This window comes from Varanus komodoensis, unplaced genomic scaffold (assembly GCF_004798865.1).
Source record: "Varanus komodoensis strain SLA01 unplaced genomic scaffold, ASM479886v1 scaffold16, whole genome shotgun sequence".
NCBI lineage: Eukaryota > Metazoa > Chordata > Lepidosauria > Squamata > Varanidae > Varanus > Varanus komodoensis.
In genome coordinates this window covers 1,748,935-1,891,401 of record NW_025335468.1, presented here as the reverse complement: position 1 = coordinate 1,891,401, position 142,467 = coordinate 1,748,935, and the positions used below count along the sequence as shown (strand labels likewise).

Below are 142,467 nucleotides of genomic sequence, written 5' to 3'. Positions count from 1 at the left end.
TGTCTTACACAAGCAGAAGTCTCTTGATCCAGGCCTTTGGATATATGTAACCTTTTAAGGGCTTCCCTTAATTCCCCGACTGGCAGCTACTGTGTCCAGCATGATGCTTTCAGAGCATGTTTCCTGCAGCTATCCTGTGGCTTTTTGATGAGCATAATTTCTCTTCTCCTCCCCTGTTCCTTTTCAGTCTACCTGGAATGGAAAGGGTGGGCAAGAAGGCGAAAGAGAAACTTAAATATGCTGATGGAAGGAGGATCTCTACTCTGGAGAGAAGGAACAAGTAGCAACATGCCATGACAGGAGCACTTGTCCTCTTGTAATTTTGCTCATGGCCCTCTTTCTTGCCCATTTGTGCTTTCTGAGAGGGCATCAAAAGCTGCAAAAGAGGAGAAGGTACCCTTACAAAGGGTTCTCTGCCTGCTTTGGACTGCAGTTCCCTCACCATTGGCTTTGCTGGCCAGGGCTGATGGCAGCTGTAGCCCACCAACATCTGGAGAACCACTCTGTCTGCCTTAACCTGAGCTGTTGAACTCTCCCAGATGTTCATCGCTTACTTTTGCCCACCTTGTGTACAGTGATATGGGCTTATGCACAGTCATTCCTTAGTAGACATGTCTGGTTTTTTGGAAAGCTTGGGACATGCATATCCTCTTGATACTAAAATCTGAGTGGGTTTGGTGAATAATTGAACTTGATGAGGAGTTGCTGCTGAGTTTTGGACTGTAAAATCATAGAGAGCTTCTCCTTACTGGAGGAATTGCCAAAAGTGCATATTAAGAGGCATTGTGAGATGCCAAGTGGTTGGACCTAGATCTGAAATGCAGAGATTCCACATCACCTTTTCCCCACCTCCCAGCCCAGGTGTTTAACCTTTCGAATAATGGTTGGTAAGGCTTCCTAGACTGAGGCCTGGAACTGGACAAGTAGAATTTAAGAGGTCTTTTGGGCAGGTGCGAGAAGAGAAAATGGCAGAGGAAAAGACCAAGAAAAAAATGTCAATTAAGAAAATGGGGGAAGCATATGCCAGAAAACAGAAACTTCTTCAGGTGGTAAGCACTCTATTTAAATTCCAGTAAAAAGCCATACATAATAAAGTGGAATTATCTGGGAAACTTTCTGTACTTTGTGGATGGAAATAGTCAACCTCCTAAGTAACCTTTGATTATAATTCTGAAACCACTTTTGCTTTTAATTGATGAATCAAACTTGCAGATCTCCCTGGAAATAAGAGTTACATGTTAAATAGTTGCTGGCTCAATCCTTTCCAGTAGCAAGGGCATTTCAGAAGAAGTGGTAGAATATTGAAGAATTCTGAATTCATAGCACATAACAACCTCTTGGCTATTGAGGCCACATGGGAGCAAGTGAGGTGCCCCATCATCACTTTTGCTTTGGATCCAGTTGCCATCGCATGCAAACCAGGTAGCTTTTCTTAATCCACCAAAGTGCCTTTGCACATTATTTCCTAGGAAGGGTATGGCCAAGATGGCTGCCATTTTTTGCTGCTCAGAGATAAACGTGGGATCTCCCAGTCCAGGAATTACTTTCTGTGCATCTTGAGGGAATGTTAGAAGAACCACAAACTCTGGTCCTGACTTCATTTCCCATCATGATGAGATCTGAAAATATTGTCTGAACTACTGCCCCTTTTGCTTCTTATAAAAACTATACTACTTTAAGAAGTCTTGTCATTTATATAATTGATCTCCTCAAAAATTATTTAAAACCTGCATATACTTGACACTGGTGACCAACATTGTTCTCACACTGATCCCTTTGAATTTAGTCCTATATGATATGCAAATGGACAACAAACACCCATTATGTACACATCTGGGATACCTGACCATAACTGTACATAAGGAACAGCTAAAACATGGTAGAATAGATTTGTCACTTTGCACTGCACTGCAGGCTCTTGGCATCTCCCACAATTCCTTGCTTTTTATGGAGGGCATTGCTTCACCCTTTTTTTCAGGAAGAAGAGCCAAAGCTCCAGGAGCAGCCAGAAAGATGGAAGACAGTTGGGGAAATTAAGAAAATGTTAGAGCACAAGAGTGCACACCAGGGGAAAGGGTAAGGGCTTTGCTTCCTCACTTACTCCAGTTTAAATGTCCAGAGTCTGGAGAATTGTGAGAGATACAAAAGTCCAGCTTCCAAAACCAAAAAATGAGTCAAATCACTAATGCTAAAATCATACGTAATTTCTGCATTACATTGTGTTGTCACTGGGGAAAGCTACATGATGATGATGCTTTCTGCTACATTGCATTTATGTCCCGTCTTTCTTCCCCTTGTGAGAAGCCCAGGGTAGCTCGCGTATGTAGCTCCCTTTCATCTCAACAACAACCCTGCCAGTTAGGTCAGGCTAATAGTCTACGACTGGCCCAAAGTCACTCAGTTGCTTTATGGCTGAGTGGAGACTACAGCCAAGGTCTTCTAAGTCTCCAGCACAGCATTCTAATCACCACCCCACACTGGCTCTGTAATCTGAAACACACTTGGTACATGGAGATGTGCTACAGTAAACTGCGTTGATACAGTGGGACTTCCTAGCACATATGCACAGAATTGCACTATATGTGTTCTTTGACTATTCTTTCTCTTTTTAGGCACCACGGACAGCAAGATAAAGAGAGACTGATGAAACCTCTGGAGCTGGCAGCTCTTACGGAAGAAGAGGAAAATCTGAAGGTAGGATAAGGAACTGGAAAGTCCAGAATTGAAGTTAGGCTGGACAAACTTGCTAGCAAATATGTATCCAAATTCTTCTCAAAGTCATGCGTTTATCTCCTGTACTACTGGCGGTAAGTGCACAAGCAAGGTTTGTGTGTCAGGTACCACCCTGGGTTTTTAAGGATGGAGGCAGAGGGTTGTTCACTGTACATTTGTCCCTATGAGAAATTGTTTCCACTGTACTGAGTACAATCTCAACCCCAAACCACAAGTTGGCATTACCAGTTTCTTTGTTACACTGTGAAATTATGGTTGTCTCTGTCCTACTTAAGCAAAATGGAAATGTAACCAGAAGAAAGGTGGTGGTCACAATTATACCTTCTTAGTGCACAAACGGCAATTGTGACAGCAGAGTGAGAGGTTAATACTGGATTTCTGTGTCTGTGCATTTTTTGAGCTTGATAACAAGAAAGCATTTGAAAACTCAATGGTAGCACTCCGTAATGGAGGTCTAAGGGGACGCTCTGAATTCGGGGAGGCTGTTGGCTTTTGTGTCAGTGGGGTGACTCACCCATTGGAGCTTTACAGGAGCTGTCTGTTCTGCTCAACTTTATTCCCCAAATACGTTCAACACCATGGACTCTTATCTCCTTAAAAGATCACTCTTGTTGCATTTGGGTGCAGAGACTATCATGCTTAGCTGGGTGAAATCAAGGAACATTGTAAGAATGCTTGGCTAAAACTGGTCTTGCTAATAGGAGGGACAAAATCCTAACCTTGCGGAACAGCCACAGAAGAAAAAGCAAGCTGTACATGTGGAAGAAGTTCCTGCTGTGAGTAAATGGCTGAACATCACTGCCCAGGTGAGTGGTAGGAGTTTTCAGTCTTCTCCAGAAAGATGAGAATTTAATCAGGATATTGCAGCCTGTAGTCAAATATTCAGGCTGAGAATAGGAACGTGATGTAATGTCCCCTGGCATGTACACTTATCACAATGCCTGCACTTGGTTTTTTCATTCAAGTATCTTCTCTCTCTCTGCTGCCAGCAGGCCTGCACATTCCAGTAATCTGCCCTCCAGCCCACCCTTTTGCTTGCAAGAGTCAGTGCTCAGGAATAGGGCAGTGCTTACTAAATCGTGATTATGCTTCTGGGATTTTGCATACCTGTCAGTTACAGTGTGGATCAAGGTGCAGAGATGCCCCAAGCGGCCCTGTTTCCCCAGCCATCAGTCACGTGGTAGTTTTCCTGCTTTTATGCTAAAATATGCTGGGGGTTTTTTTAGTGCCTCCACCCTTTTACCTTTTACCCTCTGCTTCAGCCATACCCAGCATGGGCATGTGGGTTCCCAAGAGCTTCTCCAGAATGGGATTTGGTCCCCAACCCGACGTCCCTGGTGTAGGCAGTTGCAGTCTGCTGTACCCCTCAAAATGCCAGTGGCCGTGCACTGAGGTTATTGCAGACCATGGGCAGACAATCTGCAGGATGCCTTCCTTAAAGAACCCTTTTATTTCCCTTCCCCCAAGACATGTCCCGGCTCCTCTCTGTTTGGCAAGAGCTGACATAGGACCTTGAGTGGGTTCGGTGACCCAGATTCTGCAGCAAGCACTCCCCGAGACTGCAGGCACTTCTTACTGGAAGGAGGCAATGCATCCAAGACAGCAGGGGTTCCTTACTTAAATCCTCTGTGGGGATGCAGCGGGGGATCTCCTGCAGTTGTTTGTGGTGTGATCAGTCCTGGGGAATTATCACCAGTTGCAGTACTGGGGAATGATCACAAGAGGGCAGAAGAATCTGATGGTTGAAATGCGGTGCTACTGTATTGGAGGGAGACCCTGCCATATTTGCACTGGGTATGAACATGTAGAGAATAACATGTATGTACTAGTACCACATGCACAGTACTTCCAGGGACCGTATTGTACAAAATCTAATGCCATAATAAAAATGTTATTCCTTAAGGTGTTGCAGAAATCCTTGCTGCAACAGAGCAGTTCACCTGTCCCTTTGGAATTTCCCTTGCTCTGTCCCCCCCCCCCCCATTGGTTTTGCTGTTCTATTTAGTTTAGCAGAAATTGGGGTGGGCTGTTGCACAGTATCTGTGTGCCTTGCAAGCATTCAGCATGACAGCTGCAGGTAAGGTCATCAGGCGCTACTAATCATGATAACTATATATTATCTCACGAATCTGGGCCTGAATGACAGGTGATGCGAAGGGTGCTGTCGCACTCATGTCTTGCTAATAGATACCCCATGGCTGCTACACCACCCTGGAATTTTTAGGTTTTTTGGTCAGATCCAGCATGGCTCTTAGGTTCTTAGATCCAGCTCACAAAAGCACTCTGTTTGCTGAACGAGAAACAGGCACTAGAAATGCCCATTATTGCTCTACCACGTTGCACATTAGCGCCAGTTCAGAAGTGGCACAGGACTTCCTGCAATGGCAATACTGTGGTGTGTGTGCAGATCTCTTTGGAAGGCCCATCACAACATCTAAGTCTCCCTGAATGTAGAAGGAGTACTAATGTGCCAGAATTTGAGGTATATCTGGCGGGAGTGTGTTTCTGATCCAAGGAAGCATTCTCTGTAAATAGAGCTGTAATGTATGCATGATACCACAAGCACTCATACACAGGCCCTTCTGACACATTCCAACATGTGCAGATGTAAAGGAGCACGTACATGGCAATTGGATTTGATTCTGGCTTCAGGTTTCTTGGTGGTTTAATTCTTGTTGTTGTGGCAGGATTTTTATTTTTCTGTTGTCCAGCATAGCACCTAAACATTTGCAAATGTCTATATTTGTAAACTGATCAAGCTAATTCTTGGCATGCCTCTACTCTTGGGGATAAAATGGAAAGCTACAGATCGAACAGCTAAGTTAGAGTCAGCTAGAGAATAAAAATCTTTCTTTCCATCTATTAGACTGCTTCCTGGGGGAAGACATTTACGAAGCCCTGTTAGTGAAATAATTAACCAAGATCCAGCTTGGTGAACAGACGTGCACTGAAAATGAGAATTATTTGGATGTGATCTCTACTCCAGATTGTTCCACTCAATTAATGCAAAGGAAGAAGAAATAGGATACTTGAATTGAGAGAATTACTGCTGATACTGATACAGGATGGAATGAATAGGATATGTGAGGAATAAATCTGGGGCCAGCCTATGGCCCATAACCAGTTCAGCTATAAAATAGGGAAATTCATTGCTGAAACAATGTTTGTTTCATTTGTTCTTAAGCTTTACTGTTACAAAGAGAAAAATTCAACAGCTTGATTAACACACATCTGGTGTACAGTACCCAATAGTTCTGCAGAGTTGTAGCATAAGTAGTTGCCATTTTTGTGCTAACACTTGCATAAGTTCAGGAGGTTTGTTTGGCAGGCTGCATGCAAAACCACTAGTGTTGTCAGTATCTACCTTAAATAACAGGTAAGTGCCTACCTACCTGTTCAAAGGGCTGGCATCAGGTGTTCAGGAGGTGGAACGGCTGTTCAGTTGTTATGGAACATGGGTTTTCAGGATATATGTTGCATATGCTTTACAAGGCTTTTTCTCCAACACAAATCGATTAGATGTATGATACTGACTGGGTGGACAAACGTTTCTTGCAAACTCTTGCTAGAGTTCTAAAAGCCAGACATGTTTCTGGTTGTCTTGTGTAAACAACTAGAAGTCTAATGACTTAAGAACAAGCTGAAGTGAATCATTCTATTGCATTCTGCTGTCTCCAGTAAACATGTTTATTCAAATTAGCATCCTTCTGCTTCCTGAATGCTTGCAGCATGAAAAGTACAGGGCAGCTACTTAGGGCAGCTACTTAAGTGCATCATTAGAACTTGTCTGCCTGTGTTCTGCAGCTTGTTCTTTATTTAAAAGCAAGATTGGGGAAGTCTGTACATCTAACCTAACTATTATGATAACCGGTGAATGGTCAACAACTGATATCAGTTGCAGCTTGAATAATGAAAACAGAGTCTTAAGCATGCAGCCCTGCCATGGCACTTTGTGCAAACCCCGCATAACCTTGCAGTCTCAGAGGGAAAATAAACTGTGGAAGCTTCTTTCCCCTTCCTGTATGTACTGGTCCTCAGCAGCCTAATTAGCATAGTTGCCCTTGTCCAGTATAGGTCAGCATGAATGTCTGAACCCAGCTGGCATGGTTCACAAATAAGCTGGATTCCCTAGAACAAGCTTTGGGTTTCAGGGTGGCTTATTAACCACCCCAGCCACCCATGTTGCTGGGTTCAGAAGTCACAACAACCTGCACCTGGCAAGGATGAGTAGACTAGTTAGGCAGTTCACAGTTGGCATGCATAGGGAGGGAAATAAGGCACCGTGGCTCATTTCCCCCCTGTGGTCATGCAAACCCAGTCTATGGAAGCTGGCACAGTTCATTAGCACAAGGGAGAGGTTCCTTTTCACATGCAGACAAAGGACTGGTGACCAGCAGCCAGCAAAGATGCAGCTCAGCATTGTCCTAGGGAGACTCTGGCTCACTTAAGACCTCTTTGTATTCTTTTCTGTGCCAGGCAAAGACTTTTTTATAATTTTCTCTGTATTTTAACTGTTAGAATGCTTTTAAAATTTTCATCTGATTATAGATTGCTGCTGTTCCTTTTATGTTAATGGGGTTTCTGTAAAGTGTAACATTTGCATGATCTTTACTTGTTTTGCTGTTAGATTTTAATATTGTGCTATTAGTGTTGTTATATATTTCATCTGATTGTATTTCCTTTTTGTAACCCACCTAGACAGCCTTATGGCTAATGGGGTGGGATAAAAATCAAATAAATTTCAGCTACTTAAGATACAATATGTATGGGTGAGCACAATATATACAGATATTCTGAGGTGTCTCTCAAGTCCTCTACTTTACAGTATCTTTAAGTGGCAGCATGTTGGCACAAGCTTGGTTTTGGTACATGATGTAATTGGGCTGCTTTTGCAGCATTTCATCTTTTACTCATTTTTGAAGCTGCCTCAAAGATAGAAAAGCCTCTTCGATCAACTCTGGTCCTCTCACTTCAATTTGCATAGCTGATTCATTTAGTTTCTGTGACTTTGTCACCTGTTTATTTTTCAGACTGTGGTTTTATATTTTCTGTTGTGCTTTTGTATGCCTGGAAACAAATGACAAGTTCACTTGAGTATCTATCTTTCATATTAAATACTCCTAGTATGGAGCTTAGAAGATTTCTATGGTCAGTAATGATCCTGGAATTCACAGCCATAGTGTAAGTTTTTGGTACTTGCAAGACAAGGAGACAAAGGCTTTCCTGGTTTAAATTTTTAAGCAGGTTTAAAATCTGGAAATAGAAGCTGTGTTGCCTCAAAGACTCGTTATTGACAAATTGCTGCACTTATCTATTCTATCTTATCCATGTTTCAGAAGTCTGTTGACAGCCCCAAACATAGGAGCTCCCAAGATTTGAAAGATGCCACATCCCTCAAAGTCAACCTCAATGACTATGGAATGGATTTGAATAGCGATGACTCTACTGATGATGAAAGCCAGCCTCGCAAGCCCATCCCTTTGTGGGCCAATGGTGCGTGTGAGTCTTTAAGGCCAGAAATGCAACATCTGTGGAATTGTAGGGGTCTCCTGTAATTATGTGAGGGTCCCCTGAGACTTCCAGGTGTTGCTTGGTCCATCCTAACATATAAATTGCAAGTGCCTGGGACTTCAGTTAAATTGCAGAACCTGACAGTGGTTCTGGCACCTGCATTCAGTTCAACATGAACTGAAGCCTAACTGGGGCAGAGTATATATCACTGCTGTCTCCTGAAGGGAGAAAAAATGAATTCATTGAGGAGGCAGGGCATTCTTGTATCTGTAGGCTGATACCATGTTCTGGAATGCTGATAGCCAAAACAAAATCCAAGCCCTTGGGATGCTCAGTAGAGAAAGATAAATGGAAAGCAAGAGATACTAGTGATGCTTAGGCTGACGACTCAAGAGCCCTTATTTGTTCTGTTTTATATTACTTCCCTTTTTCATTTCCCCCCTTTTGTCATCTGGCAGATTTGCTTTAATTTCTGTGCCTTTTTCACTGGAATGAGCATTCGACTGCTGGAAAGTTCTTTGATGCCTGCCTGGTGGAGTCCATTTGGTGATTACAGGATATTGTAGGCAGGGAGATGTGTCAATCTGTTAAATGCTGCAACTGAATAAATTTCTGACTGGAGCCTGCTCACAGCTTGGCCTTCACATTCTCTCCTTCATAGAAGTGCTTTAAAGTGGAGTCCTGTTGCTGCTTGAAGGAATATTCACATTTGGCAATGCTTGTTTCCTCAGGCCTTCAGCTTAACGAAGCTGTCACATACCAGTACTACAACCCTCCGGACATCAACAAGTTATTCGGACTCATACTGAGCCCTAAGCTAGAGAATATCTTCTACAAAAGCAAACCCAGGTATTTCAAGCGCACAAGCTCCGCTGTCTGGCAGTCACCACCTCAGCCTGGTACCAAAACAGCTTTGCGTGCTTCCAATAGCATGAAAAAACACTGAGGCTGTATAGAAACGCTCATTGTTGTCACCTGTTTTTGCCTGCCAAAACTCTCCAAGATGCATGTGTAAACCATTTTAATTTGTCATATATTGTGCAATAAAGGTTTAAATGTTGAAAATTTCATGATCTTTTTTTTAATGGCTAAGGTAATTTTGGCCCAAGGTGTTCTATAATTCCCTGAACTGATTAGTTTATGAAAAGAGAAGAAAGTGTAAGAGCAGTAGAAATGTTGCTGAATTTCCATGCAAAATTTGGAGCATGTTGTTGGATTTCTGGTATTATCAGACTCTCTCTTAACTGGAGTTAGCTCGCTGTGCACGAGTGCAGATGCTTCTACCAAATGTTGTGAGTCAGGGAGCAATGGGAGAAATATTAACAGCCAATAGTTTAGCCTAACTAAGCAAGTAAATAATCCCCTTGCTGCTTAGAGGACTGAAGAAGTCAATACGATGGTGCCTTGTATGCCCTGTGTTGTTCTGCAGGGAATGGAAGGGATTTCACTCAAGAAAAGCCCTGATCAGATTCTCTCCTGCCTTTCATAGGCACAGCTGCTTTGCGTGTGTATGTCTCTTAAAAGATAGTCTGATTTCAGTTGTCCTCCCATCCTGCATGTATAGTAACAGTAGTGTGGCATTATTTGTAACTCTTATAGTCTGCTTGTCCAAGCACACAGGTCCCAGTGGGTTGACAGGTACTCATTGTTGCCTGATCCTCTTTCCATATGAACTTATCTGTAAATTACCGATTTCTTCAGAAGCCCTGTTAAGGCTTCTAACCAACAGAAGTTCAGCTGATGGGGATGTAAGATAGGGACTACCCTGTGGAACTACTCCAGTTTCTGGAATTCCTAAGGAGGTGAGATTGGCTCCTTTGCTCAGTTTCAGGCAGGTGGTAAATACATTTTATACTTTTCAAGATTTTAACAGTTCTTAATATGTAATTCGTTTTGCTCCCTGAGGTTTAATGATGGTTTGCCTGTCAATCTGAACAGTTTTCAATTTGCATTGATCTTTCTTTTTTTTTACACTACTGCTTTTGGGAGCCCAGATTGGGCCAGGAGATGGGCTTACAAGTAAAATGAAAAAAACTTAAAAACTTTAAGTAAAAAACTTAAAATGAAGCAAAATGAATTTGTCATTTATTTTTCACTGAAAGCTTTTCTGGAGGAAGCTAACCTTTGGGACTTAAAGTGATAGTAGAATGACACCTCTATTGCAAATTGTTTCCATGACTGTCATAATAACAAAGGATAGGAAGTAATAGCTTACCTTGATAACTAAGAGCTAAAGGTGCTCCTACATCATGTGGAGATCAAAGCAGTTTTTCTGGACCTTTTGGCAGGCACAGCTTGAAGCAGCAGTCAGGTACAGAAAGATTGCTGCCTATTATTGGCCTGTTTCAGATGGGAAAGCCTTAAGATGAGCATCTGAAGCCAAAATAGTAAGACTGAAAGATGACTGTCGTGCTGTGGAATAACTCCATTCTCCATTTATGTAGTTTTGTAGATGGGATAACTTATCGAATCGGTTGTGTCCAACAGCTATTATGCATCATGCATCAGTGAGAGTTCTGAAGCCAGTTTGAAAATAGATACAAGTGGGGGGCTGAAGGAAGAAGTCATTCTTACCTCTCCGCCTCCTTCCCTCTGCTGCGTTCTCCTCTGCCTACCACTGCTTGCCACGCTTAACCTCTTCCCTGCTGCTTGCCTGGTGCCTTTTGTGGAGCCGGCAGTTAAGAGGAACCGGCAAACTACCAGGCCGCAGGCTTCAGGTCAGGGTTGCTGTCTGCTCTCTGGCAGAGATTCACCTGGCTTCCCACCTTTGCCTGACTCACTCAGGACCAGTGCCAATGAGACACCCTCCTGAAGGGGATGGGGACAAGAACATGTGCATGCAGAATCCTCTCCTCAAGCAACTTGCCGGTGTTTGGGAGATCTTGGGCCAGCATAGGCCCCATCTCCTACTTTGTCTGGCCTCCCAATTCACTGCTTGCTTCATCAGTACCCAAGTACCGAAAATTGCCCATGTGTGTAAACGGCCATCCCAGCAACAACCACCCTCACATCTCTATGGTGATTTCTTGCTTAAATCAGGCCCACAAGTCAAAGAAATGTTTATCTCTTGTTTCAGAAGGATCTTGCCCTGTCAGCTCAAATTTGGATATGCTTAAAGACAGAGCCAGAAGCAAGGAAAAGGTGAATCAGTCTCAATGAAAGGAAGTTGATTTGGTAATGAGGGCACTTGGGCAGGAGGATTAGAAATGTGTATTTTGTACAGGGTGGCCTCCCATGTCATTAAGAAAAAACCACTCACATGGTTCTGACTTCATTTTTATATGCATAAACGGAGCCACAGAGGCTCACAGGTAATTTCCACTTAATCTAAATTAAGACGGCAGATGCTGGGTCAAGGCTGATGGAATGTGTTTCCTTATTATTTATTACATTCACCATTTTTGGTGAGCAACTAAAGTGCACACGTCTGATGTGATTGAAATGGTCATGAATTGTAATTGCCCTGCCTGGGGAAAGTCCTGATTCTCACTTCCTGCCTTTGCACTGATTGCTAAACCTTTCATCCTCCTTTCGTCACTTGGGCCATAATCCAGGCTTCTCTCTGTGGAATGGAGCAAACCCTGGTGGCAGAAGTCGCTCCTTAGTATGTCTGCCCTCCTCTGCTTAGAGTGACAGGGCACCCAAGCAAGTTTCAGCTGTATTTAGGTCGACGGTCTTTCTACTGGAATATTAGGTTCATTGCCCCTGAAAAAGTCCTGCTCCAACTTCTGGATAATCTGTTCAAGCCCACCATTTTATCTATTCTACCAGCCACGCTGGCTTTTTCTGATGTCCTCGTGGAGAGGTGTCCTGTCGTCTTCCCCTTGGAGCCACTGTGAAAAGGATATCCTCAGTCTCCTTGGGGTTGGCATGGCTTGCTGAAAAAGAAACAAAAATTCTTTTTCTTGTAAGCTGCCTTGAGACTTTGGTAGGAGGCATCATAGAAATGGAAATATAAATAAATAATGACATTTGTATGGTCACAAGATTTTAATGGTTCTACAACTTTCCCTAACCCGATTCCCTCCAGAAGTGTCTGACTGCAACTCCTATAATCCCCAGCTCAAGCAAGTGTCTGAAGTGTGGATTGTATTTTCTTCAACTAGCTGCAGCTTGCCAAACAGTGTTGCTGCCTAAACTCCACCGTGGTTCTGTTTCCTGGTGATGGTAATTATAGAAGTTAAGTAATTGCTTCTGTGCACGTATTACCCGAGGCAGCGCCAGAGCATTAATACTTAGCAGCATCCTTAGTGACCGACCAAGAAGATAATTGGGTTTGTCAGCTCAATAATGCAGTGAATGACAAATACTTTCTGATAAAAATGAAGTTTTGTGATAGATACTGACATGGGAAGCAATGAATAAGTAGCTGGGTGTTCCTACTCAGAAGCTTGGATAGGTGTACAGTAAGACTGGCTTGAGTCATATCTTGGAAAAGCCTGAAAAGCTATAAATTTTTATTAAAGATACACGTTTAAAGCTGTTCCTTCTGATGGAATCATGGGATCTGTTGGACATTAGAGGAAAAAATCAGGAGCTTTCCAACTTGATGCCTACAACTCTTAGTTTTCCTCTGAAGTGCCTCAGGAATTCCTTTGTGAGAAAATCTGTAACTGCAGACAAGCACAGCGTCAGGAAAAGCTCATCCATTGTTAAAGACTGACCTTGCAAGGTGCAGCAAACCAGGGAAGGACTGGGCATTCACTAAGAATGGAGCACTGTTGAGGCCTAACAGGTTTCCCTGTGTGGGGAGCCAATATACACCCTATTTATTTAACGGATTTTTATCCTGCTTCAGGGTAAGCACTTACAAGAAAGTTTACAATAAAACGTTAAGAAAAGAACATCTGGAGAAATGTAGGGAAACACTAGAATTGTACGGTGCTTGTGGGCTCACAGGACCCACTGCCTGCTGAGGGGAGGGGGGCACATTTATTGTTCTAAAGGTAACCCGAAATGAACTAAAATGCTCATTTCCTGAATGGAACAGGTCAGTGGAACTCTCAGAAGGTTGCTCTGCTGAGCTGCTGAGGGGTTAACTGCAGAACTGCAAAAGCCTCCAAGCAAGCAGTGGCCCCCTGAGTTGAAGGTGGAGTGGCCCCACTGAATATTGTAGGGTGAATCACTCACACAAAAAGGACATAAAGGTAAAGGTTTCCCCTTGACGTGAAGTCCAGTCATGCTTGACTCTAGGGGGCGGTGCTCATCTCCGTTTCCTGGCCGAGGGAGCCAGCATTTGTCTGCAGACAGTCTCCGTGGTCATGTGGCCAGCATGACTAAACACCAAGGTGCATGGAACGCTGTTAACTGCCCACCGAAGTGGTACCTGCTTATCTACTTGCACTTGCATGCTTTTGAACTGCAAGGTTGGCAGGAGCTGGGACGGAGCAACAGGAACTCACTCCATTGTGCAGATTTGAACTGGCGACCTTTCGATCAACCAGCCCAGCAGCACAGCGGTTTAAACCACTGCACTACCTGCAGTCCTCAAAAAGGACATATTCAGCCACAAAAAGAGGCTGTCAAGTGCGTAAATTGTATATGAAATGGTTTATATGCCTAGATACAGATTTAGAAATAATTGTCTTAATTATATAGAAATACAATACACCTCTCCATAGTGGGGAAGATGGTGACCTCTGTGCATTGCTCAGTCTGCTGTCCAAAGCTCGGCTCTTCCTTCTAAGGGTTATTTATCCTTGACACAGCCGGGACAGTCTTCAGCTACAGCATGCCTTTCCAACTGTCCTCTGGTATCATTTCCAACAGAGGACTTTCCTCTGCAAAAGAGGATGCCTGACCACTTTAGTTATTTAGGGTCAGATTAAGGTTGTAAGAGGGCTCCTTGTTGCTGCTCCGTTCTTAACTCATGAAAGCTTATGTCACAGTATACTAAGAAGGATGTTGAGATTTTTAAGAATAATGGTATTTAAGAAGTTATTTAAATAAATATGATTTATTGCACTTCTATATTGTCCCATAGCCTGAAGGCTCTCTAGGCAGTTTATAAGTTTGAAACACATATAAACAACCATTAATATAATCATTGAAATAAAATAATAAACAATAAATCCAATGTAACAGCATGATCAACCCACAGCTACTAGAGTAAGGATTAACACACAGCTCAGCAGCAGTAATCATAAAAACAGTATTAAAAATTGCACTTCACAAAATAGCTAGGGCTCTTGTTTCAACATGGAAGATATTGAGTTTACATGTAGGGCTCATTATGGTACAGAAGTGGGACCTTGCTTAAACTGGGAATTCTAGGCTAAGAAATCCAGATTCATCTGGTGTGGGTGATGGAAACCATTCCCTCCTTTCCTAAAGCTGTGTGGGTGCACTAGGAAAAAAATCCGAAACCAGAAGACAATATCTTTCTTAGCACTCACCATAACTGCACAAAATGCTTGGAATGCATCCTGTAAGGAATATACTAAAATCCCAGGAAAACAACAGTAGCTTTTGTAGAGGAAAAACACAGTGCCATTTATATCTGACGTGTGCTTTTTCTACACAGCTGCTGCTTTCCCCTGTATATTTTTTCAGCTGCTTTGATCCATTTTGTTGACCTTCTTAAAAATCCCCCTGTAATTTACAACATCTTGGCTTTTCCCTCCCTGTCTGGTGGGACTAACCTGTGTTATCAGAGGCAAGTGACTTTGGAGTGTCTGCTGGATGCCCAGGCTGTGTGTGTGCTGTGCATGTGTGGGTGCACACGCAGTGACACGGACGTCGTGGGGGGAAGTGTAGCAAGCATACTTAAGCTGGGAGGCTTCCTTATGAAAGAAAGTAAAAGAAGGACCAGAGCAAATCTTAGAGGGACTTTGTCGGAAGAGACTGCTGCTTTTACCTCTTGTTGATAGACTCAGCTAGCCATAAAGCTGGATAGCTCCTACACTTGGCATCAGTGGGGGATTTCCTTCCAGTGCAAATACTTGCTTTAAAGGAGCAATTGTCATCAGGATTGCAGCAGGAGGAAAGGGAAGAGTTAAGCACACATCCCTATGCTGCAGGAAGGCTGGTGATGGCTATGTCAGTGGGGCTCCTTATTCATTGCAGCCTTTATCCTGAGCCATGGATGAGCTATCCATGGTGCTGAACTCCATCCACAAAATAGGTTCACGATTGTGGACCGCTCCTGTTAAGCTCAATAAAAACTGCAATAAATAAGGAGCCCCACTAATATAGGCATCACCAGCCTCCCCTGGTACACTGCAGTCTACCCCCCTCCCTCCTATTCATTCATTCATTCATTCATTCATTCTGTCTCCATCTCCCTCTCCGTGTGTGTGTGTGTGTGTGTGTGTGTGTGTGTGTGTTTTGAAGCTGCCTTGGGCAACCCCAGTCAACATTGCCATCAGTGAGTCTACCTTCCCACAGCCATTACCACCAGCTGCTCTTGCTCCTCCTCCCCTTTCTCCTCATTTGCCTGCTTGCTTGCGTGACTGAAAGAGGGCCAGTGAACAAGAAGGCCGGGTCCCTCCTGCCTCTCTTCCTCTTGATCCACTGAACAAGCAGGCTTCAGTACTGAAGATGAGAAGACTGGGTGTTTCTTGACAGCAGGTCCCCGCTAGGATGTGGACCCTCAGCAGTCACCAAGCATGCCTACTCAGCCCTGTACACATTCATGTATACACATCACAGAGAGAGAGCGAGCACTAGCTGCATTCTCTTAAAACAAGTGCAATGCACCAGTTTGACCCTCCCCTCGTGTATTGCTGGGAACAAGAGTGGCAGTCGCTTTTGGCACTCGCTCCCGGGGCATGCCAATCTGGACTCAGAGAGAGAAAATGAAGGGGAGGAGGTAGAGGGCGCTTGGGAACATCTCAAGATGCTGAGATGAGAGAAGTGCTGCTTTTCCCACTGCCACTCTCCCCAAGTGCTCAGGTGGGCCCTGAGAGTAGCCCAAGGTGCACAGGTGCCGGATGGGGCATGGGAGAAGTGTGCTTAGAATCAGACAAACCTGGTATGACTCTTGACCCCCCGATGCAGCATTGGGAAAGGAGGGCCAACCAGCTAGCAGACAGGCATACAGAAAAGAGACAGGCTTGCTTCCAAATGGGCCCTTCCAAAGGAATTAGGCCCAGACATACTTAAAAGGAGGGCTTCCGAAAGTAGCTGTTTAGATTGGGTTTAACAAACCACTCTGTGCATGCGGACAGATACCTTCTGTGAGAAGTGCATTTGTTGGATATCCTTGGTGAATAAAGAGCTTTTTTGCAAAGAAAAGGTCTGTTGCCTTGAATGTGCAAAGGGAAGAAAACTTGGCACACAACATGTATAAACAAAAAGGGTTTCCTGGTAACTTTCTCTGAATAATGTTCCCGTCTGCTAATGAAGAGTGAGTCCAGGTTTCCCAAACATCAAACATTACCAGTCAGTCTCATGGGGTACTTTGTGTGTTTACACAGTATCTGCAAGGAGACTGAACTGCAAGTTATAGTGAGTGCAACTCTTTAATGGTGTTCGTCAAGAGAGATCTCTCCCCACATTTCAGAGTGCCTGCACCTAGGTCTTGACTGCCTCAGCACAGAGCCTGAGGGCCAGCCAGTTCCCTGCTTTTGGCTGAGCCCTACCAAATGTTCTGCTCATTGTACAGGCCCACCTGGTGTGTTGGCAGGAGTAAGCAACCTGTGGCCTCCAGAGGATGTTGGCCTACAGGTCCCATCATCCCTGGCCATTGGCCATGCTGCTAGAGGCTGATAGGAGTTGGAGTCTAGTATCTGGGGAGCCTCTCTAAGACACCCATATGCCATGTGACTGTCTCCTTTTCCCAGTGGTTTCATGCCTTCTCTTGCCAGTCATATCAAACGTGAATCAGTCCTGCCGATGGAAGTCCTACTTGAGGTGCAACATGTCCAAAAATAGTATCTCTTATCAAAATGGCCATGAAATGGATGCTTTGCATCCTTTTGACAGCTAAAAGACTAATAATGCAACACTGGAAGGACAAACAGCCTTTGATATTACCATGAAGAGATGATTTAATGATGCTTTCAATTTCTGAATGAATAATCTTTAGGCATAATCTACAAATGGATAAATTATACCACCCAACAGCCAAAGCTCTCTGGGCAGTTCACAACAGCATGTTTTAAAAAGTATATAAAATACACCATTAAAACATGTGAAAACATAAAAGTTAACAAAGTTGAGATGACTCAATTAAACCCTAGAGTCTAACAATCAGCAGGTCCCAAGAATGAATTAAATGCCCTGCAGGAAAGGACAGTGTTTACCTGACACCAAAAAGATAGTAAAATTATATGAATATCTGGTCCACCTTTGTTGAAGTCCATGCATAATTATGCCTAACAACAGTAATAACTCTTGTCATGTATAAAATATGTAGGGATGCCTGTTCCATAGGTACAGTATCTGTTGTAATAGATGTATTCAGATTTTATGCTAGAAAACTATAATACTTTATTTTAAATGGGTTTTTAGTCTTTTGAGTTTTGATTTATCTATGTTCACAATAAAAGGCTAAGAAAGGGAAAGAAAAAAAACCAGCCATGTAACTCTTTGAAGCCATATCCTTTCCAGCAATGGGTCTCCATCACTTCTTTGCTTACTGTCTTCTATCTGCAGAAGGGCAAACTTTAGTCCTTCTTGTTACAGAAGGTAGCAAGGGAAGAAGGGGTTTGTCCAGCAGCAGGACAGAAGGCTCAGCAGATGCATCTTTTCTTGGAGTCTTGGAGATCTTAGGGCAAGAGTGGGCAGGCTTCAGGCTTGCAGGGCCTTTGCTTTGTACTAAAACCTCAAGATCCACCAGCTGGAACCTTTGGCAAAAGACAAGTAACAGTTCTGACTCCAGGTATTTGTATTGAGTGGAGTACTAAAATTTGCTTCCTTTTACTGAACATGGAGCGCAGACGAAGTTGCATCCAAAAATTTGTATTTTGAATTTGTATTTATTTATTTAGCAAATTTCTATGCCGCCCCATTCGCTGAATTTTTATTGAGTGAAGTATCTTACTGCATACAAAAATACTGTTCCCCCACAGTAATATAAGTTACTGGGGGGAGGGAGGCACTTTGCAGCTGCTATTGTGAAAGTGCAGGTCAGAAACCCTTGCAGATCACCCAATGCGTCCAGATCCACCCGTCTACCTGTTTTCCAAGAATAGGCACCATCTCTGAGTGAAGATTTCTCAGCCTTATAAACAGACAAAATGGCCAATTTAATAAGCAAAAAAGAGCTTGTTGTTTCTAATCTTAGCTCCTTCAATGAGAAACAAAGACTGAATTGCCTTTCATAATCCAAATCTTTGCATATGTGGGCAGAGAAGTCTTGCATTTGCCTGTGGGCAGTATAGAAATGTCACTGTCTTTTGAGCCAACGGTCAGAACCACCCAGAAATCCATGCTGTACTTGCACAAAATACGTTTTGTGTTGTGCCACCTGTTCAAAGTTTTCATTTTGAAAGATTCTAGAATGCAAATACAAAGGAACAATATTGTAACACAATATAAGTCAACAATATAGAAAAAACATAACGGGTTGTATAGTCCAGTGAGAGTGACCCTAATTCTCCAAACTAAGGGGTTTATGAGGTTCTGTGCATCATGGGAATGGTATGCAGGTGAAAGTCACCTCTGAACTCCTCCCACCGTGCAAAGTGCTTAGTCTTGGCCATCTAAGTGTGGCACCTCAGAGCACAAGGAGAGGATGCTGAGGCACTGTGCTAGAGTGTTTCTTCTCCCCCCACCTCACCCCCAAAGCACATCTCTAAGGTTATTCTTTTGTCCTTGGAGCTGTAGCTGGTGCAGTTCTTTCCATGCTGGCCTCAAAGGAGCTTCAAATTTGGATCTTTTAGGACACATTTAGGATTGCATCTGAAAAAGATTCTGCCAGTCATTTCTGCTTGAGGGCATAGCAATAGTTATTCAGAATTATTCCTTGTCTGCAACTAAAACAATTTCCTTCAGGTTGCTCAGGTTATCTGCCAGTTCATCTGCCATTGCGCAGTGTGGTACCAAAAGATTACTAGGGAATGGAGCCCATTACAGTATCGGAGGCTGTGCTTATGTAAGCACAGGACTAGACATGACTAACTTAAGTCCAGTGGATACAATTCACAGAATGTCCATGTGAGGCATTTACTGTGCGGTTCTCTTCCTTTACTCAAGAAACTTAGACAACCACTTCTATTTGTAGTTCTCACCTATGCTCCCCACTGAAGTCTGCCTTACTATCTTTTTGGCGCCAGGTAAATAATCCTTCTGAGGCCTGCTAGCTGTTAAACAGGTCTGAATATTTTTTCTTTTTCCTCTTCATCTTGTAATAACTCTGTGTGTGTGTGTGTGTGTGTGTGTGTGTGTACATCTCTTTAATATTTGGTTTTAAATTTTGTATTGTAAATTTTTAATGGAGTTTTGATATGTTTGTAATACAATGTACCTTTTATTGGGTTTATAAAAACTGTGCTATGTGAACTCCCAGAGAGCTTCAGCTGTTGGGTGGTATAAAAGCTAGCTGGCTAGCTAAATAAATAAATAAATAAATATTATACTGCTTTTTTCATTTCTTTTCTATAAATAAATACATACATACATATTATACTGCTTTTTTCATTTCTTTTCTTACCAGACAAGAATTCATTAAAGAAGAAAAGATTTTTGAGATGCTAGGGTGGGGGAAGATCCAATAGAAAAGCCAAAATAACTACACAGTTTCTTTTGATCATGAGCATAAGGGCCCCTCTGTCCAGAAGCATCCTCCAGCTAGATACAGCCCATGGTATGTAAGATTAATATGCACTCTGGGACCATTTTCAGTCATGAGTGGACTGTACCTTCCAGTTGCACGTAAAGCAGAATTTTGCCAAGTATAGCTTTTCTTGATGCAGTGCCTTAGTGATGGAAAAGCTTTTCCTTGAGCAGTTTCCTACTCTGTGCAACTTATATAGGTGCAGAAGAGGTACAGAGGTCTGAGAAAACATCCAGATAATTTATATTTTGCCAAAGTTCATTACACCGAAAACAAAGCTTCCAAGTATGAAATTGGCATTTATTTGTTGGGACCAAAATGTGTTGCAAACGCTGAAACACAAAGAAATTTCCAACAGCTTTTTGCTGAAGGTCACTGGCACCCACACTTTTTGCTGAAGGTCACTGTACCAACACTTGAATGTGGGTGCAGTTCTATCGTGATGTTAGTAAGACTCCAGACTGGGAGGTCTTTAGACATCCTATGCTGAGTGGAGGAAGAGTGGAGACGACCATCCTTTCCTCACATCTGCGTACTGAAACACCTTCCCCCTTCAGACAGCTCAGTTCTTTCCATACCAGCTGTTGGGGCAAAACATCCCAACTTTAAGTAGAGGTTGATGGGATCTGAGCTAGCAGTAACTCAACAGGAAATGGATCTTTGGAAGAATGAAAATTCAGCTGCTGTGAAAAAGGCAAAGTCCATGCTAGGCAGAACTAGGAATAGAATAGAAAGTAGAAATGCTGAAATCTTTCTTCCCTTATACAAATCTTCGATGTAACCACACTTGGAATATTGGGTTCCATTCTGGTTGCCTTACCTGAAAAAGGACGCCACTGAGATGGAAAAAGTACAAAGAAGGGCAACTAAAATGACCAAGGAGCTGGAGCTCCTTGTGAGGAGTGGCTACAAAAGTTTAGAAAAATGGTAAGTAAGCGGAGACGTGATAGGAGTGTTTAGAATAATGCATGGGTCATCCCATGCAGCTGATTGATGGAAGATTTAGGACAGATAAAAGGAAGTACTTCATATGATGCATTAACGATGGCATTCGCTGTCACAGGAAGTGATGATGGCCAGCAATCTAGGTAGTTTTAGAAGGTGATTGGACCGATTAATCTACTTGGAGGCTATCAGAGCTCCTAGCCTTGCTTGCTATGTGCAACCCCCTTGACCAGATGTGGCCTGCCTGCATGCACCAGTTGCTGGGGAGCTTGGGCAGGAGGTCTTGCACCCATCTTGCTTGAGTAAACCTGTGGACAGCTGGTTTTCCACCATGTGTACAGAGTGCAGGACTAGATAGACCTTAGGTCTGATCCAGCATGGCTGTTCTTGTGTTCTGCTGTTGCTGCTACTGCTGGTGGAGATGGACTGGATCGTTGATCCCCTGAACCAAGGGAGCTGCCTCCTACACTGGAAAAGGGAATTAATCCAAACAAATCTGACCCTTCAGATGATGTCTCGTGGGCCTGGCATTGCTCCCTCCATAAGAAATTGCCGTCTTTATGAGTAGGCATACATAACACAATATAAAATGCTTCTTCCTCACAGGAGGATTCCAAATGCATTAATATCCCATGAAGGCCAAGAAGTATGTGCAATTCTTTGTGCCAGTTCACACTTAATGATAACCCATGGCTTAAATGGCACATGTTTTCAATCAGCAGCCTATGATTGGACCATTTGTATTTGTTGAGAGTGGTATGCAAAGCTAGAGTGCAGTGTGGTTCAGGGGTTAAACAACCCCAAATTAACCCAGCTACAAAACATGAACAATAATAAACAAAATATGATTGGAATAACAGCATTCTGTGCATTTTGTTTTGCTTGGTATCTTACTTTCTGGAAAACTTGAGTGTAAGGCCAGCATTTTCAACAGTATACTTGTTTTTGAGAACTAAATGTGGCCCTCCTGATTGACAAGTTTCTGAGAATTTTAGAAACAGGAATAATGCTGTTCTTTCAGATAAGACACAATGTTTTCTTATCTGAAAATTTTTGAAGTGCCTCTTGACTTCTGACTTTAGTAGTTCCTATACTAGGTGCCAAATTGCACGTTGAGCTAATAGTGTAATATGCAACTGATATGCAATAGTGTAATATGCAACTCTCTCTCTCTCTTTACACTAGTACATGCAGCCTCCATGATCCATTCTGCCCTTGAAATTATCACATTGCATTTATAACCTGCCCTTGTTTCCTCTTGCAAGGAACTTAAGTCAGCTCGCATAGTTCCCCACTCCAGTTTTATCTATACAACAGCAACCCCGTGAGATACATTAGAGTATGTGACTAGAGCCAAGCATCGAGGCTGAATGGGGACTAAATCCAGATCTCCCAGGTGCCCATCTAACCACTACACCACACTGGCTCTCTCATGCCATCCCTACACACAACAGGGATTAATAAAAGAAAAAAGCCTTCGTCCATCCCAAAAAAAGCCTGGCCCCCATGGAAGCAGGATTTTGGGGTGACGTTCTTCCCTCCCAGAGTGTCCCTCCCAATCTAAATCAGGGTTGCACATTTTATTTATTTATTTATTTATTTATTAAAACATTTCTATGCCGCCCCTTGCCGAAGCCTCATGTCTACACAAGACTAAAAAAATTCCCCCAAATCTCAGCCACACACTTTAACATAATGTGGTTTGGTACTGGGATTTCCAAACCGGCGGCTATAGCTTCTTATTCCCAGTAAAGGACTGTGGCAGGCAAGCCCGGACCTACGTCAAGGAAATTCTGCAATGCAATAACACACACGTTCTTAACAACATGCCTCTGTATCACGTAAGCCAGCTCACTGAGCAAATAAATGGCTCAAATTGTTGGGTTTTCCTTGCTGTAGTATTTCTAGCACTTCCCACTCTAGTCATGTGTTTATTCTGAGCAGCTCTGCTTCCTTCTTACTCAGTTCACTGCTTAACTCTAATATGTTGTAACATTTTGCTATTATTTTTCTTAGAGACTTAAAAAAACAGCTGATGGTGTAGCTTTTCCTCATTGTTACACAAGGTTCCTGTGCAATTCATTGCACAGTCTCTGAATTTTCTATGAAGTCATTCCCTGTTGTAATTATACACTTTTAAAAACAGTAGCCTTCATACTTGCTCAATGAAGCCTGTACTCTTACTGCTGCCTGGATGACAGGTTATCATGTTCAAAACAAGCCACAAAACCAAACAGTCATTAGCCACCTAAAAATTGTTTCCTTCTTGGAGCTTAAAGTACACCTTATGTAGTGCTCTGCTACTCAAAGCCATTCAGGGAGTGGCTAGAATGTTGATGTTTTTCCAAGAGAATTGCAGCCAAGCATTTGGCTAGTTAATTCACATAATGATGGGGAAATCATTCTGTTACTTCCATAGTGTCCTGGTCTCCTCACCTCTCCTTGGCCCCAGCTTCCAGGTTTCCCTTTAGTGGTCTCTCTGTGCAGAGGTGTTCACCTGAACCCCCTTCGTGTGTCGAGGAGGAGAATAGGATGAGTGCAGTCAGGCTGGCAGCAATGCTCCTACCAATGCATGCCTGCAGAAGGGAGCTACCAGTCTACTAATGCACAAGCACAGGACTCGTCCACGTGAGGGAGATCCTGGGCAAACCAGGCAGAATTCACACAGCTTCATCAGGGGCCCCTTGGGGCATGTCTGGGGCCCCTTCATAAATGTGTGCCTGAGAGAGGCCCAGCTAGCACACGCTGCGCCTGCCACGCTCATACACCCACACTGCTCCCTTGCACATCCAGAGAGAGCCAAGTGGCTGCAGGAGGTGGCCCCGTTTCTGGCACACCCCTGGCAGCCAGTCATTCCCTCTGCTACTGCTGCACGCCCTGACCCCGCTCCTGCAGTCACATGTTCAGCACAAGGAAGCCAGGACCCTAAAGGTGCCTTGATGTGGCACTGTTCTGCACAAGAGCAGCATGCAGTGGGTTTGCTTGGACCCCACTCCTGTTCCAGAATGTGGTCATTTTGCCCTTTGAGGCTTCTCTCTGCTTCCTCCTCAGATTTCCACCTGCCTGCCTAACCCACAGCTGTTATTTGTTGTTGTTGTTAGTCACAAAGTCCTGTCTGACCCATCGCGACCCCATGGACAACATTCCTCCAGGCCTCCCTGTCCTCCACCATCCCCTGGAGTCTACTTAAGCTCACATCGCTTCAACGACTCCATCCAGCCACCTCATCCTCTGCCATCCCCTTTTTCTTTTGCCATCTATTGTTCCCAACATTAGACTCTTCTCCAGGGAGTCCTTCCTTCTCATTAGGTGGCCAAAGTATTTGAGTTTCATCTTCAGTATCTGGCCTTCTAAAGAGCAGTCAGGGCTGATCTCCTCTAGGACTGACCGGTTTGATCGCCTTGTGGTCCAAGGAACTCACAGGAGTCTCCTCCAGCACCACAATTCAAAGGCATCAATTCTTTGGCGCTCAGCCTTCCTTATGGTCCAGCTTTCATAGCCATACATTGCAACTGGGAAAACCCTAGCCTTGACTATATGCACTTTTGTTGGCAGGGTGATGTCTCTGTTTTTTAGTATGCTGCCTAGATTTGCCATAGCTTTCCTCCCCAGGAGCAAGCGTCTTTTAATTTCTTGGCTGCAGTCCCCATCTGCGGTGATCTTGGAGCCCAGGAAAATAAAATCTGTCACTACCTCCATTTCTTCCCCATCTATTTGCCAGGAAGTGAGAGGACCAGATGCCATGATCTTAGTTTTCTTAATGTTGAGTTTCAAGCCAACTTTTGCATTCTCCTCCTTCACCCGCATAAAGAGGCTCTTTAGTTCCTCTTCACTTTCTGCCATGAGAGTGGTATCATCTGCCTATCTGAGGTTGTTGATATTTCTCCCAGCAATTTTAATTCCAACTGGTGATTCATCTAGCCCTGCCTATCTCAATATGTGCTCCTCATATAAGTTAAATAGGCAGGGCAACAGTATACAGCCTTGCCAAACTCCTTTCTCTATTTTGAGCCAATCGGTGGTTCCGTGTCCAGTTCTCACTGTTGCTTCTTGACCCGCATATAGGTTTCTCAAGAGACAAATAAGATAGTCAGGTACTCCCATCTCTTTAAGAACTTGCCACAAGTTTGTTGTGATCCACACAATCAAAGACTTTAGCATAGTCAATTAAGCAGAAGTAACCCACAGTTGTTAGACTATCCTAGTTCTTTCAACTGTCCCCTCCTCTCTGTCTAAGCTTTATATATCAGTTGGGGCCAATTCCTACTTGGAGGCGTTTCCTTTGAAGGCAGAGGAATCTCCAGTTTTGAAAATGGGAAAATGTTGTTTCTGAGGAACAGCTGTATCCTAAGTCTGTCAGGTATATCACATAAATACCAGACTGCTCTTTAATTTTAAAGAAAGCACTCAGCACTTGAGTTCATCTCTCCTTTTTTTGGCTTGAGGCCTGGCTTACCAGGTGCTCCATCTGCCCCAATTAATTTTGAACAGCAGCCTTTTATAAAACCCAACCAGTTTGCAACCATTCTGCTGTCAACATGCTTGGAAGGTGAGGCTTGATTCTTTGACATCAGTGCCATTTCAGTCTTGGTACAGAAGCCACAAGCAGCAGAAGTGACTATGTGAGAGGCAAATGGTGTGGCAGCCCTCCACTTCTCCCCCGCTCACTTGTAGCAGAGAATCCCCCCCCCCAAAAAAGTACATTTGCACCAATATACGGCATGTGGTTGCCTGCCCTCCTCTGACATTTTCAGTAGAATATTTGTCCTGCCTTTGGCCCCACCAGCTCCAATGAGCACCAGCTGCCATTGAAAAGTACACAGCTCTCTATTCACAGTGCTGGGCAAAAAGGCAGTGTTGTATAGCAGTTAGAGCTGGACTAGGACTCAGAAGATCCAGGTTCTAATTGCCACTCAGCCATGAAGCCTACTGGTTGACTTTAGACCAGTTACTGCCTCTCAGTCTAACTACCTCACAAGGTGGTTGTTGTGAGGATAAAACTGAGCGGAAGAAACTTTGGAAGTCACCTTGGGTTCCTTGCAAGAAGGCGAAAGGCAGGATATAAATGCAATGTAAGAATAACCTTGTGAGCAGTGGATTTACCTCTGCATGGAATAATTATTTAAAAAATCAATACCAGACGGCACAATTCCAAGCAGCAGTAGTTTATTGAATACATTTTGCAATATGGGTGCCCCAAGCAATTAGGCACACCAAGCATAGCTCGCCATTTCTTTGTATTCCCCATCCCCGTCCGCAAGAAGCCTCCCCTTTTTCCCCATTTACTGGGTACTGGAGTGTTCACAGCCTTTCTGTCCACTTGCTTCATGCAATTCCTGTCTCATCCCATTACATACATCTACATACATTGCATGTGCATTATAATTAGCCCATTGTTTATTCAGGGTGTGTGCGCTATTACACCTGTGTGCTTATAATTACGAGTTCACTAGTTCACTCCTCTCTGACCTTGCCCCACGCCCACCTATCTCGTAAAACTACCAGGAGCATGAGATAGGAAGTAGCAAACTTTTTTCAAGCCAATTATCTTTTTCTCCCCTCCACATTCCTTCAGACAGGCTTCCTGGCTCAATTAATGGCTCCTCTGTTGCTCAGTCATTGTGTTACTTTCTGCAAGTTAAGTTGCCCCTTTTGTGAGTACAGAAATTAAAACCTATTCTTAATTTATCCCAGCCTCCTTTCTTCACTGAGTAACAATTCTGTTTTGCTTTACAGTGTAAAGTTTACACAAACCTCAGACCAAAAAGTTGAAGCAATGCTTATGAAATGCTAATCTCAGAAAGAACTTCAGTATTTTGGAAGCCCAGTCAAACAGAAAAACCTAGAACAAGGATCCCCAAGCTGTGCCTGCCCCCCCACTCTTTCTGTGCAGCCCTCCAACCTGCTTGTTTGCTGCCATCATCGCAAGGCATTTTCCCTCAGACCCACACGGTTCTTCCTGCCTCAAGCAGCACCACCCACTGCTGCTTTTGCTGTCCCTTTCTTACAAAAAACACAATAGCAGCATTGTTTCTTCTGGTCCCCTTAGTTCCTTCTGACAGCCCCTCTTGGTCTTACCGTCCAGACTTTTGCCCATCCTGGGTGCTTTGCTAGCCGGCAGAGCTCCAGTGCATGTACCACTCAGCTTTTTCACTCCCCTTCTCCATATATGTATTTATTTAAAACTGTTTTAGACCGTCCCATTACCGAAGTCTCGGGACAGTTTAACAATACAAAATGTAAGCACCCACCCCCAGCATCCTAAAATTTAGCTAATAATAAAACCCCAATTTAAAACAGTCAGGTCTTAAAACAATGGGAAAATAAAACCATGTTGAAGGCTATTTATGTGTGTAAGGAAGATCAAGCAGCTGTGTGGATGGGTACAGGAGACATCTGGCCTGCTTTTGCAAAAAAGGCAGGAAAAAGAAGGTAACAGGCCTGGGATTTTTGCAAAAAGGGTACAAAGTATATTGCACGCTGAACATTTCTAGAGGCTCCGCCCATCGAGGCTGTCAAGTGGCTTCCAAGGCTACTGGCAGGTCGCTGCTTCAGGCAAAAGCATGCTTCCTTGCTCAACAGGGACCGCTTGCTCATACTTTCCCCCTTGCTTGCTTTTATCTCTCCTCCACCACCCACTGCAGCCAGGAGTGTGCTCATGCACCTGTGATTGCAGGAGGAGTGCCTGGCCCTTGGCCTGGGAAGCATTCGAGATTCCCCTCCCCACATCTTCCTCCAGGCAAGTTCCCTTCCTCCCAGCTGCCATTTCGCTTCTCATGATCGAGGCTTGGCTGGCAGGCAGTGATGTTTAGGGCACCCTGCATATTATTTGAAGCAAACTTAATAGCATATCCTCTGCTCTGGGTGAGAGGCTGCCCTTTCATTCACTCTTTCTCTCTACCTGCCCCCAATTTTTAAGAATTATCATGTGTAGATTTAAACCTTCAATGCAGTGTGTTTCTTAAGAAAAAGATCTCATAGTAGTCAATGACTTAGGATTGCAACTCAGCCATTTGGAAGGTCAGATTCATAATCGATTTTTTCAAAAATTTTCCTAGCCTGTGCACCCACAACTACTCATGCTTTTTATTTATTCAAGCATGCTACTGAAACTCTGCAACTGCTGCTGTGCTAAAAAAAAATCCGTAAGATGATGTCTTTAAAAGAAAGCGCTGTTTCAAAGAAATGAAAAAATGCAGATAAACACCATGTAGCCAGGTGACCAAAGACCCACCAAACCAGGCGTCAGTGAGGTTCAGTCAGGCGGAGATTCGTTCAGTTTCAACTGAGCAAAATAACTGGGTGTCCGCTCGGTACATGCAGGCAGGAAGCAACACACCCGCCAGTCCTCCCACCAACCCTTCTTATTCTTTGCCTTCTTCCATTCAAGCTCACCCCATTGTTCCTTCACCCAATCCCCTTGCGGGCTCTGCAAGTCTGCTGCAGGCCTGACCTCGTGCAGGCGCTAATCTACGTCCAATCCCATCACAGGGGCTGAGTGATCACTTGATCACTACGTGCCCGAACTCATGTAGGGGGTCTTCTTCACTCTCTACTTCCTCGTCTCCCTTTATCAACATTCTTTTTCCTTCTCTTCAAAAGCAAATGGCTGTAGTTCAGCTAATCAGGCTCCTTCAGGGCTACTAATTTGTTTTAAACAAGGATAAAACATTTTGCCTGATAAGTCCTGAAACTTTCTCATTATTAAAGGAGTACTATGTTAAAAGGCATTTTGAATCCTGTCACAAGGACTACTCAATATATCAAAAGGAGAGGTAGGAGCGAACAAGATAAATTCTCTTAATAAATCGATGTTTTTGCAGCAAATTTGTTTTTGAAAGCATGAGGTGAACCTGTCAACTGTGAGGGTCAGCTAGCATGTTGCTCAATGTTTTGCTGAGAGTGGTAGGCCATTCATGGATGGTGACTTTGTTAAGAAGTGCATGGTTAAAGTAAGGAGGAAATGTGCCCTGAGAAGGTATTTTGTGTTATTTGTGTCTTTATCTGAATCTACAATCACCAGGCATGTTGAAGAATCAGAAGAGCTGTATATGCCACTGATTGTCAAGGCAAAAAGTTCTGATTTCTGCTCTTTGCCATTAGAGGAGTGCAATGGCATTACAGACACTGCTCGACTACTAATGTTTATCAGAGCTTCAGCTTCCAGCTTCAGAATTAGAGAAGAATTGTGTGCACTACAGAGTCTGAAAGACACCACAACTGCAGAAAACATATTCTTGAAGGTGTGTGAATCAGTGATCTGAGTTGGGATAAACTGAAAGCATTACAACTGATAGTGTAAGAAAAATAGTGGGAAGTAAAACTGATATAGTTGCAAGAATCAACAAGGAGATACTGAAATTAAGCAGTGTATTTTCCATGCAATTTCACTGCATCATCCATCACCAAGCCTTGGGTAGTAAGATTCTTCACTGGGAAAGTGTGATGCATATTGTTGTATCCAATGTTAATTATATCAGGCATCATGGCCTTACGCATCATCAGTTTCATTTTTTTTCTCTCAGAGTTAGATGCAAAATATGGAGCAGTATTGTACCATGCAGAAGTCAGGTGGCTTAGCAGAGGCAAGGTCCTCAAACATTTTTTCAGTCTTTGTCATGAAATTAATCTGTTTCTCTAGGAGAAAGGAAAAACTCAAGGAGTATTTTCTGACCCTGGATGGATTTTTGATTTGGCTTTCTTAACTGATATCACAGAGCATCTGAACACACTGAATCTAAGGTTCCAAGGGAAAGGAAAGCTTGTATGTGGTATGCATTTTGAACTGAAAGCTTTTGAAGCAAAATTCAACATTTTTGTGAAACAAGTTAGTGAAAATAACTTTTGAAACTTCTCATGCTACAATAAACTAAAATATGAGAAGGATGGGAAATTACAATTCAGTGTTGAAAGACAAAGCACTGAACCTGTTTCAGGTGAAATTCCAGAACGGATTCATTGATTGCCATAAGCATGAACAGGAAATAAGAGCATTTCAAAATACATTTGAAGTAGCACCAGGAGAGGCAAGTAACTTTTTTCAGATAGAACCAATTGATTTGCAAACCAGTGATCATCTTAGACTTTTACAAAGGTTGGATATGTGGTCTACCTGATACATTTATCAACCTAAGGAAAGTGTTTGGCACCACATTTGTGAACAAAATTTTTTCCAAGATGAAAATTATGAAATCCAAGTGTAGGTCAAGACTTACAGATGAACATTCACATGGCATTTTAAAGGTGTCTGTCACAAACTATGACTTAGACATTAATGCCTTGGCTAACAGAAAAAAGCCACAAAAATCACACTAATTAGGTAAGCACGTTTATATAAAAGCACAGTAAAATATTGTTCCAAAATAGATTGCATTCCAGTTAACATTGGGCTATTTATTGACCTCTTAATGCTTACTTTTGATCTAACTTGGTAGGATAATAATATTGTTACATTTTGATTTAAGATGTGCCCTCTTTAGGCATTGGGCACTATAATGCAGCCTCCATGTTGCAGAAAGTTGGGGACCACTGATCTAGAGGACTGTATGCAATTTAATACTGAAATTGGTAGGATAATAATATTGTTACATTTTGATTTAAGATGTGCCCTCTTTAGGCATTGGGCACTATAATGCAGCCTCCATGTTGCAGAAAGTTGGGGACCACTGATCTAGAGGACTGTATGCAATTTAATACTGAAATCCTAAACGCATTTATTATGGAATAAGCTCCAATGAACACAGCTGGGCTTATTTCTCAGTTTACATTTTTGGAATAAAAACACACATCTTCTGCAAGAGATTTTCAAAAGACCATCCTGGCTAGGAAAAAGATCAGATAAACCTTATTAGAGAGGAATCCCATCCTTGTCTCAAATAATCACTCTTGTGGGGGGAAAAAAGATCAGATCCCATCATCTTGACAAAAATGCTATGGAAAACTCTTTTTTACAAGAATAACTCTTTCTAGTTAGAATTTCTTCCAGTCTGCTCCTTCACCCCCTCCCCTTCATTTGCTTCTCAGTCCCATTCAGTTGTAAAAGTCATCTGTTATATTCTAGTTGTATTCTATTAGGCTGCAACATTCTGAAATAACAGTTTGTTGGCAACCTGGCAAGACAAGCTGCCAAAGGGAATTCATCACCCTAAAGGGCACCCTATTTAATAAGTATGGTTTTTTCTCACTGCTTCTTTTCTACTGTGTGTACTGTATTCATTCCACATTCTGCAGCTTTTCTGCCAACTGTATCAATAGGACTGAGATAAACTTTTCTCATTTAAGAACTGATTTCACAACTTTGTTTGGATTCTGAAATTCTGAAAAAGGATGCTGAGGGTGGTCATAAAAAGTGCATAGTTAAATAGCAAATTCACATGGAACTGTGCTTTCTAGCATGTTTAAGCAAATGTATCATTTCTGGTTTATAGCTTTAAACATTCTTTGGCAGAGCCTGTCACCAGACCTCACAGAAGGGTCTCATTCATTTTGGGTAGCTGCCTGCTATATATACAATGAACACTGTGTATGCAGTCTTTGGCTTCTGTTAAAACAGAGCAGCATGATTACAATGTGGACAGTTCTAAAAAAACAGTTTCACGCCTCTTTTTAAGCTTGCAGTGTTGTGATATTCCAAGGAATTCAACACCTTCTTCTCACCACCTGACCAAATAATAGTATTAAGTAATTTTTAACAATTAAAAAATTCAAATACAAAATGTATAATACCCAGTATAGTATTGAAGTTTTGTAATAATTCACAGGCACATTATTCAACATTTCTATTAATTGTTTTATATGATTCAGTATGGTTGAATGAGGCGGGTACATAAAAAAAATTCACAGAAGTTGCTCATGGAACCAAAATATTCCATGGAGCTGAGGATGAAAAACATATGATTATAAAATAAAGGAAGGTATAACATTTCTGTAAATGTATGTTGTTCTCCTGTGGAGAACATAATATCAGGAAAGGTTTTTCTGTCAGAGAAATACGACAGTGGAACCACCTGCCTACAGGCGGTGGGCTCTCCCATGCTAAGGACATTCAAAAAGAAACTGGACAGCCATCTGAGCGGGATGGTGTAACATGGTGTCCTGCAACAGCAGGGGTTGGACTGATGGCCTTCATGGCCCCTTCCAACTCTACTGTTCTATGATTCTATGGAGACAGATAAAAACAGAATACTATTTTCAGCAAAACAAAACAGAGTGTAAAAAAATAGACATCTGCCCCTTTATACCTCAGCACTGACAAAACTCTTTATATATGTGTAAAAATTGGCAAGTTTAGTACTTTTCTTTCAGACCAAGATAACCACTCAGAGGGATCCCCAATAAGCTTGAACTGCCAACAACCAAGTTGTCCACTGCCTGTATTCACAGGAAGACTGCAAACCTCTTTAAGAATCACGAGCTTCCGCTGGATCTTCTAAGACAGGGGTCTCAAACTCAACTTACCTGGGGGCCGCTGGAGGTAGCATCTGGGTGAGGCTGGGCCACAGCAAGTATTCCACCACGGTGGTGGGGGTGGGCCGCTCATCCCACGGCGCTTTGAAGGCCGCGGGGCCCCTCCCCCGTGCCCCGCCCGTCCCAGCAATTGGCCCGCGGGCCGCAAGTTTGAGACCCCTGTTCTAAGAGAAGGTACAGCTTTAGGTTAGCCTCTGGGCAGGTCATCACTCATGCTGCTCAAAATTACTTAGGGTGCAATTCAAAGCATGTTTAGGCAGGGAAAAGACCAGTATGCCCTCTGAGAACTGCAGTGGGATTTTTTTTCCTATCTGAATATGCATATAACTGCATTTTTAAATATTAAAAATTAAATACCAAAAATATAACATTTTAAGAAAAACATTAATTGACCTTAAATAAAAGTAGTCCTTTGGGACAGGTTTTGGACCGGACTTGATTGTAGGGACATAAAACGTTTTCCGTTACAAAGAACCCGTCACCAAACAGGCATATAGACGGAACTGGTTTTCAGAACAATTTAATACGTTTTCATATTGAATGCCAAGAATAATTTGCTTGGCTGGGCAGTAATCGTTTTCTTTCCAAATGCGCGCGCGCGTGTTTTGTCAAGGCAGGAATAACAGAATTGCTTCATTCCAAGGTGAATCGTTTGGTTAATTCGGGTTTTCCTTTTACTGCGTAAAGATCCCGACATATAATGGGCGACTCAGCATCTTCCGCGCCTGAAAGGTTCTTTGTCCCTTGCCCGGACAAGGTGGCGTGCGCCGAGCAGCGACAGCAGTCCAAAAATCGCTGAGTCACGCTTACTCCACTTGCGCGCTCCTAAGGGGAGGGAATGGACTAACAGTTTCTCCACCGGATCCCCTCCTTCCCGCATTCCCGCTCTCCGGTGGGCGTGGCCTATCGCCCTTCTATTTGTGACGTAGCCTGGAGGTTTATATATATAGATGCTACGTAAGGCGGTCGGGCTCAGAACGTTCCGCAAAACCCAGCCGAGGAGGTTCCTGCTTCAACAGTGATTGGACGGAACCCACCCCGCCTGGGCCCGCAGGTCTCGTTGCATCCACCTCGTAGTGCCGCCGCAGCGCTGCCATGGTTTCGTCTCCTTCCCAGGTGCGCCAGAACTACCACCAGGACTGCGAAGCGGCCATCAACCGCCAGATCAACCTGGAGCTGTACGCGTCCTACGTGTACCTCAGCATGGTAAGCTCCGACTCGCACTTCGAGGAGGGAGAGCGCTGTGTCCCCGTTCGGGAAGAAGGATAGCGCCTTGCGGGGGCGGGCGAAATGGAAGCGCCCGCGGCAGATTCGCTCGCCGTCTGCGCCCCCTGTCTGTTTACGTGCTTGCATGGGATGTGTGCTTGTGTGCGGTGTATGTGTGCCCTTGGGGGGCGACCGAGCGAGGCCTTCTCTCTGTGCGGCTGGAGGCGGTTTTCGTCTTTATTTATTTTTTCCTGCGGGCTTTCGTGGAAAGAGGAGGGAGGAGTCCCAGGCGTAAGGAGCGCGGTGGGAAATCTCTTATGCCGAGTGCCGAGACAAGCTCGGGCGATCGTTTCTCCCGGTGCCTTTGGGCAAGCGAGGGCCTGCCGCCTCTCGCCGCCTTGTTGGAATGGCTCTGGGCCAGGTTGGCTTCCTCCGAGGGCGAGTTAGCAGCGCGTGCTGATTGCGGTAGCAAAAGGCCCATCCTACCGACCAGTCCTCGAAACTCGCTGGACGCCTTCTTTTCTCCTCTTTCCCTGCATGCTGCTGCGTAGTAGTTTCCAGACGGCTTGGACTGCAGCTCCCATGCGCCACGCTGGCTTGGGCTAAAGGGAATTAAAGTCCAAAACTGTTGGAAGGACACCCAGTTGGAGAAGGCTTCTCAAGATAAATTCTTGGTTTGACGCAGCCGTCTTTGTAGCTTTAATACTGAGCACTCCAGTGGTTCTGTTTTGCGTATTCTAAGAGGAGAATTGCGCAGTTCCTAACGAGTAATAGTGACTTGCTTGACGTGAAAGGTGTGTTGTAGCCATCGGTGCCATCCGGGCTATGTATTGGAAGCCTTTGAGGTGTGGTGATGCAGCCGATCACTGGGTGATCCATGTTAAGTGCAAGGGAAAGGCTGCTCTGCCTAGCGGTAGGAGGCAGTATTGGGTCTGCTCTTACCTACGGAGCACTTGTTTATGTGAACACGCTCTGATGTTTATCCCTATGGTAAGAGTGTGCTTTAACTGACCTTGGACCTGCTTTCTAAAAGGTTTGGCATGAACTGGCTTTCACTGTAGTGTTTGTGTAATTCTATTTGAACATGACCAGACAGTTTTGGCGAAGCAGTTAATCCTTAACTTTGCTTGTCTGTCCAACGTAGAATAGATAGCTTTCAGGTGGGGTGGTTAAGAATCTTCAGTGGGACTAAGGATTTGGTATAAAGGTCAAGTATTTTATTTGTTTTAAAACTTTTATATGCAGTCACCACATGCCTCGGCATCTCGGGAGGACTCACAGCACGTACAACTAAAAACAATAAAACAACAAATTCCATAAAATTATATAAAAACAAAAAAGTGACTGTAAATGATAAAATATTGATTTTTAAATAGCAATTAAATAAAAAGATTTTAACCTGGCACCAAAAAGGATATAAACTCGGTGCCAGGTGCACCTCTCCAGGGAGCACAGTCCATAATCTGGGCGCCACCACAGAGAAGGCCCTGCGCAGGGTAGTTGTTCTTCTCATCTCCTTTAAAGAGGGCTCCCGGAGCAGAGCCCCTCCCGCAGATCTTAAGGGGCGTGAGGGCATGTAAGGGAAGAAGCACTCCTTCAGGTCTCCTGGTCCCAAGCCATTCAGGGCTTTATAGGTTAAAACCAGCACCTTGAATTAGACCGGGACAAACATGTCTTGACTGTTTCTCACCAAGTTTGCTGCCAAGCAAATGTTAGAAAATGTATGGCTCTGTCTTACAAGCCACTAACATTAATTCTTATTTTGCCTTGATAATTAAACCTGACTGTCATAATAGTTCTAAAATGGGCAGGGCAACTCTTTCTGCCTTGGATTTTTTTGACTCTAATTAGAATGTAGAATGGCCTTTAGGAAAACGAATGCTAGTCATTGTAAACAACCAGATTGCCTTGATCCTTAGTGCTGGTTGCTAAAATTGAAGAGATTTCTCCAGATCTGCTAAAATTGGTTTCTTGTCATAAACTGCTTAACAAGATCTCAGCTGTATTAGAGCAGGTTTGAGCATAAACTTGAATATTAATTTCAGTTGATACATGTGAAAGGTGTATTTTTCTTTTAATGAATGTTTTCAAATTTATGATATTAATTTTAAAGAAGAGACATGAGAGGGTGGATCTAATTGTTTTTGACTTCCCTGAAGACTGTTTTGACTACTGGTTAGAAATGCTGGGAGCTGACTTGCAAAACATTCAGTAGTGTGCATGCCACTGTGCTAGAGGAATTTACTCAAAATTCAGAAATGGCTCAAGTGAGCAAAATGACAGCAGCCTTGGGACAGTATTTTCTCAAGAAGGAAATACAGGTGATGCTTAGGCTGCCATGATGGCTATGTTCTAAGCTGGTCGGTCTTATTTGTCATCCTGACTGTTAGTGCCTGCTCCTTCAGAGGCCATAAGCTGCTGAATTGACCGTAAGTTGGTCAATTCCCTTTCATCTGTAATGTGTCAGTTCTTCACCAGGACCACTGAATCAAGTTTACTAGATTCCCATGTCCTGGGCGACACTTAGCCACTACAGAGCTGTTTGATCATAGGAGAATCTGATAGATATAGGCAGAGAGCTTTTAAAGTCTTGTAAGCACTTTAGCATACCCTAACTTTTAAAAAAAGTGTTAAATAGCCATTTCAAGGATTTATTTATTGCTTTGATTTATATCCTGCTTTTTTCTTACAATGAGCTCAGAGTAGCTTACCTAATTCTCCTCCTGCTCTCAATCTTATCCCCACAACAACAGCCCTGTGAGGCAGGTTGGGCTGAGAATCTGACTGGCCCAAAGTCAGCCAGTTGGCTCCATGGCTGAGCGGGGACTAGAACCGCCCAAGTCCCATTCCTGTGCTCTTAACCACTATACCACACTGGCTCTCTGAAATGTTTGGTGGGAGAATAAAGGATTGCCAGTCAGTGAGCAAGTTCCTGTGTGCTCATTTCAGACAAAATGACAACCCAGTCATGGTTGGATTGGGATTGTCAGGGAATCAGGTATTCCAACTATTTTCATTCTATTTTCAGTCCTACTACTTCGACCGTGATGACGTGGCCCTGAAGAATTTTGCCAAGTACTTCCTGCACCAATCCCATGAGGAACGCGAGCATGCAGAGAAACTTATGAAGCTGCAGAACAAGAGGGGCGGGCGCATCTTCCTACATGACATCAAGGTGAGTTGTACTATTGAAGGTGGCCTTGCAAGAGATGTAGAACTGCTTCTTTCTAAGATCAAGATTGAAGCCATGAACAGAGCTGAAACACCTGTCAGGATATATAGTACGTCAAAAAATTTACACCTGGCCTTAGATGGTGGTTAATCCTTTGATATGGGGAAAAAGTTTAGGGCAGGTGTCCATAACCTAGGAAAGCCACATGATGCATCACTGTTGCATTAAAAGATGGTCGAAAATCAAATGTTTTCTTGTATATTAAAAAAACTCATTCCTGTATGGACAAAACGGGTCTGTTTCATTTTATTATGCTGACACTTAGTGAAGGTGAGGCTAAAATGACCAGACATGGATGTTTTCTCTCTGTGGGAAGTTATGAGGGAGCATTCAAAACTAGTTGCTTGGTTGTCATTCTGACACTCCACTGGCTGGACTAGCTAGCTACTGGGCATGACTTGCTTTGTTTGCAGTGTGTTCTGTATTGTTTCAGGGCGCCATGGGTTTTATAAGAGTCATTAGTGGGATGGCCAGGTTTCTGGAACGTATAGCTTGCCCTTGGGTCAGGTTTTGCAGGTGAGCTGTGAAGCACAGTGCACATAGCTTGTAAGTTCATGTGAACAGTATATAAGAACCCTTTGGGGGTTCTTAACCAATTGATCAAGGCAGGACTTAGACTGCTGAGATGAGGTAATATCAGAACCAAATTCTGTGCCCTTCGGTGCTGGCAAAAGGATATGTACAAGACTAATGTACTCCTGTTCTGATGAAAATGCAGTTTGAGACCTGGGCTGCCATGGAAACTGCAGCATTGGCAGATCCTGTAGTGATTATATAATAAACCAGAAGCCTTTCTAATCAGCAGATGAAGGCATTCTGTAGGAATTCAGTGATGGGGGCTAAGAAGGAAAAATACATTTAGAAAGTTAGAGGAGGCCTGATCACAGGAGACTCTTTTACCAATACTTGGATTTTGAGTGCTGGGCTTGCAGGAAGATGTATAACAGGCTGCTTACTGCCCTTGATGCTGTAGTTGCTTGTTGGTTTTTTCCCTATTATGAGTTGCAGTTGGAGGGAAAGAGATGGGTGGAATGCCGCCAATCCAAGAGCAGGCCAGAGGGTTTTAGGGCCTTGGGGACAATAACACTACTCGGCATTTCTCTCCCAGTTTTGGGAACTGTTGATGATGTATCTTGGAACATGACCAGTAAATAAGACTCTAAGACTCTGAATTCCAAGTCTTTTGAAAGATGAAGGGTATAGTATTGGCTTAAGGCCTAGGACTGGTGATAATCCCACTAGTTACTCTTTAATGTAATGATTCTTTGTTCATTCTTGCCTACTCGGCCTTGATGTGATAAATTGTCCTTTGCTTTTTGTTAGAAACCAGATCGTGATGACTGGGAGAGTGGGCTGACAGCGATGGAGTGTGCTTTGCACTTGGAAAAGAATGTGAACCAATCACTACTGGAACTGCACAAGCTGGCAACTGACAAGAATGACCCCCATGTAAGTGAGAGTTAATAAAACGATACTTTTAGCTAGCAATGCAAAAGGTATCCTGTTCTTAGACACAGAAAGAGACAAATTTAAAGATAGTTTTGCAAGGGGGGGGTCATAAATAATCTGACTTGGTATAGAATTGAAATAGCAAGTTGAGAGGGGAGGTGCTCACATGCTGAGATTTTGGGGTCGCATGTCATGTGTTAATGGATGGAAAACTCGGCAGTGTGACTTTCTCCTTCCATATTCTTACATATCATAAGGCATCTCTGACTCCAAATAAAGCTCTTCCAAAATGTCCTGTTCATGACAGGCTTGTGACTCTCTTTATAGAGTCAATCTCGTATTTAGTATCTTTTAAAACCAAATTTTCCACCCTTTTTTCTGCCCATGCTGGGTGTATGTTTTGTAAAGCATGCAGAAATATTGGAAGCCAGAGGTTTTCATGTATTTTAGCATTTGGACCTTCAGGATCCATGTTCCTTTTTGACTAGTCCAACAGCCCTACCCCCCTCCCCAAAAAAAGTGGGACAGTTTGCATATGCAGCAGAATTTGGCTTTCCCTGGTACAGAACTTGGATTGCCTGATGCACAATTTCATTTTTTATGATGAGGGTACACAGGCCTGGATCTGGTTGACCCTCTATTGCTTGATCTGTTATCACTTTATATGGCATTTGCAATACTCTGCCTCTGCATGGGGAAAAATGGTAGGCAAACCACAGAGAACTTTTGTGTTTTTGTGTTGTGAGCCGCCCCGAGGCTTCGGCAAGGGGCGGCATAGAAAAGTTTTAATAAATAAACAAACTTTTTGGCCTTCAGCTTTGTCTGTGATGTACGCAAGTAAGCTTGAGTTATTTCATGATATTTATAGAGGACTTGCAGTTGGTTGACTTGGTGGTAATCCACTTAATGCTTCTCTTCTCTTCCAGTTATGCGACTTCATTGAAACTCACTACTTGGATGAGCAGGTCAAATCCATCAAAGAACTGGGTGATCATGTGACCAACTTGCGCAAGATGGGGGCACCAAAATCAGGAATGGCAGAGTACCTCTTTGACAAGCATACCCTGGGAGAAAGTGACAATGAGAACTAAAAGCCTCCCAGGAACAAAGGCTTTTCTTGGGACTCTTGATCATCTTCAACTGTGCATGTTTTTGTTTTATCTTTAACATTGTCCATAACTGTATAAAAACTGACTTTTGATCTTTTGTGTTGTATCTCATACAGAATAAAGTGATTTGGTTCCAATCTGTGTTGGCTGCAATGCAGTGTTAGTAAAGTATGCAAATACAGAGCAGAATTTTAGTTGTGAACCTAAAATTTCTTAGACACCCTGTAGACAGTTATTGGGAGCGAGCATTTAGTGGCATTGTTGAATTAGATGCATATGGGATTATACTGCAACTGATGTTAAACCAGTGTGGAGCAGTCTGTTCTTAGCTGACACACAGTTACAGTTAGAGATCCCTGTATATGAGCCACAACGTTACCTGAATATTGTGCAAGTTAAACTGTACTGCAAGCCAAAGTTTTTGAATTTGCATATGCATTTCAGTCAGCCAAGCTTGTCTTGCCTGGAAAAGCCACAAGTAGGTTTGCTGTCAACAAGTGCAAGCAGGTGTAACTACTAGAAATGAGCTCCATCTTTTAAAGAATTACTGGGAGGGTGATAACCTGCGCAGCGTTCCATACATTCTAGATCTGAGCAAAGACTTTGCTTAAAGACAGCTGGTTCTCAATCAAGACTTGTCAACTTATTTGCTACTTTTAGTTGGCCTCCTTATAATGACCTTGGGGTAGAAGATCATAATGGCAGGAAGGATGGAACCCTCTACATTTCTGGTTCTTAAGTCACTGATGACTGTTGCCCATTAAACCAAACCAAGTTGGGTGCAGTTTTGGCAAGCAGGGATTCAATTGGGAAGCAGGAAGGGGTGTACTGGTTTAGGAGCCTTTGGCCTCTTTTGCCTCCAACTGCTTTTCTAGCATACTCAGTTGCAGAAATTCTCTGTTTGGGGATTGATGGGCACCTGAGAGCTTGGTCAACTTAAAAATGCCTGTCTCCTACCTTTTGACAATTTCATTCTTGAATTTGTTTGGAGGTTGAATTATTAGTGTGACGTCTCTGCAATGACTTTTCAAAAGTTGCATGACATGTACCACAGATTTTTTTTCCTAGGGCATAGAACCTTCAGAGATTACAAGTCAGTGTTCTTAACTCTGCGCTAGAATCCTAGTTCAACCAGAGTCACATGAAGGTTTTCCTGACTTGTGGCATCCACTAGTTCTGGGAAGGTGCAAGGTTCTACTGAAAATTCATAGAACTTTGAGCAGAGGTTTCTAACCCAAAAAAGTTGAGAACTCTTTCTCTTCCACTACCACCAGAATGACAGCGGACACTGTAAGCTTATATCAAAATCTCAACATTTGGAATGTAGAAGGTCCTGTTTATTTCTAAAGTGTGCCAGGGGTTTCTCTACACTCTGAATGGAAATGCCAGCCCAATGTAGGAGTGTTCTGTTACTGAACTCTATTTAAAACTTTTTTAGATGGTCCCTTACTGTAGTCTTGTGGATGGTTTAACAGACAAAAATAACAAAACAGCATCCTAATCAAACTCTTGGTGAGTTGCATAGTTTATGACTGTTTCATCTACGTTCATTCTAACTTTACCCTAAAAGGGTAGATGAATTTCTTCTAAGAGATCACCCACTGAAAGGGTGGCTATTCTCTTGTCAGAAATGGATGTGTTTTACTGAGTAGTGCATTGGGCCACTGTGAAAGGACAATAGTAGAGAAGGGATAGAGGATTCTCTTCAAGGTTCCTAGGAAGTATGATGTTCCAGATGTTGCCAACCTCGAACTGTAACTCTTCATATCTACCTGAATGCTTTTAGAGTCAGGCCAGTGCAAACTTCAGGTAATTGAGGTCTGCCGACAGCTTACATGAAGCACAGCCACTTCTGCATTTTGTATTTTAGACAGCTATGTTTTCTTTCCACAAATGCTATTTAAGATACTAGGAACTGAAACTTTTTCTTGAGATGCTTTTTCTTGTCACATGCCTTTTAGAAAGAAAACTGTAGGCAAATGTGCATAAAACTCATTGCAATGAGTTCTTGCATGGGTGACATTTTCTGTTTGCTAAGGCTCGTTGAGCTGCAGCCAGTAGTGCAAGGCTGTCCTGTGTGGCATACAAGCTGTGCTAGCTTGGCAAAAACTGCACTATTACCTGTTCTCTGGTTAACCTAGGCAGCCGGCGTAAACACGAGTGTTTATCAGGCAAGAGTTTTCCAGCCCCTGAGTTTTCATACTCTTATTTTCTAAGATGCTTTGCATGTAAAGCAAAAACATCTTGGTTTTCTGAGGCATAGGGCACATTTTCCGCAGTATTACAACTGGAGGCCCATCTCACTTCTAAACTATATCCTACTAATGGATTGGTGGCCATCCACCTCCCTTGCAAATGTGGGACCGCGCAGTTGACATCCTTTCCTGGCATCCTAACTTCTCTGTTGCCCAGTCAGTGCAAAGGGCAATTTTGGGGTAACAGGGATACTTCTGGGATGCACACCTCCTTCTGTTCTCTCCTCGTATCTGCAATGCAGCCTGTGTTGGGAGATTCCAGTGAATTCATATTCCCAGGATCATGTACTGACCATGACATACTGACAAAGGGGACATGGGAACAATCAAGGCCACACAGGACCTTGCTGAGCATGGAACGGTGGTTGCATCCAGAATTGTGACTCAGTCTTTCAGGCCGCACTTCACTGTTTTGTAGCACATGGTATGGGACTCGCTGCTCTCTGCACTGCAAACAGTCAAGACTGATACTCCTTTTGACACAGACGTGACTCTAGGGAGTGCATTTGCTCATTTGCAACGCATTCGGGCTGCGTTCTGCAGCGTGAGAGGTTCATGCGTAATTGCCGCATGTCCTGATCCATGTGGAAGTCTCATCTTGCGAGAAGGAATCTATCTGGTGTTCTGATTCCTGACAAGCTTCAGATGTAGACTGGCAAAGTGGGATGATAATATTCACAAGAGCAGTTTCTGAGTGCAGGCAATTCAGGGATGGGAAGAGAGGGAAAGAAATCACTGCATAGTTGGAGAAATTAATCACACAAATTGACCTTTAATTCATATATTAAATTTCCCAGCATCAGTGACCTAGTAGAATTCTTTGGTACTCTCAAATAGTAAAGCAAAACAGTTTTTAAAAGTTTTAAAAACTCTGAAATGGTTTGCATGCTTGCTGGAATTAAGGCACCAATTATTAAGAGGGGCTCTCCAAGTCTTAGGGTGTTCTTCATACTCTTGGACCCAGATGCACACAAAATGAGTGTTGCAACTTGGGGTGCTGGCATTTTCACTTATTTTGCAGTTCATATCATGTGAACTGGTGCCCCTAAAAGGTGGAGCACCAACACAGCTTGTTAGATTTGTAAAAAAACAAAAAAGCAAAACCAGAGAACAGCCTACCCCCACATCCTAGCAGAAAAACTCATAGTCCCCTCAGTTTGCCTTCTCTTCATCAGCTGTGAGCTCACTGGTTTCCATGATCACTTCCATGAGTCCCACCAAGTCTCCTTCTGCTAGGGAGATGCCAGAATCGTTGGGTGATGAGGTGGCTGCCTTTCGCTGATCCTTCGGCTGATAAGCATTGATGGCGCCTCCACTTCCAGTGTCTCTTGGCATCCCAGATCCTGCTGGAGGATCCTGCTCCTTGCCTCCAGGGGACGCCTCTGAGGGAGGGGCAACGACAGCATTAGCTTTGCTCAGATGGGCTCTCTCAAGCACTGGGGATGTCAGTGGTGTGAATGGAAAGAACGTGGCAGGGCCGTTGCTGCTTGGGGTCCTGTTGCCATAGCTGGGAAGGAAACTGGTGTGGTCTGCGTTTGGAGTGGCTGTGCTGTCTGGAGTTGGCCGGGGCTGCCAATGGCCTTTCAGACTGTTCAGGCTCTTGCAATTGGTCTGCATCTCAGAGCTTGGGGACTCGGCAAAGAAAGGGAACTTGAGACTTGCTGAGTCCCCTGAGGATAGAGGCCCTCCTGGACTTCCAAGGGGAGAAGTCTCCTTTGATCGATGGGCTGTGTTTCTTGCCTGCTCTTCGACAGTTACTGCCAAGGAGTCTGAAGCTTGGCTTTTCTCTGTTGGCCAAACAAAACTTTCCCGAGTTCCTGAACCAAGGGAGTTCTCACTCCTGTCCATATCATTCGCTTTGCAAGGCGACTGATTGGCAGCATGGTCCCTCACGGAGGTGGGACAGGCAGTGATACTAGAGAGAGCAGGGGGCTTCTTGCGGCCTTGTCGCCTGGATGGGAAGTTCATGGGGATGGAGCTGATGGGTGTTTGTGGAGCACTGTAGAAGCCAGGCCTCTCATAGAATGGCGTCGACATGAAGGCATCGAACTCCCTCAGCTTTCTGGCTGCATTGTCCAGATCCTGGGGGCTGAAGCCCAGCGAGGAGCAGTCTCCTCTTTGCTGGTTAATACTGGTGGGGCTCCCAGGTTTTCCCACATCTGGGTAAACATAGCAAGGGGAAGGAGGCAAGTTCTCATTCCTCCGACGCATGAGGTTCATCCTCGACGACCTGGTAAAACTGGGGGACTGGACATTCAAGAAGCGGCTGATGTGGCCCAGCAGTGGTGTTGAGTGGTTGGCTTCCTCGTTCTCTTTAATCTGCTCCAGGGGCTGGAACTCCATCTCTTCTTTCTGCATGCTAGAGAAGGGAAGCAAGACATTGCATGAGCTGAGCGCCAACTTACAGGGGCAGGGCAGTGTTTTGGAGAGCCTTTGTGGGTCGGAGGGACATCCTTGGTTAGCCCCTTCATTCAGTATTGCCCTCCCTGGTTCAGGAGGGCCTACCTCCTCCTCGTTGCACCTGTCATCAGCTGCTGCACCGCTGTGGCACTGCCGTCACCTGCTCACCAGGCAGCGAAAGCAACAGGCGACGGCAGCGGTGGCATCCCCTCAATGCTGTTATTGCCAGTCATCTAAGTTAGTGGGCCGAAAGGTGCAGGCACTGGGCGGCAGCAGCAAGGATGGGGATGTCCTCCACCCTTGTTGGGCCTTTGGCTATGCCAACCCTTGGTACTAGCCCTGACTCTGTCGCAGTAGAAACTCCTCTGCACTTGTTCATGTAAACAATTCTACTTTCATTGTTGGCTGGCCAGTGCTGGCCCAAGGCATTTTGCTGCATGAGACAGCCTAGCAAATGGCCCCCTCCACACTCATTCTCTCTGTCTGTCAGTTTTATATTCTCTCCCCCACTTTTTTTTACAACAAACTCAAAGTGGATGACATCATGCTCCTCTTCCTGCTCTCAATCTTATCCCCACAACAACAGCCCTGAGAGGCTGGGACTGGCCCAGAGTCACCCAGTTGGCTCCATGGCTTGAGGAAGGACTAGAGCCAGGATCGCCTGAGTCCCAGCCCACACTCTTAACCACTACACCACCCTAGCTCTCTACTTTCACCTCCAAAAAAAGAACCTCAGAGCAAGCTACAGCTGTGAAATATACATAAGATAATACCAAATCCCCCCAGATACACAGAAGGATACATCTTATAAAACTAAGGCAAGGGGCCTAGCAGAACCTAGTTATTCTGACCCCGAGGCAGGCAGTTTTACAAGCTCCACCGCAGTAAAATAAAACAACAATAATGCATTAAGGTGCAATCTGATAGCCTCCAGTCATTGTTGTGGGGGCACAGAATTAGGTGAAGCTTCAGCTCCAGGGTCCTGCCACCACACAGCTGTGGCTCCAGGCGCCAAGCCCTATTTTATTTACGTATTTACGTACATATATTTATACACTGCCTATAATTGCCAAGGCCTTCCTAGGCAGCTTACAATGCAAGCCCCACCTCCCTGCTTCAGAGTGGATGCAGAAAGCACCACAGCAGCTGCTGCCCTGAGGTTGCAAATGGGCCTCTGGGGACAGGAAAAAGGGTGGTACAGGCAAGACAAGGCAGTGAGGGGGCTTATGCTGTCCCCTGCTGGTGTCCCAGCCTCTTCCCCTCTCCCTCCCTCCGCTTCCTCAAGGCCAGGGGTCCTCAAACTAAGGCCCGGGAGCCGGAGCCGGCCCGCCATGCCCATTTATCCAGCCCGCCATGCACGTTTGGACCCACCGCGTGCGCGCCCACACTCACACCTGCCGCTGCCCACCTCACCCCGTGGGCGGTTTGCTCGCTCGGAGAAAACGATTTCCAAGTGAGCAAGCCGCTGTCTCGTGCGCCCACCTCGTGGCACGTGCCCACCCCCACCTCGCCTCCCCTCCCCTCACCGCGTGCACCCGCGCACGCCTCACATTGCCTTGCCTCGCCTCGTTGCGCGCCCTGCTCTCGCCTCAGTGCGCGTGCCCGCACGTCCTGCCCTGCCCCCACGCTGGCCCACATGCCCCACTGGCACTGCCTTTCCAGGCCACCAAAACCTGCCTTCTCAAGGCAACAGAGATTATCACAACCACGGCTTGCTCTGAGCCCCTGACTTGAGGAATGCATGGGCATCTGCAGAGAGGGTGTCGCACTGCACCTTGAGTAGAGAGAATTTGCTGCCCTGGCATGATGGTCAGAATCAGTTGCCTGATCATGGCCCCTTCACTCTGCTTATGGTCAGGCTGACCCAGCTCAGTGTAGCTGCACACAGGGTCTTACGGCACAAAAGCAGCAAATCAAAACCTTGCACGAAAAAGCCAACCTCTGTGAGAAGTTGCTTGTCTTCCCCCGGGACCTATAGCACAGTCCTTGGGTTCATCCACCTCAGGGATGATGAGGCTGAGGTGTGGATCAATGGCTCATCCACTGCTTGGGATACCGCCCTTCCCATACCGCCCGTGCCTTGATAACCCTGGGAGGTAATAGGCATTCGCTTTGGTGCCCGCAAACTGCAAGGTGAGGCTCTGTGGAGCTTAAGAGAAGGGTGGAGATTGGCAGCATGTCACAAACAATCTGGCTATATGACGCTCGGATGATCCGCTCGGATGATCATTGAGGTATTCCTGGAAGCCATAATAACAGCAAGAAAAAGCTTTGCAACACGTCAAAACAGCCAAGTGATACACATGAGTAGGTGTTGATCTACAAAGTCCGGTGGTATTAGCGCTGAAGGAATGTTAATCCTCTATTGTGAGCACATTCTCTGAATCTGCATCCTTCTGAGACCAAAATGGCCCCACCCATGCACAAGATTGGGGGTGGGGTGGGGGGGGAGTCCAACTAGAGGGAAAAGCCCTGAGCAACTCAGTGAGGAATGTTCTCAATTCAATAGATATGCAATTTTGACTGTTTTTATGTAAGACAGAGTGAATGGGATGGAGTAGCCAGGACTGGATGGAACCCTGAACAGGAACATTTTATTCTGCAAATTTTTGTTCCAGGTTTCATTAATTTTACTATTAGCAAAGCTCCCCACCGATATGACATTATAAAATCTACCATAATTTTGTCAGTAGCTTCCAGAGGTGAGGGCCTACATTTTTAGATGCATTTCCTGGATCAGAAGAGCTCTCCGTTCTACTTTTATATGCTTCCACATAGCCGGAAGTGCCTGATTCTGTCAGGTTTGGATGGGTGACTTGAGTGTATGAGCCTATGATTATTGTTGTAAACTGTTCAGACAGCTTTGGCTGTGAATGGCATAGAAATGCAGTGGTGATGCTGGTGGTGGTTGTTTTAGGTCGGTTTACTTGCCTGATGTCAAAGGTTGAGCCAAGAAAAGATGGCCGCTTGTATTCTGCAGTTGCTGCTGTATAGGGAGGCTGTGGGTCTGATTCGTTCCAGTATGGATCCTTCTGCAGGATGGGCAGGTCCTGGTGCATTTCATCCACAGCCATCAGGGAGACCTACAGGAGATGATGGACATGTCAGATGCAGTAATGTTGTGAATGTGTTTGCTCTTATTTTTCCATTGCTGAGAAAGCATCTAGTTCTAATAATTTTGGGTCTGTTCCAATTTAAGAAACTAAATGATTGTGACTTTTTCCTCTTTTTCAGTTCAGCATGCTGAAGCGTTTATGATAATGGACTGGCATCCTAAGGCAGCCGTTACCATGCCTTGCAAGTGCCTTGATAAGATGGAGATGGAAATATGGGAGGAGAGTTTTAGGCAGGCAGCAAAAATGAGATTTCTTGAGCCTGTAGTGGGCTTAGAGCATGGGTCCTGAAACTATGGCCCGCGGGCTGGATCCGGCCCGCCATGCCAATTCATCCGGCCTGCCATAGCTCACCACGCGCATGTCAAGATCCTGGCTTGCTCGCAAGGAGATCATTTTGGACTCACTTGGAGAAAAGGATCTCCTGGCGAGCAAGCTGGAGCAAGCAACCCGGAGTCCAAGACCTTGAGGCACCGGCTTGCTCGCAGGGAGATAGTTTTGGACTTGTTGGGAAAAAATTATCTCTGCGCAGGCATGCCTCTGCCTTTCTGCATGTGCGTAATGTGCGCACCGGCCCGCACCCCCCACCCGCACCACCTTGGTGGCCCGCGCCCATTGCTGGGACCTTTCAACTAGCCCCCTATTCAAAAAGTTTGAGGACCCCTGGCTTAGATCATGGCTGAGTGGTTCACAATTTGTGCAGGCTTGCATAAGAAGGAGCCATAATAGAATTAGTTGTTTTTGATGTGTAGGACACAGCATGAGCTTATGAATGGCAGGCAATAATCAAAGTGCAAGAAATACAGCATGAGGAAACTCAGAGAGAAATGAGCATGGGAGGCATCCGGTCCAAAGTTTCAGAATTTAGAAATGATCTAGGTATAGAATGAAATGGAAAAGTCATGTGCTGAAATACTGATGTTAGAAGCACACTAGCCCTTATTGATAATGGAGCAGCAGGCAAAGACAGGCATGTGCTTGACTGGAAGACTAGTACCATGCTATGATTCTCATTTTCAGAGCTATGGTTATTGAACTTTGAATGGTTACCAAACAGCTGAGGTAGAATTGTGGCAATGAACAGACACTTAATCCAGTCGGAATTCAGTTCAGATCTGTACTCTGTTCCATCAAAATGTGTTCTGAGAACCTCTGAGGGCTGCCCCACCATTCCTGTCACAGCAGCCCTGCAATTTACCTGCAGATTTCTATCAATGAGCCAGTTAGTTTCAAAGTCGTCATCATCCTCCCCAAATGGATTGATGAGCTGTTCAGCAACCTGTGAAGCAATATCAGCGGTATAAGGATAACCCAAATACAGTTCCAGATTTGTGAGGCTGATGCAGTTGGGCCGAGAAAATGGATTTCACTATTATATTTAAATCAAGGTTCCCTTGTCTAGTCAGTGGGATAAAAGGATAAGAAATAGAGGAACAGAGCAGAGCAAAGGGAGCTGGGACTTCATCGAGAAGGGGCATATCCATGGATTTGCTTGCTATGTATAGCCTTCCAGCAGGATCCCATCTTAGTGCCTTTTTAAAAAGAGAACAGTGCTCACTTCTGGATATTGGAGCCTATCTGGGGGAAAAGCTCCTGGTGGGATGGAGTGCAGAGGTAAGAGCTGCAACTGGTGGAGAGGATGCAGCATGTCCCACTTGCAAGCCCCTTTCAAGCACCTTCCTTCTTGTCCCCTCCCCCATGACTGCACATGGAAAAGAGCAGGCTCACGTTTACAATAAGGGGACTGCCACCACCGTGTAGTTTCGGCCTCACTGGCATCCTGCACCAGCAGGGGATTGGACCTGATGACCTTCTTGGCCCCTTCTGACCCTACTATTCTATGGTTCTATGATCATTATTAGACCAGGGGATTTTAACCTCCATACACCCAAGAGCCAGATTTTATTTCAAAGGAATTTTTGGATGCTGCATTCCAATGGTGTCTAAGGCTGGAGGCAAAAGCAGCAGGCCCAAAATACCAACATATTTTAACTTAAAGCTTTTCTTGCCACTAACCAAACCTTAGGAGATGCATTTCAAACTTTTAGAATGGAGAAAACATGCAAATACCAAGAACCACTGGCCAGTGGTTGAGGGAAAGCATAAGGATCAAGGAAGAAGTCATGACCATTGGTAGAACTCTGCCCCAAGTAGGCAAGATTTGGGCCCCAGATGTGAGGTCCCTCCCCTATAATCTAATGTATGAAACAGCTTTGGGATCAGCACTTTAGCCTTGGCTATGCAAGAAGAAACTGATTCCATGGTGAGAGATCCTGGAAATCCATTTTCTTTCCTTTGAACTGACCTTGAGCCAGCCAGCATAGAAGAAAAACTGCAGGAAGGTGAACACAGGCACATAGAGGTCCATCTCATGGCCAGGATATTTCTTTGCTGGGTCCAGGAACTGCCGACCAATTAAACAAGCCAGGAAGAAGCTGTAAACAGCTATTGTGACCACCTTGGAGAAAGAGACTCTGTTAGGGCCTGCTGAGATGCTTTGGCTTACTGGAGGTGGTGATGGTGGTGCAGCCACTGCTGAGCCATGACTCACTCCAGAAAGCACTTCTGTAATGTTTCCATTCTCCATGCTTGAGCCACTAACCCAGAAGTGGGGAGCCTGCAGTCTCCACTACCTGCCACCAAAATTTGCAGTGCCAGCAGTGAAAACATTAGCTGGTTGCTGCCCAAATCCGTCAGTGAACCAAATGCTAACGTGGCCAAATGCAGCCTTTAAAACAACGATTTTGGCTCTTTTAGACTTTTTGTGTGTTTTCCTGATAAAATTTGGCAACGAATTGTGGGTGTTTGCAGCTGTCACTGAACTTAGCAGCTTGGTAGCAGGAGCATAGGCTGTGGGAGAGGTGTAGGGGGACAAAAAGTTTTCTCAGACTCCCAAATTTGCCTGCCCAAAGAATAAAACTCTTTCCCCCCAAGAATACAAGGGTGTCACATGAAGCCTGTGCATGCAAGGGGCTTTGCAAACATCATGTGCACCTCTGCGTCAGAGATGTTTCAGGGATGGAGATCCATTCTAAACCATTCCCCACTACACCCATACAAACTCACTTTTTGTCCACATCCTCCAGCACTTGGGTATATACCTCATTCAAAAGAACTGCTATGCTCCAGTAGCAACCCTAGCAGCCAGCTCCCTTCCATCACGAGGAGATGGAAACATTTCTAGATAGGCCTAGGAGCAATAAAGCACAAAGAGAAAGCTGGGTTCTTCCCGCGTAAAAGAATCGTTGTCTGGAAAGCCCCAAAGAGTCCGAATAGCTCAGTTTCTGGCCTGCTTTTATATCCCTCCCTGCCCTCCTCAAAAGAGCTGCTCTGGGACTTCCTTCCCTACTGATGCTTTTAGGCTTTGAATTCGATAGTTCACTCTCTGATCCTTCTCTACCTTTGCACTGTAAAAGAGGAAGCTCTTCAGACGCAGACATGGATATTCCATATCATTTCTTCATTTGTGAGCTGAAATCTGGTTCAGAGTTTGGCTCATCTGAATATCCGTTGTCAGTATTCACTATCACTATGACTGTGAATAAATTGTATAGTATAATAAGCTATATAGTTTGCCTCTACTAGAAGACAGACTTCAGCACCAGCAATTTCCATGATTCTTTCATTAATAATCTAACAACCAAATGTGATCCTTTCAAGCAACAATAGTTTTTGTTTGGCTCAGTTTGGCTTGGGATCAGTATTTATGGCAAAGCTGATTTCTTGTGGAGAGGGAAAGGAAGGAGAAAACTGCTGCTGGTTTTGTTTTGTTTTAAATTTTAGGGCCAATTCATTATAGAAAATCCTTCTTCAGGGGCATATTTGCAACAAAGATATGCCTACATAAGGGGCCACAGGCGATAGAAATCACGAGTATGTGCTGTATTAGCAAATACTTGTTAAAAATTTGCCTCTAACAAGGATTCTCCAAAATGCCTTGGGCCTAAAATAAAAACTCCAGCAGATGGAGTTCTTTCCATTCCCTGTTCCTGTTTATAGTGCCATCTCACTTTTAGGCCGTGGGTGTTTGGGAAATTGGGCTATCCGGTCAAGAGGCATACTTGGCACTGTGGCTACCAGACTGCAATCCGGAGGTTACCCTTCTGCTCTTAAACTTAATGGGCCTCTCCCCTCCTCTGCTTGCCTCAGCAAGCAGAATTCCAGGTGGCCCACAGGGCAGGTGAGGCAAGGGAGTGAACAAAAGGATGGAGCTGGAATGGTGGAAGAAACCGCTGCTAACTTGTCGTTTGAGGAACAGTTCATTTAAGACACTGGGAGAACATCTCCAGCACCACCTGGCCACTCCGCCTTTCGCTATCTCTGATCTTGCTGGAGCTGATCCAGATCTCTGGCAACAGAGCTTTTGTTACAACGGGTGAAGCTCGCATAAACAATGCCTTCCCTGCACAACTGATACAGCCTGGGTTCATCACAACAGCCACGGTTATCAGGAAGGGTGCAAATGTTGCGGTTTCTGACTGGGCTGGTAGCCACTCAGGACAGTGCGTTGGCTTGCTGTTGGTTTTTGTGAAGTGTAAAGGCCACTGGAAGGTGCAGCAAGAAAGTGATGATAACAGCTCCTTACTGGGGCTGACCCGAGACATTTTGCCTGAGGCAAAGGACAAGAGGGTGCAGCCTCCCCTGTGCACACACACAAGCCAACCGGAGCTGCAGCTGCCCCTCACTTCAGCGCTGGTGGCAGGGCTGCGTCCCACACCACACTTGAGGGCAGCAGGCCTCTTAGCAGGCCCAGGGCAGTGGGGCAGGCTGTCCCTGTTCCTCAGTTGTCCTCAGCATAAGGTGGCCCATTGATACATGTCTTGTGTGGCTGAATCCTCCCTTTGAATTCAGCCCTGGTTATTTCCTGCTGTGTATGTTTGAGAGAGCCTATGGAGCAGCTTAAATTGGGCTCCTCCTCATCTACCAACTGTTTGTTTTTGGATTTATATCCTGCTTTTTTCCTACAAAGGGCTCAAGACAGCTTACAACATTCTCCTCCTCCATCTTATCCCCACAACAACAACCCTGTGAGGTAGATTGGGCTGAGAGTCTGTGACTGGCCCAAAGTCACCCAGTTGGCTCCATGGCTGAGCGGGGACTCGAACCCAGATCCTCTGAGTCCCAGTCCCATGCTCTTAACCACTACACCACACTGGCTCTCAACTGCTGGCTGGCTGGCTGGCTGCCCCAAGCCAAATCAGCTGACGCTGAAACACAGGTATGTGTGAGCATTGCTCAGGCGGTGGAAAGAATGGAGACATATCCTTCTCTCCTACTTCTGGTGGGCAGCCAGGTTAGACTTGTGGAACCAAAACAACACAAGATTTTGCAGTACCTGAAAGATCAACAAAATTATTCTGGGATAAGCTTTTACAGACTAAGGGCTGTTCTACATGAAGCTTTTAACCTGCCACTTTCCGGATTCTTTGTGGGACTAAGATCAGAACACTTACATTCCCCTCCCCCCCAGAGTTTTTCCTTTCATTGCCTGTCTAAAAGTTCTAAAACATAACCAACAGGTTGTGCTGTGGAACAGCAGAGTTACACAAATACAATAGGGTCTCACTCTACCATTTCTGGATAATATCAGACTTTACTCAATCAAAAACAATGGAAAATATTTCAAATAATGTGAGAGGCCTTGGAAGAGGATGAAGTCATGTAAAGTACTGAGAAACTACTGTGAGTGAGGAATCACAAGTGCACAACAAACATCTCAGATAGAAAGGCTCCATAACCAACTTCATTGTATGCATGCAACATGGAGAATTTCAGCTTTATATACTGTACATATAATGTTGGTAATAGAGGAAGAATGACAAATAGTGAAGACGGGAATTAAATGCAAAAAGTGACAACTATGTCATTAGCAATGGTCAGTCACCATAAAGTTGTTGCTGATAGCACAAATGCACTGGCACTGCTGTTATATGCTTGTATATGTGTCTCCGTAATATCCCATGCATCTGGTGAAGAGGGCTACATGGAAGCTAACACCAGAACACACTTGCTATTCTTTGAGGTGCCACAAGGCTCTTTGTTGTCTCCTCTCTTTTGTACTCTAGCCAGCATCCCAAGAAATCAAGGACCAAACCAGTTCCCATGGAGAAAACCTGTGGGGAGGGCTTTGCCCATCATCTTCCTTTGATCCTAGGTTTCTTATGCACCTCCCTTTAACTTTTATGATGCGCGGTGGGGGGGGGGGGACAGGACAGGAATCCTCTTTCTTTCCACTCTTAGATAACAGAGCATTATCTAAGGCTTAGCTAATGAGTCTCTGTGCCTAGGATTGCATAAGATAAGAGAGAGAGGAGGAAATTGGCACTGTCAGGTCTGCAGTTTGGGTGGAGCACAGTTGGTGTGCCTGCCGCAGAAAACCACCACCCTACTTACAGGCCCATCCCACCAAATACTGCAAAGTGTGTGCCAATAGCTGTGAAGCAGTTTTGCCAGGGCTCAGGCCCATGCGTGATCCAGGTGGTGTGGAACTGGCTGGCATGGCAGGTTTTGATATGTTTGAGAAGAAAGCAGCCATGTGCTCAGAGAAAATGGGCTCATAGGTCATTAATCATGAACATGGCCTGCCTTTTTATGCAGAAATGTGTCTAAGGTGCTTTGTGTATCTCCATGACATGTGTTCCCATTGCAATTTAAATCCACACTATCTTGCACACTAGATGTGTGTTGATGGGATCCTTAAATAAGGATTATATGGGGAGGTTGTGTAAGGTCTGGTTAAACATGAAGGGGTGCAGTAGGTTGTACAAGCAGTGCACCCACCTGTAACTGAGCTGGGGAAAGATCATGGAGAGATTCAAACGGAATGCGTTTATGTGCAGCTACATACGGACTTTAGGGACACAAGAAGGGCTACACTGGATCTGGCCAAGGCCTTGCCTAGTCCAGCAACCTGTTTCCTGCTCTGGCCAACCACATGCCTATGGGAGTATGAGATGCACATGCGTAAGGCACTTGTGCCCCCAGTAACGGCATCCAGAGGCATATTGTGGGTGCTTCCAGGCTGAGGTCTCCTAGTGCTCGCCAGCAGAAGGAACCGTGCCACACTTCTGGCATTTTTTCCTTAAGGGATTTTCTGCAGTAAGGAAAAGGATGGACAAGGTAATGGAAAAATGCAGGAGAGTTACAAGTGGAACACAATGACTTCTAGTCTCCCGATAAAATCCCATGAGTAAGGCAAGATAAAAACTTAATCTGGAAGCACACTGCCTCTGATAGTGGAGGCAATATAAGAGTCATCCCTACTAAGTTCCACTGATCACCTTCTCCAGCACGAATTAGTCTAATCCCCCCTGAGAGCTGCCCAAGTTGGTGGCTGTCATGATAGCCTGGTGTAGCAAATTCTTTAGCTTAACTCTGTGCTGTGTGAAGAAGTGCTTCCTTTCATCTGTCCTGAATTTCCCACCATTCAGCTTTGTGAGATCAGCCCTAGGTTATGGGAAAGGGTGAACCCGTCCCTCTCTGCTTTCTCTTCTCTATGCATAATTTTATTACCCAGTGTGATCGCCCCCTTGTTCCTAAATAAAGAAGCTGCAACTATTATAGCTTTTCTTCATAGAGGAACTGCTTTGGGCCCCTGCTGGTTTGGGTTTCACATTTCAATCAAATTGAAAAATCAGTGGAGGGCTCATGCTTAAGCGTGAGCTAAGAGAGCTGGTTGGGGCGTGCTGGCAGTTGCAGGCCTTCCATTGTCCACCTTTGCATAGGATTGCACCCTAAGTCTGCTTGTTTTCAAGGGGAGAATGCACACTACAATCCAGTTCTCACCTGAGTGTAAACCAATGGAATACTGATCCAGTCATAGCCATAGAGTCGCCCACACTGGCTGCGCAAGGTGTTCATTTCCTGAGGAAAGGAAAACATGTTTCAGTGAAGGAAAGGACTGTTGGCCACCGTACTTGCATTGCCTTTTGTAGTGAATGCTGCAATAAGCGAATCCCCACTTTTCAAACTCTCTCATATGTGGGCTTTCGTATTCAGCTATATGTGAATATACTAGATCCGCCAGAATGTTTAGTCTTACATCAAAGCATGAATTATGGGTGCTCTGTACCTGGTCCGTGCCAGATGGATTACAGGATCTGGCACAGAAATTGCTTTCTGGAAATGTAGTTTTTCAGCAATGCAAGTTTCCAACAATAACGATTCACAGGTTTGTGGCAGGATTTTTTGCATTTATGCATTTGAAGTACTCTGAATATTATGAATTGCACTTATTAAATGTAATCTTTGATTCCCTCTGTTCCTCTTTCCAGCAATCCCATGCTACCTGCAGAGGCCTTCATGAAATCACAGTGTGATACCCACAAGCACTCACGTTCAAGATGCCCTGCAGGAGTACACTGTCACGAATGCGTCCGTCATTACGTGCCTTCACTGCCAGGTTTGAAAACCACACACAGGGGATCCAGAACTTGTTATGGAGTGAGTTCAAACTGTCAAATTTCTTGTGTTCTTCCGGAGTCATGAGGCCTACACAGAAGAGAAGATGGAGAAAATTGGATAGGCAGTACAAGGGGATTTTGCCCTAAGCAGACTCATCCAGTTCATATTTTGTAGCAAGGATAAACCTGCTCTTGAAAATAATGGCTGGGTGCTCACAGCATTGAACTCTGGACCTGAAATTCCTGAATCTATAAAGCAATATTCATAACAAACACATAGCTATTATAACCAAATTAGAGATTAAAAGCTTTTCTAAACAAGGCTGTTTAATCCACTGCTCCTACTTCTGGTTACAATTTAAGACTGGAACTCTATAGAAGGTTATTTTCCTTCCCTGCCTTTCTGTACTTCCCTTTCTGCATAGCCCCTAGGTGATGCTTTGATAAGGGCAGAATAATGCAACTCCAATGGTGGGGATTTGTGCTTTGTTTAGTCTTGGCCAAAAATCTTAGATTTCCTTGCTGCCCCCCGCCCAAAAAAAAACAAAACAAAACAAAAAAAAAACCTAAACTAAACTAAAAAAACAAAGAACAGAAAGAGAAACAAAACTGGATTTTGATGGTGTAGTCTATATCACCTATAAACAAACCTAAGTCAGGAATGGTGTATGTACAGCCTCATTTAGAAATGTTCAGAATACTTTTCTTGGAAATGAAATGAGAGATAGATAGGGGTAGCATAGAAGACATTTGGCTAAGCTCATTTTTAATGCCCCTGGAAAGGCAAGGATACATGCAGGAGAGGCAACCATAGCACAGGGGCACAGAACCTCAAGTCTGAAGGCTTGTAGGAAGCTCAGCTGAGGTTCCCCAGATAGCTTTTCCTCCTTGCCAGCCCCAGCCCCTTTCCCCTGACCAACCCAGTCATTGTGTCTTTTCTTCCCTGTTCTAGAAAGTTGAAATGCCTTCCCTAAGGTTTAGTTCCCAGCACTAACAGCTTTGAGCAGCAAGATGCTGGTGTCTTGGGCCATGCCTGCTTGACTGTGGTCCAGCCACCACTAGAATGCAGCCCTGGAGTTTCTCCAATCCTGAGTTCAGTCCTTGGGCCGAAAGAACTTTGATAGCCTGCCTCAGCACAGGCAAAGTTGCAGTTGCTCACACAGGTGGCAATTGTGCATTATCTATGTATGCTCCACAATATATCCCAAGAATTTTAGAATTCTGCTCATTCTACAAATGATGCAGACAGTACACATTTGTGTATACTGACTTATTTAGGATGCCATTTTGCTTCTGCTGGCGATGAGCATTAACAGGAAGCGACAGGGTACTGAAGCTATGCTCCATCCTCCTTTGTCCCTTCTTCCTTCTGAGATTTTTTCAGGTATGGCCCACATAGTTGAAAGCCTAGCTTTGTTAGCATGAAGGCTAGACTGCTGCTTTCTTCTAATTTAAATGGAAAACAGATGTCCAAGGGATGCAGAATTCTCTACCTAATACATGTCCTGGTTCATAGGCTGCTTCTTTACCCATGGACTACAGCAACCCATGCTGGGGAAATGCTTCTTTGTGCCCCATGCAAGATCCCAGTGGGGCTCTCCCAGCGCTGCCAATTCCTTTATGTCCTGCCCTTTCCCCTCCCTTCTCAGGGCCATTCCCACAACAGAACTGGTGTGATTTCCCGCTAGATTCTGCTCACAGTTCCAGTGTTTGTGACCTCAGTGTTTGGTGGATGGGGAACCTCACTTCACATTTTCCCCCAGCTAGTTGAATTAGTGAACTGAAAGACTTCTATAACACTGGAAGCAAAGCCTCTCCTAACCCACTTTCAATTGTCTTAAGAAATATTGTCCCTGTCACCTCCCTGCAACCTGGTTGTGAGAAGCGGCTCTCAGAAGGAAGAAATGAGAAACAGGTTTCCTTTGAAAGAGCAGGCCTTTTAGTCTTCCCCAAATATTCTTTGAATGGTTTTGATACATATTTGTCTTTATACCAGAAGCAACTGGATTACACAACTACTGGTCCAGGCATTACCCTGCCTTATTCGCAGAATTTTAGGGAGGTTCTATACAATTCATCTTTTGCGCCAGCTTTCCCAACACCTCTTCCACCTTTTTCCTTACTGAAAAAAGCCCCTGTAAGGGGTGGGGGAGGAAGGAATTGCTGCAGAATGCCTCCAACTGAAAGGAACCTACGTGGCACAGAATACTGTCAGATCTTTCTTTTGTCAGCCGCTGTTCTTTATTTATCACACTGTTGCCCATCATGGAAAATTCCACTCTTCCACTTTTGAAAGAACTTGTTTCATCATCTCACCAAAAAAGAAAAGAGAAATGCCGAAAGTAGAACAAGACATGGCCACTAGATAGGGCCACAGTGTTAGAAACAGCACCAGGGGGAGACATTCCATTTCTCCTTTGTCTGTCAGTCCGGATGGACGTGAAAGTATCTCCACAAGAACCATGCAAGTATCATGCAATTCCCTACTCAGCATAGAGCTCAATGCTTGCTTTTCTGTACAGGCATTTATCATGGACTCATCATTCTTATTCATGATCTTTTATGGGTTCTTTAGGGGGCATCATAGAATCACAGATCATAGAAGAGTAGAGTTGGAAGGGGCCAGGAAGTTCATCGAGTCCAACCCCCTGCTGTTGCAGGACACCAGTTTACACCATCCCACTCAGATGGCTGTCCAGTTTCTTTCTGAATGTCTCTAGTGTGGGAGAGCCCAGCACCTGTCTGGGCAGCTGGTTCCACTGTCGTACTGCTCTGGCAGTGAGGAAGCTTTTCCTGATGTCCAGCCTGGATCTGAGTTGTTGCAACTTGAACTGATTATTCCGTACCCTACACTCTGGCATCAGCAAGAAGAGAAATTGGCCTTCCTCTTTGTGACAGCCTTTGAGGTAGTTATAGAGGGATATCATGTCCCCCCTCAGTCTTCTCTTCTGAAGGTTGAACATGCCCAGTTCTCTGTCTCTCCCCATACAGCAATGTTTCCAAACCCTGGATCATTTTTGTTGCCCTGCTCTGGACCCTTTCTAATTTTTCTGCATCTTTCTTAAAGCTTGGTGCCCAGAACTTGACTTACAGTATTCCAGATGGGGTCTGACTAGTGAGGAGTATAGGGGAACTATTGCATGATTTGGAAGTAATACTTCTATTAATGCATCCCTAAATACCATTTGCCCTTTTTGCAGTTGCATTGCATTGTTGGCTCATATTTAGCCTGCTGTCCACAATAACTCCAAGGCCTTTTTCTTTTCCAGTTCTGTTGAGCCACATATTCTCCATCTTGTATCGATGCATTTGCTTTCTTTTCCCTAGGTGGAGGACTTGGCTGTTGTCCTTACTGAAACTCATTTTGTTGCTTTCAGTCCAGCATTTGAGTTTATCAAGATTGCCCTGGAACTTCATTCTGTCTTCTAGGGTATTTGCTATTCCACCCAGTTTTGTATCATCTGCAGATCTGATTATTGTTCCTTGTACTTCCTCATCTAAATCATTAATAAAGATGCTAAAGAACTCTGTGCCCAGGACTGAACCCCGTGGCACCCCACTAGTTCCCTCCCTCCAGTTTGAGAAGGTGCCGTTGATGAGCATTCCTTAGCAGCCAATTTTTGATTCACTAAACAGTTTTTCTATCTAGCCAACATTTGCTAATTTGCTTATCAGAATATCATGTGGCAGTATATCAAAAGCTTTGCTGTAGTCAAGGTAGATTATGTCCAAAGTATTTCTGTTGTCCATTTGGGAGGTTACCCAGTCAAAAAATTAAATTAAATTAAATTAGACTGTCAGGATCATTGATAAATCCATGTTGGCTTTTATTAATCACTGCATTTTCCTTCAAGTGCTTGCAGATTAATTTTTTAAATAATTTGCTCCAGAATTTTCCAGGGATTGATGTCAGATTAACTGGTCTGTAGTTCCCAGGTTCATTTTCCCCCCATTTTTTGAAGATGGGGACAGTGCGAGCCCTTCTCTAGTCAACTGGCACGTCTCCTGTTTTCCATGATTTGTTGAAGATGATTTACAGTGGTTCTGAGAGTTCCTCTGGTAGCTGTTTTATGACTCTGGGATGGAGTTCATTGGGCCCTGGAGATTTGAACATATTTATTCCATCTAGATATTCCTTGACTATTTGCCTGTCAGTGTTGGACTGCCATCCCTCACTTTGTCCCTCCTCTTTGTTCTAGATCTTCCTGTGGGAGAAGACTGAGGCAAAGTAGGAATTGAGCACCTCTGTCTTCTCCTTGTTGTCTTTTATCACTTTGCTATCCACTTTAAGTAGTTGGACATCTTTCTCTTTCATATGTCTTTTGTTTTGGACATATCTGAAGAAGGTTTTCCTGTTGTTTTAGCATCCCCCACTAGTCTCAATTAATTTCCTGTTTCAGCCTTCCTGATGCCACCCCTGTAATTCAGTGCTATTTGTTAACATTCTTCCTTTTTGGCCCAGCCCTCCTTCCACCTCCTGTACATGTTCTTTTTTCCTTTCTTTCAGGCTGTCACTTAACTTTTTGTGAAGCCACATGGGCTTCCTCTGTTGTCTTCTACATTTTTTCTTGTTGAAAGTATCTGTAGTTGTGCTTGGAGAATCTTCTTTTTCAAGATTTCCCACCCTCCTTGGACTCCTTTTTCCTTAAGAGTAAGTTGTCAAGGCCCCTCACTTATCATTGTTCTGAGTTTGCAAGAAAGTTGGCTTTCTTGAAATCCAGGGCATGTGCTTGACTGCAGTTAAGTTTTGTCCCCTTTATAATTGAGAATTCAAGTATTTCACGGTCACCTTTCCTAGGGTTCCCATGGTCACTATTTTGTCAAGTAGGTCATCCCTGTTAGTTAGCATTAAATCGAGGAGAGCCATTCCACTTCTACCTTCCTCTACCTTCTGCTGGAGGAAGTTGTCAGCAATGCAAGATAGACATCTCTTGGAGGACCATGTTTGGCAGGAATTTTCTCCAAGCATATATCAGGGAAATCAAAGTCCCCCGTGATGCGCTTCCATCATTCTTCTTAGAATGGCAAGTTGCTTTTTGAAGGCTGCATCCTTGTCCTCTTTTTGACTGCGTGGTTGTTCTGGTTTCTTGCTTCCTGGGAGCTTGGCTGCTTGTATCCCAGAGGCCCTAGACCTTTATCTGCTCAGCTAAGAGTCAGGAACCAGCAGCATCATTAACCTCCACTTTCACTTCAGCTTGCTAAAGCAATATGGGGGCATCATTTTATTTATTTATTTAGGAGATTTATATGCCGCCACATTCGCCGAAGCCGCCCCATTTTAAGCTGAAATGTTCTGTACCTTTGATGGAAAGTAGTGAAAATTAACCAGCACCCCACTCAGCAGAATGAGCAAGAAGCCCCACAACACAGCAGGATTGGCTTCCTGCATTGTAAAGCAAATGAGCCAATATAGATTTTAGCATTCCTAACCACTGAGCACCCCATGAGACCACAGTCTAAAATGGCCTAACTACTGTACTGAGCAGTCCTGAGCAACCCTGGACATCAGGGTTACCTTCTGTGGAGCAGCTGCAAAACAAAAGAGGAAGATAAGAATCTTTCAGGCCATAGTACTCATTGCACTGTCCCAAACCATTGTGAGAGGCAAGGCTGGCGGCCAGCAGTGCTCTGGCTGAGATGGAGAGATTTAAGGAGTGATGGTGGAAAGGCAGCAGCAACAGAGCTAAGTGTGAGCTCATGCAGAAGGTAACCCTGGACATCAGGGTTACCTTCTGTGGAGCAGCTGCAAAACAAAAGAGGAAGATAAGAATCTTTCAGGCCATAGTACTCATTGCACTGTCCCAAACCATTGTGAGAGGCAAGGCTGGCGGCCAGCAGTGCTCTGGCTGAGATGGAGAGATTTAAGGAGTGATGGTGGAAAGGCAGCAGCAACAGAGCTAAGTGTGAGCTCATGCAGAAGGTAACTCTGGCTTCAGGGCTGTGGCAAAGCACTCCCTTACTGCTTTACTGTGCAGCCTGGGCACCCCCAGGCATGTTGGGCTTCATCCTCAGCCAGTCTGGTCATTAGCCATGATCTTGTTTTCCTATGATCTGCTTTCAAAAGAAACCAGGCATAGATAATCACTGTACCCTGGGACTTCTAACCACTCAGAGGAGCAAGAACAGTCTCTGGATAGGTCCCAGAACAATTGCAACTGGACCAAAGGGTTGAATTCACAGACTTCATAGACTGAGAGCCCTTGTAGTGAAAGGGTTAGAATGTCAAACCAGCTGTGCAGACACTCAGCTTCAAATCCCTGCTTGGCCATAAAGCTCACTGCTTGCTTTTCTGTGTAGGCATTTATCACATGCTCATCATTCCTATTCATGGTTATTTGTGGGTTCTTTAGAGGGAATCATTAGCCTCCACTTTCACACCTGTGTCTAGCTGCTTGTAGCTGTTTCAGCAAGATTTTCCCAGAGCAGGGAAATATGGCATTCAATTGTGAAAGTGGGGGTTTCACTTGTGCATTTGTGTTATTTCACTAGACCACAGTGCCATCTAGAGGTCTTGTAATGGGAAAGCAGGAAAGGAAATGCTCTCCTTGTCTTTGGAGCCCAGTTCTGCTGCACAACTGAAAGCAGATATGGTGGATTCACAGCCCCGTGTAGAAAAGCTGTACAAAACCTTAGTCCTCTTACTGTCTTTCAATTTACCTTATTTCACAGGGGTGCTGTGAGTATAAAACAGGGTGGGGAGGGGAACCACGTATGCCGCCATCAGCTCTTTGGAGAAAAGGTAGAATGGACATGTAATAAGTAAATAAAACTGCCCACTCTCCCCACCCCTCCACTTTTGGCATCTCGATAAGCTTTTGGGTTCCCGTGAGCATCCTCATTTGGGACACTATGGAGTGCACCTTTGTCCTTGCAGGTCATTGTGGCGATGGCTCATACCTGCTGTCACAACGTGTTCTATGCTGGGAAAGCGCTTGAAGACGGCTGTGCTGACGGAGCGCAAGATCAGCACATTCAAAAGGTTGGTGTAGCGCATCAGTGTGCGCCGTAGGAGGCGCCCGTACTCGTCCTTCCCATCCACGCTGCTTGAGACCAGGTTCATAATGCGATCGGGCCATGGGATGCTCTCGTACTGCCCCCACCAGCGGGACACCACTAAGGTAACATAGAACCCTGTAGCAGAAATGGGACAGGTAGTCAGAGCAAAAGGACTCTTGGTTGCTTGTAGACACATGCCCAGCCTTTATTTTTGAGATTGCCCTGCTTGCGTGGTTGGTATTCTCACAGCAAAGGGCCCAAATCTGTCCTCAGAGCAAATGATAAAAGCAACCGAGATGTGTATATTTATCTCAGCAGAATTTGGCAGGGGGTGGTAGAAGCAAGGAGAGTGGAGTGAAGAAACCTGCACACACGGATGCTGCGCCACCCCCTCACAGCACCGCCAGAAGCCCTGATTAACAAGCATTTTTGTTTTCAGCTTTTACAAGATGCCGCCTCCACATTTTCCATGTTTCTTTTGTGACCACATGAACTAGCAACTCCTTTTAAAAGAAGAAAAGCTGTAAAAACTCGAGTATCTCCTTGACTCTGGATGATTCAAATTCTCAGCAACTTGACACAAAAGGTTGACTTTAAGAGAGAGACTGATGGCGGGCTTGCTCTGCTGGGGTTATGGCTGCCCCTGTGAGATGCAGGCTGATAGTGCACTTACCCACATATTGTCTGAATGTGCACTACAATCTCTTGCAGCCTTCTCAGCCTGTGGTAGGGAAACTACCCCCAAAAAAGCCTACCATGAAGCTGCCAACAAGAATGTCAAAAGGCCTCTTGGGGTTTTTACCCACCCCTCAGAGAAGTTCTTTCTGCCACATGTTATGGGAAAGGAAGAAGTATTATTCAGAATTGGGCCATATTTCCTTGTCGTGAAGAGCAAACGCCTTGTGTTGTAATGGTTAACAATATCCCATGTCAGGGGCTGCTGCCTTGGCAGTAAGAACAGATCCACTATCTTTATGTCGAGAACGACTATGCTATTCATAGTTACAGTGTTTTGAGATGTTTTCATAGCCTGGAGATAAAAAATACTGACAAATGCAAAGCTGTTGCAAAGATGCCAGACATTGCATTTATGCAATAGGAAAGAGAGGCATAAATCTTTCATCATCAACAACACAATCATCTTAATATGCTCTGCCTTGTGGACTTTTTATGGGAGCAGCTATACATATCTAGTTTCTAGTGAAACTGATGTGATCTGAACCCAATGGAGTGGGATGGGTAGAAACAGGGCTAGTCCAACTAGTAAGCAAAATGAGGTTGCCCCTCTAAGTAACAGTTATGGGGCTCTTTTAAAGGGCAGCAAACAACCAATTACAGGCAGTCCCCATACTTATGAACAAACTGCCATGCAGCCTATTTTTTTTAATTACAGATAGTCCTCAGGTTAAGAACAAGTTCCATTCCTAAGAATGTCCTTAAATCAAATTTGTACATAAGTCGGATCACATGAATAAGCCAAATGTTTGCCTTAGTATATTTTACCTTTCCATGCATAAAAAGCACTTAAGAAATACTTCCATATTCACTAAAACATATTAAACAGCTGTGACTATCTCGAGCAAAAAGCCATGAAGAGATGTAGCGAATCTCTATCTCTTAAAAAAAAAGCCATGAATATCTCAAGGAAACTAGGGACTGAATGCATCCCTTAGTTCCCTAGAGATATTCACAGTTTTTGTGAGAGATATTCATATAGGGTTTATGGCAGTCCACACATTCAAAGTATGGGTTATTCATACCTGGACATTCATAACTCAGGGACTACCTATATTGCAGAAAATAATTTCCCTAGAGAAAGAGGAAGTGAAAGGAGAGAGGGGGAGATCTCCAGACCATGCCTTCCTTCCCTACCCATCTAGAAAGGGAAATTTCTCTGGTATTTCCTTGCTGCAAAGAGGAGGCTCTGGTGAGATTGTGGGGAGGGCCTAGAGATATTTGCAATTTTTCAACTTTCATGGAGGGCCTGTTCCCCTAACCCGCACGAATGTGGAGGGCTGACCACATACAATCTGACTTACGAATTTCTGTTTTCTCAGGAACGGAACTTGTTAACCTGGGGGCTTCCCTAATTTGACAGATTATTATGTTTTTATTAGTGCAGGAGAGAATGGGGACACCATTTTGCATTTGCTGATTGACTTTGATTGGCCCTTGCTAGAAATGTACAACCCCAGTGAAAGAAATGGAGCTGCAGCTTTGCACTACATTTGCATTCCTTACCTAGCACAAAGGACACAGGGATCAGCTCAGCATAGCTGTTACAGTACAGAGCCAATTTCTCGAACATCAGCCTTTGGTTCTCATCCAGAGTAAACCTAGAAAGGACATATATAATAGCAGGATACTTACAGTTTCAGAACAGTAAGGGAGATTCCGCCTTGATGGGAACTGAGAAAATATTCATTGCTCTGAGGAGACTTCAGCTCTAAGGACCTTCCTTCAGCTTTTTTGTTTTCTTTCCGCACAAGGCAACTAATGCACGCTTGTTTTCAAATGTTCTTGTATGCAGCCCCGATGTCTTCCCACAGTGTAGCACTTTGTTGTGTGGATATCACTTTTCCCCTCTTGATTACTCAAAGTACAGTACTTTGTATTGGCAGGAAATATAACCTTAACCAAAGGCAGTGCATTTGTCCATTGTTTATTTCATGGAACATATTTGAGCACAAACTTTAGGCAGCACTCATTTGTCATTAGCTGCAAGCCACACCATTCTGTCCACTCATACCTGCACCTTTTAATGATTTTTTTATATGTTGTGCTCAGTGAATGTTCTATGGCTGCATGTTCCCTTCAGGGCCACCATCCATAGAAACAAAGATACATAGAAACATAGGAACAGAGCGAGTCAGAAGGGACCTCCCGGGCCATCTAGTCTGACCTCCAGCACCAGCCGGCTCGCTCACGACATGCCCACCATGTGGACGTCCAGCCTATCCTTGAACACCCGCACCGATGGGGCCTCAACGACCTCTCGTGGAAGCCCATTCCACACCCTCGGGGTCCTGACTGTCAGGAAGTGCTTCCTGGCATCCAAACGAAACTTGGCTCCCTGAGCTTTGCTCTGTTCGAGCGCATCCTGCCTTCCTCTGCAGGGGAGAACAGGTCTCTACCCATCTCCATGTGACATCCTCTCACATACCTGTATGTCGCCAACATATTCCCTCTCAGTCTCCTCTTCTGCAGGCTGAAGAGACCCAGTTCCCTCAGTCTTGCCTCATACGGCATCCCCTGCAAACCGGCCACCAACCTTGTGGCCCTACGCTGCACTGACTCCAGCCTGGCTATATCCTTTCTGTAATGAGGGGCCCAAAACTGAACACAATACTCCAATTGCGGGCGCACCAGAGTCGTGTAGAGTGGTAGTAATACCTCTCTTGAGGGACTGATAAGGCCTCATCCCTTGTCTGTGTCCCTTAGCTGCGGCCTGGGCTGTCTGGAGACTCCCTTCCCTGAGACACAGAGGTTTGATTGTTTGTTTTTTTGTTTTTGTTTGTGCTGTGCTTTGTTTTTCTTCCAATTTAAATTTAAGTTTATTTTATCCTTGTGTGTGTGTGCAAGTGGGTTTTTGTCTGGTAGAACTGGGCGAGTGAGAGGAACTGCAGGACAAACAATGCAGGGGACCAAGGTAAGGTCTCGGAAGGGATACCAATGGCAGACCAGGAGATGGCCTTGGCGGGAGTCACGGGTGTTGCTGTGGCCCCGCCTGTCCGCTTCCTTCTGGCTGCTCTAGCCTCTCTGGCCCCGCCCCCTTCCTCTCTGCTGCTCCTGGCCCTCTGCTCCCCTGCCCAGCTCCTGCCCAGCTCCTACTGTGCATTCGCCAGTCCCCTGGCTGCTCAGCACTCGCTCCCAGCCTGTGCCTCTGCTGCTCTGCCAAGAGGCCAGAGCCAAAGTTTCTGATAGTTCACATCAGGGACCCTCCATCTGGAAGGATCCTGAATGTTTTGAGAACTTATTTTCTTTGATGTATTTTGTTTGCAGAAAAGTTCTCAAATGCTCGATGATTGTTCGCCTGATATTTAAAATACAAATATTTTAACTACTTGTGTTTAGAAATAGGGATGGACACTGCTTACAGAGCCAGGCAGGACATGTTTTTCATCCCCTCTTTCAATTGTAGCTTTTCTACACAAAGCTACTAACTGCTGTATCTTTTTATTTTTTTGGTTCAGGCTAGAAATGAGTCCTCAGCTTCTGCTTTCCTGCTATTCTGCTTCCAGGTCCTGCTGTGCTCTTGTGGAATAGCAGAATTACACAAGTAGTCCTTTCAGAAGTAATACCCCATTTTCCCAGTTCTAAAATTCTGTGAAAGGGCTTTAAACAAACCAAAGTTAAATGGGGGGATCCTATCAGTGTCTTTAAAACTATAAACAAGCATGAATAAGGAACCACGGTACACAAAAAACTCTTGATTAGAAAAGCTCTGAGTTCATTTACAAGCAGTTATATGGGGTGCACTTGCTCAGCTAGCCTGCATGGGGAGACCACTGGGAAAAGTACTGTGGTGCTCTCCGCATCTTGTCCTGCCTCTGGCCTCCTGGCTGGAGTGTTCCTTGCCTCCTGCTGTTTAAATGGCTCCTACGTACTTGTTGTTTGGACATTTTGGGTGGAGTGGGGAAGCATGTTTTGCTTGGAACTAGAGCTGTACACAAATGGCATCTCAACATTTTCCATTCTATTTGTAGACAGAGGTGGAGTGGGGAAAGGGATTTCTTCGGATTAAGAGAAATCCTGCAATCATTTCTCCCAGGTAGGGTTGACAATTGGCAGGGGTTGTAGCAGGTTTTCCTCGGATGTGTGTGAGCACGCAAGTGCTCTGCTGCTGCAAACAGAAGCAGCATCAGCCGCTCTGGCAACCTGGCCCCCTTTTTGCATCCTTGACAATGCAGGTGTGGGGGGGACAGCATGGGGTGCCAGCTTCAGGGAACAGGTGGAACTACCGCTGTGCCAAGATCTGCTCCTTGCTTTCCAGAAAGTCCAGTCTCTCTCTCTCAGCTCCCATGTATCTACCTCATTCACAAAGCATTTCATAATCAATTTTGATTTTGTTTTGGTGGTGTTTTTGAGCTCACCGAATCACTGTGATGTGACTGAGGGTGCCGGCTTTTATTTTTCTATTACATGCCTCTCCATTACTTTACAGCCTCCAGGCTGTCAGCACGTCCTAGTCTGAAAAAGCCCCCTCAGGGGAAAGCAGCATCATATGGTGCCTTTCCCGGGCTATAATTGACATGTGGGAAACCTGCAAAACTACAGGCTGCCAGAGATATACTTGTACAGCAAAGGGCCGGGCCCTCACACTCGCCCCTCGGCCACATGAGAAATCAAGCAAGCACACAGACTCTGAACCAACCCATGAGGACTTTTCTGAAACTTCCTCTTAGCTTTGAATTTCTTTCAGGAGCAACTTCTTTTCTATCAAATGGAAGGAAAATGGTTTGGGGGAAATGTGAGGAAAATCTCAGCAGACCATTAATTCAAAGGACCTGCCACCCCGAGGTAGAATTGCTCAAAACCAAGTCATTTATTGGCCACAATCATTCGCCTGTTAGTGTGCTGTGCCCACCCTGCACTAGCCTTCCTCAGCCTGGCTCCCTCCGGGTGTGCTGGACGGCTCTCACGGCAGCCAGCCAGCTCTACGTGGGGATGCCCTTGAAGACGGTCCAGATACTTCAATTGGTTTAGAATAGAGCTGCCAGGCTGCTGACGGGGACGGGGCGTTATGTTCACATGACTCCAGTTCTCCATCAGCTTCACTGGCTCCCCATTGAAGTCCGGGCCCAATTCAAGGTGTTGGTGATGACCTATAAAGCCCTAAACGGCTTGGGACCTGGTTACCTGAAGGAGTGCTTACATCCATATATGCCCGCCCACCCCTTGAGATCTGCGGGAGCGGCCCTTCTCTGGGAACCCTCCGTGAAAGAAATTAGGAGGGTAGGTACTCGGAAGAGGGTTTTCTCTGCGGTGGCGCCTAAGTTATGGAATGCGCTCCTCAGAGAGGTCCACCTGGCGCCATTGTTATTTGTTTTTCGGCGCCAGGCGAAGACCTTTTTATTTAAGTGGCATTTTAATTGTTAATATTATTGGATTTTATCTGGCCAGGGTGACTTATTTTATATTGTTATTTTTGCATTTTAACTTAATGTTTGTATTTTTTAATTTAATGTTATAATTATTTTTTAACTTAACGTTGTAAGCCGCCCCGAGGCTTCGGCGAATGTGGCGGCATAAAAATGTTTAAATAAATAAATAAATAAATGAATGAATGAATGAATGAATGAATGGCAATGATGCCGGCAGAGCCTACACAGGGCCGGTTGTGGTGCACCTGCAGGGATTGTTGAGAAAGGCCCTAAAGAAACCTCTCTGGCTTGGATGGAATGTAGATGCTCACCTGTAGATGAGGCTGATGCTGAAGTAGAAAGAGACGAAGATTAAGAACTCGCAGTAGAGGAGTTTGTAGATGCTGCCTTTCCATCGCAGCAGCAGCTGTGAGAAGGTGCCCAGGCGTGCGTCAGCAACACGGTATGTGTATGTCACTGTCATCGCAAGATCTGCTGGAGGAAGACAGCAGCATGATGAGGAATATGGACATTTGGAGAGAACGAAGACTTGCAGGAACGCAGTAGTGGCACCGGCCAACTGGGAATGGGACAGATTGTAAGTAAAATTATGGAGCGGAGAAGTTGCCCCAAGGAGCCCAGGTCAAGCTGGCACGGAATGCTAGCTTGGGGCCTCTTCGAGCTTGAGCATTCCCACACTGAGAGTATATTGAGGTGAGCGTGTAGTGAAAGCCTAGCCTCAGAACTGGACCTCTGACTCTCCACAGCCTCAGTGTATGCATCCTTCAACCTAATTCCAAAAGCCTTGTGGGGGAGCTGAATCCAGGCCTCTGGCAAAAGTGACCTCTCCCTCCTCCAGCAGCCGGCCAGGGATGGAGGAAAAAGCAGAAGGGAGTGTCAGAACAAGAGAGCAGAGAGAGAGAAATAAAGGCTGGTCCTGCCCATTTTTGGCCTGGCTCTTTGCCCCGCGCAGCCCCAAGACGATCTCTGAGGCAATGCAGCTCTTGACAGAAAAAACTCTTCTCTTTTGTAAATTATCACAGCTTTCCTCTATGTGATGCTCTCTAGATGGGAACTACAACAACCGCCTTTCTTGACCATTGACCCTGCTGCTGGGGCAGATGGGACTTGAATTCCTAAACATCTGGAGGGCACTAGTTTGCCTACCTCTGGAATGCTGCACATACCAATTAGAAAATAAATATGTGTTCTGTAATTACATTTGGTGTGTTCCATTGGGCTTGTACGCTGTTTAAAGGAAGGTACCATTGATGTAGGAAAAGCATAAAGCAGGGGAATTTCCTTGGTGTCACAAATATAGTCTGTTACAAAGAGTGAGCAGATTAAGATTCTGCATATAAGGCATTTTGGGGCAGTCACAAACAAGCCCACTAATTCAGGGGTGGCCAAACTGAGACTCGGGAGCTGCATGCAGCTCTTCGGGTTTATTTCGAGGCTCATGGCTCGCTGTCTGTGGGCGCCCACAGGCACCCACTTACGGTTCTTGGAAACCTGACATTTAGCGTAAGTCCCTTGCTCTCCCATTGCGCAAGTCTGGCCAGCCCTGCACTAACTGGTCCCGAATCAGGATGCCTTTGTTCTACTTTGGAAATCCTGAGCGTCTGTTGCTGTGGATGGAGCCCACAGGCAAACATTTTCAAGTCTCCCCACTGCAACAAACACACTTTTTTCCTATGGGCAGGAAAGGGACTTGAGAATAACTTTGCAGTGACAAGTGTGGTGATAGAGAGGTGAGATTGGGAACAGGAGAAAGAAGCACGAGGGAGTCTAAGGGAAGGAAGAAGCTGGGCATGAGCACTGAAAAGCCGTGTAAAGGCAACAACTTGTTAAGTGGGGCTGCAGCACTGATTTGGGCTGCTGCCCAGGGATAGTTTACACATTAAAGGGAACATCAAAGCATGTTGATCCTCCAAAGGGCCTTTCCTACCCTGCCTCAGATCATCCGTAGCTTTTCTTTGGAATGTACTCCTTGGACGAGTGTGCTCAGGCGGGGTGACGCAGGGGCAGAAGCAAGGCCCAGCAGAAGGCTGGGAAGGCGTTCTGCACTAACTGTGCGTGCTGCATGTTCCCAGGAGATGCAGAAACTAAGGGAAAGCCTTTTTGAAAAGCACAAAACATGGTCTGTGGTAGCATTTCTCTGGTCTCAAAGGTTTCATAATAGCTCTAAGAGGTGGATTTCCTGGCTCAGCTGCATCATGGCCTGGAGATGCTCAACATGATGGATAGTCCCCAGGAAGCTCCGGTGTTTATATTCGTGTGCTTCTACCCATGTGTTTGCTGGAGGCAGCCGGAAGATTTGACGTGGGATACCAGAAGCATAAAAATATTGCATGGCAGCTAATCAGGCTGTGCTATATTTGCATATATGAATTTAGATACAGAGATCATAAACTCATAGAATAGTAGAGTTGGAATGGCCAAGAAGCCCATTGTGTCCAACCCCTTGCTTAGTGCAGGTAGATGTGACTTTAAAAATGATCGCTATCATGTAAGCAGAAATGCAGTTCAGTGCAGCAGAGTGGGGTAACCTGTGACCAGGTGATCTTGTGTACCTGCCATTGTGCTGTTTAGGGGCTCACAGTTGATGGGCAATTCCATGCCCCCATTCTCCCTTTAGATGGTGCTTTATCTTCAAGCAGAACTTGGGCTGGACTCACATTTGAATAGAGGTGACTTTCGAATACAGCACTGTCCTCTGACATCCTTTCAAATAGAGGACTGCGGACACACTGGACTGCACATTATATTAGCCTGAGTGGTGGAGGTGGCCCTGGCGTGTGATTGTCAGACTGTCTCTGGTCTTCTTTATCTATCCCACAAGAAGAGCTCAGCCTAGTTAGTCTAGGGATTGAATGGGGCTCTGTCTGAGGCCTAACTAATTCCAAGCAGGTTCTCTTGGACCGAAGGAGAGCACAGGTCAGAACCTCCCACGACACAAGAGGGAACCCTGGGAAGACACGCTGAGCAAGTGGAAACCTGCCTATGCATGGCAGCCTTCTTCCAACCAGGCCCTCAAGATGTATCAAACTGCAATTCCCATCACCTGACGAGGCATGCCTAGTGACCATGCTTGCTGATGATGGGAGCTTAGTCCAACACCTCTGGAGGGTGCTGGGTGAGAGCAGGCTGGTGTAAGGGAAGCTTGTTAATTGCTAGAGGACACACCTGTTTTGGTGTCAGCCACACACCTTCCTGATTAAGAATTACTTATTAGTCCGTTCAACTCGCTTCTGAGAAAATCTTGCAGCAAACATCACCAGCAGCCCTCCAGGAAAACTGCATCCCTCACCATACCTCCTACATATACCCTTCCCCCCACCCCCCAAATCATGCACTGCAGGGAGGTGAACCCTGTTGTTGTTTGCCCCGAACGGCCCCTCCTGGGCTGCCCCGCGACATACAGGAGCCTGGAATGCCAGTGTGGGATGCAGGGATGGCCCTGGCCTTTGGCAACTTTTGCACAGCCTCTTGGTGCCTTCCAATTCTGAATTCACGTGATCAGGGGAGGGGAGGAAAAGAAGTCACAGCATTTCTATTCCCCACAGGTGCTGCTTGCATACCGCTTCTTTCCATAAGTACCCACACAGGTTGCTGTGACATCTGACGCCAATGAGGGTGGCTGGTGGGGTTGTCTGCCAAACCACCCCAGAGGCCCTGCAGGGTGCACTGGAAGCCACTGTGGCTTTTACTCCTTCCCTGATCATGCAGGGAGCACATGCTAGCTCTGTATTTCCGGTTAAGGATTTATGCCCCCAAACCCTGGAGACATTTTTGCAAGAAAGGGGGATATCTGTTGATCCCATTCTTTGAGCATACTTGGAATTACTGCAACAAAATTCACCACAATTAAAAGATTGAAAAGGAGAGTGTTTTCAGCAATGTTTGTACCAACCAAGTTGTCAACCAAGCTTCCCATCACCACCCTACGCAGAAGAGGGACTATTTACTTGGAAAAGCACTTGGTTATTTTTAGTTGGAATTTATATTCTTACATAAGCATGCATATTCTGAAATCTTTGAGGGGTCCTTCCTGCTCAGATATTTGGAAGTAACACCTGGAGTTATTCCAAAGGGGTCTGATTCTGGTGGCCATCCAGGCAGCCCGTTCCTGAGCTGAGAAGAGTTTTATAAATGCAAGCATTCTCCAAGAGTTGTCCAGCACTCATGTCATACCCTCCTGTGGCCAAAGAAAAACCATCAGAAGGGACTGGACATTTTGGCAGCTTGAGCCAATTCCCAGACATGCATGAAATTACACATTGCAAAAATGTTGGTTCAAAACCAGGCACGCACATTGAACTAGCCAATTCTGGGTTCCTGTCCTCTTACTCTTCAGCATGTAGCTTGGCTGACTTGCATGAGCTGGAAATAGTGGTGGAGGACCTAGTGAATTCCTGATCTCCTTTCTCCCCCACCTAGCACTTTGCAGTGTGAGTTTTTCTGTAGGGAGATGGTATATCTTTTCTACTTGTTCTACTCCACAATACTGGAGTATTGTGCTCAGTTTTGGGCCCCTCATTACAGAAAGGATATAGCCAGGTTAGAGTCAGTGCAGTATAGGGCCACAAGGTTGATGACCGGTTTGCAGGGGATGCCGTATGAGGCGAGACTGAGGGAACTGGGCCTCTTCAGCCTGGAGAAGAGGAGACTCCGAGGGGATATGTTGGCGACATACAGGTATGTGAGGGGATGTCACATGGAGGTGGGTAGAGACCTGTTCTCCCCTGCAGAGGAAGGCAGGACGCGCTCCAACGGAGCAAAGCTCAGGGAGCCAAGGTTCCATTTAGATGTCAGGAAGCACTTCCTGACAGTCAGGACCCAAGGGTGTGGAATGGGCTTCCATGAGAGGTCATTGAGGCCCCATTGGTGAGGGTGTTCAAACATAGGCTGGGCATGCACATGGTGGGCATGTCGTGAGCGGAGCCGGCTGGTGCTGGAGGTCAGACTAGATGGCCCAGGAGACCTCTTCTGACTCGCTCTGTTTCTATGTTGCTGCTTCAAAGAAACTTTGAGCAAAGTCACCATCTGGAAGGAAGATAATGATGGTGGGTGCATGTGTGTAAATAAAAGTTTCCTGTTTTTCCTATCTGGCCGCTTCATAGCCCAAACTTGTATCAGCTCCACTGTTCTTTCTGTCACACAAAATCATATAATGCCCCCCCCCCCGCCTTATTGGGTGAAAGGGTTTTGGAGGTCTCAGCAAAAGTTACCAGAAGGAATGTGCAGTAAAGGCTGAAAAATTGGGACACAATGTGTGTGTACTTGCAATGTCGGCCAGGAAACATGAAAAGCAAGATGCATGTAATTCACCGTGTCTGGGAAAAATGCTGGACAAAGTAACTACCAAGATGGACCCAGAACCTGAGACGAAGGCCATATAAACCAGGACTGTTGCCAGCAAGTGCAGGATTCTAAGGAAACCTTCTAAGGAAACCTCGGAAACCTCAAACCACAGTTTTTAAAAAAGCCAAATTAATGTGCAACCAAGACATGGAGTCATCAAATGTGTTTTCCCACATTATGCAAAGACTTGGGAAGAGAATAAGATAACCCCAAATCTGCAGAACTCTGAGGAGAGATTAGAATGCCAAAAAAGCTGTGGATTGGCTTGGGCTTCTGCATATGTGACCTGCTTGGCTATCCAGTTCGGTTCCTCCCACGTTTGGTAGCCACCTGAGTGAATGTGGAAAATGGGAATGCATTAATCCGAACTGCTTGCCATCTAAAGAAAGGTTTAACTTGGTCTGCTCTACATGCTGTTCATTATTGTTGTTGCATTACATTTATAACCAGCCGTTCTTCCGCTTGTGAAGAACTCAGGGTGGCTTACAAGGTTCTCCTCCTCTCCATCTTACCCTCACAACAACAGTCTTATGAGACAGCTTAGCTGAGAGTGAACGACTGCCCCAGAGACACCTCGGGTGTAAGCTCCATGGCTGAGCGGGGACTAGGACCTGGATCTCCTCAGTCCCAGTCCAGCATTCTAGCCAGTGCACCGCACTGCACTGGCTCATAGGATTGATGCTTGTGTGGTGCCCGGTCCACCCGTCAGCTTCTGTGTGTTTGTGTTCTGTGCCTGCAAGGCTCTGGCTGAACTGCAGGGCTCTGGCGTGCGGCATCACCAGCTCCCCGGCATAGAATAAGAGTAGGAAATGACCACATGCCGCATGGGTCATGTAAGGCCTGCTTCCCGATAGTACTGGATTGCGTGAGTGGGTGTTTTATTATGGGAATGGCTTTCCTGCCTCCACTGCCCCCAGGTAGATTTTTTTCTTTGTGCAACTCAATCAGAATAGCCTTCTTTACCAAACATGGAAAACTCCACGTCTTGTCTGTATAAATAACACTCATGAATTCATCTACAGTGTATATAAAGTCCAAGGCATCTTCCTGTGCTTTCCCCCCTCCCAATCCAGAATGATTTTCCTGCACTATTGCTCATTGTTGTGGGGAAAGGGCCTCATCTGTGGAATTTACTACAGCTAAAGAATATTTTCTGTACCAGCCTTCCCCAACCTGGTGCCCTCCGGATGGGATACACTACAGTCTCAAGCATCCCCAGCCAGCACAGCCATTGCCGTGTAGTGGGACTGTAGTGTTCCCCTCTGGGGGGGGCGCCAAGTTGGGGAAGGCTGCTTTCAATGTGATGACATCAGGATGCCTTGAAATAGAGGCACTGCAGTTCAGGCATTTTAGAACATGGACTTAATGATCTTAATCTTCCCCTCTCGGATCCCTGCAACTTAGATGTCCTTTCAGTTGAGAAACATGCAGCTAAACCATCTCTTCCTCCCCACAACCATCACTCCATGCTTTGCAACGGCTTCTGTGTTCCTAATGTGCTAAAAGGTTTGAAGTCCCTGGCAAACACATCCATAAAAGATATGGGGGCTTAGCATAGGCAGCCCTGCCTTTGAAGCTTGCCTTAAATCATAGCACCAGCATGGACTGTTAGGAGTGCAATCGAGTTTGTTTCTGCTGAGCAGATCATCTGCTGCTTTCTGGGTGGTCTGCGGGGAGGGCTTGGCGGCAGGGCCTGGCCTGTGGCACCAAGGGCCACCCAGGCTGCACCACCTCCACTGATACACAGGGCATCTCTTCAATGTACCTGAGATGCCCTGGCCTACTGCTTTATTGTCATATCGTTTTAACGGAATGCTATCTTTCAATTAGTGTTTTATTGTTGTTTTATCTATTGCAAGCCTCCCAGAGAGCCTTTCCGGCTATGGGTGCAGCATATAACTGTAATACACAAATAATAATAAATAAATGAGAGACAAAATCTCTTACCCATCCACTTCTTTCTGCAGCCCTCCCCAATTAGAAGCACAAGAGAGAGAAAGAGCCAGTTTGCACGTCACAACAACCCATTGCGTGTAATGGCAAGCTATGCAAAATGACGGGTTGCTGTGCTCCTGCCAGAGAGAACAGGCACGCTGTCTGCGGCACACCTGCCTCTTCCACCTTTCTTTAGCAGACTACAGTCAGCTCCTGCAGACTGTTGTTCGGCCTCTAAACCACCCAGCGATTAACCCATGGCTGGTTGTTCAGTTGGCCACTGGCTTATTTAGACCCTAAGCAACCCTGGGGTCTGTGTCCGGATGTTATGCTCAGCAGTTGCCGAGTTAGGCATAAGGCATAAGACGTGGGTGTCTCCCATATGCCGACAACCACCTGGTTTTTAAAGCGATGTGTTGTCTTTGTGTGTGGCCAACTGAGGGAGGTGAATGACAATGGGATGTTCAGTCATAAAATCATTGTTGTGAGGAATTAGCACTGAGAAGAGATGGAGAGGTAGAGAGCGAGAGAGATTCTCAGATTATGCAGCTGCAATGATATGCTTGATCATTCCCTGGCAACTGTTCCCTGCTCTCCCCTATATTTAATAATTAAAACTGCTCTGGTTCAGAAGCTGATAAATGCAGCATGGCAGGCAGATGCTAAAGGACCTATAAACTCTGTCTACCTGCATATGTCTGGTACCTTCCATAAAAAAAGGAAGGATCTATATCCAAGTCGCATAACATATTCTTTTAAACTCACATTAAGCATCCCTTTGCTTGTACCGTTGGACTGCAATGAAGCTGCAATGCAAGCACAACTACTTGAGAGTAAGTCTAATGGGATACAGTAACACCAGTGCCTGAGTAAACTCAGTTAATGTGGGAAAAGGATAAAGGTGGATTTCCCTCCTTTTTCATGGTATGGATCCTTCTGCACTGAATGCTAATGGTAACCTACCAGCAAGGATGGTGATTTTTGTGGTAGGTATTTAAGATTTGTCAATCAAGAATAAAAAGCTATGATCCCAGGTATGAGGCTTTGGTGTCAGAATAGTCTACTGATGTCACAGAATAAGAGATAATAAGATTTAACATTTTTAAAAGGCTGTATTAATACGTGCTATCTGAAGTTATGAGGCGCAGACAACACTTTTCAAGAATTTAAGAACTCTGGATACTTCACTTTTCGAGGAGCCTAATAAAAGCACAAGCTTGCCAGTACCTGCATTTCAGAGAAGCCTTCCTGGACTTCCCAGCGGTGCCTACACAGAACAGCAGGGTGTGTGCACTTTTGTACAGGTTAGAATTGAGCTGCACCTGCAGAAGTTCCCTCTTTGAGCTTCTCTATCTTCCTCTGCATTGATTTGTCCGGAACAACCTGATGCCTTCCAGATGTTTTGGACGACCACCCCCATCAACCCCAGCCTACATGGCCAGTGGTCAAGGATGATGGGGTGGTCGTCCACAACATCTGAAGGGCACAAGGTTGCCTACCCCGGACCTAACATGAGCTGCAGCCCTTTTCATGCCATGCTTCTTAGGATGACGTGCGAACCTGGTCCCACAGAACTAGCAGCAGCCCGACCCCCACAGCAACAAAGGAAAGCCCAAAGGTTCCTCAAGGAAAAGGAAATCCAGCGCAGGAGATGCAGGTGCCATCGATCGAGGAGCTACTTACAGAAGCAGGCTCCGGCACGGCACCTGGGATGCGCGATGCTCAGCCTCACATGAGCTCTGGCAGGGGTCTTTGCTGGCCTGCTCCACGCGTCGCCTCTTCCCACCTCTGTGGCTGGTGGGCGATTGAACCTGACAGTGACCCGGTGCTCTAAGAAGCCTGGAACTGCTGCCGGTCACTTGATGCCTTAATCCCACTCCCATTACAAAGGATCTCTGTGGTCCTTTGCTGTGCTCTCTCCTAATCTTCCCAAGTAAGCCCTGCGTGTTTCAAGAGGCAGCCCAGGGGAGGGGAGACGGGGTGGGGGTGGCCCCGCAAGCCGCTCCTGCTCGTTTAGTCCTGGCACAGCCGTGGCGGCTGCAGGAAGAAAGGCATTTCTCCTGCTAATTCTTTCCTGTTTGGATCTTTTCTTAAATGTCACCGGTGTTTTTGGGTTTTGTTTTTTCCCCAGAGCCCCAGGGATTAAGCGGGGCTGGAATTTTCCAGCCAGTTTAAAAGGGGGCTGTCATGCTGGATGGAGCACAACCCACACAGGCCTTGATCCGCGTATCCAAACCAAGTCTTGCCCTGAGTTACACATGCATGCTCACTCAGTGTCCGGCGACCTGCCCCCGAGCAATCAAACTGCTCCGCTGAGTCACAGCGATGGAAGGGAGCCGCCTTGTAGGTCATCTGTTCAGGCCCCTGCTCAGTAAAGGATGCTTGCAAGGATCGTGTCCCAGAAAGATGGTAGCCCAGCCTGCCGAAATGCCTCCAGGTGAAATGCCTCCAGGTGAGCCCACCACCTCACAAGGCAACCTGTCTATCTATCTGGGTATCTAAAGGAACGCTTGCGTCCATATATGCCCTCCCGCCCCTTGAGATCAGCAACAGATGCCCTTCTCCGGGAACCCTCTGTGAATGATATTAGGAGGGTGAGTACCCGGAGGAGGGCTTTCTCTGCGGTGGCGCCCCACCTATGGAATGCGCTCCCCAGAGAGGTCCACCTGGCACCGTCATTATTTGTTTTTTGGCGCCAGGCAAAGACCTTTTTATATAAAACTTATTTTAATTGTTAAATTATTTGTATTCATAGGATTTTAAATTTTTAGCCGAGATGCACCGGAGGTATTTATATAAATTTTTTATTGTTACATTGTTATTTATTTATTTTGTTTCTGTTGTGAGCTGCCCCGAGGCTTCGTTGCGATGGGGGCGGCATAAAAATGTTTTAAATAAATAAATAAAATAAATGTCCACCTGCTGAGCAGCTCTTTCCATCACAAAAGTTTAGCCAAAACCGACTTTGCTGTAGAATTACTATTATTATATAGACCCGTTTATATTACAATTTGCTGTTATAATTTCTATATCTTTGTTATTTATTATGAATTCATTCTAGGCTGCTTATGGTGCTATCACTCTGCCCTAGTCAGGGAATTTCATGAGGATATAGATGACCTCATCTGTCAGTTGCAATCTCCTGTTTCCTCATCAGTTATATACCTTATTCTTTATTGCCAAAGAAAATTGGTTAGGCAAGAAAAGTCCAATGAACCACACCAAACGTTCTCATTGGGAGCACGAGAAGCTCATTGTGTGGAAGCACTTCTAGTCTGGAGCAAAGGAGGATAAGTCTGCTTCATCTTCTGTGTGAGACCCCCTCAAATATTTGGGGATGCCTATCAAGTCTCCCCTTTATTTCCTCTCTCTCTGGCAAAATATTGCCAGCACCATCCTGAGTGGGATTGTGTCTGAGGCAATCTCGAGATTCTTTGTGATTCTCATGGTTTCTTCACATGAAGGGCTTAAGCCTTTTTTATTGCGGGATGAAAAGTATGTCTTTTATTTGTATTTTCCCGCTTTTCTTTTAAGCAGTCACAAGAAAATTTTGTGGGATACCTTCAGTATAGCAGAACTGCATCTTTATGCAAGGCTTTTGTTCCTATTTGAATTCTAATAGCTGACCTTCTTACTCTAAAATTCCCTAGAAAAATGGCTAGAAAGCAGGGGAGAAGCCCTGTAGGATAATGACATCCCAGAAAACTTTGCAAGTGAGTACACAAGCAATGCCTCGTGGTCTCCTGTGCATATGGACATCACAGAAGTGGTGCCAACTGACAGGCTTCTCACAGTCATTTGAGCTGAGGATATTACCAGGTGAAGTGTTTCCCCACATGGAGACTGAGCAGCAGCTGCAGGTCAAGGCTGGGCAGCCGAGACGGGTTCAAAAGTTTGCTGGCCTGCATTTGGGAGGAACCTGCATGTGGGAACTGAACCTGATTTATGCAGTTGTCGTGCAGATGCAACTGCTGCAGCCAATTCCTGTCCTCATTTGACTGCCTTCTGCTTTGTTTTGGCTCCTCCATTTCTTTTTTAAGCAACACTCTCTGGACGGGCTTCTCTCCTCTGCCATTCATCCAGTGCGGCTTTCATGACGCCTGCAAGATCAGCTTCCCACCCTTCGCTGGTGCCTCATCTCACTTTTCTCCCGTCAGTTCTGGCAGGTGTGGTGGAGCACAGTTTCTCATCTTCCAGGCCCAAAACAGTCACACAGACAAGCCATTCATACTTCTTCCTCAGCAAGGATGATCACCAGATGGTAGAAAATCTAATGTGGCCTTTATTTAGTATGTGTATATTCTGCCTTTCTGCTCACATAGAATTCATGGCAGCCCACCTGGAAGGCTTCCAGGCAGCTTCTTATCCAGGCACTGACCAGGCCTGGGTCTGCTAAGCTTCAGCCAGGTAGAGATAACACACACCTTCAGACCAGGGTCACTTTCAGAAAGCCTTTGCGTCCCTCGTTGTCCGTTTCCAGCTCTGTTTGCTGGTCCTTGTCCTGACATTCGGGGTTATAAGAAGGAACCAGTCCAGTGCACAGGTTGTAGTGAAGCTGAGCTGAGAGGCAAATGGCCACTTGGGTGAATTGGACTTTCCCCCTTTCCACCCACGGCAGCTGGGTCATGCGCACTGGTGTGGGCAGCACGTTGCAGAGGAACATGCGCACTATTCCTGGCAGTGTGGAAAGCGAGTGGCAACCCCACTAGTTGACTGATTCATTACCTTTCTATCCCTCCCAGCTGACAAAGCTCTATGGCCAGTTCACAACAAATTTAAACATAACATGCAGTATAAGACACAGAATTTTAAAAAAAGCATTAAAACAACAGTATAAAATAAAAGTGAAAGCTAGAGTAAAACCTAGCAGCAGAACAAAGACTTAAAATGCAATATAGAATTTAAAACACTCTGAAACTAAGATTCCTGGGAGAATTACGTTCTTCACAGAATCATAGAATAGTAGAGTTGGAAGGGGCCTTGAAGGCCATCAGGTCCAACCCCCACTGTTGTAGGACAGCAGGACACCCGGCACAAGAAAGAATACAAGGTGGCTTACACTGGAAGAACAGTAATGATTAGCCCAGGAGGCACCCATCCGGAAGCAGCCCAAAGAAAGGGAGAAAGAAAGCACGTGTCACTGAGGCAGCAGGTGGAGAATGGGTGGCCTGCGGTGCGTACAAGAACCACACACGAACACTTTGAAAAAATTTGCAGGCTCACCTCCACCTAGTGGTGAACTGTGGAACTGCAAGTCTTTGAGAACCAAATATGCAGAACTGCTTCCCTTCCTGGGTACTTATTGGGAATTTGAAAGGTGTCGTGCAGCTATTCCACCTTGTCCTCTTTAACAGATTTTTTCCTACTGAGGAAAAAGATGGACAAAGCAGTAGGAAAACACAGGATGGTTACAAATGGAGGAGGAGGATGTGAGTGAGGCAGGGCAGTTGTGAAATAAGAGCTGCGTATGGAAGCACAAGCTGCTTACTTACATAGAAGGAAAAGCTGAACTGACTCCACCCTGTTTCTTTCCAGGCAGAGATGAACTACTTCTTGGAAACATAACACGCAACAGTTTTTAGTTCTTTTTCTTCTTATATTCTTATCTTTTCCAGTAATGTTTCGAGACCATTAGAAGGAAATGAGGAACAAAAATGATCAGCAAAAATTGTGATCTCATCAGCTTTTTGCTGACAAGGAATTTGGTGGGGATTTGGTGGTAATAAGAAAAGCAAATAGAATGGGCATTTTTACTCCAGTTTTCTATTATGTAAAAAACCTATGGACCAATGTCTTTGAACACCTAGAGAAACATTAAGCACTGAGCCAATTTAGACATGCAAAACAGCAGAGCATGTAGTCCTTTGTAGAGAATATCACTTTGTATGTCACTGGGCATGTCTGAAAGTTTCTCTCAGTGAAGATGTTCCATGTTCATAGAAAGAAAAACTGGCATGTTAAAGAAAAGGCTGAGGGAAACAGAAAGCTTCCCTGGCATGAATCATTCCTAAGTGTCTTTGCAATCTTAATAATAAAGTCTCATAATTTGGTAATGTACATGAAAAACTGGTTTTTATTATTATTATTATAACATTTCTATGCCGCCCCTTGCCGAAACCTCGGGGTGGCTTACAACATGATAAAATACATTGAAATACAATAGTACATAATAAATTACCATTAAATACAAAAATACAAAAAATACATTGATTTACAAATATAAAATTAAAATTATCAGTATAAAATAAAAATATAGGAGGAGAAAGAGAAGGAAGAAGAAGTTGCCCTGGCCAGATCATATGTTTTAACAATTGAAATGATGTTTAAATAAAAAGGTCTTTACCTGGCGCCGAAAAACCAGTAACGACGGTGCCAGGCGGACCTCTTTGGGGAGTGAATTCCATAGGTTGGGCGCCACCGCAGAGAAAGCCCTCCTCCGGGTACTTACTCTCCTAATTTCTTTCATGGAGGGTTCCCAGAGAAGGGACTCTCCCGCAGATCTCAAAGGGCGGTCGGGCATATACGGACGTAAGCGCTCGTTCAGGTAGCCAGGACCCAAGCCATTTAGGGCTTTATAGGTCATAATCAACACCTTGAATTGGGCCCGGGCTTCAATGGGAAGCCAGTGAATCTGACGGAGGACTGGAGTCATGTGAGCATAACGCCCCGTCCCCGTCAGCAACCTGGCAGCTCTATTTTGCACCAATTGAAGTGTTCGGACTGTCTTCAGGGGAAGCCCCATGTAAAGCGCGTTACAGAAGTCTAGGCGGGAAGTCACCAGCGCGTGTGTCACCGTCGCCAGGCAGTCGTACTCCAGGTAGGGGCGCAGCTGATTAATCAGCCGAAGCTGAAGGAAGGCGTTCCTCGCTACCGCTGTCACCTGAGCTTCTAAAGAAAGCTCCGGGTCGAGGAGTACTCCTAAGCTGCGGACCTTGTCCCTAAGAGGGAGTGTTGCACCATTCAGGACCAGGTCAAATCCACCCTCTCCGAAACCCGATCCGCCAACCAACAGGACCTCCATCTTGTGTGGGTTGAGTTTCAGTTTATTGGCCCTCATCCAGCCCATTACCTCTGCCAAGCACCGGTTCAGCACAGCTACTGCCTCACCTGGATTAGTGGAGAACGAGAGGTAAAGCTGGGTATCATCAGCGTATTGATGATTCCACAGCCCACACCTCCTGATGACCTCTCCCAGCGGTTTCATATAGATGTTAAATAGCAGAGGGGATAGAATGGAGCCCTGTGGTACTCCATGGCATAGCTGCCATGACATAGAGACATGGTCCCCCAGCACTACCTTCTGGAATCGACCGTTGAGATAGGAGCAGAACCACTGCAAAGCAGTGCCTCCAACCCCCAATCCCGCAAGTCTCAAATGACAGTAACTTAAGAAATCCAGCAATGGCTTGTTTTAAAAGTGTCACTTTTAAAAGGAAAGATGAATGACACTCTCCAATACATTATATTTGTCTGAAAAAGCAGAGGGAACATCATTCATGGCATTTAATGAAGTTCTGTAATGCATAGTATTATCAAAGTTGAAGACCACTATGTCTAGCCGCACAATGCATTGCAGGATACTATGTTCAGATCACAGAATCCTGAATTGGTAGAGTTGGGAGGCCACCAGGTGCAGCTGAGACAGGGAATCCCAAAAGGCAGCTGCTGTGGCTGAAGAAGTGCTGATGTTCCCATCAGCTACTCTTTGGAAGAGGTTAGAACATGTGAGGTGCCATCTTCTGATGATCTTTGTGGACAGATAGCATGATACAGGGTTGTACTCAAGTACATATTAAGTGAGATGTGGCTGAGAAAGATCTATGTCATGGGTCTCAACTTTCCCAAGAGCAATTATTTTCTTTGGTACACATGTTTCTTTCTAGGGGTGTGTGCTGTCCTGATCTCAAGCCAAAGACATTTTGCATGTTTTACATCAAACTAAAATCTGGGAAAGCCAGTGCCTAGCTTCCAGAAGCCGTCTAGTACCATTGCAATCTTTGTGGCTATTTTAATTTGGTGTGTGGGCAGCTTGGAACAAGCCCTATAAAAGTCACCAGCTTGAGAACACAAGAGAGAGAGAGCATGAGAGAGCGAGTGCTCAAACATTTTTGAAACGATTTCTAATATTTTTAAGTTTTAACCATTTCTTATATTCTGTTAGTATATGAAATGTGGATACATGCTAGGGATGTGGATTGGTTTTGGATGATGCCTAATGCTGGAATGGATCTGGACCATTTTGGACCTGTTGTGTTACTTCTGTGACCAAGCTAGCTTCCTTCCAATGGCACCAGAACCCAGCCTGTCCCAGAAGAAGGCTCCTCCCTCCGCCCCTCTCCCTCTCCCCTTCTCCCTCTGCATGTGTTCCCCCCTTGGGATCAGTGCCTGTGCCAGGAGACAGATGAAAAATCCATGGGGGTTGAATTGCACTGCTGGCTCTCCAAATGCTGGTCCCTCGGCTGCAGTTAGGACAACAGAACCACAGGTGGCTCTCCCTGCAGCAAGATGCCACCGCTCCTCTGATTCCCCGTAGTTTAGGAGCCGCTGACCTCTGGCTGTGCGGAGGAGCAGGAAGGGAAGAGCTGCTCCCATCACTGCACCAACATGCTAGCCTAGAGACAACCAAATGCCACATGCTTTGCTATAGATGGTGTGCGGCAGTTTCACCACAGGGAGGCTCCAAAGCATGAGCAGAGGAGGTTGCAGGCGGGAACACGAGTGTGTCCAGGGGTTGGGTGGCCACCGGGCAGCGGCTGGGTGGCCACCGGGCAGCAGAGGCCGAGACCAGGACTAGGTGGCCAAATAGTCACTGCTGGGGGGCACTCACTTTTAGGAAAGCTGTGGGAAGGGCCCCCAGTTTAGGCTGTTTAAAACCAGGATTAGACAAATCATGGAGGAAAAGGCCGTCAAAGGCCAATAGCCAGCATCAGAGGCAATATGCCCCTTCCCATCATTTGCTGCAGGGGAACAGCAGCGGTAGAAGGAGACGGGCTTCGGGGACAGGCTTGCAACTGTCATGTCACGAGGCTGGACTGGGCAGCTCCTTGGCCTCGGCCCGCAGGGCTCTCCTGGTGTCCTCCTGTGGTGCATGGGAACAGCACACACGTCTGCCCGAGCCAGGATGATGCAGCACGTGCAACAGCACGGCTGGGGGCTCTCTGCCCACTCCCCCCCCCAGTGACATGCTGGCGCTGGTGTGAGGGGGGCAGAGGACAGCCAACCCCCCTTCTCCTTGCCTTGCCTTCCTGTTCTGCTGATTTGCAGCTCTGGCAGAGTCTGCCATAGATAAGATGCCTTTTGAGTTATTGATCGATATTCGTGGTGCTATTAGGAAGACCCGGGATGGGGAATATGTGGCCTTCCAGATGCTACAGGATTGCAAATCTCATTGGATTTGCTGTCTGGGGCCAATGGGGGTTTGTATCCGACAGCATCTGCAGGGCTAGAAGTTCCCTCTGGGGGAAGGACCATTTCAGCAATGTATCAAGGTATTTCAGCGACCACGATATCTGGAAAAGCCTCCCTCCCTTCCATGGTACCATCACAGTGATAAAAGGTGGAATATGCGTTTGAAAATCTGATTTGCCATCCATAGCAAACTTTTACACAGCACTGGCAGTCTTGTGATCTTAGAACAGCAGGCCAGATGACAGGTCATCATGCCTGGCTCAGTGGTCACGTAGCAGTCACTTCTTCAAAGCTTTGTCTGGGAGGACTATACCGTGTTGTATTTCGGAAGATATAACTCAGCTGGCACATGCAGAGCTACAGGTTGTTGCAATGCTGTTCCTTCCATGCACTTCATGAATTTCCTGAGTCCTATTCTTCCATGTACAAAGAGGTCTCCGCAAACAAGGACTGCCTCCGAGTTGTAATACAATCTGTCTGGACAAACCAATAGTATAAGATTGTGCTGTTTTCTGGACATTTCCTGTCCATTCCATTTATTATTTATTTATTTGTTTATTAAAACATTTCTATGCCGCCCCATTCGCCGAAGCCTCGGGGTGGCTCACAACATTAAATTAAAATACAAGAAAGAACAATATAAAATAAGTCACCCTGGCCAGATAAAATAAGCAAATAATATTAACAATTAAAATGACGCTTAAATAAAAAGGTCTTTGCCTGGCGCTGAAAAACAAATAACGACGGCGCCAGGCGGACCTCTCTGGGGAGCGCATTCCATAAATTGGGTGCCACCGCAGAGAAAGCCCTCCTCCGAGTACCTACTCTCCTAATTTCTTTCACGGAGGGTTCCCGGAGAAGGGCCTCTCCCACAGATTTATGTGATTTAAGAAGTAAGTAGACAAGATGGCACTTCATCCCTTTGACAAAGTACCTCCTAGATAGCCCTCCAGTAACTGTGTTCCTGGAAAAATTCAGAGGCAGTTTTGTATGGCCAGTGGGAGAGACTGTAGACCTTCAAAAACAGGAGTCACGCTTGTTCCCCATTAACTCACTTTTAAGCACAGCGTTGTGTCCACAATGGATTCTTTCCCACTCTTTCTGTGCCTGCTAAGAATCAAGATAGGAACTCCAATGTGCATCAGTGGCCATGAATATGGAAGTGATTATCATTAACAAGTGTGTGTGTTGTCCTAGGCCAGGGGTGGCAACCATTAACACTCAAAGAGCCATTTGGACCCATTTCCCACACAAAAGAAAACATTGGGAACTGCAAAACCCTTTTGACAGCTAAAATGAAGATAGCACTGCATATATCGTTTTTTACCTTAATGCTATGTATACCTTCATTATGATTTAGCTGCAGCTCTTGTTCAGTCGCTAAAAACTGTTATTTTTAATCTTACATTATAAACTAGTAGGACTCCTTTCATATATTTTGAATAGGAGAACTGCTTCCTGAAGAGTCAAAGTCAGTGCTAAAGGGCTGCATGCATTAAACTGCAAACCCCATAAGTTCGTCAGCAGTAAATCTACCCACGTATCATTAAATGTTCGGTTTTCTTCAGAAACTTTTCTTCGATTTATCCATGGTTGGCCTATGGGGGGTGGGGTGAGCTCAGTAAATTGGTGTGGGTCTGCAGATCTGGTGGCTGTGGGGCAGTGGCTGTGCCGGAGATACAGGTGTGTTTAGTGACTGATTAGCAGATAAACAGTCAAGTGCTGTGAATTGTGACAGGTCCCAAGCGCAGCTTTTAACATTCAGATGAAGGAGATTACATTGGGACAAAGAGAATCTTTTCAGTTTTTTGTTTCTTGTTTTGTATAACATGAGAGCCTTCAGGAACTTGTTTAGCAGAGGAATGTAGCGATTGACTTAACTAGCTAGAGCTGCTACCTTTGAGCAGATCAGTGGAGCTTTGAGCAGATCAGCGGCTGGCATGTGTTCTGAGCGATGGAGCCGCAGCAGAGGGGTTCAAGAGCCACGTGCGGCTCTGGAGCCGTGGGTTGCCGACCCCTGTCCTAGACTGAGGGAAAGCAGTGGAGCTGGGACACCCTGTGCGGGATTTGCTCCATCCGTGCATGGGAACTACACCGGGGACATCGCTTTTATGGGTAAGCATGCAATGTTCTACCTCACAGAGCTTTTCTGAATTCTTCACCAAAGCTTGGTTCACCTTGTTCACATTCCTGAATGCAAACATTTTTTTCTTTTGCTTCTGACAAGGAAAAAAGGCACAATTTTTACTGAGAAAAAATGTACTTAAAAATATATAGCCAAGATACACATTTCTCCCAATCCAATGAACTGCAAAAAATGCACATTTTCCAAACAGAACTGCAGAAACCTAGAAACATTTTCTCCAAAACTGTATGCACATTTGTGGCCTGGATTGCTGATGGAACTTGTGTGCATACATCCCTGCATTTATACCAGGTACAGAATTCAAGGGCACACAGCTGCCCCCTTTTGGGAAGAAGTTGACAGACAATCTGCACCTCTGAACTGGAACTAATCTAGGCTGGATTTCATGTAGTGCAGGCAGTTTATTTAAATTTCTATCCTGTATGAGCCAGAAGACACAGGGTGTCCTTTCAGAAAACAGTTCTTCTGGCAATCAAGGGCACAGTGGTCGGACTGCTCCTCTCTCCCTCCCTCCCTCCCTCCCTCCCGTGTTCCTTCACTATGCAGCAGACAAGCCATGCTTTCTCTGGGTAGTGCAGAATCCAAGGGTGATGGGATTTCTGGTGAATTCATTTCTATTTTTAGAACAAAGGCTCAAATGAAATCATTGTCCATTGTCTGATCAGTAGAGAGATCAGATCTTAAGATGAGCAAAGACAAACAGAACTTAACTTCTAAGAAGTTGGTCTTAGTGATTGTTTCTTAATTGCCTCTCACTTTAAAATGACCCAAGCCAACTTACCATATTTTTTAAAAATACCAAACATAAAATAGCTAAAGCAATTATAATTAAAATATTAGTAAACCACTAAAAACATCAGTACAGAGCATTTCACATTTCTATAACCCTTTCCAGTGTTCAGAACATTTCACATTTGTTACCTGGTGGTCATCCTTACAACAACCTTGTATAGTAAGTCTGTCCCATTATCCCTCATGTTACAGATGGGGGGACCGAGGCGGAAAGAGATGCCTACCCAAGGCCACTAGTGTGTTCGTGACAGAGGCAACATTCAAGGCAGGAGCATCCTGATTCATAGCTCCTGCTCCACCTTTCAGAGATGAGGTAACAGCTTTTTTTGCCCTTCCATGATAAGCAGCACATTCCAACATCCTCTCATTGCAACACATAGAAAAAGCTTGACAGCACTGCTGTCTGTTACATCAAGTCACTCTCTTTGCACATCCGCAGAGACAGACCTGTACTAGTTATTGCTTATACTCCAGAGTACGGCCACTTGGGAGCAAGCTTTGAGCAAATCTACAGTACAATCCTGTGCATGTCTACCCAGAAGTTAGTCTTGCTGCTCTTGCTGAGGTTTCCTGCCAGGTATGTGTGCAAAGGATCACCAATTAACAGGACTAAACAAATCCTGTGTACAGTTACGTGTGCAAATCCATTCCTTGTTCATTGGTATCTGTGGTTTTAACAGTAGCTCAGCATGTAGGAATTGAGCAAATGAGGCTTTTTCTGTCATGGGGAAAAGAAAAAAAAAAAAAAACACACAGGCAAGGCCTGTAAAGAAGTTGCAACCCTGGTGCAAGATCAAAGTAAGGCCTGAATGTGGCTCTGCAGGAAGAAGCACCGCTGCTGTGTGAGGACGGGCCTGGCAGAGGGAGGCTGGAACCGGGCCTCCCTGTGCTCAGAGTGCTGGTGGCGGCATGGCTGCACACTCGCTCCACCAGCATTAGCTCGAGGAAACAGGTCCCTCAAGTTGATTTTCAAATTTCAAACGCACGTAATGCCTACCTTTGACCATAAATAACAGTGGGCTAAAATAAAGGTGTCTTTTAATTGTATTTGTTATTACACTCATTTTCCACTTATTTCCTCTTCCTCCATCCCATTTTAGGCTCACAACAACTCTGTGAGGCAGGTTCAGCCAAGAATCAGCAATGGGCCCATAGTCATCCAGAGAACTTCATGGTTAAGGGGGGACTAGAACCTGGATTTCCCTGAGTCCCAGCCCAGCACTCTAACAGCTACACCACACGGCCCCGTTCCTCCGTGCAGGTGATAATGTCTCTGTCGAATTCCTTTTAAAAACTGCTTCCAGGCTCACCATGTCTCCCCCACTCCACCTCCCTGGTTCCCATTTGGGCAGTTTCCTCTCCCCGCTCTGCTTTCTGCATGGTCTGATTGGACCACATCCAGTCTATCCATTTTCCAGTTCTAGCAAGTCGCCTTTCCCTACTTCAGCAGTTATTTTGCAGTGAAAGTCAAGCATTTAGTGCTGACTAGGACATAACACTGTCTTCCTTCCCTTGTATCCCCTCTTTGAAATGAGATCTTAGAGGCAAGGGATCCCAGGGGCATTCTTCATGAAAACATTCCATCCAGATGTGCAAACATTCCACACAGCTGGACGGGGAAAGCATGTGGGCGGTCGGAGCCTGCCTTTCCAAAGCTCTTGTTTTTGTTCTCTTATTTCGTTTTGGCAAACACACCTCCTTTGAGCTTCAAAAACTTTCGGGACACAATTCACCTTGCCAGACCTGAATTAGGGGCCCTGCAGCCCAAAGTTCCAAATGCCATTTCTGAGTCTTGATTTCCTCCAAGCTTCACTTTGGAGGGCAGCGAGGCAAGGAAAAAGATGTAGCAGGTTCTGAGGGCCAAGTTCTGCCTGGCGTCAGATCAGCTGCTGGGGTGTTAGGCAGTATATCCTGGCACCACCAGATCCTCCTAGTGGTGCTAGAAAGAGAAGCAAGAATGTCTGATGGGCTTCTCCAGCGAGTTCACACATTTTGACTCTGCCTCTTCCATCAGAGGGTGGGGAGCTGAAAGCCTGTTCTCAGAGAAATTGGAGCAAGCGCATTTTTATAAACTTTGGCTGCCGCAGACGTGTGCTTGTGACGAACTCAAATCTGGAAAATGAGAAGGAACAACAGAGACACGCCAAGATTCTGTTTTGCATCAGCCACTTCTACACTTTGCCTGGGTTACGTGTGTTCTTGCACAGCCTTTAAGGCCAAAGATCCCTATTATAAGGCAGGGCCCAAGCCCTGAAGCTCAAGTTTGCCTTGCAGTGCTTGTATGGAGGCAATAGAAGGGGTGGGGGCATTTGTAGGGGAGAACTGGAGGGTAGGAGGAGTTGTCTCATTTTCCCTGGGTTCCTGACTCTTTCCCCAGCTGTTCTCCGTCTCTACCTGGTGCATTTCAAGGCCAAAAATAAGCCCAGTTGGGAGAAAACTGCCAGGGGATATTGCAAGATGGAAAACATCATGCATGGGAAAGCTGAAGTACCCTTTCCTGTTCACCTACCCTCTCCTACAAATGCCCACTGGCAGTCATGCAGGCCTATTACAGGTTTGGAGTCACTAGCAAAATCCATGTGCATTCTACCCTGAGGTGAAGTAGAATTTAGCATACCCATATTACTGTACAAAGGACAAGGGAAGAGGTCTCTGCCCCAGGCAACTTACAATTTAAACCCACTGGGGACAGCAGAAGGGGAGGATGGAGTAAAAGGGAAGGAATGTGTGGTAGTTTCCATTACACCTGCTTGGGCTTGATCACAGGCTAATGCCGCCATCTCCAACCTGGTGCCTTCTGGATGTTGCAGACTTCCATTCCCAAGACCTCCTGTCAGCATGGCCAGTGGTTAGGGATGCTGGGAATTGTTCAAAACAGCTTTTCCCAACCTGGTGGCCTTCAAAGGCATTTGGACCCCAACTCCCAGAATTCTCATCCAGGAGGGCCATTGACTGCGAATTCTGGGTGTTGCAGTCCAAATGTGTCTGAAAGGCACAGGGTTGGGGAAGGCTGGTTCAAAACATCTGGAAGACACCACACTGGGGAAGGTTGGGCTGAGGTTGCAGACACAGCCTTACGGTTCATAATTGGTGAGAGAAGAGAAGAGAAGAGAAGAGAAGAGAAGAGAAGAGAAGAGAAGAGAAAGGAGCCTTCATGCACACAGTATATTAGCACATTGTGGAGGGAAAAGGAGACTGCAACAAAGGAGGAAAATATTGGTAATAGCCGGCAGCCTCTGTCAGGCAAGGTGGCAGTCCAAGGACTTTCCAAAGGGGTGCTTTTTGCCTCTGCATTCTGCTTTCAGAGGACCCCTACAGTAGGTGGGATGATGCAAAGGCACAACACACAGGGCTGAACTGAACGCTCTTCCTAGTGGTCTGGGGCCATGCATGCCAAGCATCCCCTGCATGTTCCTCACCAAATTTCCTAAGTCACAAATGCCTAGTATTTCCACCCTGTTTCCGCCCTGTTTGAGGCATCTGTCAAACCTCAAGCAGGCGCCAACACCGTGATGACAGCTGCACTGCTTGAATGTCTACAGCTCACTATCTCCTTCCCGCTGCCCTGCTAATGTGTAATTCCTGCCCTCTCAAGCCCCAGGAGCGTCTATCCTGATATCTGAGACCGGAAAGTTAACCTTAACACAGACTAATGAATGACAGGAGAGCCCTGTGTGCCGCTGATTCCTTTTCTTTCTTTTTAGCTGACCCTTGGAGGTAGCAAAGGCCAGAGTCATGCGTCTTCCTGATCCTCTGTAGGGAAGCAAAGAAAAGCGCATGCACCTGATGCACCTCCGGCTGGGCCTCTCCCACCCTCCACATCGCGATGCTCACCTGGGCCCCCTTGAACCTGGGCATGTTGTCCAATGCATATCCCTGTTCAGCGGCACCGGGGGCCAACCTTGTTCTCCACCCTGTGACCGAAATGTAGGTGGAGAGGAGAACTAAAGAAAGCTAAAGGCAGCACAGAGAAGAGGAGAGTTTCAAATTAGAGCTGAAATCCCCCAAAAGGTGAGGAGGGAAATATTTTAACCCATCTTTGTATGGAGCTCTTTGCAGGTAATGGCAACGGCGTACTTCTGTGGCCCTCCGGGGTGACAGCAGCACACGATGCACATTTTCGCTCTGCATAACCAGCTCCTCAGAGTCCTAGCAGGCCAGCTCCCCCACTTCAGAAGTGGCTAATGCCTTACAAACTGTGGTGAGTTTCATGGCTTTCCCCAAGTTGCAGTGGGAGCAATCAGGTGATAAGCTTAGCATATCCTAGGTCGTCTTCCATCAGCAGCTACTGTGCAAAAGTAACATGGAATTCATGCATGGAATAGCTGTTTTTTTGGCAGCCGGTTTCACATCACCAAGCTGCCCCTGATCATGCAGTTGCTGCCCTTCTTACTGCCTCCCAGCCATTATTTTAAACATAGCATCAGTGCCCATCAATGGATACAGTTAAATATGCATCCATGTCAGGTATTTGCAAATGATCTCTATGCCCAGTATGAAATGAGGAACCTGCCTTGTTAGCATCCACTGGTCACTTCTGGCCAATGAACTAGTTCCCAAACTACTCTTGACTGGTGCAGAGGCTAGTTTAAACATGAAGCTGCAGACTTTGATAGCAGTCAAGCAAAAGCAATGACAGTTCTGCAGCATTTACCTGCACCACCTAAACAATGGGGAGCATATATACATAGATTTGCAACAGGACAAGGGCTGACTAGCTTTGTGTGGATGAAGCCCTTTTAAGCTTGACTAATAAGAACTTGCTGGGTGCGCCCTCTTTAAGAGGCAAGCCAGAAGTCCGCTGTGTTGGCCAGCCGCATAAGAGGAATGCATTTACTCCTGGGCAGAAGTCATAGGAGCATTGTGATCTGCATCAGCCCCTAAGAGGTCAAGGGAATCCTGGCCCTATAGAACTGTACCCATTACAAGGGTGCTCTTTAAAATGGAATAAATAACTTGAAGACATCAGGGGTTCATTGCTGCTTCCCATGTGCAAAAGAAACTCCAGAGGGGTTCAATGCATGTTATGTGCTACCTGCCATCGGATGGTTTCTCTCGCTATCCCTCACCTGTGCTTTGTGGCAAATGGAATGCACGGGGAAGTCGGAGTACCCTTTCCTGTCCAAATTCGGGAATCTGAATCTGGGACAAGGGCCAGATTCAGTTCTGGAGAAGCTCTGAGGGCAGCCTGCCACGGTGGTGGGGCGGAAGTCCAACGGGGCAGGGCCACAACGCCACCGCCTTTTCCCTTAAAGCCCTTGTGGCCAGTAACTGAGCCTTAGGGCAGGCCCGGGCCCTTTGACCTTTCCGAATGGGGGAAGACACCGTGGCAGGAATGGGAAGCCACCAAATGATCTGTGATCTGGGCAAAGGGGCCTGTCCCCCGGGAGCAGGGCTTGTGCCCCGGCCCAACGCTCTGCAGACCTGAATGAAGCCGCCAGGCTTCCAGAAAGAGCCCAGCCAATGGATGCTTCCCAAGGAGCTCTTCCAGCAGCCTCACACGTGGGCACTGCGCAGGGCTCCACCCAAGGGTAGCTTCAGCAGTCGAACCTTATCAAGTGTCTGCAGATCATTCTCTGGGATGGCAAACAGCAAAGGGAAGCTGCCTGTGCTCAGGGCCACCCGGCAGTCTGGCTCTTTCATCCACCACTGCTGCACTTTGCACACAAGCTTCCCGGGGTTTCAGGTATCCTGTAGGTCAAACCACGTGCAACAGTCTCAGCCCCACAGGAAGATGCTGGTCCCCTTCCCCGGCTCTTGCCTTTGCCTGCTTCTGGGGGAGCATTACAGTTCTCTGAAGCCTGCTTTGGCCGGCTGAACCGACGAAAGCTCTCCCAGCGCTGGACTGAGAGGAAGGAACCACAGGATCTGGTGCTGCCAATTTAAATCCCTGGGCATTAGCTGTTCCGTTACTGAAATCCGTGGACTCCTCCCGCTCTGCACTTGTAACTGTGTGGATGCAAAGCTGGCCCAATGGCATTCCCAGTGGAGGAGTTGAGCTTTTCCTGCCCAATATTACCCTGTAAGAAGACTTTCTTCCATTAGTCCCTGAAGGGGGCTTCTACTTGCAGCCTTCCCTAACCTGGTGCCCCCCAGATGGCTTGGGCAACAAGCCCCACTGCCCCCAGCCAGCGCAGGCACTGCGTGTGCTGGCTGGGGACTGCAGGAGAGGTCGGTCTCCAGTCCATGTGGAAGGTTGCAGGCTGAGGAGGGCTCATGCCATACTAATCTGCTAGCTTTCAAGGAGCTGTAAGATGGCTGTTTTTGCTACACCTGATTGATATGGCTACACCCCTCCAGAAGTTCTTTCCCCTCAACTACCATTTCCTTGCTTTCCTGCTTTGTAGCAGATGGTTTGTGTGCTGCTGTTCTAAGATTGGGGTTGATGTTGTTTAATAACTCAAGTAATTTGGGGACTATATAGTGCTGATTTAGGATCTCTTTAATATGCTCTCACTTGATACAAAAAAGCACCTACCCTTGATTTCTTTAATGCAAATGTCATACCAAAGCAGGCTAGATTGTCCATGTTGTATATAAAAATTATTTTCTTGGGCACTGTATCCTGCATTAACAACATCCATTTCCTTTTCCCTATGTACCTTATCTTCAGTAACCAGAGTTACTTACCCTGCTGTCTTTATCTCTGTTCTATAAAAAATGTGCATGCAAAACAAGATGAGTTCCAAGGTTTGCCTTCAATGTCATGGATGGAAACAGCCCCCCTGACTTGTGCTGGCTGATTAGAGACATGGTTATCAATGTGCTCCACTTTAAAATGGAGTTCTGATGGGTGTTCCAAATCTGGCAATTTTCCATGCACTCAACAATATTTGTACAAACACCATGACATGCAGAGGGTAAAATTATTACCAAATCCTTTGGAGACTGAAATTCGGTAGCAGTCTCTCTCCCGCTTTGGCAGATTCCCCAATAAACTGGCAATGGGATATGAAGCTGGTTCCCAAAAGCAATGCACACACTTTGTGCTCTGTGCAAGAAGCTCCTGAGCATATGCAAAGACCTCTTAGTGATGGCTCTGGTCAAGGATGTTGGCATGACTGCAGCATAAGGGCCCCTCTGTATACGTAAAGAAAAAGCCAGTGGATGTTCCATTTCAAAGGCCAGAGTAGCAATTTTGGTTTGCAATTTGAAATGGAAGCCAGCCAGACTCTGGATGGAAAAATCTCATTCTCCTGCTGAACTAATTCTGCAGTGAAACTGAACAGACCTGCTCTTCTTTCGTGGAAGTAACATTTGAGTTGGGATGCATGGAAACACATACATGGTGCCTTGGAGGATTATGGGAATTGGGTGTCATACACACAGATGTTCACACATGTGCCTGATTTGCCTGTTTGTTTATTAATTTATGTATTATTATATTTATATCCCAACTTTATTTTCCTCTTGCAAGGCACCCAACACAGCTTACATGACCCACTTCTTCTTCCTTGTTTTATCCTCACAGCTCTGTGAAGTAGAGAGAGTGACTGGCCCAAAGTGGGCTTTGTGGCCAAGTGAGGAGTAAAACCTGGATTGTTTGTGTCACAATCTAGTGCTGCAACCACTACACCACACTCACATATGTTCTGTTCCTAAATAAGCTGGTGGATTCCCATGTAGGCCCATATCTGAACATATGAGAACAGCTAGATTTACTGATGGGTACACTAATGCTACCAGTCTCCACATCTGTACCTTTTGGTTGAGTCAAAGGATTTTGGTGTGCTGCTTGCTTGGCTTCATTTGTCACTGTGCAATGCCTAACACCCTGATACATTCAAAAGTGGAAAGACCTTCTCTGGCGTATGATGTTCAGTTCCAGGAATTACAATTCAAGAAGGATGTTGACAAATTGGAAAAGATTCTGGGCAGAGTTAGGAGGATAATAAAAAGCCTGAAAAACCAATCAGATGAGCAAACATTGCACACATTTGGCATGTTTTTATCTACCAAAAAAGGAAGTCCAAGGAGAAATACGTTTACAGCTTTCAAAATATTTATCAGGATGTCACAAAGAAGAAAGGGAAACAATTGTTCACCAGATATGCTGATGGCACGATAAGCAGGGCCCCCTGGTTCAGAAAAGAGGAGGGGAGAATCCATGAGGTCAGTAGGGCTCTCCCCTCCCAGCCCCCACCCTGGTCCACACCATGAATTGCTTTATGCACCCCTCCAGGGAGAGCCAGAAGCACCTCTGCACTCACATCCACCAAGAGGTGGGCAAAAAAGGCCTCTTTAAATGCAAGAATACTCTCAGACGGAGAGCTCCAAGCAAAAGGTATTGTGTGGCTGTCCTGTCTTTCCCTCCTTAATTGATTTTTGTGGTCAGAAAAATGGTGGCTAAAGCAGAGGGGAAGCAGGGGAGAATTACAAGTAGAATATATCATTATGACCCATAACATTCCATGAATGAGATAGAGTGATTGCAGAACAAAAGTGTTGGCTAGAAGTCCCCCAGAAAGATTGTAATCCTTTGTACAGTCCCAGGATAGATCAGGACTGCGCATCCAGCTGTTGGGCTTTTAATCCTAGACACATTTGGCATTTGGACCGAGGGTGACGCGCTTCCAAGTGAAGACTCCCAGGATCAAGGGTGCTTCCAGCACCTAGTGTTACTCATCCAAATGTATTTGTGCACCTTATTCCAGCTTTCCCTCTTAACAGATTTGCTGTGCTAAGAAAAAAAAGGTGGAGGAAGTCATGGGAAAACCTGGGAGGGTATAAATGGAAGGAGAGGATAAAAAATGCATGCATGAGGTGGGTTGGTAGCGAGACAGAAATCTCTGGAACAGCCCCTTGTCTCAGCCTGCAGTTCTACATGCACTTACTTGGAAGCAAAGCCCAAGGAAATAAGCACTCTGAGGTTTCCGGCTTCACAGACACATCTGAAAAAAAAAAGCTGCACATCATTTTTCCTCAAGGCATCTGCTGGGCAATAACTTTTGCGGCCAAAGAGTTGGCGTGGACAACCAACCCTGAGCTTTCATCATGAGCACAGCTGTAATTTCAGTGTTGTTACAATAATGTAGGACGGCAAGCGAGAGACGAAGCAAAGTTTCTCTCAGACTCAGAACAGCCTCGTGCACTGTTGGTCCTACTGAAAATGATACCCTTTCCCTGAGTCATTTGAAATAACACACATGAGATGGCATGAAAATGGGGATGGCAGGAAAATGGGGTCTTTGTAGAGCCGGTGTGTAGAAAATGGTGTGTGGAGCAGATTGCTTGCCCCAGACCCTCCAGAGGCTGGATTGTCCCCCCTCTGAGGCCCTTTGCAGGCCGGATGATATTTGTGGGTGACCAAATGGAGAGCAGCCTGCAGAGGAATCCCTGTCATTCCCTCTGCTCAGAAATAATTCCTGAAATTTCCTGTAGGTGGGATTCCTGGTAGCTCCACCCCTGGAGGAACTGTGAGAGGTTCCCCAAGCCAGGTTAGACCCATAATGTGGGGATGTGCTGCCTGAAATGGCTATTTATGGATACTGGAGTGGATTGTGCTTACTTTAAAAAGGAAGACAGAAAAGAAAGAATTTTATTTTATTGGTAGTGCATGGTGATGACCCATGGAACTAAGTTATGTTGCATTAGAACATTCCTGAGGCATTTAAAGTCCACACTGAGAACAGTTTTGCACTACTGAATTGAATTGACCATGAACCAGAAAAACTGCAGACTGAAACCAGAGATACTATTAGGGGAAAATGCAAAAAAGGTGAAAGCTGGACCATAAGGAAGGCTGAGCACCGAAGGATTGAGGCCTTTGAATTGTGGTGCTGGAAGAGACTCCTGCGCGTCCCTTGGACCGCAGGGCGATCAACCGGTCAGTCCTAGAGGAGATCGACCCTGACTGCTCTTTAGAAGGCCAGATACTGAAGATGAAACTCAAATACTTTGGCCACCTAATGAGAAGGAAGGACTCCCTGGAGAAGAGCCTAATGCTGGGAGCAATAGATGGCAAAAGAAGGAGGGGACGGCAGAGGATGAGGTGGCTAGGTGGAGTCACTGAGGCAGTTGGTGTGAGCTTAAGTGGACTCCGAGGGATGGTGGAGGACAGGAAGGCCAGGAGGTGTGTTGTCCATGGGGTCGCAATGGGTCGGACACGACTTCGCGACTAACAACAACAACCTGCAGCAAAAGGAGAGGGACGGGGAAGGCCTAGATGTATGACTGAAGAAACTCAGTTGCTAAGGTCAGACAAGAAGCAAAAGCAAAAGGTGACAGAAAGAGGGTCAGAATCCTGAATGCAACCTCTCAGCAACTATCACATGGAGACAAAAAGAAACATTACAATGGCCAGTGCAAAGAAACAGAAGAGAGCAACAAAAAAAAAGGGGGGGGGAGTAATGATCCAAGAAATCAAAGGGGAAATCAAACCTCATTTAGGAATGCTGAAAACCCCACAGCAGAACATACTATCTGATGAGGATAAAGTAAAGAGAAGGTAGAACCAACATATGGAAGAACTGTACAGAAGAGATAAAAGGATGACATACTCCTTCAAAGAGGATTCCTATGAGGAAGAACCTGAAGTAAAGTAAAAGCTGCTTTGAAAATACTTGGAAGGAATAAAATACTCAGAGTAAACTGCAGAGACTGAATCAGTCCAAATCCTAACAAAAACATGTCAACAAATATGAAAAACAAAACAATAGCTCACAGACTGGAAATGCTCAATATACATTCCAGCCCCCAAGAAAGTCGATTTAAGGAGTGCAGCAACCCAAGGACTATTGCATTAATTTCCCATGCAAGCAAACTAATGCTCAAGGGCTTGCAACAAAGGATTTTATTCCTATATGCAGTGAGAAATGCCTGGCTTTCAAGTTGGATTCCATTAAGGAAGAGGTACTGCTGATCATAGCACAAATACACATTGGCTACCAAAGAATTTCAGAAGATCAGTCTATGCCAAAGCTGTTTGGCTGTGTGGATCATGAGGAGCTAGATGGTCCTTAAAGAAATGGAGGTACTTCAGCAGTTGATTGTACTGGTGAGCAACATGTTTTGTGGACAAGAAGCTACGGTGAGGACAGAACATGGAGCAACAGAGTGGTTTCCTAAAAGCAAAGGCATCAGACAAGGGTGTGTTTTATCTATCAGAGCTTTACTGTCATTGATGAAGAAACTGAAATTGGGAAAGGTTTTCCATACATTGGTTCAATCATCATTTGAGTCTGCAGCCAAGAAATTACAAGACTGAGACTTGGAATGGCTGCAATGAAGGAACTTGAAAAGATTATCAAGTGTAAGGATCCTTCGATGGAGCATAGACCAAGTTCATCCTCTCTATTCATCCAAGTTCATCCAATCACCATGTTCTGAAAACTGGACGAGGAAGAAAGCTGACAGAAAGAAAATTAATGTTTTTGAAACATGGTGCTGAAGGAGAACTTAGTGAATAGCCTGGACTGATGGAAAGGGGGTCTTAGATCAGATCAAACCAAATTAGAATGGATCCAAAACTTTCCCTGGAAACGAAAATGATGAAACAAGGGCTGTCCTACTTCAGGCACATCATGAGAAGGCAAGACTCACCGGAGAAGACAGTAATGCTAGGGAAAGTCAAAGGCAGAAGAAGAGGAAGATTCACTGTGAGATGAGTGGATTATATAAAGGAAGCCACAGCCTTGAGTTTACAAGAGCTGAGCAGGGCTGTCAAGGACAGAACATTCTGGAAGGCAGTCACTCATAGAGTCACCATAGGTCAGAGATGAATTGATGGCATGTAACAAGAAAAACAAATGGGGAACATAATATGAATATAGCTGGTATTCATGATATGAAAATGTAACGAACCTGCCTGCATCGATCCAAAGGATTGATCTAGTCTGGTATCTTGTTTCCCACAGACAATGGTCAACCCAGCTATAGAGGACAGGTAAAAAGTAGATCAGGATAAAGTAAAGAGAAGGAGGAAGCAATATATGAACGATCTATGCAGAAGAGATGAAAGGATGACAGAATCTTTCAAAGAGGACTCAGGAAGAAAAGTTTCTGACTCCTGACAGGTGAATACTAACAAAACTGATCAGCTATGCTCATTGCTTGTATCTCAGCCTCACTGTTTCTTGCCTGTAAAGCAGAACGATTAATTGCTTGCTTTTAATCAGAGGTGTTCATGCATTTCTGCTGACCAGTTTTACAGATTTATGTTAAGACCCCTGATCTGCAGTCATGCCAATGTAGATGATTGTACTTGCTTATGAAGGTCATCCTAGTCCAGGATAAGCAAGCTGTTGCCTTCCAGATGTAGTGCACTACAGTTCCCATAATCCCTTTCCATGTTGTCTGGGCCTTTAGGTGTTGTAGTCCAAAGCAAGTTAAGGATATCAGACTGCCCACGCCTGGAAGCCACAGTCAGTAGCTGGCTTTTCCCCTGAGCCACCATTTTGTACTTGGCTCATTGACCCCCAGCTTCTAACTGGTTCCAACTGGTGCTCTTGTGCAAAAAATCTCTCACAATGTAGATCACACAAGCAGTGCATGAGGTCAGTTCCACGCTTGTTCCCCAGTAACTGGCATTCAGAGGTCTTCTGTCTCTGATCCTAGACACAGTGGCATAACCATCATGTGCAATAGCCATTAATTGGTGCCCATCACTACTTCATGTGGCAATAGTGAAGACCTATGCAGCATTCTTTATCTCCCACCATTCAGCCTCATGGAGTGACCCAGTTGAACGGGGGGGAGGGGGCGCACAGGCACGTGCTTTTTCCATCCATGTTTTCCACATCACACACAATATGTAGAGAACTGGAGCCTGTTAAAACTCTCAGATTAATTGACTGATACTGTAGTATATGTAATATATATATCTCTTGAAAACATTTTTTCCATTTAATTACAAGGTTGTTGTTGAATTATTCTGTATAAACCCTGACTGACACAGGTTATTACATTACTTTTTGCATATAATTAACTAAGTAAAATGGGAAGAATTAGGATGCTGCAAGACTTACAATATATTTCTGGGCATATTTACTAAGCTCAAGTGAGTTCAGTTTGATTGCCTTCCATGTAAGAAGACACAGGATTGCACAGTCCTAGAGGATTTACATGGGACTGACACTGCAACCCTGTGCGTGGCTATTAGGAAGCAAGTCCCATGCAGGCCAGTGCTTCTAGGAAAGTGTGCATAACCTTGCAGCAGAAGTCTCACAGGATTTCGTTCCATTAAAAATGTACAAACATTTTTCAAAATCACTTGGCAACGATACATATATATTCTTATGAATCCTTGGCTTCCACCCTTGCCGTGCAATGGATTGGCTACAATGGCTTCATTGAATGCCTGTGCAAAACCAGACTGAGCTTTGTATTTTACGAGCATGTACTCAAGCAAGCAGGGAAGCCTGAGGCTTATCATCAATCGAATAGCATTTACTCAGTGAGTCAATGGGAGTGACCTGCAAGCAACCGTGAATGAAATTGGGGGGGGGGGGGGAGAGGAGCTTTTCTGCCATTTGCTGCTGGCTCCCTGTGGACAAAGCCTCGCCATTGCCCAAGCTCCTGCCTTATGCTCCTCTCAAGGACATCTTGATACACCTAAGACAGTCTATTGCTTACTCAGCAGTGCGTGTGAGTCTCCTCCCGAGGCGCTTCCCTTTATCATCACGGCATCCAAGGGCAATTCGGGGAAGCATCACGGAGGAGGATTAGCACAGCCCAGGCAGCGTGCTCTGCATCGTGCAACCTTCCACAGGCAAAACCAACAGAGCTCAGTCTGGCTGCCGGGAAGATGGTGCCTCTTTTTTCAGGTCCAGCGGAACTGGGTGGGAAATGCACATTTTTTGTGCGAGCCAAGATCGTAGCTGCTCTTCACTACTGATGGTCTGTTTCAGTAGGGGAAAAAAGCAAGCCCCTGCGGTCCCTTGCATTTGCGGTATGAGCCTGTGTAAGCAAGAGATCGCATCAGTGACGCCGCTCCTGCTTCAGTCTGTCCTAGGTAGCTTCTCCTCCAAAAGCCTGTTTTCTTTTCGCTGCCAGTGTTCAGCAAGCCAGGCCCTGGCACCGTTATAAAAGCAAAGTGCTTTGCTCCGAGTGCTTTCCCTCGCTCGAGACACTTCGCCTCTTGAATATGAAGCTTCAAGAAGCTTGTAAGAGCTGAGAGCTGGACTTGCAGACAGGCTGCTGAACCTGAACGACTGCTGCTTGTCCTGATCTCATTGCGTCAGATGCTCTTCCCAATGAAATCAAACGTACATGCTTCCAAGGAAGAATAAAAGGAACGAGGCGCACATTTTCAGGATCGGGGCTTGAAACCTGCTCGCATACATTTGTACATGGCTCTAGAGCACTAGGAATACGCTGTATTGAAATCTGGGGGCGTCCTTCAAAGTAAACGCACACAAGACTGGGTCGCTAACCCTACGGAATCCCGAAAGCGAGGGATCCGGTACCATGCCAAAGCAGTTACCTTCTGCTTTAGTGCTCCAAAGCATTCGCGAGCAGCTCCCTTAGGTACCCTTCAGAGACGGCTACCGGAACGGGGCTGCGGATGATTCGGCTATAATCGAGGCGGAGTCACGGGGAGGGTTGCTCTGTGAATTTTAGCTTCCTTACCTCCCCCGCTCCATAATTTCAACATGGAAATGTGCCTAGCAATAGAACGGCACCCCCACCCCCCCGCCGCTGGGTTATCGACAACTGTCTGCCCGGAGTTCTTAAAGGGGCTTTGGCTGCACAGGAGAGGTCTCTTTTGATTTAAGATCTTGTGCAAGAAGGACATCATGCGAGCCCCTCCTCCTCTATCGCTCCGCTGCCTTTACGAATTGTGCAAATGCGGAGAGGGAGTGGGGCAACCTTGCCAGAATCCCTGCAGGAGAACTGGGGATCCAGGCCTGCCCCGCGTGGAAGCGCCGGCTGCCAGCCCAAGGAACATCTGGAAGACGCCGCGGCGCCCCCCCCCCCCCGCGACGGAAAGCGCGTGCACGCGGCGGGGCTCGAAACAGCCCGCACTCGCGCGCTGCGCAGAATGGCACTGAATGAGAGGGGGGGATCATGTGACCCGCCGCCGCGCCGGTCGTGCACGTGCCTCCTGGCTGCGGGGAAGGCTGGGGGGGGCGGGGGAGAGAAGGGAGGAGATCCTTCGGTGGGGTCACGTGACCTCCCCGGCTCCGTCCCCGTCGTCGTCCCCCTGCAGCTGCGGAGACAGGCAAGCGCAGCCGGCTGGGAGGACTTGTCGCGCCTGCCGCAGCGGCGCCGGAGGGAGAGGGGAAGGGAGAGGCTAGCGGAGCAGCAGCCGCCCGCCGGCCTCGGGGTCGAGATGCGCTCGGTGGCCGCTGCGCGCCCTGCTTCTCGGGAGGCGCTCTGAGCCGCAGCGGGGCCAGCATGTGGAGGGGGTAAGTGGTCCGCAGCGGCTTCCCCGCCGGGACGGCGAGCGGGGGCGGCACCTCCGTGTCCTTTGTCCTGCCTTGTTTTCCTCCGTGGCCGCGGGTGCTGGCACTGGCGGAGGCCCGTGGCTTGCTTCGGCGGCGCCGAGGAGGCTGCAGCCAGGGCAGGGTCCAGCGGAGCTCTCGCGTCCCGCCCTCTGCCCGCCTGCCCGCCCGCCTGCCTGTTGTGCCCGGGAGCCCGCGGGTTGGCGCGGTGGCGCCTTCGCTGTCCTCCTCCTCCTCCCTCCCCCGCTTCAGCCACAAACTTTCTCCAGGACCCGCGTGATGTGCTGGCCAGAAATGGGGGGGGGGGGTGAGGGAGGGAGGAGGAGGCGAACACCGCTGGATAAGGTGGGTGAGATGAGGTGCTGTGTTGGGGTATCATTAGCACGAGGGTATTATGAATTCTCTCCCCAGAAGCCTGATTCTTTAGGCTAAATATTAGAAGTAGGTAGATAGTTTTAAAAAATGCATTGGCTTTTCAGTAATCCTGTAATCTAGTTTATTGTTCACCCCATTTTACAGATGAGAACTATTGTGGTTGAAAGGCGACTTGACTATCCAAGCCGAATTCTTGGCTGACCTAGAACTGGAGTAGGACTGTCTGTGGCCACTGAGGACAGGGCAGGGGAAATGGGTTTAAACTGCGGAAGGCACACGTGGGGTTGGCATGAGGGGGGAGCTTCTAATAGAAGCAAAGGCAATCCTTCCCCAGCCTGGGGATCTCCAGATCGGTTGGATGACATTGCTAGCCAGAAGTGCATTGAGCAGTGTTGACTGGGGTGATGAGAGCTGTAGTCCAGTGCATCTGGAAGATATTGGTCTGAGGGAGGCTATGGAGACCTCCTCTTGGAAGATGTGGGTGGGTAGAGAGGATGCCAGGATCTGCCTCATGCTGGGAAACTATTCACCAGCTTGCCCGCAAACTCTGGCTTTCAGGGGCAAAAGAGTTGTTATAGTTAAATGGCTGTCGGGTCACAGGGCTGCAGTTCTGCGGTTATTTATATGGCAGCAACTGACAGGGAGCATATGAAGTTTTTCAGCAGAGTGTAAGTGAAAGAAAGGACAGGTCCCAGCCTCAAGGAGCTTGCAGTCTAAATCCCACTCGTGGAGAGAGAGAAAGAAGGGGAAAGGAAGCAAGAAGGAAAACTAGCAGTACCTTTATTTTGCAATCAACCAAAGTGTACAAGATTGTGAACAAGTGTTAGTCCTGATAAAGGTATTGCCCTATAGCAGAATGTGGACTTCTCTCCATGAGCCAACTGTGCCTTTTCAGTGTTGCAGAATGATGGATGTGAACAATGCAGTGACCTGTGCTTGGGCTTCGACTTAGTTGTGGATGAGACACAACTCATTCTCTGCTTCTCAGTTATGGGAACCTCCCCCAAAGGGTGGACAGGGATATTTTGGAGAGCTGCAAGGTCCACATCCTGCCTTGATTAGGAATCCCAGCTGAGCTTGAGCTGGAGGCTCACAGCAAAGATTCTGCTAAGAATTTTCTCTTTTTAAAGTGTGTGTGTGTTTCTTGAAGAGGAGAAAACCACAGGGGGACAGACTGGGGTTAGAAGTAGCACTGGCAAAGTTGGAGCCAGCTAGGCTACCAGATCTGCAGGACCCTTCATAGCCTAGTAGTTGAAGCCTTTCCTCCAGAACTGGTCAGCAGGTGGTCCCTTGGCCTAATTACTTGCCATTATCACCTTAGTTTTGAACCCCACCCCTGCAAATTATAGGCTCAGCCCTCTGTCAAGTGCAATCCCACCTGACAGCCCACCGGGAAAGGGGGAAGAGAGCGAAAGGGGTAGGGCAGGGCAGGGAGGAGGGAATGGCAGAAAAATTGAAGATTTTCTGCTCCCTTTTGCCTCTGGCCTGGTCTACTGCTTGCTTCTGCCCCTTTCCCCACTGGCATGGATACCTCAACAAATTATGCCAAAGGGAATACAGCTCTTCACAGAACGCCCCATCTTTGCTCTGTGGCAGCTGTCCTCAACATCATGCCCTCTAGATCTGCTGGACCATCAGTCTGGCCGCCCAGCCTTGCTGACATGCCAGCCAAGGTTCAGAAACTTGTTTCTGGTTGGGCCAGATTGCCTGTGGGCCATGGTTTCTGCAGCCCTGGATGACAACTCTGGTCATACAGTCAGACAGGTTGGTCAGACTGATAGGAATTGCAGTCTTGAGTACCTTTGGGATTAACCAGGTTGGGGAAGACCTGCACTTGACAGCTCTCAGAAGAAGGTGCTGGAAATTGGGTTTGAGTGAAGGAAATGGTTCTATTTTGATCCCACATTGAAGAAAGCCTTGGGTAGATGCTGTACTGCAGGGCTCTCAACTTACCTGGGGGCCGCTGGAAGTAGAGTCTGGGTGAGGCTGGGCCGCATCAAGCATTCCACCACCCACCGCGGTGGGGGTGGGCCGCTCATCCCGCGTCAGTCGCTCCCGGAGGCCGGCCCAGGCGCCGCCGGCGCTTCGAAGGCCGCAGGGCCCCTCCCTCCCTCCCCCGTGCCCCGCCCGGCCCGGCCATTGGCCCGCGGGCTGCGAGTTTGAGACCCCCGCTGTACTGATTTTTGTTCAAGGTTGTTTTCACACATTTCAGTCAACCCGTCAGCAAATCCTTCATTGGTGAGGGTGTACCTCTGATTATTCTTACACCTTTTATGGAAAATGGACAAGATTCATTTCATATGTGGCACAACCAGTACATCTGACAAGTTAATGGCAAATTGGTTCACTAGCCAGAGAACCTCAACGATTGGGTGATATAGAAATTAAATAAATAAAGGCACAATCCTACACATGTTTAGAAAGAAAACGTTTCTCTTTAAGCATGCATAGGATCACACAATGAATGACACTTTTAAAGCATCCCTGTGTACAAATGGCCTTTGTCTGGAGCGTGCTGGGATTTTACGTAGCAGTGCTCTTGAAGGCTGTGTTCAAGAATAGCTTGGAACAAGGGCTCCTTTGGCATGAGAGATGGACTGGGTCCTGTTCTCTGTAAGGGACAGAATTGTAGTCTGGGCCAAGACTCAGATGACAAGATTTAACTCTATGCTGGGTGGTGTTTCTCCTGGGAAGAAACAGCTTGGGCACCCTCATACCCTGATGCCCAGGATTGCAAAGGGAGGGTTAAAACCAGCCAGTCTGCTTCCAGGAAGGAAAGGGATGATTCTGCATTTCTTCCTCTTCACCGTGGAATCTGAGGGCCCTGCTTCTTTTCTATTCTTGTCCTTCCCCTGTCCTCCAAACAGGATAGAGGACAGCGGCCTGAGGTTTGCTGCAGAAAGATGAACACTAGGAGAGGGGCTTGTGCTTGGCATCTTCCCCACTGAAAAGCTTTGGGATTGACATGTGTGAGGTGCATCAAAGCCATGATATGGCCTTGGTTCAATTGTTGCCATGCCTGTGCAGTCACTTGAGCCCGTGTCTTGTGACAGCTGGATCCTGCGGGCTGTGCTGCCAAGGAATGGAGAAGCAATTTTGGGATTTCTGTGCAGAGGATCTAGTGTAAAGCAATGGCTGTGAAAAGTCCATCCATTTGGATAATTCAGTCTGTCTGGTGCGCATGGTTGATTTGCCCCAGGAGAAAAAACTGTTGAAAAGGATGGGGGCATTTAATAATCAGTTCATTTGAGACATGCTGCAGTCCGAGACATTTGGAAGAGGGTGCTGGGGAGCAGGAATATGATTACCTGGCGAAGCAAAGCAGAGTCACAGGACTCTCTCTGTACTGCTGCTGTTCCTGCACTAACAATTGCTGCTATTACTGAAATATCTTTCAGCATTCAGATGACTTTGACGGGTTTTTGCGTACTTGTATAAGGCAGTTGGTGATGGGGTTGAGCAGTTGCCTAGACAGTAACCAGTAAATGTAGGATGGAAAAGCCTTGCACATTGGTTGCGCCTGTTCCGGGATGCAAGGAGTGGCAGACAAGGAGTGGCAGACGCAAGCAGGGTTATCTCTTGCATCAACAAGGGGAATGCTATTGTGCCTGACTTCATGGTGTCGCAGCAGATTGTGGTGCTTGGGAAATTCTGCTGCAAGTGGCCCAAAGGAATTTCATGTAGGAAACAGCTCTGACAAATCACCTCTGCAAGAACGGGCAGAGTCCTCTGGTCTCTGGTAAAAGTGCAGATTCTGCACACGTTGCTTTCCCTGCCCGTTTCAGCAGAATATCTGAAGAAACTGGATTATGCACTCTGACCTCCTGGCTAGATTTGCAGACTGAGCTATAAATTTGGAAGGGACAGTCAAGGTCATCCAGTCGCATTATATGATCAGCAATGCAGGTTGCAACTACAGCATCCCTGAATGAAAGGTGCAACCAAACTAACAAAAGAAGCACCTGTAAGGTGGTAAGAAAGTGAGATCAAGTACTTTAATAAAAGGTGCTCTCTTTTATAGATTTAGGCAGCAGGTTGAAATCTCTCTTTCTAACTAAGCATTTAACTTTTTGTTTGTTGCTTATTAATTTTACTGTGGCTCCTCAATGTTTTGATACTTGTTTGAAATGTGTTGAAGGCACAGTCTTATGGGGATGCCCAAAACCCTCCAAATGTACCTCTGTGCCGCTGTCACTCTGCAAAGCTCTGAGACAGCCAATTCTGCAGGTCTGAGTGAACACTCTGGGAAGGAGGCTCCAGAGTCCCAAGGTGCATCTTATCTTGGCAGCACCTGCCTCCTCCCTTCCCCCTCCAGGAGCCCCTCTCCTTGTGTCCCCAGGGAGCACTTGGTGGCCTTCTTTCTGAGCCAGCCATGAGTGGGGAAGGGAGCGGTCCAAGTGTGGAAACCTGGCTACGAGGACAGAACACGTTTCTAACTTCAGCACTGAGAATCCCAAACCCTCATGCTTCCAAGTCAGCCATAGAATTGTGCTGTTAATGTTTAATCCCCTATTATATTGATACTTGTACTATTTACTGATGAACTAGTTTGTCCTGGTTAGACAAATCTAATAAATAAGTTTGGAATCGCCTGCATTTTAAGTTGTATTTTGTAGTTCTGGGTACATCTCCTGGCAAAGAAATGCTTCATTTTATCAAATTTATTTATCAAAACAAGGCCAGATTTCTTGTGTGGGGGAAGAAGCAGGAGGCAATCATCTTAGAATAGCAGTAGCAACTGCATGCAGTTGTGAATCCACTGCTTCCAGTTTGTGGCATGGGACCTTGCTTCAGTCAGCTGACCCAAATGAGGATCTGGGAGACAGGACAGGAATGGCACTGGACTGGGGAGAAGAATACGCTGAGAACATTGAACCCTGACATGGAAGAAAAGCTGTTCATGGCTTGGGACCCAATGCCAAGGTGTTGCAGTTGATAAGAAGCACAGTGCAAAGATGGGTTTGTTTCACGTGCCTTATGCTGGCAGAGTTCCTGCTTGGCATACAGTCCTTGGCACCTTCAGGGTCTGAAACCCTGGAAAGGCTTTGCCAATTAGAGTAGCAAATATTGATCAGAATGGACCCACAGCCTTCAGTGTGCGGGTAGACAACTTTGCAGTCCAAGGAGCGCTAGGAGTTGTAGGACCTTTTTCCTGTCTAAACAGGTATCAGATGGTGCCCCAAGTATCCTAACTATAAAGAAGATCAGAAAGATAAAAAAGAAATGAAGGGGAAGGGGCTTGAAAAAGAGGGCAGAGGGTAAAATTGACAGAAAGAGAAGAAAAAGAAAGAGGACCTGTTTTTGAAGGTACACGAACACTTCCAAAAGTTGTCAGGGCTGCTCCTGGTGTACCTACATGTTTTTCATGTACACAAGGTTCTTCTAAATGGGTTACAAAAAAGGCAGTTCTTAAAATCTTCAGGTTGCTGCCTGAAATGAAAACAAAATCCATAGTGCTTGTATTTTATTAGCACTTGTGGAAAATCTAAACATAAAAGAAGCTTGTTCAGGCAGTATTTTCAGACTTTCTGTGGCGTAGGCAGAAAGTAGCTTGTCAGATGTTTTGGGCTTCACCTCCAAACATTCTTGACCATTGGTCATGCTGGCAGGGGAGACTGGGAATTGAAGCCAAAAACATCTGGAGAGCTGCCTTTTACCCTTCTATGTTAATTTGTGTTTGATGAAACACTTTCTAACCAGAACCTCACCTCCTGCACATTTGCAGAGCAGCACCTGATTTCTGTTTGAGAGAATGGATGTATGATTGCAAGGATGCAGGGTGGAGGAGGCAGCAGAGGGTAAGCAGCAGTGCTTAAGTATTCCCAGATAATTGGCAGTGAAGAAGCCCGTGTGGGGATGGAGGGAAGGTTTTCTGATAGAGCCACCCTTTTCTACTTTTTGCTGTAGGAAGTGATTTAGAACTTCAGCTATTTTGCTCAGTTGGCAGTTCTTTGCAGGAAACTGTTGCTGACTGAGGTTCTTTTCAACTAGGCTTGCAAAAGTGATGGTGTGGCTGTACTGGTTTCATTTCATGAACACTTCACTGCAGTTCTTGGTCTGTGCAGGGTCTGTGTCGAAGGTGAATCATATTCTCAAGTGCTTGGTTGCTTTTTCTGACTCACGTAGAAAGAGCCCTTCTTTTGAGTTTATTAGACATCCCACATTAGATGGGGGGCCGCTTATTGGCTATGATCAGAGCTGAGAAATAGGAATCTCCTCAGCAGGGAATCTGCCACATGGGATTCAGAGTTGAAATGTAATTCTTTTTGTACCCATCTTGCAGTCTGTGTGCGAGAAACAGAAACTCTGCAGAATGCGCCGAAGGGTCTTTGGACCACTTGAACCTGGAAAGCCAAGGTACAAATTCCAGCTGTGCCACAAACTACTTGGATGATCTTGCGTATGCCTTGTTGCGGACTCCGCTGCTCCATCCTGACACTGAAATAATAATTACCTAAACATGTTTCCAAATGAGGGAATTGTTTTTTTAAGTGTTGCATATGCTAACTCAGCGTGTCTGATTGCTGAAAGCCGCACGGGAGCCAACACATGCTGGTACATCTCAGCCAGACCAAGGGGAAGACAGGAGTTTTCCAGGATCACATGGCTTTGTTCAAAGCAAGGGACTGTGGCAGATACAATCAGCACTACTTGGCTTTCCCCTTCAGTTCCATATTTATTCTTAAATGCAACAGTGCCAAACTAGTTGCAGAGAAATCTTTCTGGATGAAATCTACCTTGTGGGGTATCCGAAAGAATGACTGTTGGGAGATAATTGATTGTGGTAGGTTTATTGTGAAATTACCTTTTAAAAAAGCCAGCCATCAACAGTTTATATTCCATATTGGATGCAGCAGCAGACAAGCAGCTATTAAAATGTACTCAATTTTAAGGACAAGCAATGCTTGTTTCTTATTCTCCTTGATGAGCATACATTAAGTGGGTCACCATAAGCATGTTTGTCAGTTCTGTGGCTGTCCTTGTGTTCTTTGTCTTCTGGCCCCTTCATCATTTCTTCTTCCGGGTTGCCATGTCATTCTGGAAATGTGACGTACAGTGAATTTCATGCTGCTAATTCATAACTCAGGCAGTGTCAGGGCTTTCCCTGCATTTCTCAGGACTTTATCTGAGCAAGGGAGAAATATGATTTGGATCTAGAAAAGCACCAGTGGAAAGTGACTCTCTTGCCCCCTCTTTTCTCCTACTCCCACCTACAACTTTCCCAAGAATGGAATAACACTTCTGAATGGGGCAGGCTCTAGGGCTGAAGGGACATAGGGGATTGCTGAAAGTTGGTAGTGGTACCTGACCTGAACAACTCTGCATTTTTAGTACTCCAGTCTTCTCCCTCAGCCTTTGCTCCATGCCACAGCCTACCCCATTCAGGAAAGGCTTTGGGGGAGTGGGAGGAGGCAGCTGGGGGGGGGGGCGGATAGCGGGGCTGGAGTGTCTCCTTAATTATTTGCAGCATTTATCTACCACTCCACATCCAAACAGTGGTGAATAGTATGAGTTTGAGCAAAGAAAGACCCCAATTAGAACCACAGATTTTTTAAAAATGTAAAAATAAATTAAGGCAGTGTCTGCTTAGCAAGAAACATCTTCCCGAAATGAGATTTTCTTTAGTGGCACCAAAAACAGCACAATGTCAGCACATGCTTGACCTTCCAAGGCAAGGATCTCCGTGGAAATGGGGCCTCCACGCTGAAGGCTCTTCTGGTGGATTCCCGTCAGGCTGTGGGTCCTTGTGGAACCACCAGGAGAATGTCCTCTGATGACCACCCTGGTAGGTTGGTAGGGGAGAAAGTGTTCCCTCAGGCATCCTAGTCCCAAACATTGTGATTGCCACAACCTGGCCTGGTAGCAAAGCAATAGCCAGTGAGGTTCTTTCAGCAGAGGATTTGCGCACTGAAAAGGGCAGCTCCAGACAGCAGCCAAGCTTCTACCCTCTGCACCAAATGCTGACTCCCAGAGCAGCTTTAAGGGAAGCCCTTCATGGAATGCACTGCAGCAGTCTAGCAGTTGTGCTGCTGCAGCCAGGACAGGCTGTAGCTGGTGAACCAGGTGGTGATGGTCAAAGGGACCCCAAACCACTGCATTCACTTGGAGCCCCAGCGAAAGCAATGGATCTTGATTACAAACCACAGACCATCACAGGGTCCAGACACTAAACTAGGACATGCACAACCATGCCTGGTTCAGCATACTGGGGCCCTTGGTTCCAGATCCTCTAATGGCCACTCCAAGCAGCTTCCCGTTCCCTGGTTAATTTTCCCACGAAGGGAACGGGTAACCTATTGCTTTTCAGTCTCTGATACAATCATGTCCCCTCTTCCCCTCAGAGCTATGATAGGGTCAGCTTGGATATAATCATTCTAAAATTTATAATAAAATGATCCTGTTCATTTTGGATATTTTAGGGTTCACTTGGCATACTCATTATCCCATAAAATCTTATATCCCAACAAAAAGCCCTTTGCTATATCCATGTTTGTTTTTAATATCCTAATTGTTGATTAGGACTAAATATATAAGACTGACTTCCATTGATTAATCTGCTGTATTTGCTTCCATAAAACTGAAATGGAATTAACTGGTCCTACACTATTCTTTCCCCCACTCCCCCATGTGCACCCCCCATTGTTAAACTGTAAAAATACATTATATTGGCACCCTTAATATCTTCTGGTTCAGATCTGTATAAAGACTTCATTTATCAGCATGCTAACTGGGTGGCTGGGATCGCTTATGTTCCTTTATACTTTTCCAATTTACTTCTGGTCTTTTCTGTCCATTGGTATTTATCATTCTCTAGCATCCTTTTAGCACCCTTATGGTATATAACAGTAATATATAACAGTTCCTTTGAATCAACCCACTACATATTTCAGTCTCTGTAAATTTGTTGTCATAACTTTTCATGCACTCATGTCATAAATGGATAAACATACAATTTAGGATCTTGACAGTGCTATGAAACCAAAGAACCATTACTTTCCTCACCTAGGAGATGGTGAGGGTTTTCGATCTAGGACAGGGGTTGATAACCCGCGGCTCCGGAGCCGCACATGGCTCTTGAACCCCTCTGCTGTGGCTCCACCGCTCAAAACACGTGCCGGCACAGCCGCTGATCTGCTCGAAGCTCCACGCTAGTTAAGTAAATCAGCTAGTTAAGTAAGTCGCTACATTCCTCTGCTAAACAAGCTTCCTGCAGGCTCTCATGTTACATGAAACTCTGCTGAAAGGATTCTCTTTGTCCCAAAGTAATCTCCTTCATCTAAATATTAAAAGCTGCGCTTGGGACCTGTCACAATTCACAGCACTTGACTGTTTATCTGCTAATCAGTCACTAAACACACCTATATCTCCCCTATATCTCTGCGCAGCCACCAATCTGTGGATCTGCACCGATTTACTGAGCTCCCCCCCCCCCACACCCCTAGGCCAACCATGGATAAATCGAAGAAAAGAAAAGTTTCTGAAGAAAACCGAACGTGTAATGATACGAGGGTAGATTCATTTGCTTTTACTGCTCACCAGCTTATGGGGTTTGCAGTTTAATGCATGCAGCCCTTTAGCACTGACTTTGACTCTTCAGGAAGCTGTTCTCCTATTCAAAATATATGAAAGGAGTCCTACTAGTTTATAATGTAAGATTAAAAATAACAGTTTTTAGCGACTGAACAAGAGCTGCAGCTAAATCATAATGAAGGTATACATAGCATTAAGGTAAAAAACGATATATGCAGTGCTATCTTCATTTTAGATGTCAAAAGGGTTTTGCGGCTCCCGGAGTTTTCTTTTGTGTGGGAAAAGGGTCCAAATGGCTCTTTGAGTGTTAAAGGTTGCCGACTCCTGGCCTAGTACATCACTAAGCTGGCATTACAACACTGCAAGGGGAGGTCACCTTTTCTCCCTTGTGGGCCACTTGCCCGGAAAGGAATTTCTGAGAGGCTGCCATCCGTTAGGATGAGCCTCCTGACACATGCTAGCCTGCCCAGCTGCCTTAGATGCTTCTGAGCCCTCCCTTCTGCCCAGGCCTAAGAAGAAGGAAAGGTACTTCGAACTTTTCTTCCCAAAGCCCGGAAACAGGAAGTTTACCAAACACCTTTAAAACATCTTGAAAAACGAACATAGTTTTGTAATCATATAGTCCTGCATGTGGCAAACAGTTAATCCATTTTAGAACAATACAGCCACATGTTCAAATATAAAAAGGAATTCAATTAAGGGAAAAAGAGAAATGGAATGTGGGGTGGGGGAGAAACAGAAGGCAACAATCATGGGCATACACAGTAATTCAGATACTCCAGAAGAACTGATTGATTTTGGGAGCGCTCAGTTCTGTGAACACCGCCCCCTTTGAATAAAGTGATAGTTGGTTTGGCCAATGATAACCTCCATTTCCAATGTCAGTGACCTAGCAAGCAAGTCAGAAAATTACATAATGGTTGGACTCAAGTCTTAACAAGTCTAACTTATGGCTCAGAAGCACAACATGGTTGGAACTTATCGGCCTATTCAAGGAAAGGGAGTAAGGGTTTGCATGCATTTTGGACAAATCAGTGAAACAAGGCTAGGTAAAACTTAGATACCAACTGATGAGATTCTGTAGGGGGTATTGTTCCTCTCTCTTGGAAATAAGTATGTGTCACAGTTGGTAAATCCATATCTGCTCTTCCACTTGAGACTGCAGGTTGAAGTTAGGAGGATAACATAAGCAAATGCCACTTCATACAAAATAGTTCTCTGCATGTAGAAAATTAGATGTCCAGTAAAAAATTAAGCTAGAACCTTTTCCCGTGACATATGGTTTTTTGCATGTAGGAAACTTGAGTTCCCACCTGCATTATGAGGTAGCACAACCCAGGTTCATTCCTCCACTGAGAATGAATTAGGCTTTTGCAACACCAAATCAGGTGCCCCAGTTCTCCTGAAACATGAACAGATTGTGTTTAGCTGAATATCTCCTTTGTGCCTAACCTAAAGCATCCTTTCCTAATATGTGACTTCTATCTGTGTTGTGATTTGTCATACTAGTTTCATTCTTCTGGCAGACGTGCGCATTCATTTCTTGGCTGTTCTCCCTTTCCTCTTGTTTTCCTTTGGAGTGCAGTTTTCAACAGTTCCTATTTAATTTTCAGAGACTTAGTAATGGGCTTGTTGGCAATGCGTAGTTCCCCCTGCCACTGCCTTTTTCTCCTTCTCTCCTTCATTCTTCATATGCGTGTCTGCTTTTAAAGATGGCTCAGTAGAAGCTGACTTCAAAATAGAAGACTTTGAAGGCAATGATATCCGACACAGGTTGGAGCAGGGAGCAAGGATAGGGACCTCTGATGATGCCTGGGGGGCTGGATTTGGCCAGTGCTCTGGGTTCTGCACTCAGTGCTGAACATATGGGGAGGAGAGCAGGCATCTGCTGGCCCTTCTGCTGGCGTGCGTGGGCTCAGTGGAGTCTCAGCAAAGGGGCAGAGTTAGTGCAAGTGTATCTTTCAGCAGCAGTTATGTTGTGGGGAAGGGTTAGTTTTACAGAAGGGACAGAGCACAGGATCCTGCTCTTAAGACCTGAGCCTCATTCCATGTATGTCAAGATATTGTCGCTCAGGACAGATGTCTGAATGTTTTACATGGGTCATTTTTAGTAACCGCTCATTGCATTTGAGCCTAAATACCTTGGAGGTTTCTGAATCTCTTCCATCAGAGCTTCTCCTTGAGATGTTTGGTGCTATTTTCCTTGGAATCAAAATGGCACATGTAGAGCAAAAGCTGCCAAATTAAATATTGTATTCCCTTTCCCCCAAACTAGTTCCCTGTCGATTTCCTTTGTTATCACATTATTATTTTTGATCTATGTCTTAAAATATAATGGCCATGTACTGACCCCTCAATAGTGTGGTTTATCTCACTCAAATCTATCTCTTTGTCCTCAAAGATATTTGTTTGCTTATTTCTGCAAACCAGCATCTGCCTTGATATGTCAGAGTTTGATGGGCGCATTTGTGTTAAAATCTAGGTCACAAGCATTTCAACTGACACATTCAGAGGACATTTTCCTACTGTTTGCTCTGGCTGTGAGGAGTGTGAAAATCATACAGCTGGTAGTATAGATAACATACTTGTTCGTTCAGATCATTTTTCAAGGTCTGATTTAATATATTGATGGCAACTTGACAAAAGCACAACTGGGACTTTCTTAGGGTTGGCTTTTGGGTGGGTGGTCTTCTTTTGTTAACCCACGTGGTCCTCTAGACAGCAGCTGTGATACTCTCTCTTACCCTTCAGACCTTTTCCCCTGTAGGTTGTTTTCCCACTCAAAGGTATGTTTTCTTTGCATCAAGTGCATTGCTATCTATTATTGATGCTCAGGGAATTGCCTTTTCTTGTTACATACAAAGGGCTGAGGTTTGTCCTTGCAGTCATCCTGTGACCATTATTATTTCCAGTTTTAGATAGAAATTTGAGGTGGAGAGAGCTTGGTGCCCAAGTCTAAGAAGGAATTGCACTTCAGGTCTTCTTGGCTAATTCTGACTGGTGATCAGAAGTTGATGTCTTCCTTGTTTATACAAAAGAGTTTTTCCCCCTCATCTGGCTTTGGCCTTTCATATTCCCTCTCTCTCTGGCGCATGCACACACAGCATGCACTGATTGTAAACTAAATGGAAACCTTGCGCTCCTCATAAAAGGCCATGGTACTAAACACATTTACTTGGAAGAACCATGGGAAACAAGAGGACCTTCCTTTGCATGGACATCCATAAGATTGTGCTGCCTGTTTTCGTGGCTGCCGCGAGCTGTGCTGTTCCCCACAAAGCTTGCCAAGGCCATATGCGTGTTACCTGCCTCCATATCTTCCCTCTCTGCCAGTGCAGATACTCTGTGCCATGTGCGCTTGCTTAACTGGGTTCCTTGTTAGCTGTCTCCTGGCTCCTAAAATGTTCAGAGCTATTTGTGTTTCTTTCCCATCTGTCTTTTCAGGCTTCTTACAGCAACCAGTTTTCAGATTTGGAGGCCCGTTTGTTTCTCTCCCTCCGGTCCTTCTTCCCTGACACCCCACTGAAGTGTCAGGACGCATCCTAAGCCCACGAAAGCATCCTTCTCGCAAATGGCAGGTGTAAGATGGCCACTTACGCACAGCCAAAAAAGAGAGGATGCATCACCCCCCCCCACCACAAAAAAGACACAGATTTGCATACAATTTACTCATACCAGGGAAGCCTGTCATGCTAGGGAAAGCTGACGGCAGAAGAAGAAGAGGAAGACCCACTATGAGATGGATCAATTCCATAAGGGAAGCCACAGCATTGAGATGACAAGAGCTGAGCATTTACTGGAGAGCTTGTACTCCTAGGGTCACCATAAGTCAGAGATGACTCGATGGCACACGAGAACACATGTACATGAAGGTATGCGAATGCAGAAATAGTTTTCAATACAGTAGCAGGGGAGACTGCAGCAACCACAAGACCTGGGTTCCTGCTGCATCTGTCCTGCGCGTACTAACTGCCCATGGGCTGCTTGAAAACTCGGGCTTTTCCCTATGAAGGTCCTTTGTCTTTCAACCGCAGTTGGATGGGACAGCCATTCAAATACAGGAGTATCCCCTGTCACATGGGGCACGTTGCTACCATAAAGGTGAAATGATAACCATACCATTTCAGGTTGCAAGTGGATTTTCAAATGACCTCCACACTTCCTCTGTGCAGCCTTGTGAGTTCCTGCCTGCATTATGAAGTAGTTAAAGCCCAGATACAAGTCTAGTAGCTTGCCTGCTGTTTCTGCGAAGTAGATCTCAGAAGTCTTTCACATAATTTTACGGTTAAAGGGTCACATTATTAATTTCTCCTGTCTTAAACATTTGCTGTTCCACTGTGAAGGGAAGACAGTAGATACTTTCCTACATCATAGGATATTTGCCATTGCTATTGATTGCTATTAATGTATATGGGCACTCTTTCTTCCATGGAGCACTTCTGGTCTTTGGGTGCCGTCCCGTCGGGATAACTCCTAAACATATCTGAGCCAGAAGTGTCCTACCCACCGGAGAATCATCATCATCATGAGACAAATAAGTAATGCTGAATTTCATCCAGTAATTTACTCTTAATTTGAGTGCATGTCAGTTGTTTTTTCTTCTCTCCCTAGCTCCATACTATTTTATAAAACTATCCCACATTCCCTAGAAAGGAGGAGTAGATACAATTAACTGGGTAGATTTCCCAGGATTTATTAATATGCTTTTGGCAGTTACATAAAATGGCAAGCTGTTCAGAACTGGGATCATTTCCAGATTTAAATACAGCACTGGAAACTTTTTCAGGGAGTCACCATCCTGTCCACTAGGGTGTGTCTGTGTGCAGCTGCATGAAATGCAGGAAGCGACCTTAGGGAGTCCTCCCATTGGTTTGTCTAGCCCAGTGCTGCCTATACCAGTTGTGGGCAGAAGCTCGAGAGGGATCTCTGGGTGATTTCCAGATGTTGAACAGTGGTTTTCTGGCACGTAATGACAACTTACGGGTCATCAGGGCAACGTGTGAGCAAGCACACTGCCTTCTGCACATGCTCACCACAGCAGCTATGCATCAGCCTTGTTGAACAAGTTAGGGACATCCTGTTCCTACACTCTTAGTTGTGACATCTAAATGCTACAGTACTCTGGGTTGTTGAGGATTAAGTAAATTAGAGTCTGAACCCCACCACAAACCATGCTCTCACGCAACACCTCCAATCCATTGGTTGTTTGCCCTTGTTATATCTAAACCAGGTCTATAGCAACAATGCCAACATGACGCTCTTCCACAGCAAGAAAAATTGCACTACTGCAGCAAAACCAGCTTGTAAAAACTAGTTGTGGATTTTATTGCTCAAAGGACTGTGAACTCCATTCACTTTTGCTACTCAAAGCAAATTCCTGAGCTCAGGATTCTATAATTCTAAGCACAGGTCCTCATATACTTGGTGGTCCTTCAGGTTCTAGGAAGAAACAAAGTGGATCCCACAGTTCTGAAGTCTGCCAACCCCTGGCCTACAATGACTGGCAGTGTTTCCCAGGGTCTTGGACAGGAATCTTTCTTGACCTTACCCAAAACGAGCAGGGATTGAAAAGTGGTCCTTCTGCATGTAAAATACAGGCTCTGCCACTGTGTGATGGGCTTTTCCTGAAGTTCTCTGGCTAAGAGTGCAGTGTTCTGATTTAGAGGTACGGCAGGGGAAAGAAATGGTGATGTGCATGGGAAGATTATCAGCGGTTGCTTCCAAAGCAGCTCATGGTCTGAGGAAAAAGTGGAGTGGTGGGACCCCTGTGAGAGACCCTTTTTGCCTATATAAGGGGTGAAAAAAACCACTTTCAGCCCAAGGAAGCCACATTCCAGGGGTGGGTGGAGAGGAAGGCAAAGGGACAGGATCCAAAGTCCCAGCATATCCTATTTTGAAGCTCCTTCTGCCAGTAACTGAAGAGGCATTTCTGCCAGGAGAGGCATTTCAACCTTTTCAGTGGGGGAAATACTGCACAAAAGCCAGGAAAGCAGTAAACTATGGGTGCTTGGGGGGAAGGGAATCACCCTCTAGAGAGCCTCAGAGGGCCAGATTGAGACGGTACGAGGGCTGCTTTGTCCCCTGGACCCGAGTCTCCTCACCCCTGACCTTGGGGCTTTCTGGTGGCCAGGTATGTAGGTATGCTGAGCACACAGTCCCTTCAGTGCATCATCTGGAGACAAAATGGGTTTTGACTTCCAAAGCATTTGTCCAGAGGCCTCGCATTTTCAAAGCAAAGCCCATGCCATCCTCCCTCAGAGAGATGGCAGCGCTAGTTCTTCTTTTGGAAACACTATTTTGATTGCTACAAACTGTGTGTGGGGATTGTAGAGGCAATTACTTTGAAGAGTGCATGTGTGTGTATGTGTGTGCGAGAGAGAGAGAGAGAGAGAGAGAATCACTTGGTCCCTAAAAAAGGAAACTAAGCAATGTCTTGTAAAATAGGAAGCTGCCTTCTACTGCCGGTCACTCTACATTGCTTCCCCCATCCTGCAGTAGTGTCTCACTCATTTGCAAGGCACATGGCCCACTCCTTGAAGTGGTTCCTGGTGCTCATTCATTCCCTGAATATTCTGGGGTTTCTTCCACTTCTTATATGATACTAGTTTTCATCATACCTTTGGGCTTACCTGTGCATCACCCAGATCAGACTTCTTTTCCATCAAGTCCAGTATCTCCACTCCACAGGTAGGTAGAAGGAGGCATCTGTATTAGAATGCCAAATGCTTTGTGAAGTGACTCCTTGTTCGAGAGGAGGGAAAGATGGAACATTTCTGACCATTGACTGTGCTGGCGGGGGCTTCTGCGAGTGGAAATCCAAAACTTACGGAGCTCTGCCTTCTGCCCATCCTGGGCTGCTCTGGCTGGCAATGGCGCTCAGTAGCTCTGACTGCCCAGGTGCCTTGTGCAGAGGCTGTTCCTTTCATCTGCTTCCTGCACCTTTTACCTGGAAATACCAGGGACTGAAACTGGAACTTGCTGCACGTAAAGCTTATGTTCTGCACTTCTAACAGTGTCCTTAATGAAGTTGAAATGGTCCTCCCAGGGGAAGGTAGAGGTCATCTTACTGATGTCCTTTAAGGAAGTCATCATCTGGGATGCTCCTTTCCCTGATTAGGACAGAAAAGTGTCTGCTGCCCTTGCTGCTTCGCTTTGGGAGCACCCTGCCCCAAAAAGTATGAACTCAGATCCACTGGAGTTTAAATTTTGCATTCCGCTGGAATAAGACTTCCAGAGATATGAAATTCAACAGGAGCACCCAACAAAAATTAGAAGCGATTCAAAAGAAAGGTTTTAGGATAGAGCAATGAAAGGGGAGGTATGTTGGACTTGAGTGTACAGGATCACACAGGTCAAAAGACCAATTAGAAACACAGAGGGTAGTATCCAGAGTTAATCCTCTTAGAATCGAGCCATTAAAATGAACATGATGTAAATTAGATATGAGTAGCTTGCATCTTATTAATTTCAATAATTAAAAGTAGGACTAACGCTGGATATTTCCCGAAGTTGCATAGGTCAAAGTTGTCCATGTGTCTTGTCTTCTCACATTTCCCCCATGAAATGAGGGCTGGGGACACTCTGTCTTTCATTCACGCGTGTTCCCCATGCACAGGCTCTGGTTTCAGACCTGTAGAAACACTCCTGTCTTCCCTTTGTTGTACCTGTTACGAGCCTTAACGAAGGAGAAGGCGTTGCCCACGTGCTGTTAATCGTCTTTGGCAATCCAGTGCTCACGGGTCCCTTTCCTACAGCCAGGCCCAGTTTGAAGAGACCAGGCAACAGCTCCAAAAGCAGCCAGGGGTGGGGCAATGGAAGCCCCTTGCTCCAGCCAGCAGAGGACAGGAGCTGCAGCAGCCGGAGCCACCCATCAAGGGCCTGGGAGGTGGGGATGAGGACCAATCCGTGTCGCAGCTGAACGTCTCTCGCTTGCGCAGCTCCTCTGTGGAGATCCGGGAGAAGGGCTCCGAGTTCCTGAAGGAAGAGCTCCACAGAGCTCAGAAGGTAAGAGTTCTGGCCAAGAAGGGAGGGCAGGAAAATAGCAGACAAGTGCTAATGTAAACCCCAAATGTAAATACGCTGCTGAATGCAGCACACATGCCCAGGGATCTGTGGCTGTGTGACTCTGTGTGGTCTGCTGCTTTTGCTGAAAAAGGAATGTCAGGAAACTGCTGATTTTCAAGAGGAAAATTGCAGTTTGCCAGCCGATCCTGCTTGCCTTCAGGTTCTGATACACTGTATTGATTCTGTCCTGTCCAAAGCTTGTTCAGGCGAATTGACGAAAATGCTGGTCACCAAGTGGGTAGGATCCCAGGATCCCACTGGGAATGAATCATAGAATGTAGAATTGGAAGGGGCCCAGAACCCCCTGCTGTTGCAGGTCACCAGTTCACACCATCCCACTCAGGTGACCGTCCTGACGAAAGAGCAGCTGAGCCATCTTTCAAGCCCTAGTCCCGTGCTGTTCTGGTGAACAGAGTGTCCACTGTGAAAGAGGCAACATGCCACACATTTAGCAGAGTGCTCCCCACCACTTCACACCCTGCCCCTGGGCAGGGTGAAACAGTGGCCTTAGGCAGCAGGTGCTGGAAGGAGTGAGCAGTGGGCCACGCAGCCCGTTTTCCATCCCCTCCGCTAGCAGAGGCTGCTCCTAGGTGCAACGGAAGGCATTGCCCCATCCTTAGCATCAAGGACAGAGTCATCTGCCAGGCTGGCCAGCCTTCGTACGCGGAATGGCAGCCAAATGCAGCTCCCTGCACAAAGCCACGTTGCTCCTTGCCCTGCGCTCAGCCCAGCCTCTGCTGCAGGGACCCTCCTGCACCTGTGGAGGCCTCTAACGTGGCAACAGCCCCTGATTCTGCCAGACTCTAACTTGCAGGTACAGACGCTTCTGCCTCCTGCTTCAGATGCTGCAGTGAACCCAGTGCTGTGGGGGTCAAAGGAGTGCTGTGACATTGGAGCAGGGGCTGATACGTGGTTCTCTGGCCCCTTGCACATATCTTAGCTTTCCCCTGTCCCTTTGTGATACACATCACCCGGTTTGCGTGCCTACATGTATTCGATGGCCACACTTCAGCACTGCTGTGATCGTCCTTGGCAGCCTTGCGACAAGCACCCTCCGCTCATTTTTTTCCAAGCACAGGAGGCTGTGCTTTCAGTTCACATCTTTGCTGTTTCTTACCAATAGCCAAGTGTGAGGGGCTTTTTAAAAGGGATGGGCAGAACTGCTGAGGCTGTGGAAGCCTGCCACCAGTTAGACTGGGTCACGCCGAGCGCACGGGCCGGAGCTGCAGGCTGCGGGTGCAAAAGTGCCTATGGATAGGCTTTGCCCTGTTAATGCAATTTTCGCTTTCTTGTGTGTCCCCTTGTGCAGGAGTTGAAACTGAAAGATGAGGAATGCGAGAGACTTTCCAAAGTCAGAGAACAGCTGGAGCAGGAACTAGAGGAGTTAACAGCTAGCTTATTTGAGGTATGTAACCCCCAAAATGTGTCTGAGCCCCAAACGTGATGTGACTCACCCTTCGGAATCAAGTAAATAAAGCCTCATTGACTGTGCGTTTGCACATCTGTATATGCCTCCCTTCTCCCCCTGAAACCATGCTAGGGTAGACTGAGGAGATCCAAGCCTACACAGGCAGCAGGACTGCATGGCACAGCTCTTGTTGGACCGTTCCACTTCAGACTGCAGGCACAGGCATCCTCTGCTTCATGCTTTGCCATAATAAATTCCTTGCTTATAGAAAACCATAATGTTAGAGAGATGTTCTTATCTAAATGTCTTCTGGCAGCAAAGTTCTTTTCCAGCATCATGGTTTTCTATGTCCAAGACATTTTTGAAATGTGAGAGTACACGTTCCCCATTTCTTGTGCTAATATAGCTCAACTCTGACAGGAACCGCCTCTATTAGAAAGACCATTTTTCCACAGCTAGCATGGTGACCGTTGCCACTTCCCTTACACTTAATTCCTTAAGTGTAAGAAACCTGTGGCCATCCAGATGTTTAGTCTTTCAACTCCCACCAGTTCTCGAAAGCATGGCCAGTGGCGACGGATGATCCCCCACAAGCTTAGCCTGTGGGCCAAAACACTGGGAGGGTGACATGTTGCCCACCCCTGCCTTAGGAGATAGTCTTCTAGCTGGTGTGTTATTTGGCCTTGTTGCTTTGCTGGGTTCCATGCTTTATTAGACTGACTATCCTCCAGCTGATGCGTATGCAGTAGGAATGCTTTTCCGCAGCCCTGTGTTAGTGGGAGCTGCGATGGATTTGGCTTTGGGCCTCGGAGAGCTCAGTTGTTGTGGTGTTGTCCTCTACTGGAGACTCTGGGTGATTACAGAGGACCGTTTTACTGCACATCTGTACCTGATGTGTTCTGATGAGTCTCCTTATGATTTGGTAATATTTCCAAAGTTAGATCTCCCACCATGGGAGGGGGGTCACTGGATCATCAGCCAAGCACTAGGTCATCGACAGGTCATTTGTTTAAAAATTGTTATAGCACACTTCAATCATATTTTCAGGGAGGTTTCCAAAAATAATATTTTAAAAGAACAGTTAACATTTAAACAGCAACAATCACATCCCAGAAAATTATAAAAGATGTATAAAACATCCAGCAGGATTGTTTGCTTGGGAGCAACAAGTCACTCTAGATGGAGTTTGGGCTACGAAAAATGCCGAGCTCCCTCCAAAATAAGAGAAAGATCTATGGAGAAAACATGAAAGACCTCTCAGCTTAGAGAATTTAGCTTGGTTCCACTCCTTAAAGTGCTGGAGTGTTCAATGGCCCACCAGTCCACCCTCTTGGAGACATAGCAACCTACTGAATTTTTTGAACCTCTGTATTAAATAGTGAGTATATCTTAACAGCACAGATGAATGGGGCTACAGAACTGGGGAAGGTGGAAGAATGTGAACTGAGATCATATGGCAGACATGTAGACTACCAAAAATGGTTTATCTTAATGCTACTGACCTTTGTAACACACAGTTCCTGACAACCACTTTGAAGTTTTCCTACCGGATAGTTTAAGTAAGTGGACTTGTATTCTTTTTTAAAAGGTTCTGTGTACCATTTTTGATAGCATGGGGCTTGGATTGATTTTATCATAACATTTTGAGAGTCTGACTCTTAAGTATACAGGCATATTTCTCTCTGCTGCAGGAAGCCCATAAGATGGTGCGGGAGGCCAACACCAAACAGGCAGCATCTGAGAAACAGCTGAGGGAGGCCCGAGGCAAGGTGAGTCCCAATCACCTTTATGTTATAGTCCAACCTTGCACATTACCCAGACTGGAACATCTAACATGTTTTGTCTAGCTAGCATGGCACATCTGGAAGTTGTGGCCCAAAACTTCTGGAGGGCACCAGCTTAGGGAAGCTGGTATAGCCCTTTCACAAGTCAGCTCTAGTGGTATGGACAGGTAATTTTAGACTTTGGGCTTAAAATCAGTATGGGAGCCTTCTCTATATGGTCATGTCTTACCGCAGATCCTTCAAAATCTGGTAAACCCACCCTGCTGCCTTGGCCACCCTCCTGTTTATTCCACTGAGCTCTAAACTGAATGCTGCAAAGAAGGACGTGATTCCAATGGAGCTTTTTTCTTTCTTTTCTTTGCTAATGTCCCTTGCTCTTGAGGGTGGAATTTCAGGACAAAAGTAGGGGAAGGATAGTCCTGATCTGAGTCATGCCTGCAAAAGGCTAAGAAAGGAAACTCTGTGTGATCACATGAGCAATTTGGTTTGGCCCGTGATCACTGTTCCAAGCAGTTTTGTGCAACACGGATGGAAGACACTGAATAAATACACAGCAAGGCCAATGACAGAGGAGCACCTTGGTGTCTTGGTGTCTTCATTCCAATCAGGAATCAGGTTTGCCCATTTGCTAAATCAGATTGGCTCCCCTGTGGCACCTCCAGCCTGTGGAACATCCCCCCCAAGAGCTGCAAATGGCCCTTCCTCTCTTGGCTTTCTGAAAAACTGTGAAGATGCATCTTTTTAACTGTGACTTTAATGAAATGAAATGGTTTAAATCCTTTAACATTATTGGGATATTTGTTTTAAACTGTCGGCAGGTTTTTTGGTTTCAAATTGTAGGACAACTCCTAGATGGCTTTTTAGAAAAGAAGGTTCTATCTCAGGGTTAATAATAAGATGTAAAATAGACACAGCAGTGAAGTTACAAGCATGGCTGATCCCTGTCTTAAACTTTGGACCATCCTCCTAACTGTGCCTGCGTTCACGAAGTGTGCAACGAGTGACTGAGGTGGTAGATGGTCTCAGAGAGTTACAGAGTTGGAGGAACTTTTGCGTGCCATCATGGCCAATGCCTGCTCAATATGCTACGCTAGTTTCCTGTCATGTCAGCCCATTAGTTCCAGTCCTGCCCGCTGGAGCTGCAGAGAAGGCCTATTTTGTCCCCCCCATGTGACAGCCTTTGAGGGATTTGGACAGTCTTGCCTGACCAGTTTGTGTACGAAGGTTATGTGAAAGATTAGTCATTCCTAGCCCAAACAAAAGTTTATGGATTCTTTTCTTAATTTTAAAATTAAGACCAGCTTATCTAGAACTCAGATATCCAAACACTCAAGGGTTTCTGAAGGGGATCTGTAGTTAGTTGAGGGAGTCCCAGAACTGCTCGAATTGGTGAGAGTCTCTGAACTCCACTGGGTTTGTCTCACTCCAGTTCTCATTTGCAACTTGTTTTTCCTTCCATTTGAATGGGAAACATGTGCATTTTTTGTGCATGCCCTTTCCTCCATTGTCTAATGCATGAAAATGTCTTAAAAATGTATGTGGCTAATGTGTGCATTTTCAGTATGATTCCAACTTAGGGAATTTGCAGACTTTTTCCAGAGAAAAAAAATATGTTTGTGCTTGAGATTGTGAGTGAGGCAAGTTTGATTCGCAAGCTGAATCCAAATTTCCATGCATCACTATGGATTTCTAGTGGTCCAGAATATAACAAGGATCCAGGAGTGATAAGGCAGCAGCGCCATCTGTTGACAAGGCAGAAGTAAAGCACCTAGAAGGCTTTCGGTCACTTCATACAATGAACCTTTGGATGTATTCACTCAGTTATTCAATCATATTCATAGGAACAGTTACATTCGAGGGGTGTTTATTTGGCATTTTAACCTTCCCTGTTGGGGAATGAAGGGGAGGGTGGGGGACAAGATCACACCAGCTCTGCTGTGATGGACCTGGAACTGACTTATTGGAGTATCTTCCTGATAAATTGTTCTGGCCTGGCTTAAATGAATTTTGCTTCCTTCAGAATTCCATTCTAGCGGTACATTGAATTTGTGCTGGAGGAAAAAATTTGTGCTTGTTCTGGATCCCAGATGTATCAATTGCATGCAAGTTTCATGATTAGTCCTGGACTCCTCTCGCAAGACAGGCAGCGCTGTTGAAGGGTGGTTGGAAACAGCAGGCCTGCAATTTGACTAACAACAGCTGCTTTCATATTTTCTCTGTGATCCAGAGTGAGATGGGCAGGCCTTCTAGTAGCTTTATACATTAAAACAAAATCTGGTTCACTTGAAATTCCTCAGATGTTTCACCTTAATGGAAACTTCTAAATTGATCATAAACATTTCAATCCAGGGGGAAGCCACAGCATGCAACTTGGGCCGGGATGTCTGTGCAAGGTTAAAACAGGCTGCTTTGCATCAATCGGGGCTGAGCAAATTTTAGTCTGGGAAGCAGACGGAGAATCAAGGAACAGCTTGCTGCTCAGCTCACACTTGGCCAAGCAGTTTGTTTTCAGTACCACAACTGCAGAGATCCTTTCATGCGGGAGGCTTTTGTTGTTTTTCTGGAACTTTTGCAGAATTTATTTATTTATTTATTATTTATTAAAACATGTATATGCCGCCCCATTCGCCGAAGCCTTGGGGCGGCTCACAACATGAAGAAAAATACAATAGTAACAATATAAAAATAACAATATAAAATAAATAACAATATAAAAGAATTCACATTAATTATTTTTTATTGGCCCTGTTTTGTATGGCTTTTATCTTTCCTGCCACCTTTTATCTTTCCTGCCACCAGTTTTAATTATATTATATTAAAATCATTATATTATTAAATCAGTTTTAATATGCTGTTGTTAATTTAACCCATTTCTATACTGCCCCAATAGCACAAAGGCTCTCCTGGTGGTTAAAACTGGCATCACAACTATTTTATATAAATCTTTAAAAAAAGGAAAAAAAGCACAGCTACTGAATCTGACTCTCCTGGGAGCCCAGTCTGGTTCTCTGGGATTCCCCAGGTAGCCACATCCCTTCCTCCTGCCCACCATTTCTCTGGTGACTTCCTGGCTCCGCAGTTTGAATTCCATCTCCCAAGGCTTTTGCTACCGGCGGAAGGAGCCGGGAGGTAACACAGGCCGGCATTTGACCTTCCCGAGAGCTTCTTTGGCGAGGGAGTGCCCCTTGGGCTGGAAACGGGCGGCCTCCCTGGTGACTCCTCCTTGCATCCGCCCTCCAGATTGACATGCTGCAGGCAGAGGTGACGGCCTTGAAGACCCTGGTGATCACATCAACTCCTTCCTCCCCGAACCGAGAGCTGCACCCCCAGCTCCAGAGTCCCACCAAAGCAGTCTTCAGGAAAGGGCATGGGCGCAACAAGAGCACCAGCAGCCCCGGCGCAGCCACGGCCACGAGCCCCAATTCGCCCGTGGAGCCGGTCAGCAGCGAGTTCAAAGAGGTGGGTGAAGCTCAAGGGCAGCCCCGCAGCGGGATGCCTTGGGATGGGTGGCGCTGGGCCACCCCCAGCATCCTGCACATCTGTGGGGTGGGACGAGATCAGAGGCCTGAGGGAAAAGCTACCTTGCACCGGCTGGCCCCACTGCACGAGGTGCTCCGGTGTGCTGGTTTCTTTGGCTGCCTGAGCCCAGCCCACGGTTCACACAGTCATGGATGGGGAGAGAAGCCCGTGGTTTCTGAGGCACTTGTTAACCACGACAACAAGCCCACCCTTGCTGGGCGCACACAGCATGCTGAGCCAGGTGGGTAACTGAGAATCCTGCTAGCACTGTAGCAGCCAGTGGGGCTTCTTTTCCTCACCTGAGGCGGGCCGCAGTGGCAACAGGGCACTTAGGGGTGTGGACCCGGCTGATGAAATGATCAGCACGCAGGCTACGAGCGCAGGCGAGAGGAGCTCGTCCAGAAGCGCAAGCAAGCGCCTGCAGGATTCCCTTATAGGCCAAGGCCGCCCTGATAAAGTGTATTGGGAAGGGCTCTGTGCCCTCTGCGAACAAAGTCTTTCTCTTCCAAACCTTCCTTCCCTCTCACACCAGTTTGCTTTCTCTCCTTGTCTTTTCTGTCTCTCACTCTCCCTCTCCCTCCCCTCTGCCCCTCTCCTATCGGTCTGACCCTCCCCTTCCTCAAAGTCTGGGGTGCCCACCCTCCTCTCCCTGCTTCTCTGTATCGTCCCTGCGAAGGCCGTCCACATCACCTATGAGCCAGGCTGGCAGTCCCTGGCAGCAGACTCTTCTCTCTCCTCTTCTCTCTTGCAGCAGGTAATCTCCCTCAGGTTGGGGTGGCAGCAGGGTGGCCCAGGGCCTGCCAGGGCAGGACTGGCACACCCTGAGAGAGCAGCGTGGAAGGGACTGCTCTGGCAGCTCGTGCTGGCATGAGGCAAAGCCTCCTCTGCAGCGCCACCGAGGGGCCGCTCCACCTTCACACTGGTTCCTCCGAGGCGTTGCTGGGGGACCAAGGCTGGGGAAAGGCAGCGAGGGTTGGATGCCCTAGCCTCTTACACCTCCCACCTTTCAGTTCTTCGCTTAATACTAACACCCATCTTTTGTTCTTGTTTCTCTAATTGTTTCTGTTTCCCATATTGAGACTCTGAAGTTGTCTCCTGTATCAGGTGAGCAGCCTCTGTAGCGTAGCCCTCATATCCTGCCAGTTCAGACTTTCCCCTTGGGGCTGAGCAGCTCCCTTCATTGTTGCAGTCCTTCACACCTGTGTGTGTGTGTGTGTCCATGCTTTGTTCTTTTTCTTCGATATGGTGGAAGCAGGAGTGGAGTGAATGCCCTTCTTAAATATTCAATTTTGTAGCCTGTTACCTGTCTCATTTTGAAAGATGCACCTGGATACAGTGGAGTTTGGCCACTACCGTCAATAAATGTGCTGTATATTCTAGGATTTTGCCAGGTTTTTTTTTTTTTTAGAAATGCTGGGTGTGGTTGGGAGAAGCAGGCTGGTATCTTATTTCTGAAGAGAAATAATGTAGATTGTGGCATTCGACTGTAATTTTGAAAGGGTCATCAATCTACAGAGTGAAGGTGAAACTCAGAAACCAGAAAGGAAGGAAGAAAACACAGAGAGCCATCATTTTTGACAAGGCATTGCAATGGCTGCTATCAGTTGCCTGTTTTTTCTGCATAGTTCCAAGCAGGTTGAAATACCTTTCACTGATTCCACTGACGCCAAGCCGACTGTGGCATTCACTGCCACAGGAAGTAGTGATAAAGCCACCAATGTGGGTAGCTTTAAAGGGGGCTTAGATACATTCATGCAGAACAACGTTGTCGATGACTCCTGGTCTTAACAGCTCTGCGCTGCCTTCAGCATCAGGGCAGTGTGGCTGAGCACACCAGCTGCCGAGAAACATGGTGGGAAGTGCTGCTGCAGTCATGTCCTGCATGAGCGTTTCCTGCAGGTAGCTGGGCAGTCACCATGTGCCCAGAATGCTGGACCAGAGGGATGCTTGGGCTGATCCAGCAGGGCCCTTCCCATGTCCTTCATGGCTCCTCCACAAAAAACAAGCAAGGGTGTTTTCTCTGTCCCTCTGCAAATGCAAACTGTGGATGTCTGCTCTTGTGAACTTGCTCCCTGTAGTGGCTTGCCCTGTTGAAATGCCCCATAAAAGGCCTTCGGGGGCAGTGTGGGGGACAAGGCACCGCTTGCATCCTGCTTTTCCATCCCAGCATGTCTTCCAAAACCCAGACACCTTGAAATTTAGAATGCTTCAGCTGTGGATTGTTCTGGAACTTGGGCACGAGATCAGCTCTCTGGATATTCATGTGTCTCTATTGAATGTCCTTTTCTGAACTCTGGTGAAGGGACTCTTTGCTGGGATGGGAAGTGGACTCTCTCTGGTGGAAGAAGGTGGGAATTGGGCTCACAATGGACTGGTGCTTTCTTTTCCCGGGATGGCAGTGGAGTTCATGCATTCCTGGCTGTTGTGTTTCTGTCTTCCATTTGAGATTCAGTGGTAGAAGGAATCAGTTTTTCTCATGCACTGCAGCATGTGGATTCCTACTAGCCTGGGCATTGCACAGGTTAATGACTCAAGGTGGCTTTGTTTAAATGAATTTGGTGCAGTGTCATCGGATGCCTTTCTCCCTGCCATGACTTTTTCTTCTGCCTGTATACATCTGGAGATTGTCTGACTCCAAGGCAGTAGAGTCAGCTGGTTGGCCCACAGGTCCCACCTACTCTGTTTGGTCACCTCACAGGTTGCACACCAAAAAATGAAGAGAGTGCTTATTCTGAGGGAACCTCCTGCTGCCTTCACTGGGTTTTCCTTTCCTTTTTCTTTCCGCTACCTCCATCCCATTGTGCTGCAGGTGGATTCCATTTTGTTTGCAGAATTCCAGGCTTGGAAGGAGTCCCCAACTTTGGACAAATCCTGTTCTTTCCTTGAGAGAATTTACCAAGAAGATGTGGGGCCTTGTCTGGACTTCACCAAGCATGAGGTGAGATTTGGAAAGAGCCTGTGCTAAAGCTTCAAAGACATGATGTTCCGCCTCTAACAGCTGTTCTCTCCTTGGCATTTTGCCTTGGTGACGTGAATTCCTTGTCTGTTTCCTTTGCTGCAGCTCTCGGAGCTGGTTCAGGCAGCCGTGGAGCAGAACACGCTTACCATTGAGCCAGTGGCTACCCAGGCGCTGCCTGTGGTGAAGGTGTCAGCCATGGAATGCGGCGGACCAAAGTAAGGGCCGAGCAGCGGCTTCTGTGCCTCCCCCTTCTCCTGGCCTCTGAAGAAGCACAGAAGCGCCATTTTGTTCGGTGAGTGGCACAGTCCCAGCTGCAAAGAAACAGAACTGTTGTGCTCCAGGATGCCTCCCGTTCACTGCTACAGTAGCAGTTGGCTTTCTGAGGCCAGTCCTTCTGTTCACTGTTTTATTTGTTTTCTAGTTTTTCTTTCAGCTGGTACTGTGCAGCCCACTAAACAAAATGGAAGAAACCAAGGGAAGTCACCAATAACTACGGAAAGAATGGGAATGGGGAGGAGGCAAAATCTGGAGGACGGCACAAAATGAAGATCTGATCGGAACTAAGTCAATGTGTTGGCCATGAAGATAAGTTAACCTGCTGGGAGTGGGAAAGGATGGTGCCTCCATGGAGGACGCTCTCTGCTCTCACTAGTTCAGCTTCAGAAGGCTGAGGATGTTTTAGTTTGGCCTAAGCCAGGGACAGGCAACCTAGTGCTCTCCCGATATTCTGGACAACAGCTCCCATAACCTTGGCCATTGGCCATGCCAACTTGAGCATATGGGAGTTGTAGTCCAGAAATCCAGAGGGCACCATTTTGCCTAGCTTGTCTTTAGGAAAGCTGCAATACAAATATAGGTTGGAAAGGCCTTTTATACTGCAGTCCTATACCTGCCTATGTGAGGGCTTGATAGAGCCTGATGGAACTTACTTCTAAGTCAGCAGGCACTGTGAGATGCTTGTGCTGCTGAGTGTTAGCCGGCAGTGAGAATATGAGAGCAGTTCCTGTGCAGGCCTATTTCATCAGTTTATAGATTATGCACATTGTTTCCTTTAGACCATTTGGCAGTCCTGTTCTAGCATACTGAGAACTTTTCAGAGATGTGCTCTTGTGGAGCAAAGCTAATCCACCCCACTTTTCAGATCAAAATCTATTTTCCCCATCTATTAATCCCTAAAGCTACCTTGCTGTGGTTCTGACATTTTGAAACGACACCCTGTCTTTCTGCTTTTGAGGCCTTCAGTAATCCACAAATCCTGCTTCTTTGGAGGAAGAGGTCGCAACAAGCACTCAACCCTCTTGTGGACTTTTCTGTTGCAGTTGTTTGCTGCAAACTACCATATATACTGGCGTGTAAGATGACCCTTGAAACCAGAAACAGTGCAGCAAAGATCAAGGGTCATCTTATATGCCAGGAAAAAAATATTATATTCATTGCTTTTTTAAAAGGATAAAAATAAAGACAATTCTATTTACAAGCTCATTTTAGTAATCATTAATAATCAAAAAATAATAAAATAATTAATAATCATGAAACCCCCTTTCTTTTTGGTACTGGAGGAGCTTGTCCTGTGTTGCATCACTGATTTTGTGGGCCTCTTCCCTCTCACTTGCCCCCCCATGCCAGTCTGCAGGGCAGGCTCTGGCCTTCCTCTCTGACAAACCCCATGTATGGCTGAAAACATGTAGATTCCCCACCCCTTTTAAAAAACAGAAAGAGAAAAGGTTGATAACTGCGCAGTCCTATACCTAGACAGTGTATAGGTAACTCTCAAAAGTAAGCTTCATTGATTTCAGTTTGGTTTGGCTTATCCCAGGTAAGTGGATATAGGATGGCAGCTAAATTTCTGCTCAGTATCGGTCATGCTTTCTACATGCATTCCAGCCCCATGCCAAGAATAATGAATCCTGATTTTGCTTTCCTGCTCTTGTTTCTTCTCGCAGTGGGTTCCGGTCCCCAATTGTAACGTAAGTTATTTCTTTTAAGCCAGTGATGAAAGGATGTTTGCTCCACTAATAAGTTACTAACTTAGCTAGTTACTAATGGCTTTGAAGTTGGGGCTAGCAAGTAACTTTTTTAAAACCCCTAATGGTTTCCCTACGGAAGGCATAATCTATAAACCTTGGTTGGCCTGACTTTCTGCAGTGCTGGAGGGAAAAGCCTGGAGGGGCCTCTGTGGCTAACCATGTTCGATATTCTTCTAGTACCTTAAGTTTCCATGGCTTTTAGAGTGGCCAGTTGGTTCCCAGACAAAAGCTAATGCTTCACTAACACTTTCTAGATTCAGATCTTGAGCGCAGGAAACTTGAACGGCCTGCAGGTGGCCTGGAATACTTTCACATCATCTCAGCAAGATTACTCGGATGTAAGTCCTCCTGAATTCAGTGGGAATTCTTCCCTGATAAGTATACTTAGCATTATGTCTAGAGATAATCCACATGGTGCAACGCATAAGCAAAAGAGGTTAAATCCCAGCCTGTGGCATATCTTGAAGAACAAGTGTGAAAGTATATATATCTGCAAATTCTTCAGAATATCACCTTTCTTTAAAAAAGAAGCACATGTGGAGGTGAAGACTTGTGCTCCTGGTTTGGCCCACAATAGCTCTGTTTCATCCTCTCTTCTTGAGGAGTGTCGTCCAATGACATGTGGCTTTGCTTTCTCCGCTCTTGCCTCCCCTCTTGCAGGAAATGTGCCCTGAGTGGCCTGTCTCGAGCTTGCAGGCATCGTATCAAACTGGGGGATTCTGGGAATTATTACTACATTTCACCTTCCTGCAGGGCCAGGGTAAGTCTCCAGAAACCGGGAGAACATTGCCAGAAGGGCAGAAGTAATGGGCTGTAGGTGAAACTGCCTGCTCCTCAGCAGGTTCCTCTGGAAGTCACATGCTTGTGCTGGGGACTGGTTGGCCTGGTTGCCTTCCATCTGGGGCAGAGCATGGAGCCCTGGGGCTGCAGTGCCCGGTGCCCGTATGCACCTTTCCTCTAACAACAAGGTGCCCTGTGGCATCTGGAGGATGGGTACGTGGACTGGGGCATGAGCCTTTTCTAGGCAAGGGGTTAGAAAACAATAGGTAAGTAAAGAAGGTCTTAAATGTTATATTGGTGGGATCTGCAACAAAATGTTGCAGTCTGTATTTAGTTAATGATTAAGAATGTAAAATGGAAGCCATGCCTTCATCAAAAAATGGATCTCCAGGGGATATGGATAAACAGTTGAAATGTACCACTGAATGTTAAAACTACATAAAGCAGAAAACAATGATAGAATGGAAAAGGGGTGCTCCTATGTCGGGTGCCTTCCTGCCAGTCACACCCTTTCCCAGGAGGTTTTCCCAAATTGACAGCCCACTAGATGGCTCAGCTCCCGTAAGCCCCAAGCGTGAGCCATGCTGGTTGAGAATTATGGGTGTTATGGTCTGAACATCTGGGGCATACCTTAGAGCTCAGGCAAGGAATTGTACCAGTCCTCCCTCCATTTTCTGTTACTCAGCTGAAAACCTTCTATGATGACTGAGCATGTTTGGTGCTTTTGGGGTTGCTTGTCCCACTAGGTTTTTACACATGTGCACACACACTCACACAAACTCTTCAGCCAACCCCGAGGTTCCCCCAAGTTTCCTGGTACCTCCCACTTGTTTCCCGGTGACCCCCTTTGCTCTGTGTCTGTTGGCATTCCCCACCCGAGTTTTCCGGGAGAGAAATTGGGCATGCCTAGTATCCCCTTACATGTTTGAGGTATTCATTATTTGGTTGCAAAGAATGAAATACATTGCTCCTTTAATCTTGCATTCTGTTCTGCTTTCAGTGGAAGTCTGCATTTTTCCTGAGGAGATACTCATCTTCCTTGTCAATCCCACATCCCCCAAATTTTATTAACATTATTCATTTGAATATTTGCATAAAATGCAAGCCCTTGGAACAGGGTGTTCTTCTCTTGGAGTGCACCAAAGCAGCACAAAGACCAAAAACCAGAAATATTTTGAAGCTGTCTTAGTCCCGTTCTCTTGAGTGGCCTCTGTTACCCTTGTATGTTACTGGAAGTGGGCAGCAGGCCAAGAGACACTTCTGTCATGCAGCTTCTTGTTTAACTGTGTTCTCTCTCTCCCTCACCCTCCCTTTGTTGAGTCTGGGCATTGAAAAGGCTCTGTAAATATGAAATGCACACACATCGGCATACATGTATTTTAAATATTAATTTATAACCCTTTTTTGTGCATATGTAAATAATGTATCACTGTATTTCAGATTACGGCAGTATGCAACTTCTTCACTTATATTCGCTACATCCAGCAGGGACTGGTGAGACAGGATGGTAAATAATCCACTGGCTTTCTGCTTTTCCCACGTGGCAGCACAGCTGCTTTCCATTAGCAAGTTCAAAAGACTGCAAAACCAACCCTCTGCTTGTAGAGGAGGGCTGCTGAATCAGAGCAGGAATTCCAGTGCTTTGCAGAAATGTTTGCCCCCCACCTCCTTGACTTGTCTACATTATGTTGTGTTACAGCTTGGAATTGAAAGGGATGAATTGGCAATGCGATCCCTTGATTATACACAAAATATTCCACACACTGAAGGTGCAAAATAGCTTTATTGTGGCACAAGTAAACTTTCTGGTTGCATGAGGATTCACGCTCCTGAGCGATACATGGTGGAAGCACCTTGGGCAGTAATTGCAGCTGTGAGACTCCTTGGGGAAGCCTCTTCCGGCCTTGCAATAGAGACTTCTGAGTCCTGCATTGTTTGTCCCCTCATTCAGTCAAAGCTGCTCCAGCTCTGTCAGGTTGGGTGGGTACAGCTGCTGGGCAGCAGCTTCCAAATCCTGCTGCTGTTTCTCAGTTGCACTGAGGTCTGGACTTCAACTGGGACAGTCTAAGACAATTGGGTTCTTGTTCTTAAAGCACTCCAGTGTCAATTTGGGCCTTTGTTTAGGTCACTGTCCTGCTAGAAGGTGAATCCACCCAGCCCCTGTCCCAGGTCCCTTGCAGACTGAGGGTCTTCCTCTAGAATTCCCCCGTATTTGGCTCTGTACATCTTGCCCTGGTCTGCCAAGGAAAATTCCTACATTGTGTTGCCAACGGTCTGCCTGGTCTGCCAAGGAAAATTCCTACATTGTGTTGCCACCGCCAACATGCTTTGCCACTGGGATGTTTTCAGGGCGATGAACACTGTTGGCTTGTGTGTTGTGCCACACACATTTGCAGCAAGGCCAAACGTTCAGGTTGAAGAATTCCCATTGGATTATGCAATGCAAAGGGAGGATGGTGAGCATCTTTTTTCCAAGTGGACGTCCTCCAGATCTTCTTGGACTACAGCCCCCATCACCCCGAGTATTGACCTTGTTGGCTGAGGGTGATGGGAGTTGTAGTTCAAAACACGAGGAGGCACACATTGGGGGAGGCTGATGTGGAGCCAGCCAGCTTGCCTGGACTGCTGCTTTTGTTGTTTGCAACGTGAGGTCTCTCACTTGCTTCCCTCTCTTTCTCTCTGTTTGCCTTGCAGTGGAATTGATGTACTGGGAGATTATGCGGCTCAGAAAGGAAATGTCCATGGCTAAATTGGGGTTCTACTGCAGTGAAATGTAATTGGAGACTGGCACTCCACAAGGCTGGCACCCTCCAAATACTCCACTAGGCACAGAGAGGGCTTGCTGGAAACTGCCTGATAAAAACTGAAGCGATCAGAAGCACAGATGCTCCCCTTCGGATGACTTGCTGCACTCTGGACAGTGCCTACCCGATGTAGATTGCTCAGGGCCCTCCCAAGGGCCCACCACCTCTGAACTCCTTTTTCTCTATGCATTCCACAGCCAGTATAAATAAGCGTATACATGTATCTATCAAGTATATGTAAAAGATTTGCGTACGCAGGTCCTGAGACCTCGGCAGGCCCCTGGGCTCATGACTTGCTTTGCTGCTCTGAAACAGAAAACGGAGCTGGGCATTTCTGCACAACAGAGAGTGATGTGAACTCAGCCACCCAGCTGCTAGCTCCAGCAGCTACTGGGGTGGGTATGTGGGGGGGGGGAGGGCACGGGTTGTTCTCCAAATGCCAGCACCACACAATGGCCTTGCTTGATAGCTGCAAAGTGGACATTCTTCCAGCGTTTCCCAGGCAGCTCTTGTCCTGGGGAGCCTGAAAGAGTCAGCCAAGGAAGGCTAAATCATAAAGACTGCTTTTGATTCTGTTTATTGCTCAGGTTTGGCTTTTAGTTGCATAATGCAGATCCTATACCTCACCCTGTAAAGGCAGGCATTGATTCTAGGCCAAAACTCTTGCCTTGTAGCCCCAGTCACAGCGCCAGCATGGGGAAAGCGCATCACTGAATGTTGCCCACAGCTGTGTCACTGTTCTTGTTCCACCCACCCCCAAACTGCGGAGAGGCCTCCAGGGCAGCCCCCCCAACCTGGTGCCCTCCAGATATGTTGGATGACCTCGGTGAGCATGTGGCAACACATCTGGGCGGCACCAGTCTGGAACCTGTTCCAGTGAGCAGTTCTCCTGGATGGGCCTCTCCTCTGCACGGACTCTTCGGCTGGCTTTGTTGCAGCGTGCCGTTCACCAAGTAGCCTGCACGACGTGTTCCCGCCCTGCCCTGGCTGGCTCCTCTTTGACCGCTTCACCTGCTCAAGCCATCACTTGCCTTGCTGCCTTTGCCTCAGAGCCAGGGCGATCCTGAACCTTCTGGCAAGCTGGACTCCTCAGCCTTGTGTAAAGTTGGCATTGTAAAAAATCGAGGGGTAGTGGGGCTTCGTTGGTAAGATTAACTTTGCCCCCAAATGGTTGAGTTTGGGTACCATAAGGAGTAAATCAGTAGATTTGGAAGACTTTTGAAGGCTGTCTAAAGTGGAAAAGCCCCCTCCCCAGTTTTGATCTGGTTTATCTTCGGACACTGTCCTTGGCTTCCGAAATGAGAGGGGCTGCCTCTGGATTCTCTCTGGAAATGGCCTCCTCTACCCTGTGAGCCCTTCCTCTTCTCAGACTGAAGGGGGGGAGGGTGGTTGATGACTCCTCAGTGGTGAAGAGAGGCACTCTGCACATGTTCAAAAGCACCAGGAATTCCCTCTGGCAGTGAGAGTTGGGCTGAGAATGCTGGCCCAGTAATGGCCCAAACTCAGTAGAAGGAATCCTACTGAACTTGCTCGGCAGCTGTCACTGGGCAAGCACCCTGGCCTGTAGCAAGCCCTTTTGGCTGTCGCCATCGCTTGATGCCTGCACCGTATGCCTGGTTCTGTATGATCCGGCACTGGGCATTCCCAGTCCTGCTCCCCGGAGGAGCATTATTGTTTCAGCTGGCAGAGGAAAGAATTGCCCACCTTTGGTACTACGATGGGGCTGTGTGCAGTGGAGTCGTGCTAAAGCCCGTGACTCTCTTGGTAGTCTCTCCTTAGCGTGGCAGGTAAGTGGCTGTTTGTTGGAGCCCAGGGGATGGAGGGGGGTGGGTTCCCTGCTGCTTTGCTGCTCAGCCGTCTGGGCTGCCAACCTGATAACTCGCAGTAGCACTCGCATGCTGAGGATTATACTCAATCTGTCTGCCTACTTCGCGGCCTGCCTATCTATATACACACACTCAATAGACGCTTTTCTTTCCAAGGATGTATTTGGGAGAATATTATTGGAAATAGACTGATAGGAGAACATGCTGCAACAACACTTGCCCTTTCCTGCATTGGATACAGCTTGCTGTTTGTGAAAGGACAGTTGGCATCCAGATGCATGCAGGAAACTGCACAGCGGGGGGAGGGGTGACGACGACACTCGGATAGCTCGCCATGTAGACAAGGGTGACTCTCGTTGGCCCCTGTGAAAAAGCATCAGAGCCAGTGGCAGGAGTTTTAGGATCCTGTGGAATTCATAATCGGGGATTCTGTGCTCTGCCAGCTCACAAATGGAAAACAAGCCCTTCTGTGAGCGTTTTCTCCCACCAAATTCAGTGCCTGAGGATCCCCAGTCCCATCATTTACCCTAACAGATGGCCTTACAGATGCAACCAAAGTTCATAGCGCAAACTGGCTTTGTCGGCCGCAGAGTGAAGGGGTGGTCTGTATGCCACACGCTAACAGTATTGATGCTCCCACACTGCTGTGTGCAAAGGTTTCCCGTCTTGCCTGGACAGAGAAGGGGCTGAAGCCTGAAGAATGGCAATTACAGTGCGCAAGAGCTTGCTGGTGCTCTTTCTGAAGTGACAGTCCTAAAGCAAAGTGGAAACAAGTATGGATGGGGTTTGGAATACAATAAATAGGAGCTGCAGTTGGTGAATGGGGTTTGTATTGGATCGGTAACACAAGTGATAAAATGGAGGGATTGTCAGTCCTTAGCCACAGTCGAGTGAATCAGATGCTGTAAGCAGGAGCCAGTCAGTGATAAAAATTTGCAATTATTGCCTGCTTCTTTTGCTCTTGCAAGAAACCCAAGGGGCTTACAGGTTTCCCCTCATCTCCACTTTATCCTCAAGGAGAGGCAATGACTGGCCCAAAATCACCTAGTAAGTTTCCTGGCTGAGTGGAGACTAGAACCTGAGTTCAGTTCAAACATTCTAGCCACTGCCACGCTGACTCCCAAATTTATACAAACTAAATTTATGCAGGAGACTAGCTTCATTGTGATGCAAGCCGGTGCCTGCCAGATATTTTCAACTGCAGCATCTGTAATCCCTTATCTTTGGCCATTCTGTCTGGAGTTTGTGGAAGTCTTAGTCCAAAACATCTGGAGGACATCTGGATGCTTACCTGTTCTAAGTCATCCCCCACCAACTACAGCTACTCTTTCCTTGTGTCACCATTTACCTTTTTATGCAGAAGGGGCAACTGTTCAGTTGTTCTCTTGGGTGTGTTACTATCTCCTTATATATTCCTATTTTAATAAAATATACAGATCTCTATTTAATAAATAGACTCCAGTTCTGACAGTGAGGCTGGTTCTTATTGCCTTTGGGCTATTTTATTCCTTTTGAAGCCTGTGTGTATTCCAGATTTAAAATAAACCACATTTTCAAAGCAGAATTTGTCGTATGTTCATGCCACCACTCTTTCCATGGATTATTCCCTAAACTTGAGTTTGGGATCCTGCAGAGATGTGACGGAACTGACTCCCAGCACAGAGTTAGGATTGCCTGACTGAAGGTCAGGATTCCTTGTGAGCCGGGGCCTGGCTTTGTTAAGCAGTAAAAATCATGGAAAGCAATTTGGTCAGGCTGGGTTCAAAATTTGTAGGCAGAGCCTTCTACCTTGACTAGTTCATGGCTGGACATAGAAAAATTTATTTTAGAATAAAGATAATTTTGAAATACATTCCTTTAAGTTCAGAAGTGTATGTTGTCCGGAAAGGTATGTTCACATATGAGCAGTTCAAGGCATATTTCAAAAGAAACTAATCTATCCTTTTCAAGTTGCTAGTGTTTTCTTTTTCCTTCTGACAGTTTAAGAGTTCATCCAGTATTACTACTAATTCTTTTCAATCTGGGTAACTATTAAAGCTAATAAGAAAAAGACAGCAAGGAAGTATATGTCAAGCACTAATTCTTCCCTGGAAAAGCCTACTATTTCAACTCTTTTGCGTGCAGTATGTGAATTCCTGCAACGCATCTTCTATTCTTGCATGCAACTGATCATAGGTTCACCTAATCATAACTCCTCTCAGTTTTGTCTTCTCCAAGCAAAGCATTCCCAGTTCTTTCAATCTTTCTTCCCAGGGCTTTGTTTGCAAATCCCAAATCATCCAAATTATCCTCATTCTCTGAAACTTTTCCTGCTTGTCTAAGATTGAATGTCTCAGTCTTAAAGACATTGAGATGAAAACAGGGAGCCCTAAAGCTAATGGGTGGGGTAAAAAAAATCTAATAAATTCAGAATGGTCAAATCAGAAGATCAGAGGTGGGTGAGATAGGGACCTAAGCCTGGGGGGTGGGGGCGATCTAGGAGCACCTTTATCCTACCCCCACTGCATTGCCCCCCAGACATTTGTGGTGGCTGTGGTGTCTTTTCTGTGGTTCCTTCCCCATTCCAAAAGATTGAAATGCCCATTTTAAGGCTTGGTTACTGGCAGTAAGAGCTTTAAGCTAAAATATGCTGGTGTTGTATTTTTGTCCACACTCCTTTTGCTTTTAGTTCTCCTCCTTTTCCTGTGGCACTGCAATGTAGCCCACAAGGACTTCTGAGTCATTTAAATCTGATATTTTTTGAAGTCATGTGGATTTATGAGAGTATTGCTATTTTCTCTTAGAGTTTTCCGTATTTGCTGGAACTGGATTTCCCCCTGTTCCTCATATTAAGCAGCTGTGGTCCCTAGAGGAGGAAACCTGAATTCCAGGAGGGAGTTCCATGGTGTGGAAACTGAACAGCTTTTTGATGTTCTCACCAGCTATCCTTTGACCAAGGCAGTAGTTTGCCATTCTTGGGTAATTTCACAAGAGTCCTCCAGAAAATAGAGCTGTTCTTGTACAAACATATCTTTGTGTATTAACAGGAAGGAGTGTTTTCAGCGTGAACAGCTCTTATCTGAACCTGATAAGAGCAGATAAGAGCAGGTCCTCAAAACAAAGGAAGGAAGTGCAGCGTGAGAAAAATCAGACATTGCTCCAAACACGTGGCTGTTGCAGAAAACACCAGCTGCATGTTTAGGTCCCCTTTCTCTCCACAATAATTAGTTGAGGGGGCTTTGAGGAGCTCCAGAGGGATCTCTCCAAGCTGGGATAACAGGCATCAAAATGACATATGCAGTTTGATGGAAGCAAGTGTAAAGAAATGGACATTTGGGCAAAAAATCTCAACTTCCAGGATACACTGATGGGATCGGAGCTGGCAGAGACAAAACAAGAAAGGGACCTTGAGGGAGTGGTGGGCAGCTCAATGGAAATGACATCTCAGTGCACAGTTGCTGAGAAAAAGGCAAACTCCTTGCTAGGCATCATTAGGAATGGAACAGAGAATAGGACTGCCAATATCTGATCACCTTCTATCAAAGTTTGCTATGGCCACACTTAGAATGTTATGTTCAGTTCTGCTTGTCTTACCTGACAAAGGACATCACTGAGTTGCAAAAAGTACAGAGAAGGGCAGTGAAAGTGGTCAAGGGGCTAGAACAGCTCCCCTGTGAAGAGCAACTGCAGCAACTGGAGCTGTTTAGCTGGGGGAAAGGCACAGGGAAGCCTAGAGAAGAGACATGATAGAGGTGGTAAAAATA

The 142,467-nt window shown here is 45.9% G+C and overlaps 4 protein-coding genes across 10 annotated transcripts in view; 3 read left to right on the top strand and 1 right to left on the bottom strand.

The window, feature by feature from the left end:
• The window catches only part of LOC123021341 (inner centromere protein-like), a 23,705-nt gene extending 14,393 nt beyond the window's left edge, over window positions 1-9,312 (top strand). The window contains 6 exon segments of the mRNA XM_044426041.1: window positions 951-1,049; window positions 1,979-2,076; window positions 2,613-2,694; window positions 3,435-3,539; window positions 8,070-8,226; window positions 8,976-9,312. Of these exon segments, the coding sequence (XP_044281976.1) occupies window positions 951-1,049; window positions 1,979-2,076; window positions 2,613-2,694; window positions 3,435-3,539; window positions 8,070-8,226; window positions 8,976-9,190 (756 nt within the window). The 3' untranslated portion in view covers window positions 9,191-9,312.
• A 24,029-nt stretch (window positions 9,313-33,341) lies between these two features.
• On the top strand, window positions 33,342-39,507 carry FTH1 (ferritin heavy chain 1). Its single transcript, XM_044425864.1, has 4 exons — window positions 33,342-33,580; window positions 36,609-36,755; window positions 38,136-38,261; window positions 39,188-39,507. The coding sequence occupies exons 1-4, from the start codon at window positions 33,470-33,472 to the stop codon at window positions 39,350-39,352; spliced, it is 549 nt and encodes a 182-aa protein (XP_044281799.1). The 5' UTR covers window positions 33,342-33,469; the 3' UTR covers window positions 39,353-39,507.
• A 3,270-nt stretch (window positions 39,508-42,777) lies between these two features.
• On the bottom strand, window positions 42,778-69,103 carry BEST1 (bestrophin 1). Its single transcript, XM_044426052.1, has 9 exons — window positions 68,952-69,103; window positions 64,778-64,872; window positions 62,438-62,671; window positions 55,474-55,628; window positions 54,924-55,001; window positions 49,444-49,596; window positions 48,337-48,417; window positions 46,957-47,108; window positions 42,778-43,984 (listed from the first exon to the last, which is right to left on the bottom strand). Exons 1-9 carry the CDS (start codon window positions 69,101-69,103, stop codon window positions 42,778-42,780), a joined length of 2,307 nt encoding a protein of 768 aa, XP_044281987.1.
• Window positions 69,104-103,399: 34,296 nt separating this feature from the next.
• On the top strand, window positions 103,400-140,285 carry RAB3IL1 (RAB3A interacting protein like 1). Of its 7 annotated transcripts, none has more exons than XM_044425646.1 (13): window positions 103,405-103,611; window positions 110,306-110,379; window positions 121,308-121,557; window positions 122,927-123,022; window positions 124,717-124,794; window positions 128,050-128,268; window positions 128,954-129,082; window positions 131,138-131,266; window positions 131,390-131,502; window positions 133,231-133,254; window positions 133,975-134,074; window positions 135,535-135,601; window positions 136,789-140,285. In XM_044425646.1, the coding sequence occupies exons 2-13, from the start codon at window positions 110,336-110,338 to the stop codon at window positions 136,869-136,871; spliced, it is 1,332 nt and encodes a 443-aa protein (XP_044281581.1). In that variant the 5' UTR covers window positions 103,405-103,611; window positions 110,306-110,335; the 3' UTR covers window positions 136,872-140,285. The 7 variants fall into 7 exon arrangements, 5 of the variants coding, with proteins under 5 accessions (XP_044281585.1, XP_044281581.1, XP_044281583.1 ...); XM_044425648.1 differs by having other exon boundaries at window positions 103,406-103,611; window positions 129,005-129,082; XR_006414264.1 differs by lacking the exons at window positions 135,535-135,601; window positions 136,789-140,285 and adding an exon at window positions 133,569-133,652 and having other exon boundaries at window positions 103,400-103,611; window positions 133,975-134,047.
• The last annotated feature ends 2,182 nt before the right edge of the window (window positions 140,286-142,467 follow it).

What these genes read in the sequence shown, in the direction of transcription:
- FTH1 (XM_044425864.1), top strand. Translation starts at nt 33,470, where the DNA reads ATGGTTTCGTCTCCTTCCCAGGTGCGCCAGAACTACCACCAGGACTGC. An exon ending in CCTACGTGTACCTCAGCATG is followed by an intron (nt 33,581 to 36,608) that starts GTAAGCTCCGAC and finishes TTCTATTTTCAG; the next exon opens with TCCTACTACTTCGACCGTGA. An exon ending in CTGACAAGAATGACCCCCAT is followed by an intron (nt 38,262 to 39,187) that starts GTAAGTGAGAGT and finishes CTTCTCTTCCAG; the next exon opens with TTATGCGACTTCATTGAAAC.
- BEST1 (XM_044426052.1), bottom strand. Translation starts at nt 69,103, where the DNA reads ATGACAGTGACATACACATACCGTGTTGCTGACGCACGCCTGGGCACC. An exon ending in AGAACACGTTGTGACAGCAG is followed by an intron (nt 55,629 to 62,437) that starts GTATGAGCCATC and finishes TCTTCTGTGTAG; the next exon opens with GCCTCATGACTCCGGAAGAA. An exon ending in TCATTGATAGAAATCTGCAG is followed by an intron (nt 47,109 to 48,336) that starts GTAAATTGCAGG and finishes CATCTCCTGTAG; the next exon opens with GTCTCCCTGATGGCTGTGGA.
- RAB3IL1 (XM_044425646.1), top strand. Translation starts at nt 110,336, where the DNA reads ATGCGCCGAAGGGTCTTTGGACCACTTGAACCTGGAAAGCCAAG. An exon ending in CTTGAACCTGGAAAGCCAAG is followed by an intron (nt 110,380 to 121,307) that starts GTACAAATTCCA and finishes CCTTTCCTACAG; the next exon opens with CCAGGCCCAGTTTGAAGAGA. An exon ending in ATGGAATGCGGCGGACCAAA is followed by an intron (nt 131,503 to 133,230) that starts GTAAGGGCCGAG and finishes TTCTTCTCGCAG; the next exon opens with TGGGTTCCGGTCCCCAATTG.